This window comes from Scomber japonicus, chromosome 2, assembly GCF_027409825.1.
Source record: "Scomber japonicus isolate fScoJap1 chromosome 2, fScoJap1.pri, whole genome shotgun sequence".
Classification (NCBI taxonomy): domain Eukaryota; kingdom Metazoa; phylum Chordata; class Actinopteri; order Scombriformes; family Scombridae; genus Scomber; species Scomber japonicus.
Window position 1 is genome coordinate 4,903,161 of NC_070579.1, and position 143,543 is coordinate 5,046,703.

At 40.4% G+C, this 143,543-nt stretch overlaps 8 protein-coding genes and 1 long non-coding RNA gene across 9 annotated transcripts; 5 read left to right on the forward strand and 4 right to left on the reverse strand.

Annotated features, from left to right (window-relative positions):
• Positions 1-1,415: 1,415 nt before the first annotated feature.
• LOC128374972 (uncharacterized) lies at positions 1,416-3,762 on the reverse strand. The gene is made up of 3 exons (XR_008323066.1): positions 3,714-3,762; positions 3,276-3,391; positions 1,416-1,507 (listed from the first exon to the last, which is right to left on the reverse strand). It is a non-coding gene; the product is annotated as an uncharacterized LOC128374972 (long non-coding RNA).
• Positions 3,763-14,986: 11,224 nt separating this feature from the next.
• LOC128379844 (E3 ubiquitin-protein ligase TRIM21-like) lies at positions 14,987-17,976 on the forward strand. Its single transcript, XM_053339488.1, has 2 exons — positions 14,987-15,089; positions 16,298-17,976. Exon 2 carries the CDS (start codon positions 16,300-16,302, stop codon positions 17,974-17,976), a length of 1,677 nt encoding a protein of 558 aa, XP_053195463.1. The 5' UTR covers positions 14,987-15,089; positions 16,298-16,299.
• A 2,703-nt stretch (positions 17,977-20,679) lies between these two features.
• LOC128379855 (E3 ubiquitin-protein ligase TRIM21-like) lies at positions 20,680-22,323 on the forward strand. Its single transcript, XM_053339499.1, has one exon. It carries the CDS (start codon positions 20,680-20,682, stop codon positions 22,321-22,323), a length of 1,644 nt encoding a protein of 547 aa, XP_053195474.1.
• A 2,461-nt stretch (positions 22,324-24,784) lies between these two features.
• On the forward strand, positions 24,785-27,627 carry LOC128380184 (E3 ubiquitin-protein ligase TRIM21-like). Its single transcript, XM_053339901.1, has 2 exons — positions 24,785-24,894; positions 25,979-27,627. The coding sequence occupies exon 2, from the start codon at positions 25,981-25,983 to the stop codon at positions 27,625-27,627; it is 1,647 nt and encodes a 548-aa protein (XP_053195876.1). The 5' UTR covers positions 24,785-24,894; positions 25,979-25,980.
• Positions 27,628-28,905: 1,278 nt separating this feature from the next.
• Positions 28,906-31,792, forward strand: LOC128374905 (E3 ubiquitin-protein ligase TRIM21-like). Its single transcript, XM_053335128.1, has 2 exons — positions 28,906-28,932; positions 30,040-31,792. Exon 2 carries the CDS (start codon positions 30,042-30,044, stop codon positions 31,683-31,685), a length of 1,644 nt encoding a protein of 547 aa, XP_053191103.1. The 5' UTR covers positions 28,906-28,932; positions 30,040-30,041; the 3' UTR covers positions 31,686-31,792.
• A 3,402-nt stretch (positions 31,793-35,194) lies between these two features.
• Positions 35,195-41,951, reverse strand: fam161a (FAM161 centrosomal protein A). Its single transcript, XM_053339914.1, has 7 exons — positions 41,796-41,951; positions 40,320-40,588; positions 38,058-39,257; positions 37,644-37,811; positions 37,455-37,554; positions 36,903-37,027; positions 35,195-35,537 (listed from the first exon to the last, which is right to left on the reverse strand). The coding sequence occupies exons 1-7, from the start codon at positions 41,949-41,951 to the stop codon at positions 35,195-35,197; spliced, it is 2,361 nt and encodes a 786-aa protein (XP_053195889.1).
• A 1,536-nt stretch (positions 41,952-43,487) lies between these two features.
• Positions 43,488-58,540, reverse strand: cct4 (chaperonin containing TCP1, subunit 4 (delta)). Its single transcript, XM_053335139.1, has 13 exons — positions 58,243-58,540; positions 55,005-55,057; positions 54,813-54,902; positions 53,688-53,796; positions 52,306-52,570; positions 51,306-51,435; positions 50,410-50,549; positions 49,516-49,612; positions 48,755-48,865; positions 48,513-48,643; positions 46,298-46,532; positions 45,330-45,443; positions 43,488-43,653 (listed from the first exon to the last, which is right to left on the reverse strand). Exons 1-13 carry the CDS (start codon positions 58,358-58,360, stop codon positions 43,639-43,641), a joined length of 1,608 nt encoding a protein of 535 aa, XP_053191114.1. The 5' UTR covers positions 58,361-58,540; the 3' UTR covers positions 43,488-43,638.
• Positions 58,541-59,220: 680 nt separating this feature from the next.
• Positions 59,221-74,969, forward strand: pus10 (pseudouridine synthase 10). The gene is given in 19 exon segments (XM_053335150.1): positions 59,221-59,227; positions 61,543-61,677; positions 62,241-62,507; positions 63,905-63,991; positions 64,173-64,207; positions 65,005-65,119; positions 66,333-66,394; positions 66,670-66,715; positions 67,024-67,091; positions 67,687-67,772; positions 67,865-67,959; positions 68,644-68,715; positions 68,717-68,741; positions 70,113-70,189; positions 70,389-70,444; positions 71,186-71,303; positions 71,867-72,009; positions 73,494-73,593; positions 74,915-74,969. Coding segments are annotated over 19 exon segments (1,632 nt in total). The 5' UTR covers position 59,221; the 3' UTR covers positions 74,954-74,969.
• An 8,296-nt stretch (positions 74,970-83,265) lies between these two features.
• On the reverse strand, positions 83,266-113,769 carry akt3b (v-akt murine thymoma viral oncogene homolog 3b). The gene is given in 14 exon segments (XM_053335183.1): positions 83,266-83,351; positions 84,343-84,445; positions 89,529-89,616; positions 92,297-92,511; positions 96,284-96,412; positions 97,720-97,842; positions 99,801-99,815; positions 99,817-99,868; positions 100,162-100,241; positions 100,450-100,581; positions 100,820-100,964; positions 104,493-104,604; positions 104,700-104,825; positions 113,693-113,769. Coding segments are annotated over 14 exon segments (1,452 nt in total). The 5' UTR covers positions 113,739-113,769.
• Between the last annotated feature and the right edge of the window lie 29,774 nt (positions 113,770-143,543).

Sequence of the window (143,543 nt, forward strand, 5' to 3'; positions counted from 1 at the left end):
ATTGATCATCATGACTGACTATAAATCATTTAACATCTCTTGTAAAGCAGTTTGTTCTCTAGTAGAGCAGATTTTCATGAAACTGCATTTCAATTGCGGTGTGACAACAAGGTCAATGAGATATCTTCCTCCCTTTTGAACTTTACAGTTCTCCGTTCCCTGAAAGGCCAAAAGTGTCAAAATGGTTTGCAATTGATCAATGGGGCTAAAATACACTATTAATGTAATGTTATGTGAATTATTCTCACTATTTACAGCCTTTTATAGTCATGCTACTCTGTTCTGTAATGCATTTCCAAATCTAAAGTCCTTTTCTTTTTGATTAAAGATTTGCTAAGCATAATTTCTCTTCTGTCTGTGTGTCAGTCATTTGGGAACCTTCACATGATAGTATTTTCAGGTACTACTCAAGCTATTTAATTAAAGCCTCTATACTCTGTAATTCACTCACAGGTGTTTTCACTAATGACCAAAATAGACCAGGCATAGATGTGTGGGCATGACAGTGCTCGTCTCTATTTTTATGTGGCTTGTCTTTTTTTCCTCTATGTGTGGCTTTGTGGGCCAGCAACAGGTTAATACTATAAACTGTAAGTAACCTGTTTAAAAATGATTAAAATACCTCATAGTGTGTGATGATGCAATGCTACACAGCAGTGCCACCTTGTGGGATTCTTTTTGCATTGCATATTAAAATATACAAATGTGTAACCATGATCCTGTAGTAAAAACAATCTAGTTGATTCATTTCCAGTTAATATAACCTACACTTCCAAACGCTGCATAGCCCACTGTACTATCACTCAGCAAAACTCAACATTCCTATTTGATTAATATTAGTATTAGTTAAAATCCCTTTTAATGTTTTTTAATGCCAAACAACATCTTCTGTTCTTTATAGAGCAGCACCACTTTCACAGACACTGTTAATGAAGGGCAGGCTGTTAAATAATGAAATATAAAACAGACTGAACTGCTAGCTTACAGATTGAACACTGTTTAACAGATAACAGAACTGTTCTTTGGGAGTTTCCACACTACTTAAAAAGAAAAGAAAAGAAAAGACCAGAATGATGCTGAGCCAAGCTTTAATCAATCAAATCAGAACATGAGAGGATTTGTCAATGATGTACATAATGATTGAATACATGAATGAATACAATGACATGAGCACTGTAAATACACAAAACCTACTTTAACCTTCAGTTTTCCATCAGCTAGAAGTGACATTAAATGTCAGAGGCCACATTCCCTTTGATGCCAGATATATGAGAAGATGACCAACAAATGATCCCCCTTTGAATTTATGTTTTTCATGTTCTTCCAAAGCAAGCCACACTTTTTTCTTAAAATCAAGTCTTATGACGACAACCAGTCTGCCATTTTTATACACTTGACCATTACCAATTATTATTATTTCTTCTACTTTGACTTCACCTTACTCAAGAGAGTAGGTTTGTTCTCTTGATTCGCAGGTTTGTTCTCTTGATTCGCAGGTTTGTTATGCCTGTAAAAAAAACAAAACAGAAAATGTTTAGTAGAGCGGCATCGTGATGGCCTAACAGTTAAGACTGTTCCACATAACTGTAACGTCCATGGTTTGATTCCAGCCAGGAACTGTTTGTTTTCTCATTGTTTGTCCCCCTACTGCTGCTAAAAGACTTTAACAGTGAGGCCATCAGACACTGAAGATGGTAATTTTATCCTGTGTTAAACCTTACTGTAAATGATTAATAACAAGTCTAAAAGAAACTGGAAACAACTATAAAGAAACTAAAGAAAGGTGAAGCTGAGCTGTTGTTTGAGTGAAGTTTAACCTGAACCTCAATCACATTTAAACCAGAAGAATATGATGTTGGGAAACTGGTTCCAACCGACTCTTAATCAACAATGACAGATCAAATATGGAAACATACTGGAAACAAATATATTGATCTGCCTCTTATAGCCCTTTCAGACCAAGGACCAGGGTTGGACCAGGGTTAGTTGACCAGGGTTAGTTGACCAGGGCTATTTGACCAGGGCTAGTTGGCCAGGGTTAGTTGACCAGGGTGTGGCTATTCTTTGTGGCATTCAGACCAAGTCAGTCAGCCCTGGTTAATCCCTGGTCAGGACCATTCAGACAGGATCTGGCAGAACATTCCTGCTTGTTTACATGCAACAGTCTTTTGTAATTGTCCCACAGTTGTTAGCAACCTGTGTGGACCACTGACATTGAAATCAACCCTGGTCTGACCCACCTCTCGATCAGGGTCACCGAGGAGAGCCAGGCAATCAGGGCTGAACTGACAGTCTGTCTGAGTAACACTGTCCTTTGAATTGCTGTGTTCTGTCACTGGCAATGTGAAATATGTTCTGATCTTAAACTTACATTTGCCATTCATATCATCTTGATAAAGATTTTTAAGTGCAGGTCACACCTGCAACGTTTAACTCTTGATTCTGACTGTGTATCAATGGTGGAAAGTATGTCTATGTCTGTATTTGAATAGTTTTGAAGACAACACGGTTTCTATAATTATACATTAAAAAACAGGTTGAAGATGGAACTGATATTTCCATTATTTTAGTGCTGTGAGCTCTTGTATAATGTCAATGTCTTCTTGACACATTTCAGATGTCTATGAGTTGTTAACAGCACCACCAAATAGTGATGTTTCCCTCTAAACTTCTCACATGCTTTAATTTCAATAAATGTTCAAATGATCAGAGAAAAAGTCCAAAAACTGAAAACACATTTATGTGTCAGAACTTTTTGGTTTTATTTTGGTGTGTGTGTTTCCCTTGTCTTTTCTAGCTTCCTTCCCTCCTGTTGATTGCCTCCCTTTCCCTTCTGTGCCAGATTGTCTTGTCGGATTACTGTCAGTGTTCCAGTGTCAGTTTCCCAGTAATTATTTTTAGTCTTATTGACCAGTTTTGCTTTTTGGATTCTGGGTTTTTGCCCAGTGTTTTGTACCTCTGTCCTGTGAATTGGGTTTCCTGGTTTTTGAATTTTGGACTGATTAAATGTCTTAAGAACTCTTCTTCCTTGTGTTGTTCTGAGTCCACCTGGTCTGTGCCTGATACTTTCCACATATTATTACAAATAATGAGTCAGTCACGGTCAGTTTACTTTTAACACTTTAAGTAAACTTAGCTGATAATACTTCTGTACTGAAGTTATATTTTTTACATTGTGGTATTTATACTTGTACTCAAGTAATGGAGTGCTTCTTGTGCACAGCATAATAATAAAAGATTAATTTTTTCAGAAACTTGGAAGGATATTGACTCACCCTGCATTTACAATTGCTGCTACAAGACCAGCTTCATATTTCGGGTCCCTGTGAGCCGAACATCCAGCAGACAGAAGGAAGATCAGTGTCAAAGTGATCCACAACAGGTTGGCCATCTGCAAACAAAGGTAAATAATAGAGCACATTATTGTTACAAAGACAGTTCGTGCATCTTGGGCTCACATGATAACAGCATCTAAAGTTACATTGAAATTCATCTCAAATTAGCCATTGTTCTCTCTCTCAAACAACAGAGAGAAAAGCAGCGGCAGCATTTTCTACATACAGTTAGAGACCGGTTGTTGCCCTGTGCCAGAACAAAAACATTTTCAACTGCTTGCTAGTTTTTCATAATATAATGCACAGACAGTATTTCATAAAGTTTCACTGTCACTTTTATAACAAAATCCAATCTATCTTTCAAAGTAGATCTTTTACCTTTTGGAGAAGAATGTCTGATGGATGCTCTGAAGTCGTCCAATTCTTCTGTTGTCTCCTCAGTGTGAGAGTGCAGAGTGCAGTGAACACAGTCAGAAAGAACAGGCTTTTTTAAAGAGAAGAGGAGGATTATGGTCAACCCCTTCAGTGGCACCATTCCCTTGTATGAACATTTAAATTCTTATCTTTTCCGTTATTCAAAAGTGAGAAAGAAAGAGAATATCAGTTAGAAGTTGGACCGGCACTGTGTGGGATCATACATCGTTTTCTGTGGAGGATGACAGCAAGAAGATTTACATTTTCACTCTACGTCCACTACACACTGTCATTATCTGCAGTGCACCTCCGGTCACCTAGCAACCTCCCACCCCCACCCAACTCCCTCTATGAACACCTTCCACACTACCACACACCAACACACTCTGATGTGCATATTTAGGCACATTAATCTCATTTGACCCTTGTACTTTTCTTTATGTACTTTCTGGTTGTTTGTTGATTTTCTCTTTTTTGTTCTGTTATTTTGTTACCTCCTCTGTCCTCTCTTCAATTTGTATTATTATCCCCTCCCTGAGTTACTGCCTTATCATGGTGGAGGGGTTTGCATGTCCCAATGACCCCAGGAGCTCAGTTGTCTGGGACTTTATGCCCCTGGTAGGATCAGCCATAGCAAACAGGTCCAGGCCTGGGGACCCGGGTGCGGGCTCTCCTATCTCTGGAGCTGAGGTCACCGAGGTGGTCAAAAAGCTCCTCAGTGGCAGGGCCCCAGGGGTGGATGAGATCTGCCCCAAGTTCTTCAAGGCCCTGGATGTTGTGGGGCTGTCATGGCTGACACGACTCTGCAACATCGTGTGGACATCAGGGGCAGTGCCTCTGGATTGGCAGACTGGGGCGGTGGTCCCTCTTGTTAAGAAGGGGGACCGGAGGGTGTGTTCCAACTATAGGGGGATCACACTCCTTAGCCTCCCTGGTAAGGTCTATTCGGGGGTAATGGAGGGGAGGGTCCGTCGGATAGTCGAACCTCGGATTCAGGAGGAGCAATGTGGTTTCGTCTGGGCCGTGGAACTGTGGACCAGCTGGAGCTGTGCCAAAAGGCAAGGCTCTCGATTTACCAGTCGATCTTCGTTCCTACCCTCACCTCTGGTCATGAGCTTTGGGTAGTGACCGAAAGAACAAGATTGCGGGTACAAGCGGCCGAAATGAGTTTCCTCTGTAGGGTGGCTGGGCTCTCCCTTAGAGATAGGGTGAGAAGCTCGGTCATCCGAGAGGAGCTTGGAGTAGACCCGCTGCTCCTCCGCATTGAGAGGAGCCAGATGAGGTGGTTCGGGCATCTAATCAGGAGGCCTCCAGGACGCCTCCCTGGTAAGGTGTTCAGGGCACGTCCCACCGGTAGGAGACCCCGGGGAAGACCCAGGACACGCTGGAGAGACTATGTCTCTCGGCTGGCCTGAGAACACCTTGGGATCCCCCTGGAAGAGCTGGACGAAGTGGCTGGGGAGAGGGAAGTCTGGGCTTCCCTGCTTAGGCTGCTGCACCCACGACCGGACCCCGGAAAAGCGGATGGATGGATGGATGGATGGATGGATGGATGGATGGATGGATGGATGGATGTATTATTATTATCACAAATAAATACATTTCAAAAAGTAAAAAATAAGTATCTTGACTATTCAGCCTATAATGTGCACTTTACATTTTATATTCAGTGTTTTTTACTTGCTGAATATTGAAGAAATGTAAGTTTCCAAGAAACTGAGGAGCACTCTCTGTATCCAGGTGCTCATGCCTTTATCTGAAATGTTGAAGTATTCAAATTATTTCATGCAAAAAGGAAAGGGTCAAACTGAGAATGAAACAGGCTTTAGTTTGACTCATCTTATCTAAGAGAGCATAAATAAAGATAACTCACTATTATGTTTCACAGTCTAGTAGAATATGTTCTTGTATGATATGTATACAGTGTGTATAAAGAGGCGGTTCTCTCTACCATCGTCAGTCTGTTAAGCTCAGTGGGACGACACTATTTGTTCTGTTTGGCCTACAGAATCCAAACTATGTAAAACTTTATATTATTGGTATTCGCAGTTTAGAAAATGATTGACATACAGACCAGAATGGATGCTTAGCCAAGCTTTAATCATTAAAACGTAAACTGTATTAAAGTTAAAACTTCTGCTTTCATTAGGGGGTCAAATACAGTTTTTGGAGATCAGATGTGCCAACTACTGATAGTAAAATACTTAAAGTCCAAAATGTTTAAAAGTCGCAGAGTTTTCAGTCTGGTGAAGGAAAGACACCCGTTGTCTTTGTGAACTCTTAGATAATTAAAAAGAAGAAGAGCAAACGAAATGGAAACTTAACTTTTTTTCGGGTTTTATTTCATTTTCGTTACTTAGACACAAACACACACACACACACACACACACAGGGTGTGTTCATGCTGTACATGAAGCTCTACAGTATTTTGCAGGATTGATAGCTACGTTACACAGATTATACTTTCAACAATAGATTCAACAAAAAGACCCAAACAAATGACTCGTTCTTTACTCGGCTCAATAATACAAATAATACTAGAAGACAAATATTTCTGGATTTACATTACGGGACTAAATTGAATCTTATGTGTCAGTCTCCATCACCACAAAGCAAACATTAGAACAAAGAGCAACAATCAAAGCATCATAGTGACAATGAGCCATCTGAGAGACAGATACTGATCAATAGCGACGCATCTGAATATCAATTCAGACTCATATCATGCAGTTCACCTTTTCACCAGCAGATGGAGACAAAACACTCTTGACTGTCAGTGGGAACACTCTTCTCACTGACAGAGAACAATGGCTAATTTTAGATAAATTTCTGTATAACTTTAGATGTTGTTATCATTGTGAGCTCAAGATACATGAAATGGGTTGCTTGTGACGATAATTAATATTAACTTTTGTTTGCAGATGGCCAACCTGTTGTGCATCACTGTGACACTGATCTTCCTTCTGTCTGCTGGATGTTTGGCTGAGGTGAACCAGAACAGGCTTGCTGATCTTATGCAGCAGACAAAAAACATGCTGTGAGTCATATATCATTCAAAGTTTAGGAAAAAAACCCAATTATGTTGTATAAGTATACCACAGTGTAAAAAACACAAAAATATATATATCTACTGAATCATCAGTTAGAGCAGCATGTTACTGTTGTAGCTAGTTTACACTACTTTATATACAGTTAGCTAGTTTACGCTACTTTATATACAGTTAGCTAGTTTATACTACTTTATATACAGTTAGCTAGTTTACACTACTTTATATACAGTTAGCTAGTTAACACTACTTTATATACAGTTAGCTAGTTTATACTACTTTATATACAGTTAGCTAGTTTACACTACTTTATATACAGTTAGCTAGTTTACGCTGCTTTATATACAGTTAGCTAGTTTATACTACTTTATATACAGTTAGCTAGTTTACATTACTTTATACACAGTTAGCTAGTTTACACTACTTTATATACAGTTAGCTAGTTTATACTACTTTATATACAGTTAGCTAGTTTACATTACTTTATATACAGTTAGCTAGTTTATTCTACTTTATATACAGTTAGCTAGTTTATTCTACTTTATATACAGTTAGCTAGTTTACACTACTTTATATACAGTTAGCTAGTTTATACTACTTTATATACAGTTAGCTAGTTTACAATACTTTATACACAGTTAGCTAGTTTATACTACTTTATATACAGTTAGCTAGTTTACACTACTTTATATACAGTTAGCTAGTTTATACTACTTTATATACAGTTAGCTAGTTTACACTACTTTATATACAGTTAGCTAGTTTACACTACTTTATATATAGTTAGCTAGTTTATACTACTTTATATACAGTTAGCTAGTTTACACTACTTTATATACAGTTAGCTAGTTTACACTACTATATTAATTACATACAGTAAGGCCTGACACAGGATAATTAGAGGAACATTGTGTCAGTGCCTGATGGTCTCACTGTAGACCATCAGGCACTGGTCTTCACTGCTAGGCCAACAGGATGCCCCTCAACTAAACATTTTCTGCTGTTTTTTTGACAGGAGCGGCAGAATACGAAAAATGTACAGTGTGGCTGTAACTGTGACGACTGATGGCACGTCATATAACCTACCAGCAACATCATATCAAACCATCATGGAACGGTTTAATGATGGAGTGTTTAACGATGACAGACTGATTGTTGTCATAAAAGGAGAAGACCCAGATCATGCAGAGTGGCTTGCTTTGGGACGTGTTGAAAGCAGTAATTGGGTGCGGGGTCATTTGTTGGTCATTTTCTCATTTACCTCTCCTTGTGTTTCAACATGTACAAACAACAGAAACCCATTTAATATTATTGCAAAGATTAACACCATCAGAGGGACGAATAAGTGGAGTAATTATGCATTCGTGTTTGACAGAGTGTTTGTGCCCCGTGGTCAGGTATATGATGATGAAATGCGCAGAAAAACAGGAGAAGGCCTCAAGAGACTGGGGGTTTCTATTGGGGGTCTTGCAAATGTATTTTGCTGTTATTACCCCAGAGACAATTCTGGTTTTAAGTGTGTGAGCTGCTCCAGTGGTGGACAGGTTACAGCCGAATGTATTAATCCCAATGTATAAACTTGTCCCAGCCTCAACAACAGAGGCTGAGGCAGGTACGTCAGGGTGTTGAAACGTTCTGGGGACCAAAGTGATTCAGATCAGATGGATTCATTAGAACCTGAGCATCTCACCCTAAAGATCATCTATGCTATGCAATGCTACTCTTCACCATTTTTTATATTATCCTCTTATTTACTATGAGTAAATATGACTACCATGACTCAGTTTTGAGGTCATTTCCAATCATTTATTTGAATTTCCAATTTTGTCATATTTACATTTTTTGATCCAACAATCCATCAATTAAAAAAAGAAAAAGAAACAGTTCCTAAATTTTAATAATGTGTTGATCTGATGGATGATAAGTGTTACATGGATCACATGAGCACACAATTCACAATTTTAAAATCATCATTTATTCTATTAAATTAAAATAAAAGAAATGAGGCATTAGGTGCTGGGTGAGTAGATGTGTTGACACCACTCCAATTAAACCATAATTCTTGTTCACCCAACCACTCATAGGGAATGTGACCTCTGACCCCTAATGTCAATTTAAGCTGGTTAGAAAAAAAACTCTGCATGTTATATATATAAGTTTAATGTAGTTACCAATTTATTGTAACATTCTGTATTTACTTTGGTAGACTGAAATAAGGAAAAAGTAGGTTTTGTGTATTTACAGTACTCATGTCATTGTATTCATTCATTCTGTAAATCATTTATAAATCCTCTCATGTTCTGTTTTTCTGATTAAAGCTTGGCTCAGCATCATTCTGGTCTGTCTTTTCTTTTAAATAATGTGGGTCTCGTCCTCAGAAGGTGGGGGTGTTTGTGGATTATGAGGAGGGTCTGGTCTCCTTTTATGATGTAGATGCTGCAGCTCTAATTTACTCCTTTACTGGCTGCTCCTTCACTGAGAAACTCTACCCATTCTTCGGTCCTGGTCTTAATTATGGTGGTATAAACTCCGCCCCTCTGATCATCTGTCCTATCAATCAAACTGCCTGATCAATACCGGGATGCTGATTGATTAGAGACCAAAACTGTTTTGTTTGTCAATGTTTTTTATCACCTTATGAAAAACTTCAAACTTTCAACACACATAATTAAGCTCAGCAATCACCTCTTCACATATCTAACTCCTCCTGCCTGTTACACCCATTACCAAGTTTGCTCCGTGATATTTCACAGTAATCCTACAAATCAGAGGAAGGAAACACAACCTAACCTAAAGAGCTGCGTCACTCCAGAGAGGAAACTGAAAGTTAATCAGAGGACAGCAGAGCTGCAGTCGAGTCTCTCCACTTCTCCACACAAGTCTTTCTCGACAACACAGCAGAGTCTCTGCCAAACACTGGTGAGTACAACTGATCATATTTCATGTTTCAACAACCAGCTTTAACACAGGAGACAGGAAGTTCATCTCTTTTCATTTCATACTGACACTTGTGAGAGTCAAAAATGGTTTTAATCATGTTTTAACCCCTCCTACAGTTGTTAGGACTGGCTGCAGCAGCGTTCTCCAAGGTGCTGATCCTTCCATCCACAGTAATGGAGGGTTCATTCTCATTTAATCTGTTATTTTTGCAATTAATTAATTCTGATAAATATTATGACTAACCTTTATGACATATTTTTTAAATACATGTTGATTTAATCCTTTTATTTCTATTTTTTGTTTGTGTACTGCTGCATGTCCCTGTGTGTGAAATATGAGCCACTGACTTCAAATTAGGTTTTAGTTGGTCAGTAGCACAATCACTTTCATCTGCCTCAAAACAGCAATGCACCAACAATGCGTCTGACCACACCTCATTTTGAGACCAACACACTCATGGGCACATAGATGAGTGTTAGTGCGTTTGACACCTGCGTCAGTCTTGAACTGGCAAAGACACATGCGTCATACCTGGCGTTGGGTGTAAGATGGGTCCCTAAGTGTTTTTTTAAGTCTCTCAGGACCTTTGTAAAGTGTAACTGAATCTCTGTGGTTTGGAGTTTAGCTTCACTGCTATTTCCTGAGCGCTTCACTAATCACTTCATACAGACACATTTTATGTCCTGTAGCTGTTTCACATTAAAAACTTTCCACTGGTGAGCGAGTAGGACACTTTTCTTGTGAAGCAGCAATAGGAAATAAAATGTGTTTTTCACCAAGTTAGAAGAGCTTTGTTAGCAGTGAGATTCTTCAATAATAATTCCTCTCTACAACAAGATATGAACATATTCTGTGATATTTTATCAGTGGATCAGATTGTATTGAGTAATAGTAAAAGCACAAACAGCCACAATGAGCTGTTAGATAAAGAGCTGCAGATGAGTCTCTGACTGTAGTTTATACAAACCAGCACATGTCCAACATTAAAGCAGACCAAAACTTTAACCTGGCTGTGAAATCCTGGAGAAAATCATTTTATATGGTTAAGAACTCTTACTTGGTTTGATGAAAATACCTCCAGCCCGATTGAAACATGCCATGTTTAATTCTAAATTATTTTACCTAATGTAATGCATTATATTTGAACAGTAATTATACATATATGTTTTAATCAAATACAGTGAAAATGTCTTTCTCTTCTTTCATTCTACATGTGTAGACATGTCTGCTGCCAGCAGTCTGAGATCTGAAGATCAGTTTCTGTGCTCCATCTGTCTGGATGTGTTCACTGATCCAGTCACCACACCATGTGGACACAACTTCTGCAAAAACTGCATCAATGAACACTGGAACAGTAATGACCAGTACCTGTGTCCACTGTGTAAAGAAATGTTCAACATAAGACCTGACTTGAAGGTCAACACCTTTACTTATAACGCTTTCATTTCTGAGATGGTTTCTCAGTTCAGACAGGAAGCTCAACAGAAAGCCAGCAGCATCAGCTCAGAGCAACAAGCTGCCAAACCAGGAGAAGTTCCCTGTGACGTCTGTACTGGAACCAAACTGAAGGCCCTGAAGTCCTGTCTGGTGTGTCTGACCTCCTACTGTGAGACTCACCTGGAGCCTCATCTGACAAAGTCAGGTCTGAAAAGACATCAGCTGATCGACCCTGTGGAGAACCTGGAAGACAGAATGTGTATGAAGCACGATAAACCTCTGGAGCTGTTCTGTAAGACCGACCAGACATGTGTCTGCATGCTCTGCTCTGTTTTAGACCACAAGACACATGATGTTGTTCCTCTGAAAGAAGAATATGAAGGAAAGAAGGCAGAGCTGGGGAAGACAGAGGCTGAAATTCAGGAGATGATCCAGAAGAGACGACTGAATATTCAAGCAATCAAACACTCAGTTGACCTCAGTAAGGAAGCTGCAGACAGAGAGAAAGCAGAAGGTGTTCAGGTCTTCACCGCTCTGAAGGAGTCTGTTGAGAGAAGCCTGAATGAGCTCATTGAGACGATTGAAGAGAAGCAAAGAACAACAGAGAAACAGTCTAAAGACTTCATCAAAGAGCTGGAACAGGAAATCTCTGCGCTGAAGAAGAGAAGCTCTGAGGTGGAGAAGCTCTCACACTCTGAAGACCACCTCCACCTCCTCCAAAACTTCCCATCCCTGAAAGCTGCTCCACCCACCAAAGACTGGACAGAGGTCAGTGTAAATCCACCATCATATGAGGGGACTGTGGTGAGAGCTGTGGCTCAGCTGGAGGAGACGCTCAGTAAACAGATGAAGAAGCTGTTTGAGGCTGAGCTGAAGAGGGTCCAGCAGTTTGCAGTGGATGTGACTCTTGATCCTGATACAGCACATCCTAAACTCATCCTGTCTGGTGATGGGAAACAAGTTTACAATTTTAAGGCACATGGTTCTATGTGGAGGAATTTCCTAAACGACCTAGCTTTTGTTTTTCATTCTGTTAATGTGCTAGGAAAGCAGAGTTTGTCTTCAGGCAGATTTTACTTTGAGGTTCAGGTTAAAGAGAAGACTGACTGGACTTTAGGAGTGGCCAGAGAGTCGATCAACAGGAAGGTCAGAGCGGTACCTCAGTATGGTTACTGGGCTATAAGGTTGATAAATGGAAATGAGTACGAAGCTCTTGATTATCCTTCAGTCTGTCTCTCTCTGAAGTCTCGTCCTCAGAAGGTGGGGGTGTTTGTGGATTATGAGGAGGGTCTGGTCTCCTTTTATGACGTAGATGCTGCAGCTCTCATCTACTCCTTTACTGGCTGCTCCTTCACTGAGAAACTCTACCCATACTTGTTTCCTGGTCGTAATAATGGTGGTAAAAACTCCGCCCCTCTGATCATCTGTCCTGTCAATCAAACTGTCTGAGTCAATACCAGGATGCTGATTGATTAGAGACCAAAACTGATCAATTTTAGATTAAAAGATTCAGTTAATTATGGTAATACATGTATATGCAGCAGTAATGTACAGTGTGAACTTGCTTCCATCAGGATATAATTAATGCAGACATTCTTTTATGATTCATAATATAATTGTTTAATTTAATGCATGTTGGAATTGACCTTAAATTTATCTTTTTACTGCTTCAGTGTCCCTCCATGATTGATTCATGAACCTCTTCACTGGAGATCTAGTGTGCATCTCAAAGTTTGCAAAGGTGCCAAGTACGTCAGACTGAAATTTAGGGAAAGTGTCTACATTAATGGACACAAGCACAGATTCAAGTCTTGACTCCTGGTGCATGGTGTATGTGGGTGTGACCAACACGTTTTTACAATTCCTGATCCATATTATATACAGTTAGCTAGTTTAGTCCAGTGGTTCCCAACCTAGGGGTGGGGCCCCTCCAAAGGGTCAGCAGATAAATGTGAGGGCTGCTGAGATGATTAATGGGAGAGGAAAGAAGAAAAAACAAAGTTCTGATACACAAATGTGTTTTCAGTTTTTTGACTTTTTCTCTAATCTTTGATTTTTACTGAAATATTGGATCATTTGAACATTTATTGAAATGAAAGCATGTGAGAAGTTTAGAGGGAAAAATCACTATTTGGTGGAGCTGTTAACAACTCATAGACGTCTGAAATGTGAGCCGACTACACACTGCTGACTGGTTTCATCTTTAACAATGTGTTGTATTTTAAAAGCTTGTTATTTTATCCATTGTGTCAAATCTGCATCTGAAAAGTAACTAAAGCTGTTAAATAAATGTAGTGGAGTAGAAAGTACAATATTTCCCTATGAGATGTAGAAAGTAGCATCACATGGAAATACTACAGTAAAGTACAAATACCTCAAAATTGTATCTGAGTAAATGTACTTGGTTAAATGACTCTAAAATAATCACATTGCAGTTCTGTTTCCCTCCAGCAGGTGTCAGTGTGAGGCCAGTTTCTTTCTGCAGAACAGTTAAAAAAACAACCATCGTAACACTTCCCAATCTGTAAAGCTGAGATGTATTATGGGTAATATAGACAAGGGTAATTGAGTACTCGCTTACTTTCCACTGCTGCTTAAATTATAACAAAATAATAATAATATGGTTGTTGTTTCTGGATAAGAGGCTTTATTGGTTTACCAGTTTTTACAATAATTGTGTTCACTCTGGAGACAAAATGATGTATACTCAAACCAGACTGCATACATACTAGATCTGATCAACCTTTAAGTGTTGTTGATTCACACTATTATCTTACACTGAAACAGAAAAAGGAAGGGAGAGCCTGCACATAGCTGAAACATAGAAATCAAGATAATTGTGAATGTAATGCGTAACGTGGACTTGTTGTAAGATATAGAAAAATACTTGAATAATAAATTGTCTCTTCCCCCACAAAACCTCAAATAAAACAATGATAAAGATATATCAGCTCGTCTTCTGATTTCTTTGCATAATTACATATTTTAAAAATGATTTTGACATCAATTAATTAATACAAAATTAATCAAATTCATATTAAATAAACCATTATGACCAGATGTGTCCTGAGTGGGATGTTTTACAGCTGGAAAAATCAATGAATAACAACTGAAATGATCTCAAACATTTCATATTTTTGGCTCGTCTGTGTGAAGTTTGATTGACACCTGACATTACATGTGTGGTATAACAGTATATTATGATGATCAGTATGCAGTGTTACATCTGTCTTATTTATAAGTGTATGTATATGTATTTGTTTCCCACTAACTGGTAAATTACATATAAAAATTATATCACGTATCTTATGAGTATCTTATGTTCCTTACAAATGTGGCTCCATTTAAAAGGGAAATAAACAGGCTTTCCAACCGTATAAGATTTATTGCCTAGAAGCTTTGTTACAACAAAGAAATACTCCACCAAGCACACATTTCCTTACTTTTTGTGCTATGTTTATATATCTATATATACATATATAATATACAGGCTGAAATTCAGGAGATGATCCTGAAGAGACGGCTGAAGATTCAAGAGATCAAACACAGTGGCTGTCTGCACACTTCATTGTAAGACTGTCCAAAACTTTCACTTTTACATAAACTCTAAGGCAGTATGTTTGTTTTTTGTCACCTTGTGAAAAATCTCAAACTTTAAACACACATTATTAAGCTAAGCAACACATTTTCACACATTGGCTGCATGGTATTTCACCATAAACCTGTTTATGACAGGAAGGAGCAACACTGGAAAGATAAGATAAAAGCTTCAACGTGACTCAGCAGAAATGAAACTGAAAGTTAATCAGAGGACAGCAGAGCTGCAGTCGAGTCTCTCCATTTCTGTCCAAATATAAATTAAACTGAGTTCATCAAGTCTTTCTCAACAACACAGCAGAGTCTCTGCCAAACACTGGTGAGTACAACTGATCATATTTAATGTTCCAACAACCAGCTTTAACACAGGAGACAGGAAGTTCATCTCTTTTCATTTCATATTGACACTTGTAAAGTTGGTCACAATATAACTTTAGACATTTTTATACAGATTAAATGAAAAATGCATGAAGTGTTTTTGAGTCTCTGTCAGTTCTCAGGACTTTTGTAAAGTGTAACTGAATCTTTGTGCATTGGAGTTTAGCTTCACTTCTATTTCCTGATCTTTTATTATTTACTCATAACCTCTGACGGACACACTTCACTTCCTGTAGCTGTTTCACATTAAAAGCTGTGCATTAATGAACCAGCAGGACACTTTTATTGTGAAGCAGCAACAGGAAATAAAATGTGTTTGTCACCAAGTTAGAAGAGCTTTGTTAGCAGTGAGATTCTTCAATAATATTTTCTTCTCTACAACAAGATATGAACATAATATGTGATATTTTATCAGGCTATCAGATTGTATAGAGCAAGGGTATTCAATTAAAATTCCAAGTCCAATTAGTGAAAGTTCCCTCAAGTGAAGGTCCGGAACATCATAATGTCTGTGTTATTTTTCAGTACCTTGAAGTAGCATTGTAGTCCCATCAAAATCTGTGTCTAGTGACTAGATTGTATACTGTCAAATAAATACAGTAGAATTCATTTATTAGTATTTTTACTCAACTTGTGGGGTTAAAATAAATAATCAAATTTAAAAAAGGATAAAATAAGAATAAAAATGTTCTTTTGTTTTATCAAGTAAAGATGACATTTTAAAATAAAGTGCATTAATGAAAGCTTTTGATTGTGCTTCTTAGATAAAGTGCTTAGTTTTAGAAAAATGAAAAGAACCCCTTTTTACTTTTACACTTAAACCATAAACTTAACTTCACATCTAATAACTTTATAACAAAACATCTCAACACACAGGAACTAGATTAGTGTCACATGAGCTGATTATCTATGCACAGTGGTCTGTGAGTTTCTGAGGGCTGCTCCACTTTTACCGTAATATCTAGAGAAACTGCGACCGTTAAAATAGAAATGCTCAAAAATTGACAATTGAACAATTCTCAATATTTCATGGGTTACAGGTCCAGATTGGCCTATTAGTGACCTCTGGTATACTATATACTACATTTGAATCCTTTTTAGTCAAATACAATGAAAATGTCTTTCTCTTCTTTCACTCTACATGTGTAGATATGTCTGCTGCCAGCTGTCTGAGATCTGAAGATCAGTTTCGGTGCTCCATCTGTCTGGATGTGTTCATTGATCCAGTCAGCACACCATGTGGACACAACTTCTGCAAAAACTGCATCAATGAACACTGGAACAGTGATGACCAGTACCTGTGTCCAGTGTGTAAAAAAGTGTTCAACACAAAACCTGAACTTCTCATCAACACATTGTTCTCTGAGATGGTTTCTCAGTTCAGACAGGAAGCTCAACAGAAAGCCAGCAGCAGCAGCTCAGGGCAACAAGCTGCCAAACCAGGAGGAGTTCCCTGTGACGTCTGTACTGGAACCAAACTGAAGGCCCTGAAGTCCTGTCTGGTGTGTCTGACCTCCTACTGTGAGACTCACCTGGAGCCTCACCTGACAGCTTTAGGTATGAAAAGACATCAGCTGATGGACCCTGTGGAGAATCTGGAAGACAGGATGTGTATGAAGCATGATAAACCTCTGGAGCTGTTCTGTAAGACCGACCAGACATGTGTCTGCATGCTCTGCTCAGTTTTAGACCACAAGACACATGAGTTTGTTCCTCTGAAAGAAGAATATGAAGGAAAGAAGGCAGAGCTGGGGAAGACAGAGGCTGAAATTCAGGAGATGATCCAGAAGAGACGACTGAAGATTCAAGAGATCAAACACTCAGTTGACCTCAGTAAGGGAGCTGCAGACAGAGAGAAAGCAGAAGGTATTCAGGTCTTCATCGCTCTGATGGAGTCTGTTGAGAGAAGCCTGAATGAGCTCATTGAGACGATTGAAGAGAAGCAAAGAACAACAGAGAAACAGGCTGAAGACTTCATCAAAGAGCTGGAACAGGAAATCTCTGAGCTGAAGAAGAGAAGCTCTGAGGTGGAGAAGCTCTCACACTCTGAAGACCACCTCCACCTCCTCCAAAACTTCCCGTCCCTGAAAGCTGCTCCACCCACCAAAGACTGGACAGAGGTCAGCGTCCGTCCATCATCATATGAGGGGACTGTGGTGAGAGCTGTGGCTCAGCTGGAGGAGACGCTCAGTAAACAGATGAAGAAGCTGTTTGAAGTTGAGCTGAAGAGAGTCCAGCAGTATGCAGTGAATGTGACTCTTGATCCTGATACAGCAAATCCTCATCTCATCCTGTCTGATGATGGGAAACAAGTTTACTGTGGTGATGTGACGAAGAATCTCCCAGACAACCCAGAGAGATTTTCTTATTGTTCCAGTGTGTTCGGAAAGCAGAGCTTGTCTTCAGGCAGATTTTACTTTGAGGTTCATGTTAAAGAGAAGACTGACTGGACTTTAGGAGTGGCCAGAGAGTCGATCAACAGGAAGGTAGAAATTACAGCGTGTCCTGAGGATGGTTTCTGGACTATATGGTTGAGAAATGGAAATGAGTATGAAGCTCTTGATGATCCTTCAGTCGATCTCTCTCTGAAGTCTCAGCCTCAGAAGGTGGGGGTGTTTGTGGATTATGAGGAGGGTCTGGTCTCCTTTTATGACGTAGATGCTGCAGCTCTTATCTACTCCTTTACTGGCTGCTCCTTCACTGAGAAACTCTACCCATTCTTCAGTCCCTCTATGAATAATGGTGGTATAAACTCTGCCCCTCTGATCATCTGTCCTGTCAATCAAACTGTCCTGAGTGGGATGTTTTACAGCTGGAAAAATGAATGAATAACAACTGAAATTATCTCAAACATTTCATATTTTTGGCTCGTCTGTGTGAAGTTTGATTGACACCTGACATTACATGTGTGGTATAACAGCATCTTATCTACTCCTTTACTGGCTGCTCCTTCACTGAGAAACTCTACCCATTCTTGAGTCCTGATCCTAATCAAGATGGTAAAAACTCTGCCCCTCTGATCATCTGTCCTGTCAATCAAACTGTCTGAGTCAATACCAGGATGCTGATTGATTAGAGACCAAAACTGATCAACTTTAGATTAAATGATTCAGTTAATTATGGTAATAAATGTATATTCAGCAGTAATGTACAGTGTGAACTTGTTTCCATCAGGATATGATTAATGCAGACATTCTTTTATGATTATAATATGTTTAATTTCATGCATGTGTGAATTGACCTTAAATGTATCTTTCTACTGCTTCAGTGTCCCTCCATGATTGTTTCATTAACCTCTTCACTGGAGATCTAGTGTGCATCTCAAAGTTTGCAAAGGTGCCAAGTACGTCAGACTGAAATTTAGGGAAAGTGTCTACATTAATGGACACAAGCACAGATTCAAGTCTTGACTCCTGGTGCATGGTGTATGTGGGTGTGACCAATACATTTTTACAATTCCTGATCCATATTATATACAGTTAGCTAGTTCATACTACTTTATATACAGTTAGCTAGTTTACACTACTTTATATACAGTTAGCTAGTTTAGTCCAGTTGTTTCCAACCTAGGGGTGGGGCCCCTCCAAAGGGTCAGCAGATAAATGTGAGGGCTGCTGAGATGATTAATGGGAGAGGAAAGAAGAAAAAACAAAGTTCTGATACACAAATGTGTTTTCAGTTTTTGGACTTTTTCTCTAATCTTTGATTTTTGCTGAAATATTGGATCATTTGAACATTTATTGAAATGAAAGCATGTGAGAAGTTTAGAGGGGAAAATCACTATTTGGTGGAGCTGTTAACAACTCATAGACATCTGAAATATGAGCCGACTACACACTGCTTTTTGGTTTCATCTTTAACAATGTGTTGTATTTTAAAAGCTTGTTATATTATCCATTGTGTCAAATCTTCATCTGAAAAGTAACTAAAGCTGTTAAATAAATGTAGTGGAGTAGAAAGCACAATAGTTCCCTCTGAGATGTAGAAAGTAACATCACATGGAAATACTACAGTAAAGTACAAATACCTCAAAATTGTATCTGAGTAAATGTACTTGGTTATATGACCCTAAAATAATCACATTGCAGTTCTGTTTCCTCCAGCAGGTGTCAGTGTGAGGCCAGTTTCTTTCTGAAGAACAGTTAAAAAATCTCAAACTTTAAACACACATTATTAAGCTAAGCAACACATTTTCACATGTCTGCTCCATGGTATTTCACCATTAACCTGTTTATGACAGGAAGGAGCAACACTGGAAAGATAAGATAAAAGCTTCAACGTCACTCTCCAGAAATGAAACTAAACATTAATCAGAGGACAGCAGAGCTGCAGTCGAGTCTCTCCACTTCTGTCCAAATATAAATTCAACTGAGTTCATCAAGTCTTTCTCAACAACACAGCAGAGTCTCTGCCAAACACTGGTGAGTACAACTGATCATATTTAATGTTCCAACAACCAGCTTTAACACAGGAGACAGGAAGTTCATCTCTTTTCATTTCATATTGACACTTGTAAAGTTGGTCACAATATAACTTTAGACATTTTTATACAGATTAAATGAAAAAAGCATTATGTGTTTTTGAGTCTCTGTCAGTTCTCAGGACTTTTGTAAAGTGAAACTGAATCTTTGTTTATTGGAGTTTAGCTTCACTGCTATTTCCTGATCTTTTATTATATACTGATAACATCTGAAGGACACACTTCACTTCCTGTAGCTGTTTCACATTAAAAGCTTTCCACTGGTGAACCAGCAGGACACTTTCACTGTGAAGCAGCAACGGGAAATAAAATGTGTTTGTCACCAACTTAGCTAAAGCTTTGTTAGCGGTGAGATTCTTCAATAATAATTCTTCTCTACAACAAGATATGAACATATTCTGTGATATTTTATCAAGCTATCAGATTGTATAGAGCAGGGGCATTCAATTAAAATTCACTGAGGTCCAATTAGTGAAAATTCCCTAAACATCGTAATGTCCGTGTTATTTTTCAGTACCTTGAAGTAGCATTGTAGTCCCATCAAGATCTGTGTCTAGTGGCTAGATTTTATACTGTCAAATAAATACAGTAGAACATTTTAAAATAAAGTGCATTACTGAAAGCTTTTGATCGTGCTTCTTAAATAAAGTGCTTAGTTTTAGAAAAATAAAAAGAATCCCTTTTTTACTTTTACACTTAAACCATAAACTTAACTTCACATCTAATAACTTTATAACAAAACATCTCAACACACATGAACTCTTTTCTCCATGGATTTGATTGGCTGATTAGTGTCACATGAGCTGATTATCTATGCGCAGTGGTCTGTGAGTTTCTGAGGGCTGCTCCACTTTTACCGTAATATCTAGAGAAGCTGCGACTGTTAAAATAGAAATGCTAAGACAAAATTGAACAATTCTCAACATTTCATCAGTTACAGGTCCAGATTGGCCTATTAGTGACCTCTGGTATACTATATACTATATTTGAATCCTTTTGAATCAAATACAATGAAAATGTCTTTCTCTTCTTTCACTCTACATGTGTAGATATGTCTGCTGCCAGGTGTCTGAGATCTGAAGATCAGTTTCGGTGCTCCATCTGTCTGGATGTGTTCATTGATCCAGTCAGCACACCATGTGGACACAACTTCTGCAAAAACTGCATCAATGAACACTGGAACAGTAATGACCAGTACCTGTGTCCACTGTGTAAAAAGGTTTTCTACACAAAACCTGAACTTCGCATCAACACATTGCTTTCTGAGGTTGTTTCTCAGTTCAGACAGGAAGCTCAACAGAAAGCCAGCAGCAGCAGCTCAGGGCAACAAGCTGCCAAACCAGGAGGAGTTCCCTGTGACGTCTGTACTGGAACCAAACTGAAGGCCCTGAAGTCCTGTCTGGTGTGTCTGACCTCCTACTGTGAGACTCACCTGGAGCCTCATCTGACAAAGTCAGGCCTGAAAAGACATCAGCTGATGGACCCTGTGGAGAACCTGGAAGACAGGATGTGTATGAAGCACGATAAACCTCTGGAGCTGTTCTGTAAGACTGACCAGACATGTGTCTGCATGCTCTGCTCTGTTTTAGACCACAAGACACATAAGTTTGTTCCTTTGAAAGAAGAATATGAAGGAAAGAAGGCAGAGCTGGGGAAGACAGAGGCTGAAATTCAAGAGATGATCCAGAAGAGACGACTGAAGATTCAAGAGATCAAACACTCAGTTGACCTCAGTAAGGAAGCTGCAGACAGACAGACAGCAGAAGGTGTTCAGGTCTTCACCACTCTGATGGAGTCTGTTGAGAGAAGCCTGAATGAGCTCATTGAGACAATTGAAGAGAAGCAAAGAACAACAGAGAAACAGGCTGAAGACTTCATCAAAGAGCTGGAACAGGAAATCTCTGAGCTGAAGAAGAGAAGCTCTGAGGTGGAGAAGCTCTCACACTCTGAAGACCACCTCCACCTCCTCCAAAACTTCCCGTCCCTGAAAGCTGCTCCACCCACCAAAGACTGGACAGAGGTCAGCGTAAATCCACCATCATATGAGGGGACTGTGGTGAGAGCTGTGGCTCAGCTGGAGGAGACGCTCAGTAAACAGATGAAGAAGCTGTTTGAAGTTGAGCTGAAGAGGGTCCAGCAGTTTGCAGTGGATGTGACTCTTGATCCTGATACAGCAAATCCTAATCTCATCCTGTCTGATGATGGGAAACAAGTAAATCATAGTGATGTGAAGAAGAATCTGCCAGACAACCCAGAAAGATTTTCTTATTGTCCCTGTGTGTCAGGAAAGCAGAGCTTGTGTTCTGGTAGATTTTATTTTGAGGTTCAAGTTAAAGAGAAGACTGACTGGAATTTAGGAGTGGCCAGAGAGTCGATCAACAGGATGGGACAAATCACAGTGACACCTCAGAAAGGTTACTGGACTATAGGGTTGAGAAATGGAAATGAGTACAAGGCTGGTAATAACCGTCCAGTCCGTCTCTCTCTGAAGTCTCGTCCTCAGAAGGTGGGGGTGTTTGTGGATTATGAGGAGGGTCTGGTCTCCTTTTATGACGTAGATGCTGCAGCTCTTATCTACTCCTTTACTGGCTGCTCCTTCACTGAGAAACTCTACCCATTCTTGAGTCCTGATCCTAATCAAGATGGTAAAAACTCTGCCCCTCTGATAATCTGTCCTGTCAATCAAACTGTCTGAGTCAATACCAGGATGCTGATTTATTAGAGACCAAAACTGATCAACTTTAGATTAAATGATTCAGTTAATTATGGTAATAAATGTATATGCAGCAGTAATGTACAGTGTGAACTTGTTTCCATCAGGATATGATTAATGTAGACATTCTTTTATGATTTATAATATAATTGTTTAATTTCATGCATGTTGGAATTGACCTTAAATTTATCTTTTTACTGCTTCAGTGTCCCTCCATGATTGTTTCATTAACCTCTTCACTGGAGATCTAGTGTGCATCTCAAAGTTTGCAAAGGTGCCAAGTACGTCAGACTGAAATTTAGGGAAAGTGTCTACATTAATGGACACAAGCACAGATTCAAGTCTTGACTCCTGGTGCATGGTGTATGTGGGTGTGACCAACACATTTTTACAATTCCTGATCCATATTATATACAGTTAGCTAGTTTATACTACTTTATATACAGTTAGCTAGTTTATACTACTTTATATACAGTTAGCTAGTTTACACTACTTTATATACAGTTAGCTAGTTCAGTCCAGTGGTTCCCAACCGAGGGGTGGGGCCCCTCCAAAGGGTCAGCAGATAAATGTGAGGGCTGGTGAGATGATTAATGGGAGAGGAAAGAAGAAAAAACAAAGTTCTGATACACAAAAGTTATTTGTTGTTTTCAGTTTTTGGACTTTTTCTCTAATCTTTGATTTTTGCTGAAATATTGGATCATTTGAACATTTATTGAAATGAAAGCATGTGAGAAGTTTAGAGGGAAGAATCAGTATTTGGTGGAGCTGTTAACAACTCAGACATCTGAAATGTGAGCCGACTACACACTGCTGACTGGTTTCATCTTTAACAATGTGTTGTATTTTAAAAGCTTGTTATATTTTCCATTGTGTCAAATCTGCATCTGAAAAGTAACTAAAGCTGTTAAATAAATGTAGTGGAATAGAAAGCACAATATTTCCCTCTGAGATGTAGAAAGTAGCATCACATGGAAATACTACAGTAAAGTACAAATACCTCAAAATTGTATCTGAGTAAATGTACTTGGTTATATGACCCTAAAATAATCACATTGCAGTTCTGTTTCCCTCCAGCAGGTGTCAGTGTGAGGCCAGTTTCTTTCTGCAGAACAGTTAAAAACCTTTGATAATGACAACTATCGTAACACTTCGCAATCTGTACAGCGGAGGTGTATTATGGGTAATATAGACAAAGTAATTGAGTACTCGCTTACTTTCCACTGCTGCTTAAATTATAACAAAATAATAATAATATGGTTGTTGTTTCTGGATAAGAGGCTTTATTGGTTTACCAGTTTTTACAATAATTGTGTTCACTCTGGAGACAAAATGATGTATACTCAAACCAGACCGCATACATACTAGATCTGATCAACCTTTAAGTGTTCTTGATTCACACTATTATCTTACACTGAAACAGAAAAAGGAAGGGAGAGCCTGCACATAGCTGAAACACAGAAATCAAGATCATTGTGAATGTAATGCGTAACGTGGACTTGTTGTAAGATATAGAAAAATACTTGAATAATAAATTGTCTCTTCCCCCACAAAACCTCAAATAAAACAATGATAAAGATATATCAGCTCTTCTTCTGATTTCTTTCCATAATCACATTTTTAAAAATGATTTTGACATCAATTAATTAATACAAAATTAATCAAATTCATATTAAATAAACCATTATGACCAGATATGTCCTGAGTGGGATGTTTTACAACTGGAAAAATGAATGAATAACAACTGAAATGATCTCAAACATTTCATATTTTTGGCTCGTCTGTGTGAAGTTTGATTGACACCTGACATTACATGTGTGGTATAACAGTATATTATGATGATTAGTATGCAGTGTGACATCTGTCTGATTTATAAGTGTATGTATATGTATTTGTTTCCCACTAACTGGTAAATTACATATAAAAATTATATCATGTATCTTATGAGTATCTTATGTTCCTTACAAATGTGGCTCCATTTAAAAGGGAAATAAACAGGCTTTCCAACGGTATAAGATTTATTGCCTAGAAGCTTTGTTACAACAAAGAAATACTCCACCAAGCACACATTTCCTTACTTTTTGTGCTATGTTTATATATGTATGTATACATATATAATATACAGGCTGAAATTCAGGAGATGATCCTGAAGAGACGACTGAAGATTTAAGAGATCAAACACTCAGTGGCTGTCTGCACACTTCATTGTAAGACTGTCCAAAACTTTTACTTTTACATAAACTCTAAGGCAGTATGTTTGTTTTTTGTCACCTTGTGAAAAATGTCAAACTTTAAACAGACATTATTAAGCTAAGCAACACATTTTCACACATCGGCTGCATGGTATTTCACCATAAACCTGTTTATGACAGGAAGGAGCAACACTGGAAAGACACAATAAAAGCTTCAACGTCACTCTGCAGAAATGAAACTAAACATTAATCAGAGGACAGCAGAGCTGCAGTCGAGTCTCTCCACTTCTGTCCAAATATAAATTAAACTGAGTTCATCAAGTCTTTCTCAACAACACAGCAGAGTCTCTGCCAAACACTGGTGAGTACAACTGATCATATTTAATGTTTCAACAACCAGCTTTAACACAGGAGACAGGAAGTTCATCTCTTTTCATTTCATATTGACACTTGTAAAGTTGGTCACAATATAACTTTAGACATTTTTATACAGATTAAATGAAAAATGCATGAAGTGTTTTTGAGTCTCTGTCAGTTCTCAGGACTTTTGTAAATTGTAACTGAATCTTTGTTTATTGGAGTTTAGCTTCACTGCTTTTTCCTGATATTTTATTATTTACTGATAACATCTGTAGGACACATTTCATTTCCTGTAGCTGTTTCACATTACAAGCTTTTCATTAATGAACCAGCAGGACACTTTTATTGTGAAGCAGCAACGGGAAATAAAATGTGTTTGTCACCAACTTAGCTAAAGATTTGTTAGCGGTGAGATTCTTCAATAATAATTTTTCTCCACCACAAGACATGAACATATTCTGTGATATTTTATCAGGTTATCAGATTGTATAGAGCAGCTGTATTCAATTAAAATCCACTGAGGTCCAATTAGTGAAAATTCCCTCAAGTGAAGGTCCGAAACATCATAATGTCTATGTTATTTTTCAGCACCTTGAAGTAGCATTGTAGTCCCATCACGATCTGTGTCTAGTGGCTAGATTGTATACTGTCAAATAAATACAGTAGAATTCATTTATTAATATTTTATCTCAACTTTTGGGGTTGAAATAACTAGTCAAATAAAAAAAGGATAAAATAAACGTAACTTCACATCTAATCACTTAATAACAAAACATCTCAACACATATGAACTCTTTTCTCCATATATTTGATTGGCTGATTAGTGTCACATGAGCTGATTATCTATGCACAGTGGTATGTGAGTTTCTGAGGGCTGCTCCACTTTTACCGTAATATCTAGAGAAGCTGCGACTGTTAAAATAGAAATACTCAAAAATTGACAATTGAACAATTCTCAAAATTTCATCAGTTACAGGTCCAGATTGGCCTTTTAGTGACCTATGGTATACTATATACTATATTTGAATCCTTTTGAATCAAATACAATGAAAATGTCTTTCTCTTCTTTCATTCTACATGTGTAGATATGTCTGCTGCCAGGTGTCTGAGATCTGAAGATCAGTTTCTGTGCTCCATCTGTCTGGATGTGTTCACTGATCCAGTCAGCACACCATGTGGACACAACTTCTGCAAAAACTGCATCAATGAACACTGGAACAGTAATGACCAGTACCTGTGTCCACTGTGTAAAAAGGTTTTCTACACAAAACCTGAACTTCGCATCAACACATTGCTCTCTGAGGTTGTTTCTCAGTTCAGACAGGAAGCTCAACAGAAAGCCAGCAGCAGCAGCTCAGAGCAACAAGCTGCCAAACCAGGAGAAGTTCCCTGTGACGTCTGTACTGGAACCAAACTGCAGGCCCTGAAGTCCTGTCTGGTGTGTCTGACCTCCTACTGTGAGACTCACCTGGAGCCTCATCTGACAAAGTCAGGCCTGAAAAGACATCAGCTGATGGACCCTGTGGAGAACCTGGAAGACAGGATGTGTATGAAGCACGATAAACCTCTGGAGCTGTTCTGTAAGACCGACCAGACATGTGTCTGCGTGCTCTGCTCTGTTTTAGACCACAAGACACATAAGTTTGTTCCTTTGAAAGAAGAATATGAAGGAAAGAAGGCAGAGCTGGGGAAGACAGAGGCTGAAATTCAAGAGATGATCCAGAAGAGACGACTGAAGATTCAAGAGGTCATACACTCAGTTGACCTCAGTAAGGAAGCTGCAGACAGACAGACAGCAGAAGGTGTTCAGGTCTTCACCACTCTGATGGAGTCTGTTGAGAGAAGCCTGAATGAGCTCATTGAGACGATTGAAGAGAAGCAAAGGACAACAGAGAAACAGGCTGAAGACTTCATCAAAGAGCTGGAACAGGAAATCTCTGAGCTGAAGAAGAGAAGCTCGGAGGTGGAGAAGCTCTCACACTCTGAAGACCACCTCCACCTCCTCCAAAACTTCCTGTCCCTGAAAGCTGCTCCACCCACCAAAGACTGGACAGAGGTCAGCGTCCATCCACCATCATATGAGAGGACTGTGGTGAAAGCTGTGGCTCAGCTGGAGGAGACACTCAATAAAAAGATGAAGAAGCTGTTTGCTGAAGTTGAGCTGAAGAGGGTCCAGCAGTATGCAGTGGATGTGACTCTTGATCCTGATACAGCAAATCCTAATCTCATCCTGTCTGATGATGGGAAACAAGTATATGATAGTGATGTGGAGAAGAATCTCCCAGACAACCCAAAGAGATTTTCCAAGAATCCCTGTGTGTTAGGAAAGCAGAGTTTGTCTTCAGGTAGATTTTACTTTGAGGTTCAGGTTAAAGAGAAGACTGGCTGGGCTTTAGGAGTGGCCATAGAGTCGATCAACAGGAAGGGACAAATCACACTGATACCTCAGAAAGGTTTCTGGACTATATGGCTGAGAAATGGAAATGAGTATGAAGCTCTTGATTATCCTTCAGTGCGTCTCTCTCTGAAGTCTCGTCCTCAGAAGGTGGGGGTGTTTGTGGATTATGAGAAGGGTCTGGTCTCCTTTTATGACGTAGATGCTGCAGCTCTTATCTACTCATTTACTGGCTTCTCCTTCACTGAGAAACTCTACCCATACTTCAGTCCCTGTCTTAATGATGGTGGTATAAACTCCGCCCCTCTGATCATCTGTCCTGTCAATCAAACTGTCTGAGTCAATACCAGGATGCTGACTGATTAGAGACCAAAACTGATCAATTTTAGATTAAAAGATTCAGTTAATTATGGTAATAAATGTATATGCAGCAGTACTGTACAGTGTGAACTTGTTTCCATTAGGATATGATTAATGTAGAAATTATTTCATGATTTATAATATAATTGTTTAATTTCATGCATGTTGGAATTTACCTTAAACTTGTCTTTTTACTGCTTCAGTGTCCCTCCATGATTGTTTCATTAACCTCTTCACTGGAGATCTAGTGTGCATCTCAAAGTTTGCAAAAGTACCAAGTACATCAGACTGAAATTTAGGGAAAGTGTCTACATTAATGGACACAAGCACAGATTCAAGTCTTGACTCCTGGTGCATGGTGTATGTGGGTCTAACCAACACATTTCTACAATTCCTGATCCATATTATATACAGTTAGCTAGTTTAGTCCAGTGGTTCTCAACCTAGGGGTGGGGCCCCTCCAAAGGGTCAGCAGATAAATGTGAGGGCTGCTGAGATGATTAATGGGAGAGGAAAGAAGAAAAAACAAAGTTCTGATACACAAATGTGTTTTTTTCTCTAATCTTTGATTTTTGCTGAAATATTGGATCATTTGAACATTTATTGAAATGAAAGCATGTGAGAAGTTTAGAGGGAAAAATCAGTATTTGGTGGAGCTGTTAACAACTCATAGACATCTGAAATGTGAGCCGACTACACACTGCTTTTTGGTTTCATCTTTAACAATGTGTTGTATTTTAAAAGCTTGTTATATTATCCATTGTGTCAAATCTGCATCTGAAAAGTAACTAAAGCTGTTAAATAGATGTAGTGGAGTAGAAAGTACAATATTTCCCTCTGAGATGTAGAAAGTAGCATCACATGGAAATACTACAGTAAAGTACAAATACCTCAAAATTGTATCTGAGTAAATGTACTTGGTTATATGACCCTAAAATAATCACATTGCAGTTCTGTTTCCTCCAGCAGGTGTCAGTGTGAGGTCAGTTTCTTTCTGCAGAACAGTTAAAAAATCTCAAACTTTAAACAGACATTATTAAGCTAAGCAACACATTTTCACATGTCTGCTCCATGGTATTTCACCATTAACCTGTTTATGACAGGAAGGAGCAACACTGGAAAGATAAGATAAAAGCTTCAACGTCACTCTCCAGAAATGAAACTAAACATTAATCAGAGGACAGCAGAGCTGCAGTCGAGTCTCTCCACTTCTGTCCAAATATAAATTCAACTGAGTTCATCAAGTCTTTCTCAACAACACAGCAGAGTCTCTGCCAAACACTGGTGAGTACAACTGATCATATTTAATGTTCCAACAACCAGCTTTAACACAGGGGACAGGAAGTTCATCTCTTTTCATTTCATACTGACACTCGTAAAGTTGGTCACAATATAACTTTAGACATTTTTACACAGATTAAATGAAAAAAGCATTATGTGTTTTTGAGTCTCTGTCAGTTCTCAGGACTTTTGTAAAGTGAAACTGAATCTTTGTTTATTGGAGTTTAGCTTCACTGCTATTTCCTGATCTTTTATTATATACTGATAACATCTGAAGGACACACTTCACTTCCTGTAGCTGTTTCACATTAAAAGCTTTTCATTAATGAACCAGCAGGACACTTTCACTGTGAAGCAGCAACGGGAAATAAAATGTGTTTGTCACCAAGTTAGCAAAAGCTTTGTTAGCGGTGAGATTCTTCAATAATAATTCTTCTCTAACACAAGATATGAACATATTCTGTGATATTTTATCAAGCTATCAGATTGTATAGAGCAAGGGCATTCAATTAAAATTCACTGAGGTCCAATTAGTGAAAATTCCCTAAACATCGTAATGTCCGTGTTATTTTTCAGTACCTTGAAGTAGCATTGTAGTCCCATCAAGATCTGTGTCTAGTGGCTAGATTTTATACTGTCAAATAAATACAGTAGAACATTTTAAAATAAAGTGCATTACTGAAAGCTTTTGATCGTGCTTCTTAAATAAAGTGCTTAGTTTTAGAAAAATAAAAAGAATCCCTTTTTACTTTTACACTTAAACCATAAACTTAACTTCACATTTAATAACTTTATAACAAAACATTTCAACACAAATGAACTCTTTTCTCCATGGATTTGATTGGTTGATTAGTGTCACATGAGCTAATTATCTATGCACAGTGGTCTGTGAGTTTCTGAGGGCTGCTCCACTTTTACCGTAATATCTAGAGAAGCTGCGACTGTTAAAATAGAAATGCTCAGACAAAATTGAACAATTCTCAACATTTCATCAGTTACAGGTCCAGATTGGCCTATTAGTGACCTCTGGTATACTATATACTATATTTGAATCCTTTTGAATCAAATACAATGAAAATGTCTTTCTCTTCTTTCACTCTACATGTGTAGATATGTCTGCTGCCAGGTGTCTGAGATCTGAAGATCAGTTTCGGTGCTCCATCTGTCTGGATGTGTTCACTGATCCAGTCACCACACCATGTGGACACAACTTCTGCAAAAACTGCATCAATCAACACTGGAACAGTAATGACCAGTACCTGTGTCCACTGTGTAAAAAAGTTTTCTACACAAAACCTGAACTTCGCATCAACACATTGCTCTCTGAGGTTGTTTCTCAGTTCAGACAGGAAGCTCAACAGAAAGCCAGCAGCAGCAGCTCAGGGCAACAAGCTGCCAAACCAGGAGGAGTTCCCTGTGACGTCTGTACTGGAACCAAACTGAAGGCCCTGAAGTCCTGTCTGGTGTGTCTGACCTCCTACTGTGAGACTCACCTGGAGCCTCATCTGACAAAGTCAGGCCTGAAAAGACATCAGCTGATGGACCCTGTGGAGAACCTGGAAGACAGGATGTGTATGAAGCACGATAAACCTCTGGAGCTGTTCTGTAAGACCGACCAGACATGTGTCTGCACGCTCTGCTCTGTTTTAGACCACAAGACACATAAGTTTGTTCCTTTGAAAGAAGAATATGAAGGAAAGAAGGCAGAGCTGGGGAAGACAGAGGCTGAAATTCAGGAGATGATCCAGAAGAGACGACTGAAGATTCAAGAGATCAAACACTCAGTTGACCTCAGTAAGGAAGCTGCAGACAGACAGACAGCAGAAGGTGTTCAGGTCTTCACCGCTCTGATGGAGTCTGTTGAGAGAAGCCTGAATGAGCTAATTGAGAAGATTGAAGAGAAGCAAAGAACAACAGAGAAACAGGCTGAAGACTTCATCAAAGAGCTGGAACAGGAAATCTCTGAGCTGAAGAAGAGAAGCTCTGAGGTGGAGAAGCTCTCACACTCTGAAGACCACCTCCACCTCCTCCAAAACTTCCTGTCCCTGAAAGCTGCTCCACTCACCAAAGACTGGACAGAGGTCAGCGTAAATCCACCATCATATGAGGGGACTGTGGCGAGAGCTGTGGCTCAGCTGGAGGAGACGCTCAGTAAACAGATGAAGAAGCTGTTTGAGGTTGAGCTGAGGAGGGTCCAGCAGTTTGCAGTGGATGTGACTCTTGATCCTGATACAGCAAATCCTAATCTCATCCTGTCTGCTGATGGGAAACAAGTATATGATAGTGATGTGAAGAAGAATCTGCCAGACAACCCAGAAAGATTTTCTTATTGTCCCTGTGTGTCAGGAAAGCAGAGTTTGTGTTCTGGTAGATTATATTTTGAGGTTCAAGTTAAAGAGAAGACTGACTGGAATTTAGGAGTGGCCAGAGAGTCGATCAACAGGATGGGACAAATCACAGTGACACCTCAGAAAGGTTACTGGACTATAGGATTGAGAAATGGAAATGAGTACAAGGCTGGTAATAACCGTCCAGTCCGTCTCTCTCTGAAGTCTCGTCCTCAGAAGGTGGGGGTGTTTGTGGATTATGAGGAGGGTCTGGTCTCCTTTTATGACGTAGATGCTGCAGCTCTTATCTACTCCTTTACTGGCTGCTCCTTCACTGAGAAACTCTACCCATTCTTGAGTCCTGATCCTAATCAAGATGGTAAAAACTCTGCCCCTCTGATCATCTGTCCTGTCAATCAAACTGTCTGAGTCAATACCAGGATGCTGATTGATTAGAGACCAAAACTGATCAATTTTAGATTAAAAGATTCAGTTAATTATGGTAACAAATGTATATGCAGCAGTAATGTACAGTGTGAACTTGCTTCCATCAGGATGTGATTAATGCAGACATTCTTTTATGATTTATAATATAATTGTTTAATTTCATGCATGTTGGAATTTACCTTAAATTGATCTTTTTACTGCTTCAGTGTCCCTCCATGATTGTTTCATTAACCTCTTCACTGGAGATCTAGTGTGCATCTCAAAGTTTGCAAAGGTGCCAAGTACGTCAGACTGAAATTTAGGGAAAGTGCTGACATTAATGGACACAAGCACAGATTCAAGTCTTGACTACTGGTGCATGGTGTATGTGGGTCTAATCAACACATTTTTGCAATTGTCCTGGGCATTATTATATACAGTTAGCTAGTTTATACTACTTTATTTACAGTTAGCTAGTTCAGTTCAGTGGTTCCCAACCTAGGGGTGGGGCCCCTCCAAAGGGTCAGCAGATAAATGTGAGGGCTGCTGAGATGATTAATGGGAAAGAAGAAAAAACAAAGTTCTGATACACAAATGTGTTTTCAGTTTTTGGACTTTTTCTCTAATCTTTGATTTTTGCTGAAATATTGGATCATTTGAACATTTATTGAAATGAAAGCATGTGAGAAGTTTAGAGGGAAGAATCAGTATTTGGTGGAGCTGTTAACAACTCATAGACATCTGAAATGTGAGCCGACTACACACTGCTTTTTGGTTTCATCTTTAACAATGTGTTGTATTTTAAAAGCTTGTTATATTATCCATTGTGTCAAATCTGCATCTGAAAAGTAACTAAAGCTGTTAAATAAATGTAGTGGAGTAGAAAGTACAATATTTCCCTCTGAGATGTAGAAAGTAGCATCACATGGAAATACTATAGTAAAGTACAAATACCTTAAAATTGTATCTGAGTAAATGTACTTGGTTATATGACCCTAAAATAATCACATTGCAGCTCCGTTTCCCTCCAGCAGGGGTCAGTGTGAGGCCATTTGTTTTTATCTTATCAGTTTCTTTCTGCAGAACAGTTAAAAAACCTTTGATAATGACAACTATCGTAACACTTCCCAATCTGTACAGCGGAGGTGTATTATGGGTAATATAGACAAAGTAATTGAGTACTCGCTTACTTTCCACTGCTGCTTAACCACTTAACGTACGCTGTTCCGTCTACGGAACGGGACGGATGTTAGGAGGTAGCCACAAGTTCTTCTGAATGTTTTAAACACCAACCCTTAAACATATATATTCATGCCGTACATTGTTGGAAAGCTTAGATTGTCCTGATTCATTCAAGACCACTCACGATTTATATGGTTGCTCACAGCCGTAATAGTATTACCGATTAGCTCGGCTAGCCCCTGAGCTAAGTAAGAAAAGCTATAATGCCTACATACCTTCAAAGTCTTCTCTTTATCCACAACGATCATCTTATGACTCAGGACTTTCTGTACAGCTCGCCAAGTATCCATTCTTGTGAAATATGAAATCCATTTCCATAAAACCGGAATACTTTCCTCAATATGTCCATGTATTTAGTCCAACACGTAACGTAATAACACAAATAACAAACCACATGCGGTCCGTTCACGTCATTTCCTGACCTGCGCGTCCATCTCAGAGTACACGTGACTAGATGTTTACGACCGTGAGCCTCCTCTGCTTCTGACGACACCACACACAAGCCAATCGGTGTTTAGGATTAGGCAGTACATGTCTCCAAAGCCAATGAGGACATGTGACCGACAACAATGACGACATGGCTTTGATTGACTGCTGTTCCAGCCTATGGAAATTATTCGGTGAAATGAAGTTGATAACCTTTTAGCCAATAGTCAGAGGTTTCCAACGGTGTATGACACCAAAGTCCTTCTAAGGCTTATTATAATGTCTCTAAGCTATTAGTTTGTCTGTCCATAAACAAACTCCAAGCGTAACCGGCGTGCGCCCGGTGCGTAAAAGAGTTGAACCATATATCATTACGCACACGGCATTTTGGTACACAGTTGGTTCTTCTTCGACTTGACATATGACTTATACCAAAATAAACAGATAGATAGATAGATAGATATGGCCAAACAAAAAAATATAGTTATATGTAATAATAATAATAATAATAATAATAATAATATGGCGTCAGCTTTCATTAGAGACCAAGATTTTGATTGTAGGCAAAGGGGATGTGAAGTTATAGGTGTTTGATTGTGGTTATACAGCTTTGGTAACCATGGTAACCAAGTGTCCATTTGGAGTCTCCAAAAAGGACCTGAGGAAAACACATGGACATACCTGTTGAAAAATAACTCTGAAAAATTCATCTTTTGGTCTTTTGACTCCAAATTTGGACTGCATGAATCCAAGACCTGTGGCTGTGGCCTCATTGTGTCTATATCCTGCTGAGAGGTCCCTGAATGTCTGTACACATGTCATTGTAAAGGCAAACCTATGGGCGAGTAAACAACCCCATCATTGTAACCTCTGCCACTCTTTGTCAGTAAGTCACAGAATCACACAGACACTTTTACAAGAATCCTGAGAGTGTTTCCTTTCCAATGATACCAGACACATCTCTGAGTCTCAAACTATGTGGGATCTGTGCTGCTCACAACTTGGGCATGTCGTTTAGGCTAACAGCATAAAAAACAGGGGCGTGTGTTAAGTGGTTAAATTAAAACAAAATAATAATAATAATATGGTTGTTGTTTCTGGATAAGAGGCTTTATTGGTTTACCAGTTTTTACAATAATTGTGTTCACTCTGGAGACAAAATGATGTATACTCAAACCAGACCGCATACATACTAGATCTGATCAACCTTTAAGTGTTGTTGATTCACACTATTATCTTACACTGAAACAGAAAAAGGAAGGGAGAGCCTGCACATAGCTGAAACATAGAAATCAAGATCATTGTGAATGTAATGCGTAACGTGGACTTGTTGTAAGATATAGAAAAATACTTGAATAATAAATTGTCTCTTCCCCCACAAACCCTCAAATAAAACAATGATGAAGATATATCAGCTCGTGTTCTGATTTCTTTGCATAATCACATTTTTAAAAGTGATTTTGACATCAATTAATTAATACAAAATGAATCAAATTCATATTAAATAAACCATTATGACCAGATGTGTCCTGAGTCTGTGTGAAGTTTGATTGACACCTGACATTACATGTGTGGTATAACAGTATATTATGATGATTAGTATGCAGTGTTACATCCGTCTGATTTATAAGTGTATGTATATGTATTTGTTTCCCACTAACTGGTAAATTACATATAAAAATTATATCATGTATCTTATGAGGGGAATATTGAAGACGACAACCAGTATGATTTCCTCAGGTTATAACTATATTGTATATTTTCCCTTTCTTAAATTTTTATATTTATACACACAATATTTACAATAATTTAGAAGCTTTTCTCTATCGTGGCATTTGATGACATCACTCTCCTGCTTCCTGCTGTTTAGAGTCGATGTCGTGCTCGCTGTCGTCCGAGTAACGCTCGTGATCATCCGAGTAATGCTCGTGATCGTCTGAGTAATGGCAGCTTTCATCTGAGTAACGGCGGTCGACGTCTCGCCGGTAATCCTCCTCCGAGCGAGGACTGCCAGCGTCTTCTCTGTCGCGGTGGTGCGATGAAGCTCTGTCCCTCTCCTCCTCCTCATCCTCATTACCTCTCCTACTTCCTTCGCTCTCGTCCGGATCCACTTCCATGTCTTCATCGTCCAGAAACACCTTCCTGTAGTGGACGGCTTCGAAGCCCGTGTCTGCCTCATCTTGCTCACTGAACAAAAGAAGAGAAGAATCAGCTTCTCATTACTGAACCTAAAAGTTCAAATTAATTTACAATCATCAGTAAATAAATCAACAAGAAACAACCATGAGTCAGCAGCTTTATTAAAAGGGGACATTTAACAATCCGTCTACGCTAACTGAGATCAAATGGGATAATCTAATTTAACCAAATGAATGTTTTGGTCTAAATTAATATAAACAAAACCTTTAATATCAGTTACATATCTATCTATCTATCTATCTATCCATCCATCCATCCATCCAACTATCTATCTATCTCTCTATCTATCTATCCATCCATCTTTATGTATCCATCTATCTATCCATCCATCTCTATCTATCTATCTTTGTCTCTATCCATCCATCCATCCATCCATCCATGTCTCTATCTATCTATCTATCCATTCATCCATCTATCTATCTATCTATCCATCCATCTATCTATCTATCCACCTATCAATCTATCTATCTATCTATCTATCCATCCATCTATGCATCCATCTATCTTTCTATCCATCTATCCAACTATCTATCTATCTATCTATCTATCCATCCATCCATCCATCCAACTATCTATCTATCTATCTATCTATCTATCCAACTATCTATCTATCTATCTACCCATCTATCCATCTATCTATCCATCCTGCCACAACAGGTCACGTTTTATTATTCTCATTGTAATTTGTGTTTTATTTTTGTCACTTACCTCTTGTCTTGTTTCAGATCCACTTCCTGTCAAGTTTCCTGCCTGCTGTGTCATTGTCTGCTTCTCCCTAACGTGTTCCACCTCTCTCTCCTTGTCTTCCCTCTCCTCATGTATTTAGTCTGCGTCTTTCCTTCCTTCAGTGCCAGATCGTCTTTGCCATCGTGTGAAAGTTCGAGCGATTTTGTATTGAGGTTTACTTTTGCCTATTACCTACCTTTTTGCCTGTTGGACTGATTATCTGGGTACCTACCTGTTTCTGATGAAAACTCATGAACTCCCAACCCACCCATCCATCCATCCATCCATCTATCCATCTATCCATCCATCCATCTATCTATCCATCCATCTATCTATCCATCCATCCATCCATCCATCCATCTATCTCTCTATCCATCCATCCATCCATCCATCTATCTATCTCTCTATCCATCCATCCATCCATCTATCTATCTCTCTATCCATCCATCCACCCACCCACCCATCCATCTATCTATCTATCTATCAATCTGTCTATCTATCTATCAATCTATCAATCTATCAATCTATCAATCTGTCTATCTATCTATCTGGTTCCCTCCACGTTATCCGGGTCAACAGACTTACGTGTAGTTAGCGTATTTTTTTACAGTGACATCACAGGTTTACCTGGACAGAGACGCTCGGTGCGCAGATCCTGCTCTCGACGCCTTGCTGTTGATAAAGTCCTCTGTGAGGTCACATCCCTGCAGCTTTTCCGTGTAGTGCTTCTCTGCTGCCTTTCGGGCATTCCTCTGTTAGTGAAGCACATGTTAAGTACAGACAGCTTCTGTTAATAATGCTGTTATCACCAAAGATATTAAACCATGTAAGGAAACTGTATTTTTTCTGAAATAAGATTTTACTTAAATACAACCCTGAGGTACTATTTAAGTATTTCAATTTTATCTTACTGTATACTTCTAAACTACATTTCAGAGGGAAATATTGTACTTTGTAAAGCCTACTAACTTCATTTTATATTGTATACATAAAATATATAGTTACTTTATGACATATGCATTGTTATACAGTATATTGGCTGCTTGCTATGAGCCATAGGTCCATAGGTTTTTCAACGTTTCCACCTTCCTCAAGAGCAGCAATCCAGTGAGTTACAGCAGACTATCACGGGTGTGAACAAATGTGATGCTTTGATTTACAGTTCAGCTTCAAGTTCACCTGTGCAACCTGCTCCAACAGCAGCGGCCTTCCCTTCACTCTCTCCTGTATCTCTTTAATCTCCTGCTGGTATTCCTTCCTGCGCAGACGGTCTTGTTTCCTACAAAAGAAAACAGGATTATGGTTCATTGTCACAACCGTCATCAAGAAAATGATATTCCTGCTGACATCATGTTGTTTTTAAGTCACCTGAATTCTTTGAGTTTGGTCTGGTGGGTCTGTGAGAGCGCCACGTGGGGGTCGTTGGCCTGGGCGCGCTTCACCACTACCTTCTGTAGCTTCTTCTCCCGCTGCTTCTGCCTCTCCTGCCACTGCTCCTCCTCCTCCTCAGCCTTCTTCCTCTGCTCCAGCGCCTTTCTACTCGAAGGGGGGAAACAATCGTGGTCACAGATGAAGGAGGGTTTGGAGGAGGAGGAGGAGGAGGAGGAGGGCTTTGGTGAGGGCACAACAGTCAGCTATGGGGTATAAATGCAGTTTTGGAGTTCCACAAAGATTCAAAACATTTAGACTCTGGAGGTCACTATGGTTAAGAGGGTGTTTGATGTCTCTCCCTAGCTCATCTACAGCGAGGACGGTGGAAATCTAGGAGTCCTACAGGTGTACCTCACAGCCTCGTGGCGCTTTTTGGTGGCATCTGTGGCTTTGGAAGGCAGGAGCTCCAGGCTGCCTGAGAGGGACGAACAGAGGCTTGAGTTTGGCGTCCGAGCCCTCCCGGGGCTGATGTACGGCCAGCGCAGCATCTTAGGGCTGCCTTGCTCCTTCTCGATCTCTGCCAGGATGCGTTCTCGGTGCGATGGGATCTGCGATGTTTTCAAGTCGAAGGGTTCGCATGCAGTCGTGGGCCTCACCTCTTTTCGTTTCTCCAGGCTCTTCTGGAAGCGTCTGTAACTGGCATCGAAGTCCGGCACCTCGTTGTTGATCTTGGGCTTGTGGGAGAAGTTATCGCCGTCGGTTTCTTTGGATTTCTTGCGTTCATTGAGTCGTCGTGAGAGCATGCCTGGAGGCATTGAAGCGTGTTGGAGCAACTCCTGAGCTCTCATCTGTATCTTGATAGAGCGATACAGCTGCTCCTCCTTCATCTGCTCCCCAGATGCTGCTGCGTACACTGCTTTGGGAACAGGTTTGGCCTTGAAGGGTTTGACCTTCTCCTGGGCGGACAGCCGCTGTTCACGCTGCTGCTTCTGCTCCTTCTTCAGTCGCTCCCTCTCCAGGAAGCTGAACGGTTTGGAGACAGTTCGTAGATGCTGATCTTCTCGCTCTCGCAGGGTTCGCCGCCGCTCCTCGTTTCGCTCCTGCAGGTTTTCGTAAAGCGGGAGGTGAACGTGTGCTGGGACGGGACTGGCACGGAACTTCATCTGGCACTCCGTCAAATCCTCCAGCTGCCGTCTCAGCTCGGCGTTCTCCATTTCGATCTCAGAGCGCGTCTTTATGCCGCGCTTTCGCTTCTCATCCTCACGCAGCATCATATGGAACGGTTTTGGGACAGTCATTCTGTGTTTCCAAGACTCCTGCTCTCCGCCTTTATGACCCGTCCTCTTCTTTCCTTTTCCTCTCTGTGGTCTGCGGCTCTCCTGGTCTACTGGCAGCGAGCAGGACGACAGGTGGTGATTGTGAGGGGACAGCTTGAAGTCCTGCCACATGGTCTTGATGTGTTCTTTGGGAGAAAAGAGTAGGCCTTTCTCCACATCGTTACTGGAAGCTTTCTCATCATCTGATGAGTCTGACTGTCTGGAGCCTCGCCTCAGTTCAACAGCAGACTGCGACTTCCTCAAACGCCACGAAGCTGCTTGGCTGCACAGCACCCTAATGAGAGATATAAACACATGAATGTTAATATGTGAACTAAGGTTGAGTAAATGGTAACACTGAACAAAACAAAAATGGAAAATGAGCTTGAGCTTTTTCTTGAAATATGTGATATACCAGAAATACAGAAAATGTTCAGTAGAACTGCACTTATGTACGACAGAAAGCAGGACTGACTTTACTCAGAGACAAATTGTCCCATTTTACCATATTTACCAGGTTTAATTATGTATGTCACTCAAATATCACTCAAACAATTCATATCATTGACATATAAATGAAGTGCAATTCAGGCTACAGTATAGTTTAGTCTAGTGGTATATTATCTAGTCATGCAGATAATTCTGTGTTTTAATGCTGAGGTTTTGAGATTGGGGTGAATGTAATGTCGTTGTTTTTTTTGTAAATTATGGACAATTCTGACAAATTCAACAGCAACTTTTAGCGTGAGCAGATTTAATAGAGGACATTTCTTCTGTAGGAAGCTGGAAGACTTTTAAAATGTCAAATTTAAATGGTTTAATCCCCAAAAATGAAATTCCAGTGTTCATAGTGGCTCTTGACTTTTGACAGACTTTAAGATGAATTGTGAACCCGTCCTTTAAGCTGTTGTGATATAAAATGCTCTTATAGCGACCTCTTCAGACCAAAAGCAGCAACATCACAGATTCACATTCATCCTACATCAGGCCTGTTCACACCAATCAGGAGCACACATGACTTGACCAATCAACTGTCTGAGGACTGAGATCAGTTGATTAAATAAGTCGAGCCTGGTGTGCTCCTGATTGGTTGGAATGAAAACCACATGACCTTTTATGGAATAGTTTGGACCAGGGGCGATTGTAGCATCAGACCTTTAGAGGGGCTCAGCTCCTAATGAGAATTTGACGTACAATGGCCTGCAAAAACCCCACCAATAATAATTGATTTATTATTAGGGGTTCTGAGATCAAATTTGGGGTTAGAGCACCCCTAAAAAGAGTCTATAATCACCCCTGGTTTGGACACCTCTGTCCTACATCCTCATCCCTAGAATCATGACAGAAAGCCACCCGCCTGTGTCCCCCCTCCAGCATCAGTGCGTCCAGAGGGTCCATGGCCTTGAGATGCAGGTTTCGGTGGTACATGTCCTCCAGCTCAGCCATGGTGCGGAAGTGAGCCTTCTTCAGCTCCTCCAGCTTGCTGTAGTATTCCTCGTTGGAGAAGAAGATTTCACTCAGGTCGAGGCGGTCCCCTGCTGCTCTGTAGTCTCTCATCAGGTGAGGGCCACCATTCCGCTGGTAGTCCTCATCGCAGAAATCTGAGCCCGAGTCCTCATATTCCAGCTGAAATCAGACGACAAATGGCACAAAATGTGTTCATATAGTAAATGACAAACTGATAGTTTAGTTTAGAAACTGTAAGATGAGTTTTTGTATTGCTGGCTGCAGGATGGTGTGTTTAAGCACCTGGCCTCCTGGAGCAGAGCAGCCCTGCTCAGAGGCTCTCAGGCTCCTCCAGGTCTAAGCCTATTATCCTACTGCAGCAGCGACGTGGACCATATGGTGGAGCACAAAAGGCAGCTTAGCGTGAGAGCTCAACTGACACACAAACACTCTCTGCATCAAGTATCTACACTCCGTCACTGCTCACATTATCATGAGGTGTTTGTCATGAACTTTACTGAGGTAGAAAAACGGCAGCAGGATCCTGCGAGGAAGGAGAGCAGCGATGTTCTTGCTGTCCGAAGAACAAATAGGCATATGGGATTAAAAACTTCAGTGACGTCTGGTAATCTAGTCTAGACGGAAGTCCAAAAATAGTCAGGCAAACAAATTGTACAGGTCAAATCCTTCGTACCGCAAAGACTGACCTGAAACTGCCTGGACAAGATCAAGAAAGTGTATCTGCTTCACTCCACAAACTAAATAAAATGAGACTGGTTAAAACTCTGCATTACAACTCTATTTAATCTGGATTATAATATGAAAGAAAGGAGAACAAAACTCACAAACAGTATTCTTAATTTAGTTAAACTGAGACTAGGAGTGAAATAGTGAACTGTTTATCTACTTTAAAGTCAGTTTTCTCACTGTATTAAGTCACAGTTTAATGTCTAAGTAAGGTATGGTGAGATAATTGGATGAGATAGGCCTAAATTATCATAATACTCTGCCTTTCCTCTGACTGTACTTTCACTCTGAATCTTTGTCTGTGGATTTAAGTTATGTTTGCACAGGTAAAATTCACAATATGACTCTTTTTGTAGTGAAGAGAAGCTGCTTTATTTGACATTTCCTCTCACACCGGTGGTTATTCCTTTATTGTGAAGGTGCACCAGTGTTAAATAGAGAGGAAACACTCAAATTATAATGAATTTTTACATGTTTATATTGTTCATTGTGTATTATAGTTTTTCGACATTTTTTATCTAATAACTATAATTGCATCGCTGTAGAGTAACTTTGAAGACATTTTGAGGACAGTCTGGATCTCCACAGTAGATTTAAGACTCAGTCAAGTGATTTTCTTTTACTTTATTTGTCTCTTTACCTCCTTCTCATAGTCCCGGTTGTCCACATGGCCTGTAGCCGTGTAAGGTAAGGCTCTCCCCCGCTCGTATGAGGCTAGAGGCGCCTTGGTGTGCGGGTCCACCGGCGTTTTAAAGCAGGAGGTGACCAAGGCGTTTGTCCGGTGGGGGTTCGCCATGTCTCCTTCGTGTTTCTTCCAGTTTTTCTATCAAATTTAACGCTAAAAGTTGTTATTTTAAAGATAATTTAACTTCACTACAAAGAAAGAGGAGCGTTCCAACGGTCAGTCGGTAACCAGGCAACCAGCAGGTGCGCTCCCCTAGCAACGGAGTAGCTCCTACTAGCTCGGTTGGGAAGGAAGTGACGTAGCGCAGCAGGAACGTTCTTCAGCATAAAGTTAAAATTTTAAAAGTGAATTTATGGATATAAATAATTAATTTCGATTAATTTTACCTATAAATAGTACACGTTTTGTACGTTTTGCCTTCAAGGCGACACAAACATAATAATTTGATTTTTAATACTGAACTTAATTACTTTTTGTTTCGTCTTTCATCGTAATTCCCGTTAATATTAAACTTTTACCAACAGAAAAACGTTATTTGATTGACCAATAATGACAAATGGAGTGAATGTATATTAAAAAGTTGTGAGTGCACCAATAAATCTAATTAAAAGAAAAATCATATTTCTCAATCCAAGAGAGAAATACTAAACATGCATAGGCAATTCCATTTAAAATAAACTTAAATTTAGAAAGACTGTCAACAGCACTGTACTTCCTACTTGCTATACGAGCTAATGACAAACAATATCTCATTTGAGTATGAAAATACTCAAATCATTCAAATAAAATGCCAAATGTTGTGGTGATGGAAAAAAGTCTTTAACCAAGAGTTCAAACAAAGATACACCCGTTTTTTAGAAGTGCATAGGCAAAAAAGAGCCTCTTCCATTTAAATGTCAAGATGTCTTGGAACAATTTCATGAGAAATCAGTAGTTAAAATAAAATACCAAGTGTCTCCTTGCAGTGATGGAAAACCTGTTACTTTTAACACATTGAAAAGATTAAAACATCTACTTTCAAATGATAAGTTTTGCTTTCTTCACTTTCACATTAAATCTACACTTTAAATGTTTTTAAAAACCTCTAACATTACGTAGACCATGAAAACTAAGAAAAAGACACTTTGAAATGAAACCAGGCTTATTAAAACTTTAACAGGTCTTTGCTTGTTGTTGGTAGTTTAAATGTGTATGTGTATTCATCTGAAGACTACCATATAGTGCAGGGGTGTCAAACATGCGGCCCGTGGGCCAGAACCGGCTCGCCGAGGGGTCCACTTTGGCCCACTTTCCTCCCTGTCTTTTCCTCCCCATCCTCTTTTCCAACCTTTCCTTTCTTCCTCACTTTTATTCTTTCCTTCCTTCCACCTGTCCTTTCTTCCCTCTCCTTATCTTTCCTTCTCACCTTCCTTCCATTTGTCCTTCCTTCCTGCCTTCATTCTTTTCCTTCCTTCCTTCCGTCCTTCCTTCCATTTTTATAATGGTCCGGCCCACATGAGATCAAATTGGGTTGTTTGTGGCCCTTTAATGAAAATGAATTTGACCCCCCTGGTATAGTGCTTACATTTCCTAAAGGACAAATAAGAATATCTAAAAGCTTGAGACCCGATTGGGTTTATGAGGCAAAGAAGAACAACACAGCTGGAGTGTGAACAAAAAAAAAGAACAAGCCTTAACTTTTTATTAAATTACGCAACGTAACAACTACAGCGGAAATCTGAACAGTGTGACGCTGACAGAGTCCTCACGGTACGAACAGGCTTAGTGACAGAACCCCGATGGACCAACTCAAACCTCTTTATCGCGTGTTCACCTGAAACCAGACAGAAACAGAAACAGATCATCAGTTAAGATTCAAATTAAATAAGAGACAAAAAAAGGACAGTTTTGCATAAAATGTATCAAGACTCCTGCACTTTTTCTGCCTGGTATATAAATTACATACATGTGTAATAATGAGGCTGTTAATTAAAAGGTGCATATCGCTTCGTTTAAGATATTCTGACTCTTTTTTTTTACTTTCACTTTAATTTTCACTTGTTCTTTGAGGGAAAAAGGAAACCAATAATATGTTGGAAAGTAAAAATGTATCTTCAGCAGGTTTATGCTGTCATTAGTCATTCAGGAAGAGACATTTTGTAATTAATTTCAGTTAAAAACAACTAAAAATTGAGCAAAATTCCTCCTAATAAGACATTTTGCTGCATCATTCCTACTTCTATAATGCCCATTGTGACCAGCTGAGGGCTTCACAGACTACCAAGTATTAAAAAAAGGACTTAAAACATTTCTTACTAGCAGAACGTTTCACATTTAATTAACCTTTGCTGTTATTCAGTTCTTAACCCTCCTGTTGTCCTCGAGTCAAGGAAGGAAGGAAGGGAGGGAGGAATGAAGGAAGAAAGGAAGGAAGGGAAGGAAGGAAAGGAGGGAGGAAGAAGGAAGGAAAGGAGGGAGGAAGAAGGAAGGAAAGGAGGGAGGAAGGAAAAATGAAGGAAAGGGGGAGGGAAGGAAGAAGGAATGAAGGAAAGGAGGGAGGAAGGAAGAAGGAAGGAAGGAGGGAAGGAAAATAAAGGAAAGGGGGTGGGAGGAAGGAATGGAGGGAGGGAAGGAAGAAGGAATGAAGGAAAGGAGGAAGGAAGGAAGGAGGGAGGGAAGGAATTTTAACCAGCTGAGGGCTCCACAGACTACTGAGAGTATTTAAAATACTAGGTTGCTAGTTGCATATTCTTAAAATGCATAATCTTATAAAGTTTGAAACTGTTCTGATTTCCTCTCTACACAGTTTTAAAGCTTTGCTGTTAATCAGTTTTTAAGAAAGTTGAAGCTCCAGCAACACCTGTAGTATAGAAGAACTTTTTTAATTCATTAATAAAGTTCTTCTCCATGCACCTTGGACACTCATACCTTCATTACAACTATCATGCTACTTTTATCTCAGCAGTCTTCTTTTTCTCCCCATCTGTCTGTGTAAACTCTCCCTCAGACATATTTTTATATTTTAACCCTCGTGTCGTCCTCCCGGGTCAAATTGACCCCGTCTCTTTTGACTGTTCCTTCTTTCCTTCCTTCCTCCCTCTTTCTTCGTTCTTCCACTCATTCCCTCTTTCTTTGCTCCCTCCTCCTTCCATACTTCTTTCCTCACTTCTTTCCATCCTTTGTTGCTTCCTTCCTTCCTCCCTCCCTCCCTCCCTCCCTCCCTCCTTCCTTACTCCTTTCCTTCCTCCCTGTGTTCTCTCCTTACTTCCTTCCTCTTTTCCTCCCTCCCTCCTTACTCATTTCCTTCCTTCCTCTTCTCCTCCTTTGCTTCCTTCCTCTTTTCCTCCCTCCCTTCATACTCTCCTTACTTACTTCCTCTTTTCCTCCCTCCTTACTCATTTCCTTCCTTCCTTCCTTCCTTTCTTCCTCTGTCCCTTCCTCCCTTCCTCCTTTGACCTGAGGACAACAGGAGGGTTAATCCTCGGTTTCTGAAACGGGGCGTCTACGTACCACGTCATCGATCTTGAGGATGCTGCGGACCGTCTCTGTGGCCAAGGTCAGAGCACTGATGGAAACCAGTAAAGGCTGAACCACCAGCTCCTCCAGGATGTTGGAGATCCCGCCCTGTTACACACAAACACACACATATAAGGGTCAATGATGGGTTTTTATTGAGTCCATGTGGTTTAGTTTAAGTTTAAAGGGTTAAAATGTGAAAATAAATGTATGAATAACTTCACACATTCTTTTTTTGTGGACCCAGCATCAAATTTCTTCTTTTAATCCATTAAACCTACCGCGCTGATGGAAAGTAAGAGAGCTACTGGACTTTTGAACGGCTTGTTTAACTTTAAAACACTTCCAGACGCTTCAGTTGACAAGTCAAAAGTAAAATGCAACCTGTGTCAAACGGAGTTTAACTACCACCGGAGTACGTGGAGTTTGAGTTAACACCTCCACGCTAAACACCCAGGTGCAGCCAAGCCAGCCTCAGCTCCACCAAAGGACCATTTTGGAGTGTGGGAGTCGCAGCAGAGCCGTGATTGATTCCCAGTTAAGACACTCTGGTAAGAAATGCTTTACATTATGGGCTTAAAACTGCCTTCAAATGGAAAATAACAGGATTTTAAACATGCAATTCAAAACGCCATTAATCGCGATTAACTATGGAAATTCTGCGATTAATCTCGATTAAATTTTTTTATCATTTGACAGCCCTAATACTAACATTACTGAATTACCAATTAGCATGAAATCCACTTCAGTAAGGGAGTTAATTCAAATGTTCCAAAATCCAAAGATATTTAAATTAAAATGATAAAAACGGAAAAGCAGCAAATCGTCAAAGAAGCAAATTTGAGAAGCTGAAACCAGAGAATGATTCACTTTCAGTCAACCAGCGACTTATCTTCTAATCATCTATAATCCTCTGTTCTTTACTCTCTACATCACCACATGGTCGTAAACCCGTAACCAACCTTGCGGACGTTGATGCCGGCCATCTTGTCTCCCTGGGCGTGTCTGTTGCGGAGCTCCGTCACCGTGGAGATGGGGTTCAGACCGGCGTTCTCGGCTAGCGTGGAGGGGATCACCTCCAGGGCGTCGGCGTAGGCCCGCACGCAGTACGCCTCCATGCCGCCGAGGGCACGCGAGTACTCAGCCAGACGCACGGCCAGCTCGATCTCTGGAGCGCCGCCGCCGGCTATAAGAGCCCTGAGAGGAAGAGGAAGAAGAAGAGGAGGAAGAGTTAAGAGGAAGTATAATACAGTGTGATGAGTCTTCTTCTTATGAGTCTTTCTTTACATACATCAGAGGTGTCAAACTCATTTTCATTCAAGGGCCACATACAGACCAATTTGATCTCATGTGGGCCGGTTCATTAAGGATCATGGAAGGAAAAGAAGGAAGGAAGGAAAGACAGGCAAAAGGAAGGAAGGACAGAAGGAAGAATGGAAGGAAGGACAGAAGGAAGAAAGGAAGGAAGGACAGATGGAAGGAAGGAAGGAAGGACAGATAGAAGGAAGGAAGGACAGAAGGAAGGAAGGAAAGATGGAAGGAAGGAAGGACAGATAGAAGGAAGGACAGATGGAAGGAAGGACAGATGGAAGGAAGGACAGATGGAAGGAAGGACAGATGGAAGAATGGACAGAAAGAAGAAAGGAAGGAAGGACAGATGGAAGGAAGGACAGAAGGAAGAAAGGAAGGAAGGACAGATGGAAGGAAGGAAGGAAGGAAGGACAGATAGAAGAAAGGACGGACAGATGGAAGGAAGGAAAAGAGCACTGGATGGCAAGTGGGCCGGATTGCACCCCTCGGCGGGCCGTATATGGCCCACGGGCCGCATGTTTGACCCCCCTGACCTACATGTTCCATAAATGTGTGAAAGCCTCCTGAACTCATCTGCGGAGAGGACACAGGTGAGTAATGGAAGGAGAGCGTTCAGATGTAATGTTCCTCTGCTCGTTACGCACCTGCACCGTCAACCTGTGCAGGAGCGCCTTTGTCAGAGGGGAAACTACACCGGCCTTCAAAATAAAAGGTTTCCACTAAAAGCTATGGTGGCCGGGAAGGGTCATAACACATGCAAATGCCAAAACACCTGCAAACTCAGAAAACACCTTCATCGATGTTACAAATATTCACAACACCAGCAAATAGGGAAACGAACTGCAAACTAGGTGAAAACGGAAATGTTTCCAGGGGGACCATTATCAGCGATGGGACCCACATCCTGTTTCCGAAAACAAAGAAACACAGAATTGTTTCCAAAGAGGTAAGTGTAATGTGTAATTCCAACATATTAAGTACTCAGATAATTGTTAAACATTCAAAACGGTCATGTGTCATATGACTATACTCGTTTTTAATTTATAGGGGGCGCTGTTGCCCCCGCGTGAGTCCGTCGCTGATTATGGTCCCACTGGAAACATTTCCGTTTTCACCTAGTTTGCAGGTGTTTTCTGAATATGCAGGTGTTATGACCCTTCTCGGCCACCGTAAAAAGCTCCACGATCAGCTTAATCTATCACAAGTTACGATACGGACGAAATCAAGTATCACGATATTTTAGAGCAAATACCTCGATATCGATACAGCTAGAACAGTCTGGTAAGTTCAGAAAAAAATCATATTTTACTGTAATGCAGCTTTAAAACCAGGAAAAGAAACTGATGACATTATCGTGATATTACGATATCCAAAATCTAAGACGATATCTAGTCTCATGTCACGATATCGATATAATTTCAATATATTGCCCAGTGCTACTTCCTGTCATATCTCACATGTTCTTTAGTCTATTGTTCCAATTATTCATGAAATAGTCAATTATAACTTATTCCTAATTAATTCACATCATTGTTCATTATTCATCCGCCGCTGAAAATAGTCCCCAACCACAATTCCCCAGTTTAACTTCCCATGGAAATTTACCAGAAACTTTCCGGAAATTTTCCACCATTTTGCAACCCTAATCACAATCTTGATATAATATCTATATATTGCCGAGCCCTACTTCCTGTCCCTAATGGCTTCACATCATTGTTCATTATCCATCCGCCGCTGAAAATAGTCCCCAACCAAAAGCACCGTTTCCTCCTTTCTGTTCCCAGCTGGTTTATTTAACCTTAACTTTTTACGGGAAGGCTCTACTTTGGGATAAAAGTTGATATCTTTCTATTATTTCCCACCGACCTCTTCTTGACCAGGCAGCGGATCACACACAGAGCGTCGTGGATGGAGCGCTCGGCCTCTTCGATCACCAGCTTGTTGGATCCTCTCACCACGAGGCTCACCGTCTTCCCTGGACTGGCGCATCCTGTGATCTGAAAGGAGAAGGAGAAGGAGAAGAAGAAGAAATAAGAAGTTAATCTGAGTCATAACGTCTCATCACTGCTGCATCTCGTCCCTCCGCCACTCGGCCGCCAGCTGCGTACCTTGATGAGCTTGCCGGAGCCGTCCAGACTGACTTCCTCAGCGAGCTCCGCTGTGCCGAGCATCTCTGCGGTGAAGTGGTCGATGTGGGCGATGGGCTTAGTGCCGATGGTCTGAGGGGAGCAGAGACAGGGGGGTGGGTTCAGTTATTTTAAATTAATAAGAAGTAATATATATGAGAGAGAGAGAGAGAGTTCTGGACACACAGACGTTAGTATATATGTATAAGTATAACTATGAGGCGTTGATTTTAAATTACATTAAACCTACAATTACATTTTGGAAGTGATGAAAACAAAATTTGAGGGTCAATAAAACCAAAATATGAGTATTAATGTGCATTTTATCAACTGTGTAAAAATATATGTTTTCACATTTCAAAATAAATAACTTTATTTTGTTATTTTATCATCACCATTCTATAATCTCATTGATTTTATTCATCTTTTGTCTTTAATTCAACTTTATCTTTAATTTAATTGTTACTTTTGTCTTTTTAATCCATTTTAACCTAACCCTTTCTTTACTCTTTTTACTTTTAATAAACCCTTTCTCTTATTTTTATGTATTTATTTGATGTTCTCATATTTAATTTACTTTATTTGAATGATCTAAACATGCTTATTTATTATAATTTTTTCATTTACATTTATCATTGAATTTTCTTCTATTACTTTTATTTATTTTACTTAATTTAATTTTCTAAACACTTATTATCTCTCATCTTTATGTTTAAGTTTATGATGAAGTGTCTGATCGTCACCTTGCAGATGAACTCGATGTCCTCTCTCTCGATTTCTTTCACCACCATGATCTTCATTTTGTTCAGGAAGTGCAGGGCGAGGTCACTCAGAGCGTCTCTGTGGCAACGAACGTCCATGTTAGTATGACATCATCACAACAGTAACAGTAATACTAGTAATAATAATAATCTGGGAAGGAAGGAAGGAAGGAAGGAGGGAGGGAGGGAGGAAGGAAAAGAGGAGGTAAAGGAAGGAAGGAAGGAAGGAAGGAAGGAAGTAAGGAGAGAGGGAAGGGAGGAAGGGAAGGAATAAGAAGGGAGGGAGGAAGGAAAAGAAGAGGTAAAGGAAGGAAGCAAGGAAGGAAAAAAGGGAGGATGGAAGGGAAGGAGGGAGGGAAGTAAGGAAGGGAAGGAATAAGAAGGGAGGGAGGAAAGAAAAGAGGAGGTGAAGGAAGGAAGGGAGGAAGGATGGAAGGAAGGGGGTAAGGAGAGAGGGAAGGAAGGGAAGGAGAAAGGAAAAGAGGATGTGAAGGAAGGAAGGAAGGGAGGGAGGAAGGAAAAGAGGAAGGAAGGAAGGAAGGGAGGATGGAAGGATGGGAGTAAGGAGAAAAAGAGGAAGGAAGGAAGGAAGGAAGGAAGGAAGGAAGGAGGGAGGAAGGAAGGAAGGAAGGGAGGAAGGGAAGGAGGGAGAAAAAGAGGAAGGAAGGAAGGAAGGAATGGAAGGGAAGGAGGAAGTAAAGGAAGGAAGGAAGGGAAGGAGGAAAGCAGGAAATGAGAGAGTAAGGAGAAAAGGAAGGAAGGAAGGGTAGTAAGGAGGGAGGAAGGAAGGAAGGAAGGAAGGGTAGTAAGGAGGGAGAAAAAGAGGAAGGAAGGAAGTAAGGAGAGAGGGAAGGAAGGAAGGAAGGAGTTTGGTACCTGAGGATGGACTTCTGGATGAGCAGCACGTTGCAGCCGGCCTTCTTGATCTGTTTGACCATGTTGAGGATGTACGCGCGCTCCTCCCTCAGCACGCGGTCCATCTGAGCGTAGTCCGACACCACGATCTGGTTGTCCATCTGTAACCCCCCCGCAGCCCCCCCAACAGCCCCCCCACCCCGAAAACACACACACACACACAAGAAGGAAACAATCGATCAGTTATACATAAAAGAGGTCATACATATGTTAAACCCTCCTGTTGTAGGAAGGAAGGAAAGGAAGGGAGTAAAGATGGAGGGAGGAAAAAAGGAAGGAAAGAAGAAAAGAAGCAAGGAAGGGAGTAAGGAGGGAGGGAGTAAGGATGAAAGGAAGAAAGCAAGGAAAGGAGGGAGGAAAAGAGGAAGGAAGTAAGGAGAGAAGGAAAGAAGAAAGGAAGGAAGGAAGGAAGTAAGGAGGGAGGGAAGAAAGGAAGGACAAGAGGGAGGAAGTAAGGAGAGAAGGAAGGAGGGAGGGAGGAAGGATGAAAGGAAAGGAGTAAGGAAGGAGGGAGGGAGGGAAGAAAGGAAGGATGTAAGAAGAGAAGGAAGGAAGGGAGGGAGGAAAAGAGGAAGGAAGGAAGGAAGGGAAGGAGTAAGAAGGGAGGGAGGAAGGATGGAAGGGAGTAAGGAAGGAAAGAAGAAATGAAGGAAGGAGTAAGAAGGAAGGAAGGAAGGAAGGAAGGAGTAAGAAGGGAGGAAGGGAGAAAGGAAAAGAGGAAGGACAGAAGGAAATGAAGGAAGGAAGGAAAGAAGGGAGGGAGGGACGAAAAGAGGAAGGAAAGGAAGGAAGAAAGGAACAGTCACAAGAGATGGGGTCAATTAAAAGAAGTGTTCCTCATAGAGGGTCTCACTCACGTCAGTCTTGGGGGGGGACAGGCAGAACTGGATCAGGCCGATCTTGGCCTTCTCCACGCGGGACACGCTGTTAGCGACCTTCTGGGTCAGAACCAGACCGTCCACCAGCTCACAGTCATCGATGGTCCCTCTGATACACACACACACACACACACACACAGAGAGACACACACACACACAGAGAGAGACAGGTATACAGGTTAATACCACAGTAGATACACTGCAGCCAAGGAAGCATACACCAGGGATCCATCTATCTATCTTTCTGTATCTATCTATCTATCCATCTTTCTTTCTGTCTCTATCTATCCATCTTTCTTTCTGTATCTATCTATCTATCCATCTTTCTTTCTGTCTCTATCTATCCATCCATCATCCATGTTTCTGTCTCTAGCTCTCTATCCATCTATCTCTCTATCTATCATCTATCTATCTATCTTTCTTTCTTTCTTTCTATCTATCCATCCATCTTTCTGTCATTATCTATGTCTATCTATCCATGTTTCTTTCTTTCTGTCTCTATCTATCTTTCTTTCTGTCTCTATCCTTCTTTCTTTCTTTCTGTCTCTATCTATCTTTCTTTCTGTCTCCATCTATCCTTCTTTCTTTCTTTCTGTCTCCATCTATCCTTCTTTCTTTCTGTCTCCATCTATCCTTCTTTCTTTCTGTCTCCATCTATCCTTTCTGTCTGTCTCTATCTATCCTTCTTTCTTTCTGTCTCCATCTATCCTTCTATCTTTCTTTCTTTCTGTCTGTCTCTATCTATCCTTCTTTCTTTCTGTCTCCATCTATCCTTCTATCTTTCTTTCTTTCTTTCTTTCTTTCTGTCTGTCTCTATCTATCCTTCTTTCTTTCTTTATGTCTCCATCCATCCCTCCCTCCCTCCATCCCTCTCTCCCTCTCTCTCTCCCTCTCCATCTCTCTCTCCCTCCCTCTATCCTGACTGATTTCAGCAGTAACTTTCTAACCGGCTGGACTTTTCTGGGCCTTTCTGACTCACCCGAGCTTCTTGATGATCTTGATGTCGTGCAGGTCGACGCCGGTGGCGGTTGCCGGGTCGATGACTCTCATGACGGCGTCGACGCTCATGGGGGCGAGGAGGCTGGAGTACTGCGACACCACCTTGGAGCACAGCGACGTGGTGGCGCTGTTCAGCAGCGTCTCGCGGTCGCTCAGCTGCACCGGCCGGCTCATGCCAGTCAGCACCTCCACACCTTTCTCCACCGCCTTCTGGAAGGACTCCGAGATGGTGGTGGGGTGGATACCTGCAGGGGTAGGGGGGGGGGGGATGAGTTAATATCAGGGATTTCTCTCTCTCTCTCTCTCTCTCTTTTCCTTTCTTCGGGGCGAGGGACGAGTTAATATCAGGGATGGGTCACGATTTTCAAATATTCGTTACATTGTAAAAAATCGAATAGTTAATACGACTAAAGCATAAATAAATATATTCTCTCTTGTCTTCTTTCCTTCCCTCCATCTTGCTTTCATCTTCTTTTCCTTCCTTCCATGTCTTCTTTTCCTTCCTTCCATGTCTTCTTTCCTTCCCTCCATCTTTCCTTCATCTTCTTTTCCTTCCTTCCTTCATCTTCTTTTCCTTCCTTCCTTCCTTCCTTGTCTTCTTTTCCTTCCTTCCTTCCATCTCTCCCTCTCCCCCTCTCTCTCTTCCTTCCTTCCTTGCTTCCTTGTCTTCTTTCCTTCCCTCCATCTTTCCTTCATCTTCTTTTCCTTCCTTCCTTCCTTGTCTTTTCCTTCCTTCCATCTCTCCCTCTCTCTCTTCCTTCCTTCCTTCCTTCCTTGTCTTCTTTCCTTCCCTCCATCTTCTTTTCCTTCCTTCCTTCATCTTCTTTTCCTTCCTTCCTTCCTTGTCTTTTCCTTCCTTCCTTCCTTGTCTTCTTTTCCTTCCTTCCTTCCATCTCTCCCTCTCCCCCTCTCTCTCTTCCTTCCTTCCTTCCTTGCTTGCTTTCTTGTCTTCTTTCCTTCCCTCCATCTTTCCTTCTTCTTTTCCTTACTTCCTTCCTTGTCTTCTTTTCCTTTCTTCCTTGTCTTCTTTTCCTTTCTTGTCTTCTTTTCCTTCCTTCCATGTCTTCTTTTCCTTTCTTTTCCTTCCTAATCCCTTTTCCTTTCTTCCTTCCTTCCTTCCTTTTAATGATCCGGCCCACATCAGATCAAATTTGGCTGTATGTGGCCCTTTGAATGAAAATTAGTTTGACTCCTCTGATCTAAAACTCCTCTGATGAAACTTGGACACATGATACTTTTGGTTTTTGACTTACGACTGTGTCCAGCTGAGCTTTTACTTATACCTCCTAGTGTTTGGAAAGAACATTACATCTAACCCAAATCATCACTTTGGGTAAAAGGAATGAAGGTTTCCAGCTTCACCTTTCTGCAGCAGCTTGGAGCAGGCGTCCAGCAGCGCTCCGGCGATCACGACCACAGAGGTGGTGCCGTCTCCGGCCTCGATGTCCTGAGCTTTGGACAGTTCAACCAGCTGAAACACACAAATGATCATATATATATTTAAATTCATGTCTGAAAATCAACCTTCATATTAAAAGCTATCTAGGACTCATTCCTCGCCTGTCAAAGAAATCTATAACTTCCTGTATAACTGGCAGCTCAAATGTTATTTAATTTTATTCATTTGTCCTTCCTTCCTTTGCCCTTTCCTCTCCCAGTGTTTCCCACACATAGACTAATTCGTGGCGGTGCGCCACAGATTCAACACCGGCCGCCACATATTGCGTTTCGTTATTAATTTTTTTTTTAACGCTAATTAAAAAATATGCATCGTATTCGTTAAGCTGCATTTCCTTTTTCCTTTCTCTGCTCTCCCTGCGTCTCTCTGTCACTCACGCGTCTCTCTCACATAGCCTACACACACACAGCCCCCCCCCCCCCCCCCCGGCCGGTTTACCGAAACTCCCCCCCCCCCCCCCCGTCGGCCGGTTTACCGAACGCAACCCCCCCCCGTCGGTCGCCAGACTACCACCACACATTGCCTTCAGATCTGTGGGAAACACTGTCTCCCCCCCTCTCTCCTTTCTCCTTTCCTTCCTTCTTTCCTCCCTCCCTCCTTACTCCTTTCCTTCCTTCCTTTGCTCTTTCCTCCCTCCCTCCTTTCTTTCTTTCCTTCCTTCTCTCCTAAATTCTTTCCTTCTTTCCTCTCTCCCTCCCTCCTTACTCCTTTCCTTTCCTTCCTTCCTTCTCTCCTAAATTCCTTCCTTCTTTCCTCTCTCCCTCCCTCCTTACTCCTTTCCTTCTTTCCTCTCTCCCTCCCTTCTGTCCTAAATTCCTTCCTCTTTTCGTCCTTACTACTTTCCTTCCTTCCTCCTTCCTTCCTTCTCTCCTAAATTCCTTCCTCTTTTCGTCCTTACTACTTTCCTTCCTTCCATCCTTCCTTCCTCCTTTCCTAAATTCCTTCCTTGATCTGAGGACAACAGGAGGGTTAAAGACAGTTTCCGATGCAGATGCAGTGTGTGTTTTGTACCATCCGGTGGAACGTACCATTTTGGCAGCGGGGTGGAGAACCTGCATCTGTTTCAGGATGGTGGCCCCGTCGTTGGTAATGGTCACGTCACCTTTCTCATCCTGGATCTGAAACAAAAGAACCGGACTCTGATGAGAAACACGGAAAAAAACAAAACCCCGACTGAGCAGTTTAAGTTTACGTTAGCCTGAAGTCAGAGTTGTACTGACCATCTTATCCATGCCTTTGGGGCCCAGGCTCGTCCTGATGGCGTCTGCAACAGCTGTTAGAAACAAGAGAGGAACGATGATCAGCTCAACCTGCCTCCATTCATCATCCAACAGCAAGACCACATCTCTGATTCACAGCTCTTTGCCATCTTTGTTGTTTCCCTCCTTCCTTCTTTGCTTTCTTGTCTTCTTTCCTTCTTTATTTCCTTCCCTCCATCTTCTTTTCCTTTCTTCCTTTCCTTCCTAATCCCTTTTCCTTCCTTCCATCTTTCCTTCATCTTCTTTTCCTTTCTTCCTTTCCTTCCATCTTTCCTTCATCTTTTCCTTTCTTCCTTTCCTTCCTAATCCCTTTTCCTTCCTTCCATCTTCTTTTCCTTTCTTCCTTTCCTTCCATCTTTCCTTCATCTTTTCCTTTCTTCCTTTCCTTCCTAATCCCTTTTCCTTCCTTCCTTCCTAATCCCTTTTCCGTCCTTCCTTCCTAATCCCTTTTACTTTCTTCCTTCCTTCCTTCCTTTTGTCTTTCCTTCTTATCCTATCACTTTTCCCTTCTGTCCATCCTTGTTTCCTTCCTCCCTCTTTGCCATCTTTGTTGTTGAAGCGACCAAAAAAAAAAATAACTAAGGTTTTTCAATGTTACACCTTCTAATACAAATGCTGGTCTTGTTCTACTTGGTATACAACATGGAAATATTGAGTGTTATAATTAGCGCTGTCAGCATTAACACGTTAATCGTGATTAGATTAATGCAATCCATAACGCGTTTATTTTTTTTTAATCGCATTTTAATGTGTCAAGCCTTTGTGTCCCTTCTACTCCCCCGTAGACGGCTCCTCTAGCTGTAGCGCTATGCTTTGAAGTGGCCTCCTGCAGTAAACCTACCGCGCTGATGGAAAGTAAGAGAGCTACTGGACTTTTGAACGGCTTGTTTAACTTTAAAACACTTCCAGACGGTTCAGTTGACAAGTCAAAAGTAAAATGCAACCTGTGTCAAACGGAGTTTAACTACCACCGGAGTACGTGGAGTTTGAGTTAGCACCTCCACGCTAAACACCCAGGTGCAGCCAAGCCAGCCTCAGCTCCACCAAAGGACCATTTTGGAGTGTGGGAGTCGCAGCAGAGCCGTGATTGATTCCCAGTTAAGACACTCTGGTAAGAAATGCTTTACATTATGGGCTTAAAACTGCCTTCAAATGGAAAATAACAGGATTTTAAACATGACATTCAAAACGCGATTAATCGTGATTAACTATGGAAACTCTGCGATTAATCTCGATTTTAAAAATTAATCGTTTGACAGCCCTAGTTTTAAGATGATATATTACTGGATCAACTGCAGGTATCGACTGACGGGAGACGTTTGGATTAGAGCCCGACTGATAATGGATTTTTGGGTCTGATGCCAATACCGATATTAGGGAGTAAAAAAAAAATCTAACAGACATATCTGCTGATAATCTCTTAGTCTGTCACAGACTATGTACTTATTTGTGATTTCCTCTCTTTTGACAGTTCCTTCCTTCCTTCATTGCTTCCTCCCTCCCTCCTTACTCCTTTCCTTCCTTCCTCCCTCCTCCTTTCCTTCCTTCCTTTTTACTCCTTTCCTTTCCTTCCTCCCTCTTTTCCTCCTTACTCCTTTCCTTCCTTCCTCCCTCCTCCTTTCCTTCCTTCCTTTTTACTCCTTTCCTTCCTCCCTCTTTTCCTCCTTAATCCTTTCCTTCCTCCCTCCCTCCTTACTCCTTTCCTTCCTTACTCCCATCCTCCCATCCTCCCTCCCTCCCTCCCTCCCACCTTACTCCTTTCCTTCCTTCCTCATCCCTTCCTCCTGTCCTTCCTTGACCTGAGCACATCAGGAGGGTTAAGAATAAATGTAAATATTTTATAAAATGACATCAGTGTAGTGAAACTAAAAATATTGGCACATAACAGACGGCATGAACGCAGACACCAATATATCTGTGACAGCCCAATATCGGCCAGTTATATTAGTTTAAAGATATATCAGTTGGGTTCTAGCTTAGATGCTAATACCTAAAAGTACAGATACCCAACCCTACTTCTGAACAATACCCTATTTTAATTCATCTCCCTTATATAGATGCTATAATTGGAAGATTTCACAGCCTTAAAATGAGCCATCTGCTGTGCTTGAGCCTCTTTAGGAATAACCACCAAATTTCAAAATAAAAGACATTTGGACCCGAACAGTTTTTAAGGGTTAAAAGCCAAAAAAAAAAGCACTTCATCTGTTCATTGAGCCATGTGACCATATAAGCTGATGGATTCATTAACCATTTGCTTACATACCCCCCACCCCCTACTCTATAATATCTTATTTTGGAGGGGCAATGAGTTAGCTTGTGCAGAGATTGTGTTGAGTCATGAGAGCATCCTGCAGGGTTACACTCAGTCACACCTGTGCACTATAATGTATATTTATTTATATATTTTACTTAATCTCCCTTATATAGATTTCACAGCCTTAAAATGAACCATCAGCTGTACTTGAGCCTCTTTAGGAACAGCCATCAAATTTCAAAATAAAAGACATTTGGGCCCGAACAGTTTTTAAGGGTTAAAAGCCAAAAAAAAAGCACTTCCTCTGTTCATATGGAGCCATGTGACCATATAAGCTGATGAATTCATGAACCCTTTGCTTACATCTCAAGCTTCTGACACCCCCCACCCCCCTACCCCTACTCTATAATATCTTATTTTGGAGGAGCAATGAGTTAGCTTGTGCATAGATTGTGTTGAGTCATGAGAGCATCCTGCAGGGTTAGGACTCAGTCACACCCCAAACCCCAACTCCTGTCATCATTCAGCACATTTTAACCTCATTCTGACATTATTTTATAATTAAACCAGCAGTTTCTGACACTTTAACACATGCAGAATAATAAAATGAAGCATGTTAGATTTTAAAAAGCATTATAGCAATAGTTATAATCACGTTTGAGCTCAATTTAGCCTCATTTTGACATGATTTTATTATTATTTCGTCAGTTTCTGACACTTTAACACATGCAGAATAATAAAGTGAAGCATGTTAGATCTTAAAAAGCATTATAGCAATAGTTGTAATCACGTTTTGAGCTCAATTTTGGAGCCATGGGATGTTAAATTACAGCTTCATTTTTTAATTAATTACGTTTGAATTCCTGCATGATAACTGCGCCATGCTTTGTGCCACGAGGCTGAATTTAAAGAGAAGTATTTATAGGGTATTTTTTAATCTACCTTTAGCAGCAGAGATGTTACTGTAGCGGATTTGGGCCGGCTTGTCTCGGTCCACATACGCCCCTCCTTTGTTGCGGCCTCGGTACGGAGTGGTCGGCGCAGCCATCATTTCGGGCATCGCGTGCTTCTAATAGATGGATGATCTTTATTAAAGGTGTTTGGAGCAGGGACGGAGAGGAGTCCCGGAGTTGGAGCACCTCGGTTCGGCTTCAGATGGACTCAGATTAGGGTTCTTGTGCAGCCTGGTCCCGCTGAGAAGCTTCTAGAGCCGCCGGATGTTACGGAAGAGAAGGATCCGCCGGGTGGAAAGAGCGGCGCTTCAGAAAGACGTAGGCAAGGCACGAGCTGTCGATCACAGAGCGAATAGATTTATATATATATTACAGTCATAAATAATAAATATAAAATAAAGATTCAAATGAAATAGGAATGATATAAAGTAAAAAAATATTTAAAAATTAAATAAAGTAAAATAAAAATGAATTGACTGGATATCTCATAAATATTAAAGAAAATAATTATTAACATGAAAATAACTGACTAGATAATGAATTAAAAGATAAAGAAAAAATTAATACAATTAATTAATTAATACAATTATTTATATATATAAAGAATAAATAAAATAAAATAAAAAATAAGATAATGATTTAAATGAAAATAATTGACTGGATATAAATAAAAAATATAGAATAAAAATGATGATTAAAATAAAATATAAAATATAATTATAAAATATAAAAGTATTTTAAAAAGACAATAGATAAAATCACATTAAAATAACGGGATATTAAATTACAAAAAATATATATGCAATAATGATTAAAATAAAAAATAACTGACTGGATATTAACTACAATGCAGATTGGATCGGTTGCTCTGGGTTGATTATGTGTGTCTGTCGGTGCAGAAACAGCATGGTCGCATCTTCTCGTGATGAACCAGTGAGCTGAAGTCTGTCCGTGTCTGTTGCTGGTTAATGTCGGTGAGTGTGTGTGTTAGTTTATGTCATGTTTGTGGGTGTTTTAGCTCATAATGCTGCTGAGTGATGCTCTGATCTCTACTCTGCTACTCTACTAGCAGCTTAATAACTCTATCTGTCACTCCGCCTTTTATAAGACAGGAAAGAAAGTGCGTACATGTTCCACCAGCCAGGACTCTACCGGTGTTTATATGTGATGAAGAACATGAGCTGCATGCTTCTCTATGTTAATACTTCTAATTTTCTGCAGTGCAAATATAAAACAGACGCTATAACCTGCAGAAGAGCTACAAGACTCTCCTGTGATCTCCTCTAGTCTAAACTTTATAATCTCCTGTAGGGATGCACGGATGCCACTTTTTCAGTCCTGTAACTAAATATGTTGTGAGTATCCATACTGGGGTTTAATTAATGAGCTATGTGTCTCTCTGTGTGGAAGACGCTGAGATCAGTCTGGGATGAATAACCCGTCACAGCAGGAAAAGTGGAAGAGAAATTATTAACTTTAAAAACCCACTTTAGGAATACACCCATCCCACTTCTTTCAGTCCTGTTACCAATATGGATACCTGGGCTTTGAGTATGGACTGATACCGAGGACTGATCAGATACCACTGTTTAATTAACCTTCGTGTCTTCTTTTCTACCTTCCTCCCTCCTTCCTTCTTTCCTCCCTCCTACCTTCCTTCCTTCCTTCTTTTGTCCGTCCTTCCTTCCTTCCCTCCTACCTTCCTTCCTTCCATCCTTCCTTCCTGCCTCCTTTCCTTCCTTCTTTCTTCCTTTCCTTCCTTCTTCCTCCCTTCCATCCTTCCTTCTTCCCTCCTTTCCTTCCTTCTTCCTCCCTTCCATCCTTCCTTCTTCCTCCCTCCCTTCCTCCCTCCTTTCCTTCCTTCTTCCTGCCTTCCTTTCTTTCCTTCCTCCCTCCCTCCTTCCTTTCCTCCCTTCCATTCTTTCTCCTTTCCTTCCTTCCTCCCTTCCTTCCTTCCATCCTTCCTCCCTCCTTTCCTTCCTTTCCTCAAGGACAACAGGAGGGTTAATAAGCTGTTTGTCTCTGTGTGCAAGGTAACATCAGGCTGGTGTAACTTTTAAATGCATATATAAATTGACTGAATTGTTAAGTATTAGAATATCTGGTGTCTGATACCAAATCGGTTCATTGTTACCGATCCAGTGGCGTGCGCAGACTTTTTGAAGGGCAGGGGCGACAAGAAAAAAAAGGGCACATACAGCACGTTCTCGCCACTGAAGAGGGCACCTTAGCACACGTTCTGGCTCCCAAGAGGGCACCTTAGCACGCGTTCTGGCTACCAGGAGGGCACCTTAGCACACGTTCTGGCTCCCAAGAGGGCACCTTAGCACGCCTTTTGGCTCCCAAGAAGGCACCTTAGCACGCGTTCTGGCTCCCAAGAGGGCACCTTAGCACGCATTTTGGCACCCAAGAGGGCACCTTAGCACGCATTTTGGCTCCCAAGAGAGCACCTTAGCACACATTTTGGCTCCAAAGAGGGCACCTTAGCACACATTTTGGCTCCCAAGAGGGCACCTTAGCACACGTTCTGGCTCCCAAGAGGGCACCTTAGCACGCGTTCTGGCTCCCAAGAGGGCACCTTAGCACACATTTTGGCTCCCAAGAGGGCACCGTAGCACGTGTTTTGGCTCCCAGGAGGGCACCTTAGCACACATTTTGGCTCCCAAGAGGGCACCTTAGCACGCGTTCTGGCTCCTAAGAGGGCACCTTAGCACGCATTTTGGCTCCCAAGAGGGCACCTTAGCACACGTTCTGGCTCCCAAGAGTGCACCGTAGCACACATTCTGGCTCCTAAGAGTGCACCGTAGCACACATTCTGGCTCCTAAGAGGGCACCTTAGCACGCATTTTGGCTCCCAAGAGGGCACCTTAGCACACGTTCTGGCTCCCAAGAGTGCACCGTAGCACACATTCTGGCTCCCAAGAGGGCACCGTAGCACGCATTTTGGCTCCCAAGAGTGCACCTTAGCACGCATTTTGGCTCCCAAGAGGGCGCCTTAGCACGCATTTTGGCTCCCAAGAGGGCACCTTAGCACGCGTTTTGGCTCCCAAGAGGGCACCTTAGCACGCAGTTTGACTCCCAAGAGGGCACCTTAGCGCGCATTTTGGCTCCCAAGAGGGCACCTTAGCGCGCATTTTGGCTCCCAAGAGGGCACCTTAGCACGCGTTTTGGCTCCCAAGAGGGCACCTTAGCACGTGTTCTGGCTCCCAAGAGGGCACCTTAAAGAAAAAAATCCATATATATGTGTCAGAATCAGTTTTTATGTATTTCTTTGTCTCTCGTCCTGCAGCCTGCCGTCATGCTACCTCTGAAGGAGAAGGATAAGCCCATCGTCCAGAAGCTGTTGTCTGCTGGCTGCTGCGCTCGCTGCGTCCTCAGATTCTGCTGCGTCAGCGTTCACGCCGCCTACAGACAGCCGCACCAGGTAGGACCGATGCTGCGTTCAGGAGCTGTAGGAACTTGGAGAGCTCTGCAGCCATTAAGCTTTTCTTGGCACCTCTTGTGTTTATTAGTATTTATTAGGACTGTCACAATAACTACTTTAGTTGGACGATATATTGAACAGGAATAATCGCGATAAATGATATTATTGTTATTTGAAGATCATTTTATACCACTGATATAACGATATGTATAATAATATAAGTGGGGGTTGGATCTGTAAAAACACAGACTGCCATTATGTTTGAGTTATTTACTTTTAATTCTTCTGCAGTCTCCACTCAGGACGTCACAGTGAGGAATGGAGGACACTACTCACTTAGCCAATGTGACATGAATAGCCTCTTAGCTGCTAATGTGAAGTGTGGCAATACTGAGGTCAAAGGTCATGTCCATGTGTCATACGATAAGTCCATATATAGACATGATCATGATGATAATTATGGTATTCTACAATAAGTCAGTAACATAATTATTGTGACAGGCTTAGCTGTATTTTCACATTCAGGTTTTCTCTCTTATTACCATCATGTCGTCTTTTCACAGGAAACACTGAAGGAGCTTCAAGCGTTCATCAGCGACACGGAAAACGGCAAATCCCAAGATTCAGCACCAGCGCCAGAGTCCACAGAGGAAGACAACAAATCCCATGATGCATCAGTGTTGGAGGCATCAGACGACCCGCCGAGTAAAAAAGCTAAACTGGACCCCGGCGTGAGCGACGCTCCGTCAGCAGAGGTCAAGGAGTCGGATGTGTGCATGCTGTGTTTGGGGATCCTGCAGGATCTCTGCGGCCCGAGTCGAGCCGTCAAGGTGGGTGCTGGGAAGATACCTGAAAAACTAAAAATAAGACTAAATAAAAACTAAACTGAAACTAGTCCTTCAAACATCCTTCCTCCCTTTCTTACTTCTTTCCTTCTTTGTTTCCTTCCATCCTACCTTCCTTCCTTCATTTTCTTTTCATTTCTTCCTTGCTTCTTTGCTTTCTTGTCTTCTTTCCTTCTTTGTTTCCTTCCTTCCTTCCATCTTTCCTTCATCTTCTTTTCCTTTCTTCCTTTCCTTCCCTCCATCTTTCCTTCATCTTCTTTTCCTTTCTTCCTTTCCTTCCTAATACCTTTTCCTTCCTTCCTTGTCTTCTTTTCCTTTCTTCCTTTCCTTCCTAATACCTTTTCCTTCCTTCCTAATCCCTTTTCCTTCCTTCCTTCCTCCCTTCCGTCCTTCCTTCCTTTTGTCTTTCCTTCCCTCCTTCCTAATCCCTTTTCCTTCCTTCCTTTCTTCCTCCCTTCCGTCCTTCCTTTTGTCTTTCCTTCCCTCCTTCCTAATCCCTTTTCCTTCCTTCCTTCCTCCCTTCCTCTCTTCCTTCCTTTTGTCTTTCCTTCCCTCCTTCCTAATCTCTTTTCCTTCCTTCCTTCCTTTCTTCCGTCCTTCCTTCCCTTTGTCTTTCCTTCCCTCCTTCCTAATCCCTTTTCCTTCCTTCCTTCCTCCCTTCCGTCCTTCCTTCCTTTTGATCTTTCCTTCCCTCCTCCCTAATCCCTTTTCCTTCCTTCCTTCCTCCCTTCCGTCCTTCCTTCCTTTTGTCTTTCCTTCCCTCCTTCCTAATCCCTTTTCCTTCCTTCCTTCCTCCCTTCCGTCCTTCCTTCCTTTTGTCTTTCCTTCCCTCCTTCCTAATCCCTTTTTCTTCCTTCCTTCCTTCCTTCCTTTCTCCCTTCCGTCCTTCCGTCCTTCCTACCTTTTGTCTTTCCTTCCCTCCTTCCTAATCCCTTTTCCTTCCTTCCTTCCCCTTCCTCCCTTCCGTCCTTCCTTCCTTTTGTCTTTCCTTCCCTCCTTCCTAATCCCTTTTCCTTCCTTCCTTCCTTCCTTCCTTCCTTTCTTTCTTGTCTTCTTTTCCTTTCTTCCTTTCCTTCCTAATACCTTTTCCTTCCTTCCTTCCTCCCTTCCGTCCTTCCTTCCTTTTGTCTTTCCTTCCCTCCTTCTTAATCCCTTTTCCTTCCTTCCTTCCTAATCCCTTTTCCTTCCTTCTTTCCTCCCTTCCGTCCTTCTTTCCTTTTGTCTTTCCTTCCCTCCTTCCTAATCCCTTTTCCTTCCTTCCTTCCTAATCCCTTTTCCTTCCTTCCTTCCTCCCTTCCGTCCTTCCTTCCTTTTGTCTTTCCTTCCCTCCTTCCTAATCCCTTTTCCTTTCTTCCTTGATATATTTCTTGTTCTCTTCACAGATCGCTGAGACGGTGAAGACAGAAAACTACAAGTTTGACACGTTGGTCCTTTCCGTGTCTCTGCCGGCTCAGCTGTGTGTCCGCGAGGTCAGAGAGTGTGTGTGTGTGTGTGTGTGTGTGTGTGTGTGTGTGTGTGTGTGTGTGTCCGAACTGTCCAAAAACCAAAAGATTATCACTTCATTATTATATTAACAGATTAACAGACAGGATGAAATTAGTTTCTTATGTTAGATGTGTTTTAATTCTTCTTTATGTTTTAATCCTGCAGCATTCCTGTTGGCTCCATGTGAAGAAAGAAGTCAGGTAAGGATGTTTTTTTAACCCTCCTGTTGTCCTTGAGTCCAGGAAGGAAGGGAGGGAGAAGGAAGGAAAGGAAGGAAGGAAGGTAGGAAGAAGGAAGAAAAGGAGGGGGGAAGAAGGAAGGAAGGAAAGGAAAGAAGGAAGCTAGGAGGGAGGGAAAGGAAAGGAAGGAAAGGAAAGAAAGGAAGGTAGGAGGAAGACGGAAGGAAAGGAAGGAAAGGAAGGAAAGGAAAGAAAGGAAGGTAGGAGGAAGAAGGAAGGAAAGGAAAGACAGGAAGGTAGGAGGAAGAAGGAAGGAAAGGAAAGAAAGGAAGGTAGGAGGAAGAAGGAAGGAAAGGACAGAAGGAAGGAAAGGAGGGAGGAAGGATGGGAGGAAGAAGGAAGGAAGGAAAGGAAAGAAAGAAGGTAGGAGGAAGAAGGAAGGAAAGGAAAGAAGGAAGGTAGGAAGGAGAGAGGAAAGAAGGAAAGAAGGACAGAGGAAAGCAGGAAGGTAATGGGGAGGAAAGAAGGACAGAAGGAAGAAAGAAAAAGGGATGGAGGAAGGAAAGAAGACACAGTCAAAACTAATTGTCCCATAATGGCAGTACTTATCGTTAATGACGTATTTATGTTATTTCTGAGAATATATATAATATATATATATATATTTATAAATATAAAATATCGTCCAACTAAAGTCGTTATTAGTTATTGTGAGAAGTCTAGAAGTAAAAGTAAAGTAAAGTAAAGTAAAGTAAAGTAAAGTAAAGTAAAGTGGGATCATAAAGAATAAAATAAATGATGTTTGTTTCCTGTCTCAGAGAGAAGAGCTCTGTGCTCGACAAGGACGACGTCATCCAGGTGAAGGAGGCGTTCAAATGGGTCATGCAGGGTCTGGTTGCCAAGGAGCTGGGGGGCGTTGCTGTGGTTACCAAGGTAGGTGAAACTCCCCCCCCCAAAAAAAAGTTTATCTGGGTATTTTGACTTTTTTACATTTCTGTTCTACCTGTTGACCTGTGGATGTTTCTTCACTGCAGATTCATGAGAGGTATGAGTGTTTGTTATAGAAATACAGTCTGATTGATACAAACTTCATTTTATATATATATTAGGCTCTGTCAAACGATTATTTTTTTTAATCGAGATTAATCGCAGAATTTCCATAGGTAATCACGATTAATCGCATTTTGAATTGCATGTTTAAAATCCTGTTATTTTCCATTTGAAGGCAGTTTTAAGCCCATAATGTAAAGCATTTCTTACCAGAGTGTCTTAACTGGGAATCAATCACGGCTCTGCTGCGACTCCCACACTCCAAAATGGTCCTTTGGTGGAGCTGAGGCTGGCTTGGCTGCACCTGGGTGTTTAGCGTGGAGGTGCTAACTCAAACTCCACGTACTCCGGTGGTAGTTAAACTCCGTTTGACACAGGTTGCATTTTACTTTTGACTTGTCAACTGAAGCGTCTGGAAGTGTTTTTAACCCTCCTGTTGTCCTTGAGTCGAGGGAGGAAGGAAAGGAGGGAGGAAAGGAAAGGAGGAAAGGAAAGGAAAGAAGGAAGGAAAGGAGGGAGGAAGGGAGAAAGGAAAAAGGAAGGAAGGAAAAGGGAAGGAAGGAAGGAAAGGAGGGAGGAAGGAAGGAAGGAAGGAGGGAGGGAGGGAGGAAGGGAGGAAAGGAGGGAAGGAAAGGAAAGAAGGAAGGAAAGGAGGGAGGAAGGAAAAAGGAAGGAAAGGAGGGAGGGAGGGAGGGAGGAAGGAAGGAAGGAAGGGAGGAAAGGAAAGAGGGAAGGGAGGAAGGAAGGAAGGGAGGAGGGAAGGAAAGAAGAGGGAGGAAATGAAATGAAGGGAGGAAGATGGAAGGAAAGGAGGAGGAAAGGAAAGAAGGAAGGGTGGAAGGAAGGTAGGAGGGAGGGAGAAAGGACGATTAACGCGTTAACGCTGACAGCCTGAATTTAAGGACATTTTAAAGAAGATGACAAGGAATGAATTGTCTCAGTTTATATTTTCAGAGCCGGTTTATTCTTCTTTTCTCCCCCTAATGTATCACAACACAACATATACAGGTATATTACATTTCCAACATGAGGTGATAAACTATAAGATGTTGGAGCTAACGTTTCTGTATATATATATATTTGTTTGTTTTTTCAGAGTCAGTTCGAGGTCGGTGTGGAGTTCACTCACCCAGAGACTGACGCTGACTGCCATTTCCTGTGAGTCCTAAACTCTTTAAACCCTCAAAGAGTCGATTAACTCCAGATTTAATACAAGGATTACAGTCTGAACTCATTCACTACTTCCTGTATAATAAATAGTGAGAGGGGCAAATGGGATATTTAAGGGCTCTACAGTATATAATGGAGACACTCAGATAAAGGTTGGAGGGTAAATGAGGAGCTCTATACAGTAAATATAGTGAGTGATTCATGTGAAGCTTAAATAAGGTAGATATAAAGGTGACTGTTTCTCTGCTTCCTGTTTCCTGCAGTGGAACAACGTGTCCCGACTGCTTCAAACCAACCAAGAACAAACTGGTGAGGAGAAGAAAGACTCAAACATTCATGTCCAAAACACCCAAAATCACAAATTCTTTCCTCCATAAAGGAAACTCTACTGAAATACTGATATGAAGTCATTATGAGTCTTAATCTTGGATGTTTGGTTAGGTTTTAAATATGTTACAGTTTGTGTTTTCGGTCATTGATCAAGTGTAAATGTGTCTTTGCTCTTTCCTGTAAATAATACACAGCAGCTTCTTGTTTCTGCCTCTCCAGTATTAACCTTTTTGCTTCAAATTGATCACAGAAATAGTTTTTATTGTTTCTTCTTCTTCTCTCTGCAGTCGATGTTCACCAGGATGGCCGTAGTCAAAGCTCTGGAGAAGATACTGAAAGCAAATTCCTCAAGTAAGCATCGTCTTTGATATTATATATATATATATATATATATATGTGAATGAGTGTGAATGGGTGAATAAGACACATAATGTAAAAGCGCTACAGTCCGTACAGTCCTTGTATATATATACTATATATATATATATATATATGCCGTTTTGCACGGCAACAGGAGCAATTTAAGGTTTAAATATCGGCATCCAGACTGGAGAAGCCATTATTCATAAATAAATCAATAAATAAATAAATGAATAAATTAATTAAATAAATGAATAAAATAAATTAAGAAATGAATAAAATAAATAAATGAATAAATAAAATAAATAAATAAATGAAATAAATGAAATAAATGAAATAAATAAAATAAATTATTAAATGAATAAATAAAATAAATAAATGAATAAATTAAATAAATAAATGAATAAATTAAATTAAATTAAGAAATAAAATAAACTAAGAAATGAATAAATAAAATAAATAAATGAATAAATAAAATAAACAAATAAAAATCGTGATTAATATAAAAATCGTTTTTTTTGGCCCAGCCCTACCAAACAGTATGTAAGGGTTAAAAATACCAAACTGTATAAATGATGATTGTTTTTCAGACACTTCCCCTGTCCTCCCACACGGCCGAGCTCCAGCTGCACACCGCAGGACGTCCAGTGTCTCCACGTGTCTGTGTTCGTAGCAGGTAAAAAGAAATAAATCAGTTTTTATGTATAAATGTGTAAAGTGAAGCGTTTGCTGGATCAGACATTGACTCGTCTTCCTGCTGACGTTCAGGGAGGTACAACAAGTTCTGCCGCAGTCTGCCTCAGACTCCGTGGGTGATCGATGGAGAGAGGAGGATGGAGTCGTCGGTGGAGGAGCTGATCGCCGCTCCATCCTGTCCTCCTTCAGAGCCGACGGTGAGTCTGATATCTAACGGCAGGTTAGTGGGAGGAGGAGGAGGGAGAGGAGGAGGAGGAAGAGGGGAGGAGGAGGAGGAGGAGGAGGAGGAAGAAGAGGGGAGGAGGAGAAGGAAGAAGAGGGGAGGAGGAGGAGGAGGAGGAGAAGGAGGAGGGAGAGGAGGATGAGGAGAAGAAAGAAGAGGGGAGGAGGAGGAGGAGGAGGAGGAAGAGGAGGAGGAAGAAGAGGGGAGGAGGAGGAGGAGGAGGAGGAAGAAGAGGGGAGGAGGAGGAGGAGAAGGAAGAAGAGGGAAGGAGGAGGAGGAAGAAGAGGGGAGGAGGAGGAGGAGGAGAAGGAGGAGGGAGAGGAGGAGGAGGAGGAGGAAGAAGAGGAGGAGGAGGAGGAGGAGGAGGAGAAGGAAGAAGAGGGGAGGAGGAGGAGGAGGAGGAGAAGGAAGAAGAGGGGAGGAGGAGGAGGACAAGGAGGAGGAAGAAGAGGGGAGAAGGAGAAGGAAGAAGAGGGAGGAGGAGCGAGAAGGAAGAAGAGGGGAGGAGGAGGAGGAGGAGAAGGAGAAGGAAGAAGAGGGAGGAGGAGGAGAAGGAAGAAGAAGAGGGGAGGAGGAGGAGGAAGAAGAGGGAGGAGGAGGAGAAGGAAGAAGAGGGGAGGAGGAGGAGGACTCGCTCTCATCTTACTTTTTATTTTATTTATTTACAGGATTTAATTTCTCCTCGTCCGGCAGAGAGGATGGTGGACGTACGGACTCTCGGAAACGGTGAGATGCTTTTTTTTTTTTTCCTTCCTTCCTTCCTTCCTTCCTTCCTTCCTTCCTTCCTTCCTTCCACCCTACTTTGCCTTCCTTCATTCTGTCATTCTTTCCTTCCCCTCCTTCCTTAATTCCTTTCATTCCTTCCTTCCTTCCTTCCTTCCTTCATTCCGTCCTTCTGTCCTTCTGTCCTTCTTTCCTTCCTCCTTCCTTAATTCATTTCATTCCTTCCTTCCTTCCTTCATTCCATCCTTCTGTCCATCTTTTCTTCCCTCCTTCCTTCAATCCTTTCATTCCTCCTCCCTCCTTCTCTCTTGCTTTCCTTCCTCCCTTCCTTCCATTCCTTCCTCTCTTCCTTCCTTTTCTCCCTTCCTTCCTCCTTCCTTCCTTCCTTCCTTCCTTCCTTCCCTCCTTCCACCTTCACTCCATTTCACATCACATCACGCCATTTATGTCACTTTATGCTGTTTCACTTTCAGAGGATTTTATCAGTACGACGGAGTATTAGGACCAGACTAAGAGAACAAATGGGTTTTGTTTTTTTTTGGAAATTGAGGAATGTTGAGCATCTTTGGTATCGGTTTCACAAATAAGGAAATATTTAATCCTTTAGCTCATCAGCATCAAATTATTATCAGTATCAGGACGTTGAAACGATCTGAGTCTGTTTGGAAGAAAGAAACAGAAACACATGGACTTGGAAGAAATTGCTTCTTTAGTGGAAGAGGAGCTGACTGGTAGCGGTCGACTGCAATTTATTCCAAGACCTAATATTACGACTTTATTCTTTATTCTCCCTTCCTTCCTTGACTCGAGGACAACAGGAAGGGTTGCTCCTCCATCCTTCCTTCATCCCTCCTACCTTCCTTCCTTCCTTCCTCCCTCCTTTCCATCCTTCTTCATCCCTTCAGTCCTTCCTCCCTCCCTCCCTCCCTCTTTCTTTCTTTCCTCCCTCTCTCTCTTTCCTCCTTTCTGTTTTTCCTTCCTTCCTCCTTTCCTTCCTACCTTCCTCTGTCCTTCTTTCCTTCCTTCCTTCCCTTCCTCCCTCCCTCTCTCCTTCCTCCTTCCTCCCTTCCTTTTGTCTGTTCTTCCTTCCTACCTTCCTCTGTCCTTCTTTCCTTCCTTCCTCCCTTCCTCTTTTCCTTCCTTCATCCCTCCTAATGCCACTTCATGCCCCCTTAACGTCACTTCACACCACTTTATTTAAGCCGTTTAGCTCCATTCACTTCCTCGCTAGCGCCCTCTACTGCTAATGTCAGTATGGTGGCATCAACAGGAAGTGAACAGGCTCTCTGTAGCAGGACTCTGGTTTTGTCACCTGAAGTGTGGAAGAATGAATCTTTTTTTTTTTTTTTTTTTTTCTCCTGGTGTAATTGTCAGGTCGTCCGTTTGCGATGGAGCTGCTGAATCCTCACACGTCTCGACTCAGCAGAGCGGAGATGAAGCAGGTGCAGGAGGTGATGATGCAATCCTTCAGATCACTCTCACACTCACATCAGAGTTCAGGATATCTCACCCTGCACCAGTCTGTTTATCTGTTCATTCACTTTATGAAAGATGATATAAAACTGATGTTAACTCTGCACTCTGCACTCTTCTTATGATCTGACGTAAATATAATAAATAGTTATCAATCCTTTGTTTCCATGTTTCCAGACTATCAACAACTCTTCAGACAAAATCAAAGTGAGAGATCTGCAGATTGTCACCAGGTAACAAACTCTGAACCTGTTATTTCTATTTATGTGATTCATTTAGTCTTCAATTCATCTTTTCAAACAAAATTATTTAAAAAGTTGTTTTTTTGAAAGTCATTTTTCTTCATTTGGGATGAATCTACAACAGAAATGCAGCTTTAAACCCTCCTGTTGTCTTTGAGTCAAGGAAGGAAGGGAGGGAGGAAGGAGGGAAGGAAGGAAAGGAGGGAGGAAAGAAGGAAGGAAAGGAGGGAGGGAGGGAGGGAGGGAGGAAGGAAGGAAGGAAGGGAAGGAAGGAAAGGAGGAAAGGAAAGGAGGGAGGGAGGTAAGAAAGAGAAGGAGGGAAGGAAGAAGGAAGGAGGGAAGGAAGAAGGAAGGGAGGGAGGGAGGGAGGGAGGAAGGAAAGGAGGGAGGGAGGGAGGAAAGAGAAGGAGGGAAGGAAGAAGGAAGAAAAGGAGGAAGGAAGGAAGGAAAGGAGGAAAGGAAAGGAGGAAGGAAAGGAGGGAGGGAGAAAGGAAAGGAGGAAGGAAGGAAGGAAGGAAGGAAGGAAGGAAGGAAGGAAGGAAGGAAGGAACAGTCAAAACGGACGGGGTCAATTTGACCCGGGAGGACGACACAAGGGTTAAACTCTTTAGTATTTTTAATGATCACAAGACTGCAACTAAATGCTTATTACTTATTTTAATTATCAGATAATATAATATAAATATAATTAATATATTAATATAATATAAATCTCTGTGTGTCAAACTGCAGAGAGGCCATGGGTCGGATGAAGGAAGGCGAGGAGGAGAAGACCAAGTCGTACACGGCTCTCATCTGGACCCAGAAACCGATCCAGAGAGAAGACATCACCTTCATCGATGAGATCAAGGTCAGGACACACACACACACACACACACACACACACACACACACACACACACACACACACACACACACACACACACACACACACACAAACAGAGACTCATTTTAAGGCATAAAAATGATCTGCTTGGAGCAATTAATTGTAGGAAGGAAAGACAGACAGAAGGAAGGAAGGAAGGAAAGAAGGACAGACAGAAGGAAGGAAGGAAGGAAGAAAGGAAGGAAGGACAGACAGAAGGAAGGAGGGAGGGAGGGAGGGAGGGAGGGAGGAAGGAAGGAAGGAAGGAAGGAAGGGAGGGAGGGAGGGAGGGAGGGAGGAACAGTCAAAGCACAAGGGGTCAATTTGACCCGGGAGGACGACATGAAGGTTAATAATCTCGCAGCAGTAAGAATCTCTGCTGATGGAAGAACATCTGAACTCATGAGTGATGAATGTGACCCGTCTCTCTCTCTCTCTCTCTCTCTCTCTCTCTCTTCTCTCTCTCTCTCTCTCTCTCTCTCTCTCTCTCTCTCTCTCTCTTCTCTCTCTCTCTCTCTCTCTCTCTCTCTCTCTCTCTCTCCCGTCAGGATCTGACTCTGGACCAGAAGACTCCTCTGAGGGTTTTGCACCGCCGGGCGCTGGCCGTCCGACAGCGAGTCATCCACAGTATGAACGCCCGCTTCCTGGATCCGCATCACTTCCACCTGGGACTGAAGACTCAGGCCGGGACGTATCCTCACATCACCTTTACAGTTTATACTTCTTATTTATTTATTGCTTTCTCAATCCGTGTATCATTCGTTCGTTCTATTCTCGATTGGAAATCAAAAATCAAAAAAGGAAAAAGTGACAAATTATTATTTTTTTTTGTTTTTAAATCTAACACAAATAAATAAAAAAAAGTCTGGTTTTTCATATTTTTCAATTTTAGGCTCAAATAAAAAATACGAAATGGAAAAATGGGCCACAGACTGAATTTGATTTTATCCGACATGTCTTTTTCTCCTCAGATCAGCCGAGCACAGAATCTTCTGACGCTCATTTCCGAGCGGTGCATGACACCCACCTGCTACAACGTGCAGGAAATTTCGGCGTGTGTCAAACCGCTGTTGAACAAGTCCTTAATCAAAATAGTGTGTGGTTCCAGCGCCGCCATGGTAGCCTCGTCTACCACCAGACCCGGGCTACGATAAATTCTCTCTGCTGCGCGCAAAGCCATTTCCGGGTCACGTAAACCGACCAATTAAATATTAAAATGAAGCCAAGAGTTACATCAAAGGGTCCACGGAGACTTTTAAGCAGCATCAGCTAAACAACAGCAGGCTTTTTGGTGACGACTTGTTTTTAGGGCTGTCAAACGATTAATTTTTTAATCGAGATTAATCGCAGAATTTCCATAGTTAATCGCGATTAATGGCGTTTTGAATTGCATGTTTAAAATCCTGTTATTTTCCATTTGAAGGCAGTTTTAAGCCCATAATGTAAAGCATTTCTTACCAGAGTGTCTTAACTGGGAATCAATCACGGCTCTGCTGCGACTCCCACACTCCAAAATGGTCCTTTGGTGGAGCTGAGGCTGGCTTGGCTGCACCTGGGTGTTTAGCGTGGAGGTGCTAACTCAAACTCCACGTACTCCGGTGGTAGTTAAACTCCGTTTGACACAGGTTGCATTTTACTTTTGACTTGTCAACTGAAGCGTCTGGAAGTGTTTTAAAGTTAAACAAGCCGTTCAAAAGTCCAGTAGCTCTCTTACTTTCCATCAGCGCGGTAGGTTTACTGCAGGAGGCCACTTCAAAGCATAGCGCTACAGCTAGAGGAGCCGTCTACGGGGGAGTAGAAGGGACAAAAAGGCTTGCAACATTAATTCCATTAATCTAATTGCGATTAAAGCATTAACGCTGACAGCCCTAGTTGTTTTGTTTTGGAGGCATTTTAAGCATTTAATAGAGAGACAGACGGAGGATGACATGCAACAAACTCTGAGGTTTGCAGTCATGAGGCATTCGTCTTCTATCCAGTTTGCTACCTCAGCATGACGACATCTTATTTAGTTTTTAAATAACTCCTAACTCTTTAAATAACTACGTTTAAAATAGAGATGTAATCAGTGTTCAAAGGTTTTATACTTTCATCTCTCTCTCTGAAAACTGTCCCGTTGGTTTGATTTACCTTCCAATCAGACAGCAGCTTTTTATCCTTAACGTCAGCCGACAGTTACATCAAAGAGTTCGTCCACGGAGACTTCGGACGCACCAAACCCAACCTGTGTCAGCTGCTGAACACGGACACGGACATCCTGGAGCTGGACGTGGAGGTGAGACCAACCACAATCTGACACTGATTCACAACCACCAGAGTTCAGACAATATTGGAGCTTTTCCACTACACAGTTCCAGCATGATTCGACTCGGCTCGGTTTCTCTGCGTGTCCACTAGGGATAGTACCTGGTACCTGCTACTTTTTTAGTATCTGCTCTGCTGAGGTTCCAAGCGAGCCGAGCCGATACTAAATGTGACGTCATCAGACTGCCGGCCACTGATTGGTCAGAGAGTCACTGGAAGAGTCATGAGCCGTCCCACACAAGAATCAAACCCAACATTTTTAAATACCGTCAACATCGTTACAGTCATACGGCTCAATGTTGTTGCTTTGTGTGTGACAGAAAGACACATACAGCAGCAGGGAGGAAGTGAGGGAGGGAGGAAGGAAGGAAGGAAGGAAGTGTGTGTGACAGAAAGACACATACAGCAGCAGGAAGGAAGGGAGGAAGGGAGGGAGGGAGGTAGGAAGGAAGGAAGGAAGTGTGTGTGACAGAAAGACACATACAGCAGCAGGAAGGAAGGGAGAGAGGGAGGAAGGAAGGAAGGGAGGGAGGGAGGGAGGAAAGGAGGGAGGGAAGGAAGGAAGGAAGTAAGTGTGTGTGACAGAAAGACACATACAGCAGCAGGGAGGAAGGGAGGGAGGGAGGAAGGAAGGAAGGAAGGAAGTGTGTGTGACAGAAAGACACATACAGCAGCAGGAAGGAAGGGAGAGAGGGAGGAAGGAAGGAAGGGAGGGAGGGAGGGAGGAAAGGAGGGAGGGAAGGAAGGAAGGAAGGAAGTAAGTGTGTGTGACAGAAAGACACATACAGCAGCCGGAAGGAAGGAAGGAAGGAAGGAGGGGAAGGTAGGGAAGGAAGAAAGGAGGGGAGGAAGGAAGGAAGGAAGGAAAGGAAAGGAAAGGAAAGGAAAGGAAAGGAAGGAAGGAATGAAGTGTGTGTGACAGAAAGCCACATACAGCAGTAGGAAGGAAGGGAGGGAGGAAAGAAGAAAGGAAAGGAAGTGTGACAGAAAGCCTCATACAGCAGCAAGTACACCATCACCTCCATGTCCTCCATTGTTTAGTGTTTGTGTCGCGTATAAAACGAAGTCACGGCAGTTTCGCGGAGCCGTTGCTATGACGACCCCGCCCACGTTGAGTAGCTACCTCTTTGTAATGGAAAAGGTCGTTCTTAGAACTGAGTCGAGTTGAGTCGAGTCGTGCTGGATCTGTGTAGTGGAAAAGCGCCAAAATAGTCTAAACAAGAGTATGGAAGTATGTAGGGGTCTTTGTCTACTTCTGATAACAATTTACTAAATGTGTTTTTTCTCGTCAGTCTGTAGATGTGGACTGGCCTCCTGCCATACCGGAGTGAACACCGCCACCACCGCCGCTGCTTCACTGATGCTGGTCCCGGTGGAGCCAGAACGAGCCGAGCCGTCAACTCGACAGACTCAGAAACTGTGAAAATGTGACGGCGCTAAAACGCTGCAGTGTGGAGGAGAAGAAGAAGAGGAGGAAACCTTTGAGTGAAGTCACACAGTCCTGCCGGCTGCTGCTTTGTGACGTCGTCTGGTCTGATTTAGTTTTTTTTTTTTTTTCTGTTTTTTGTTCTGGATTTTTAAAAATGTTTTAATTTCAGACCACGTCGAGCGAGTGTAGATGACAGGAAGTGAGTGTAGATGACAGGAAGTGAGTGTAGATGACAGGAAGTGAGTGTAGATGACAGGAAGTGACCTTAAGACTGAAGTTTAGAGCTTTCTAGCAGCAACGTGAGGTTATAAAGCTCATTATGAACCAGACTTTATTCTCTATGTGGTCAGATCTAAGCCAGGGGTGTCAAACATGTCTTTTCCTTTCTTCCTTTCCTTCCTTCCTTCCTTGCTTTTTTGCTTTCTTGTGTTCTTTCCTTTTGTTTCCTTCCCTCCATCCTTCCTTGCTTCCTTCCTTTCTTGTCTTCTTTTCCTTTCTTCCTTTCCTTCCTAATACCTTTTCCTTCCTTCCTTCCTTCCTTTCTTGTCTTCTTTTCCTTTCTTCCTTTCCTTCCTAATACCTTTTCCTTCCTTCCTTGCTTCCTTCCTTCCTTGCTTCTTTCCTTTCTTGTCTTCTTTTCCTTTCTTCCTTTCCTTCCTAATACCTTTTCCTTCCTTCCTTTCTTCCTTTTCTCTTTCCTTCCTTCCCTCCTTCCTAATCCCTCTTCCTTCCTTCCTTCCTTTTTGTCTTTCCTTCCTTCCCTCCTTCCTAATCCCTTTTCCTTTCTTCCTTCCTTTTGTCTTTCCTTCCTTCCCTCCTTCCTAATCCCTTTTCCTTTCTTCCTTTCCTTCTTAATACCTTTTCCTTCCTTCCTTCCTTTTGTCCTTCCTTCCCTCCTTCCTAATCCCTTTTCCTTTCTTCCAGATCTGTGCTGTTATCTCGGTTCCTCCGTCATATAAAAGTCATTGCAAATGAATCTTCAGAGATGATGAAACTGTAACCTGGAATATGTTCAGTGTGAAGGGCTGAGTATTAAACTTCAATTATTATATCTTGTAAGTCTTGAATCAAATATCTTGAACTTTAATTTAATTCTTTGATCCGGTAGTTTTTGTATTAAGTCAAAAAAAATTGGTGCGATTTTCACCTTTTATTTAGTTTTTGAGCTTCTGGTTGTTTAAACTTCCTGTCGTTTCCTCCCGGGTCAAATTGACCCCCGTCTGTTTTGATTGTTCCTTCCTTCCTTCCTTCCTTCCTTCCTTCCATCTGTGCTTCCTCTCTCCATCTCTCTTTCTTTCCTTATTCTCTCTTACTTCCCTTCCTCCATCTCCCTTTCTTCCTTCCTTCTGTCCTTCCTCCCCCCTACCTTCGTCTCTTTCTTCTTCTCTCCTTCTTTCCTCCGTCCTTCCTTCCTTCTTTCCTCTGTCCTTCCTTCCTTCCTTCCTTCCTCCCTCCTACCTTCTTTCCTCCCTACCTCCTACCTTCCTTCCTTACTTACTTCTTTCCTCCATCCTTCCTCCTTCCCTTCCTTCCTTCCGTCCTCCATCCCCCTTTCTTCCTTCTGTTGTTCCTTCCTTTCTTTCTCCTTACCCTTCCTTCCTCCCTTCCTCCCTTCCTTCCTTGACTCGAACACAACAGGAGGGTTAAACATCATTTTAATAATATTCAATGTTTATCTTCGTTAAGAGAAAAAGAGAAAAGTATGTGTTTGGTGTGATGTTGAAAGGATACCCGGACCTAGTGTTGAGTTTTGGAATACACTCGTCGTGGTTGGATAAATGACCAACGCTCCCAATGCAGGTATGATTAGATATCCCATTAAATCTCATCACACCTGCATTGGGAGCTACAGTGTGCAGACCTTCAGTTTTTTTGGTCCAGTTTTGAGAATCTACTTTTGTTCATGTTCTGGTCGGTAAGAAACAGACGAGTCCTGACCTCTTTTGTGTCAAACAGAAGCAACTTCAGCTAGACATGTTGTTTTAAGATGGCTATAAAATCTCTTATTTCAATCATAATTTGTGTTTGGCACAAATAAAGTGAAATTATTTTGTTAAAATCCATCAAAAAATTTTAAATCTCTTCCTTCTTCCTCATTAAAAATTCCTGAATTTATTAAATTTTTTCTGGACCACGATTAGTTCGAAACTATTTATGATGCTAAAAACTTTCCACTTCAAGCAGATAAATGTTTAACCCTCCTGTTGTCCTCAGGTCAAGGAAGGATAGGAGGAAGGAAGGAAGGATGAAAAGAGGAAGGCATTTACGAGAGAAGGAAGGGAGGAAGGAAAGGAGGAAGGAAGGAAGGAATTTAGGAGAGAAGACAGGAGGAAGGAAAGGAGTAAGGAGGGAGGGAGGAATGAAAGAAGGAAGCAAGGATAGGAGGAGGGAGGAAGGGAGGAAGGAAGGAAGCAAGGATGAAGGAGGAGGGAGCAAGGAAAGGAGGAAGGAGGGAGGGAGGAAGCAAGGACGGAAGGAGGGGGGAGGGAGGAAGGAAAGAAAGAAGGAAGCAAGGACGGAAGGAGGAGGGAGCAAAGATAGAAGGGAGGGAGGGAAGAAGGAAATGGAGGGAGGGAGGAAAGAAGGAAGGGAGGACAGACAGACGGAAGGTAGGAAGGAAGGAAGGAAGGAAGTAAGGAAGAAAGGAAGGAAGGAACAGTCAAAAGAGATGGGGTCAATTTGACCCGGGAGGACGACAGTGAAGCTTAAACTCACTTTTTAAAGACTTAGACTTAGAGGTGAAGTCAGTTTTCTCTCCAGTTGCAGCTTTTGAGTTCTTAAAAGGCAGAAAGGTCTTTTTTTTAAAAAAAAAACAAAAAACAAAATTAAAGAGTCACGACAGCAGAAACCCTGAAATGTATTTCTTTTTAATTTAATTCAAAATAAATACTACCACGGCAACGCAAGTCCACTACTGGGTTCTTGCTCCTAATGTTTTGGTAAGAAAACAAACAAGCAAACGATCCAAAAAAAAACAAAACAAAGAAAAGAAAAAAAAAAGAAAAGAAAAACTGAATAAAAACAGACTTCAGTTAATGCATCCATCATCATCATCATCATCTTCATCATAAACATCATCATCATCATCATCATCCTTCAGCGACTTTCAAGAGGTGCCTTTTTTTTTTCTTTTAAAAACGACTGAACAACATACAAGGTAACACTGCCTAGAATGACAAACATAAATAAAACGAGTACTATGGTACAAAAAAAAAAAAAAAAAAAAAAAAAAGAAGGGGGGGGGGGGGGGGGGCGAGGAGGAGGAGGAGCGAGGGATGATGAAACTAGCACGGCAAAAACAAAAAAGGAAAGGAAAGAAAAGAAACGTCAACCATGGTCCCACTTTTTGTGTATTTTCAGTTTTCTTCTTCGTCTTTCTTTTTAAAAGAGGATGAAGGGGGGGGGTGGAGGGGGGGGGGGGCAAAAATGACAGTGCAGACTCCACAGTTACAGTCCTCACAGAAATTGGGAGTCAGTTATTTATTCAGGGGTGGAGGGGGGGACCACAGCAACGGAGGGAAGGCGGCAAGGAAGAGGGGGGTAGCGGGTAGGGGGTTCGTCTCCATGGAAACATCCTGTGTGCAGACGAGTCGAGGCATCGTATCAACCCGGAAATGACACAAAAAAAAAAAAATTTAAAAAGAAGAGTAAAACCAAAGTAATGGTCCAAGTCTTTGACACGATTTCCTTCTCTTTTTTTTTGTATGTGTGATTTTTTTTTTCTTCTTCTTCTTCTCTTCCTTAAAATGAAGTTTGGAGTTTTTTTTTTTTTTTTTTTGTATATTTTTTCGGTCACTATTCTCATCAGCAAGCTTGAAGTAACAGTCACACAGAAAAAAAAAAACACAAAAATGTCTCTTTATGTCTTTTTGTTTGTCAAGATGCCAAAAAAAAAAAAAAAAAAAAAGACCCCAAAAAAAGGAGGAAAGAAAAGAAAAGGAAAGGAGGAAAAAAAAAGGCATTGCATATTTACATGAACAAGGTGTTTTTTTGGGGGGCGACTCGACTTTTTTTCCGGCGGTCCTCACAGTCTTCATACATGAGTGTCTCACGGCTCAGTTTTCTCGTGATATCGGTGACATGATTAGTGATTTATTTATTTATTCAAACCCTCCGTTCAAGGTTTTTAAAAACATGTTTGTGTGTAAATACTTTTTTTCTTTTCTTGTAATACTGATACACAACAGACAGGGACAGATACCACCCCCCCCCTCCCCCCCCACTACTACTACCCCCCTACCCAACCCGACCCGACCCTGGCATCTGGAGCTGGAAGCCTCGTTTCTATTAATTAACCTCTTGATTTATCATCTAAAAACAGTCTTTGTGTATCTGTGTGTGTGTGTGTGTGTATGTGTGTGTGTGTGTGTGTGTGTGTGTGTGTGTGTGTGTGTGTGTGTATGTGTGTGTGTGTGTCTGAAGACCTTCGCCAGCTCCGGTTCAGTATAGGTTCAAAGTTCCTGCTCAGTTTTCAAACTCCCTCTCCTGAAAACTTAACCTCAACATTTCTACTCGTTTTTTTTTTTGATATGTTTTCACATTTCGTAAATATATTCTTCAAAGAGTGCCGAGAAGACGGAGAATCCGAAAAACAACAATTTTCGTAGCTAGCTTCTTTTTTTAAGACCTTTGAAAATCACCAAATTCCTTCTCCAGACCTTTTCCAGACCTGTGCAGGAACCCTAAAAAGTGAGTTTCTGCTTTCTAGACTCTTAAAAGTCGGCAGTTTTCTGCGTGTGTAAATCAAATTTGCCAGTTTCTCGCAGGCAGTCAGCTCTCTAACAGGGGAGGGGGATACCATCACTGCTTTGTAGCTTAATAAAGTGAGTTTAATCTGCCTGACTCATTAATCCTTTATCTGACTGAGGTTGGTGCAGGTTAGACTCTATGGCCCCGTTATGACAGCAGCCAAACTGAGCTGTGTATTGATGAATCCATGACGCTGTCCGTGGTGCTGAAGTAGCATTTTCAACTGCACCTGAACCTTTCCCGCTCTTCTATCAGTTTTGGATCTGCAGTACTCTCTATACTATCAAATGGAGTTACTACCCTGCATGTTTTTAGGTATCTCTCCACTCTAACACACCTGATTTTAATTATTAACTCGTTATCAAGCAGCTGAAGCTCGTCAACGGTCTTGATGAGGAGTTAATAATTAGACTTAGGTGTGTTAGAGTGGGGAGATACCTAAAAACATGCAGGGTAGAAACTCTCCAGGAGCAGAGTTTGAGACCGTGGCGAGAGTCGTGGAAGAGCGAGAGGATCGTAGAGACACACTGCTGTCTGAAGTATTCATATTATATATTCACAGTATTTTAAGGGGGGGGCATGACTACAAATATAGAGGTTTGGTGTCATGTGATTGAGGAGTTTAACCTACACTGCACTCAGCTGTTAAAGTAACATAATTCAAGGTAAATTTGATCTTGTTAAAGGCTTAATATTCACATCCAGTAGAAGGAAAGGCCTCTATAAGATATATATTTAGCCTTAATAGCAATGATTGCAACCCCTCCCATTGAGCCAAGCTTGTTTAAAAAAGTGAACAAATCAGGTGCTTTTTTATCAATTTTTTGGTCATTATTTCAGGTTTTTTTTTCTCTTCCCTAATGAACGCAGTGCACATTTTACGCCACTAGAGGGAGACACACGCTCTATTATTATTATTGATGGTTCAACACCAAAAGGAAACGTCACATTTAAGCTTTTATCAACACAATAAAACATCATCCACTGAGGAGGAATGTGAGAAGTGGTGTGGGGGAGGGGGGGATATTATATAAATTAAGATTTTTAAGACATTTTTTGGTCAATTTTTGTTCAAATATTCAGGTTTTCTCTTCCCAAATGAAACGTAGTGCTCCTTTTACGCCACTAGGGGGCGACACATGTTCTCCTGTGATAGAATTGATTGAACTTTATGTGATTAATTATCAGTTTTAAGCCGTCGTGTAGTTTAAGGGTGAATATTCTGCTGTCTGATGGTCTGGTTGAGTGTTTTAACCCCCTTTGCTCTTCACTTATTCTTTATTTATCTTCTTTTTCTTAATGTTTTAAACCTTTTCTGCTTTCAGTGACATTTCAGGGGCTTTTTTTTTTCTTTCTTTTTTTTTTGACAGCACTGAAACTACAAGACTGTTTAACTGAAGCTTAAAAGGAACGACTCCTGTTACCAAAAATATCACAAAAGGGAGGTTTCAATGGGAAGAGAAACAGCTTCACATCGAAAATATACACTTAAAAAATGTTTTACCAGCTGGTTTTGACGCTTCACTAAGAGTGCGAGCAGCATTTTAACCACCTGGTGAGAGAATATATATCATCACATGGCGGCTATTTTATAGACTCCAGTGTTTTTAGACTCACTTTGGACTTTCCTTCTTTTTTTTTTTTTTTAGGACAATAAATAAATAAAAAAAAGTGTCAGTATTTCCTATTTTTCTCACAGAACACACATTTAAATAAATACAAATAGGATATAAAGTAAATAATTTAAATAATTTTCAGGTGCATTAAGGAGACGTAGCTCGAGACGCAGCGAGAAAAAGACAAATTTGACTCATTTTGGTGCAAACTGCCGACTTCAGCCTGGTTAAAATGGAGAACCTGCAGCTGTTTCCTGTTTCCGAGCCTCTGTGTTGTAAATGTGTGTGTGTGTGTGCTATGATGACAGCATAATGTTGTGACCCCCCCCCCGCCCCCCTCCCCTTTACTATGTCCCACATACATACAGTACAGTACATACATACATTACATACATACATTAAGCCACGTTTCCCTGTGTAAACATCCATTCCACTAGTCCTACAGCTAGGATGAGCAAACAGAAGAGAGGAGGAGGAAGAGGAGGAGGAGGAGGTGAAGAAGAGGTGGTGGAGGAGCAGGAGACGAAGAAGAAGCGGTGAGAAAAGCAGAGAGAAAGGCCTCGTTCCCCTGCCGGCTGTGGAAAGCTGGAGCGGTTAGCTGAGTTTGAACGCGGTTGTGCTCTGTGGCGCCTGAGTGAACTGTGCAGTTTCTGGCAGTTTTTTTTTTTTTTTTTTTTTTTTAATATATAGTGTTTCCTGTTTCCAAAATAAAAGAAAAAAAACTAAAAAGACAACTGAAAAAGAATTAAAAGCGCAAAAGAAAAAACTAAATTAATTAAAATAAAAAATACGAGAGCAAAAAGTAGTAACACTGCAACGATGAGAGGAATGATACAGACTCGTCCATTCTCGTTTCCTGTCTTTCTTTTCTTTTTTTCTTTTCTTTCTTTTTTTTTTAATGTTACCTGTAGACAGTGATTTTCATTGCCATGGGATTTTGGGGGATTTCGGGGAGGAGGGGGAGGGGGGAATGTGCGCTGCCATGGCAAATGTATGAGAAAGATTTTTTTTTTTTTAAATGTCCTTTTTTTTTTTAAAGGTTTTTTTTCTTCTTTTTTTTAATATTGTTTATTTTTTTTTGAGTGAATCACGAGCCATGCACTTATTCTGAAATAAGAAATGACCCCCTCACAACAACAACCACCACCCACCCCCCCCCCCAAAAAAAAAACAAAAACAAAAAAAAACAAAAAAAAAGAAACACCCTGTCGGTATGATACGAAACATCTGCACACGTAAGGCAACATTTTTGGTTGTTTTTTTTTTTTTTTTTTTTTTTTTTTTTGTCGTTTTTTTTTTTGTTCCCTAAAACGGCTCTTTTCCAAACCAAGTGCAAAAAAAAAAAAAAAAAAAAATCAAAAAAAAAAAAGAATTTTAAAAAAGGGCAGAAAAACAGACGAAAGATGACGGACCGCACCCCCCGGGATCGACAGCTTAATACTGACGGAGAGAGAGAGAGAGAGAGAGAGAAAAATAAATAACAAAAAAAAACAAAAACATTGCCTTCTGCAGTAAATAGCGCTGAAAATGTAGGAGACTTCTTTTTTTTTTTTTTCTTTTCTTTTTTTAGTGTGGGGAGACCGGCTGGAGTCTATCCCACTGTGCAAAAACCTCTTTTAAAGTCCCTAAAAAGACTTCTCCCCCGTCTGCTGCTGCGAGGAGGCAGAGAAGGAGAGAAAAGAGGGGAGACTGGTATTTTTTTTTTTTTTTTTTTTTATCTTTTTCTTCTTCTTCTTCTTTTTCTTCTTCTTCTTCTTTCCTAAAATGGCTACGTGTTTTCCTCAAAATGGCCACGAATGGGGACAATACTGGCTGGCTGGAGCCTCGGAGCCTCGGAGCCTCGGAGCGCTCACTCCCGCCCGCTGGCTGAGTAGGAGAACTGTGGGAAATGAGGCCTTCGCTCGTTGTCCGCCGCGTCCATCCCGTCCTCGTCATCTACGAACACACAAACAGACGAGTGAGAGGTATTATATATATATTATTATAATTATTATTAATATCCTAAATAACGTCTGGATGGATCGCCGTTAAATTCAGTTCAGAAAATCTTAATCCCTTATTATGCTTTATTTAATTTTATTTAATTTAATTTTTTTATTATATTTTATTATTTATCCATTATTTTATGAACCTCCTCTTATTTTTTATTTTGTTTTATTTTATTAAATGTTATAATTTCTCAATTATTTTATGAACCTTCAATCTCTTATTTTTTATTTTATTTTATTTTATTTAATTAATCTTTTATTATATTTTATAATTTATCAATTATTTTATGAACCTCCTCTTATTTTTTATTTTATAATATTTTATTATTTTTTTTTAAAAACCAATCTCTTTTTTTATTTTGTTTTATTGTATTTTATTATTTATCTTTTTTTTTTTAACCAATCTTTTATTTTTTATTTTGTTTTAATATATTTTATCTTTTATATTTTATGGATGTCTTATCTTTTATTTTATTCTATTATTTATCTATAATATTTGATGAATCTCTTATTATCTTTTATTTAGTTTAATAATATTTTATTATTTATCTATTTTTTTTATTAATCTCTATTATCTTTTATTTTAATATTTTATTATTTTTTATATTTTATGAATTTCTATTATTTAATTATCTTGCATTATATTTTATTATTTATGAATTTCTTATTGTGTTATATTTTATTATTTATCTATTATATTTATTAATCTCTTATCTTCTAATCTTTTACATTATTTATTTATTACATTTTATGAATATAAATACTATATTATATTTATATTATTTTATTTTATTCAGCTATTCTGAATTTTTACATTTTTATTCTAGCTCTGGTGTTTCCTCTTCCTGTTTCTATGAATGAAAAGTGAAATATAAATAAAGTCTGATGTCTGTTTTATGTCGTCAGCAGGTAGAAACGTTGGGTCTTCTTCTACTCACATTTCTCTGGCGGAGTGATGGTGATGGTCTGTGCTGTGAACTCCTCGTCGAAGTAGCGTGTGTCCGTCTCCGAGGAGACCTGCGGCTGGAAGGGCGGGACCAGCTGGGACGGACAGGAAGTGAGTGAAGAAGACATTAGATCAGACCTGGGCAAACTACGGCCCGTGGGCCACATCCGGCCCTTTGTCCGGCCCGCGTGAGGCCAACCATAAATTACAACATAAATTAAACAAATATCTATGTCGTGCGTGCAATACAACTGTGCTGCTTTTATTTTGAAAGCGCTACGTTTGTGTTACTTCCGTGTGGACGTATGTGCGTGCGTGCGTGAGCTGTGAGTGAAGGTGAACAGCGACAAGTGATGTAATTTCTCACAAAATCGCCAGAAAAAGTAAGGCGTTTTCTGACGGAGAGTTCATTAAGGAGTGCTTATATATTTTATTTTAGCTTATATATAACTGCAGACTTTCAAGTCACGGAGGAGCTGGCAGCCATGCAGTCAATGAAAGGGACAACCACTGGTTAAAAATACTGTTAAAAATAAATTGCACTGATTCAATGATTGTTTGTGTTTTCTCTACACCACAATTTCACATAGCCTAATATAAATATTTACAGAATAGTTTTACCAGTACCAGCTATTCAAAATATATACAGTATCTCACAAAAGTCAGTACACCCCTCACATTTTTGCAAATATGTTATTATATCTTTTCATGGGACAACACTATAGAAATGAAACTTTTGATACAATTCAACAGTAAATCTATAAGCTATACAAGCTGTACACTTATATCAAAGTTTCATTTCTATAGTGTTGTCCCATGAAAAGATATAATAAAATATTTGCAAAAATGTGAGGGGTGTACTCACTTTTGTGAGATACTGTAATTTAGTGCATTTTACAATGGAAGAAAGTTGAGCAGAATTAAGTTCAAGTTATCGTTGGTGTGGCCCTCTGACACAATTCAGGTTTCTCATGTGGCCCCTTGTAAAGAATAATTGCCCACCCCTGAGTTAGATAGATGATCATTTACAGGTTTGACTTTTAGAGACGTGACAGATTCTTTTAGTCTCAATCAACAGAAAATTAATAAGTGTCATCTGTCCTTCTTTCCTTCCTCCCTTTCCTTCCTTCCTTCCTTGTCTTCTTTTCCTTTCTTCCTTCCTTTCTTGTCTTCTTTTCCTTTCTTCCTTTCCTTCCTTCCTTGTCTTCTTTTCCTTTCTTTCCTAATACCTTTTCTTTCCTTCCTTCCTTCATCTTCCTTTCCTTCCTTCCTTTTGTCTTTCCTTCCTTCCCTCCTTCCTAATCCCTTTTCCTTTCCTTCCTTCCTTGTCTTCTTTTCCTTTCTTCCTTTCTTTCCTAATACCTTTTCCTCCCTTCCTTCCATCTTTCCTTCATCTTCTTTTCCTTTCTTCCTTTCCTTCCTTCCCTCCTTCCTCCCTCCCTTCCGTCCTTCCTTTTGTCTTTCCTTCCTTCCCTCCTTCCTAATCCCTTTTCCTTTCTTCCTTCCTTCCTTCCTTTTGTCTTTCCTTCCTATCACTTTTCCCTTCTTTCCATCCTTGTTTCCTTCCGTCCATCCTTCCATCTTTCCTTCATCTTCTTTTCCTTTCTTCCTTCCTTTCTTGTCTTCTTTTCCTTTCTTCCTTTCCTTCCTAATACCTTTTCCTCCCTTCCTTCCATCTTTCCTTCATCTTCTTTTCCTTTCTTCCTTTCCTTCCTTCCCTCCTTCCTCCCTCCCTTCCGTCCTTCCTTTTGTCTTTCCTTCCTTCCCTCCTTCCTAATCCCTTTTCCTTTCTTCCTTCCTTCCTTCCTTTTGTCTTTCCTTCCTATCACTTTTCCCTTCTTTCCATCCTTGTTTCCTTCCGTCCATCCTTCCTTCCATCCATCTTTCCTTCATCTTCTTTTCCTTTCTTCCTTTCCTTCCTTGCTTCCTTCCTTTCTTGTTTTCTTTTCCTTTCTTCATTTCCTTCCTTCCCTCCTTCCTAATCCCTTTTCCTTTCTTTCTTCCTTCCTTCCTTCCTTCCTAATCCCTTTTCCTTTCTTCCTTCCTTCCTCCCTCCCTTCCTTTCTTTCTTCCTTTCTTGTCTTCTTTTCCTTCCTTCCTCCCCTCCGTCCTTCCTTCCTTTTGTCTTTCCTTCCTATCACTTTTCCCTTCTTTCCATCCTTCCATCCTTCCTTCCTTCCTTTTGTCTTTCCTTCCTTCCCTCATTCCTAATCCTTCCTCCCTTCCATCCTTCCTTCCTTTTGTCTTTCCTTCCTATCACTTTTCTCTTCTTTCCATCCTTGTTTCCTTCCGTCCATCCTTCCATCTTTCCTTCATCTTCTTTTCCTTTCTTCCTTCCTTTCTTGTCTTCTTTTCCTTTCTTTCTTTCCTTCCTAATACCTTTTCCATCTTTCCTTCATCTTCTTTTCCTTTCTTCCTTCCTTCCTTCCTTCCTTCCCTCCTTCCTAATCCCTTTTCCTTGCTTCCTTCCTTTTGTCTTTCCTTCCCTCCTTCCTAATCCCTTTTCCTTTCTTCCTCCCTCCATCCTTCCCTCCCTTCCTTCCTTTTGTCTTTCCTTCCTATCACTTTTCCCTTCTTTCCATCCTTGTTTCCTTCCTCCCTTCCTTCCATCCCTTCCTTGTCTTAAATATGTGGTGACGCAGCACCGGGAAGCTCTAACAGTCAAAAAGCAGGAAATAAAACGTCGGAGAAATGAGATAAAGACGAGGTAATTTTTTTTTTCTGTTTCTATTTTGGAGTTTTAAATCCCTCCTTCCTAATCCATTTTCCTTTCTTCCTTCCTTCCGTCCTTTTGTCTTTCCTTCCTATCACTTTTTCCTTCTTTCCATCCTTGTTTCCTTCCGTCCATCCTTTCTTCCTTCCTTTCTTGTCTTCTTTTCCTTTCTTCCTTTCCTTCCTAATACCTTTTCCTTCCTTCCTTCCATCTTTCCTTCATCTTCTTTTCCTTCCTTCCTTCCATCTTTCCTTCATCTTCTTTTCCTTTCTTCCTTCCTTCCTTGCTTCCTTCCTTTCTTATCTTCTTTTCCTTCCTTCCATCCTTCCATCTTTCCTTCATCTTCTTTTCCTTTCTTCCTTTCCTTCCTTCCTTGTCTTCTTTCCTTCCTCCCCTCCTTCCTAATCCCTTTTCCTTTCTTCCTTCCTTCTTTCCTTTGGTCTTTCCTTCCTTCCCTCCTTCCTTTCTTGTCTTCTTTTCCTTTCTTCCTTTCCTTCCTAATCCCTTTTCCTTCCTTGCTTCCTTCCTTTTGTCTTTCCTTCCCTTCTTCCTAATCCCTTTTCCTTTCTTCCTTCCTTCCTCCCTTCCGTCCTTCCTTCCTTTTGTCTTTCCTTCCTATCACGTTTCCCTTCTTTCCATCCTTGTTTCCTTCCTTTCCTTCCTTGCTTCCTTCCCTTCTTGTCTTCTTTTCCTTCCTTCCTCCCCTCCGTCCCTCCCTCCCTTCCTTCCTTTTGTCTTTCCTTCCCTCCTTCCTTCCTATCACTTTTCCCTTCTTTCCATCCTTGTTTCCTTCCTTCCTTCCTTCCATCCCTCCCTTGTCTTAAATATGTGGTGACGCAGCACCGGGAAGCTCTAACAGTCAAAAAGCAGGAAATAAAACGTCGGTGAAATGAGATAAAGACGAGGTAATTTTTTTTTTTCTGTTTCTATTTTGGAGTTTTTAAATCCCTCCTTCCTAATCCATTTTCCTTTCTTCCTTCCTTCCGTCCTTTTGTCTTTCCTTCCTTCCGTCCTTTTGTCTTTCCTTCCTATCACTTTTTCCTTCTTTCCATCCTTGTTTCCTTCCGTCCATCCTTTCTTCCTTCCTTTCTTGTCTTCTTTTCCTTCCTTCCTTCCATCTTTCCTTCATCTTCTTTTCCTTTCTTCCTTCCTTCCTTCCTTCCTTTCTTATCTTCTTTTCCTTCCTTCCATCCTTCCATCTTTCCTTCATCTTCTTTTCCTTTCTTCCTTTCCTTCCTAATACCTTTTCCTTCCTTCCCTCCTTCCTAATCCCTTTTCCTTGCTTCCTTCCTTTTGTCTTTCCTTCCCTCCTTCCTAATACCTTTTCCTTTCTTCCTTCCTTCCTCCCTCCCTCCCTCCCTTCCTTTTGTCTTTCCTTCCTATCACTGTTCCCTTCTTTCCATCCTTGTTTCCTTCCTCCCTTCCTTCCATCCCTCCCTTGTCTTAAATATGTGGTGACGCAGCACCGGGAAGCTCTAACAGTCAAAAAGCAGGAAATAAAACGACGTCGGTGAAATGAGATAAAGACAAGGTAATTTTTTTTTTTCTGTTTCTATTTTGGAGTTTTAAATCCCTCCTTCCTAATCCATTTTCCTTTCTTCCTTCCGTCCTTTTGTCTTTCCTTCCTATCACTTTTTCCTTCTTTCCATCCTTGTTTCCTTCCGTCCATCCTTTCTTCCTTCCTTTCTTGTCTTCTTTTCCTTCCTTCCTTCCATCTTTCCTTCATCTCCTTTTCCTTCCTTCCTTCCATCTTTCCTTCATCTTCTTTTCCTTCCTTCCTTTGTCTTTCCTTCCTTCCCTCCTTCCTAATACCTTTTCCTTCCTTCCCTCCTTCCTAATCCCTTTTCCTTGCTTCCTTCCTTTTGTCTTTCCTTCCCTCCTTCCTAATCCCTTTTCATTTCTTCCTTCCTCCCTCCCTCCCTCCCTCCCTCCCTCCCTTCCTTCCTTTTGTCTTTCCTTCCTATCACTTTTCCCTTCTTTCCATCCTTGCTTCCTTCCTTTCTTGTCTTCTTTTCTTTTCTTCCTTTCCTTTCTAATACCTTTCCTTCCTTCCCTTCTTGTCTTCTTTTCCTTCCTTCCTCCCCTCCGTCCCTCCCTCCCTTCCTTCCTTTTGTCTTTCCTTCCCTCCTTCCTTCCTATCACTTTTCCCTTCTTTCCATCCTTGTTTCCTTCCTCCCTTCCTTCCATCCCTTCCTTGTCTTAAATATGTGGTGACGCAGCACCGGGAAGCTCTAACAGTCAAAAAGCAGGAAATAAAACGTCGGTGAAATGAGATAAAGACGAGGTAATTTTTTTTTTTCTGTTTCTATTTTGGAGTTTTAAATCCCAGCCAGACTTCTTCTTTTCTTTTTTTGAAAAATGAGGTAACCCTGATACCAGAATATCTCAGGTACGCTTGTTTTTGGAATAAATTACCATTTGAAGTTCAGAGTGACGTCTCACAGCAGCTAAATCCTGCTTCTCACCTTCTTGTCGTAGACGTCCTGCCAGTCGACTGTGCCAAAGAAACTGTGTCGCATGATCTCCTTCGCATCATCCGGTCCGCCGCCCAGCCTGTCACAGGAAACAAGAGACGTCAAAAAAAAAAAAAGAAAAAAAAAAGAGTTAAAAAAGACTTCAAAAAAAAAAAAAAAATGCTCCTCTTTCCTTTAAAAGTCTCCATCAATGCAACCAGAATATCCACCTGCTACTGATCCTAAAATAACCCGGCGGGGTGAACGAGTTCGCTCTCTCTGAAGCTGCAGTGAGTCCTCTTTTTTTTTTTCTTCGTTAAGAGGCAGAAGAGAAAAAAAAAAAAACTAAAAAAGAAAAAAAAAGAAAAACGCCTCCAGTGATAACCAGAGTGGGAAATTAGCAGCTAAAAGCACTTTTTTACTGAATATGATTATAATTAAGGAGGGTTTAGAGATGGTGTTTAAACAGTGAAATTAACTATTTTTAATTATGAAGAAGATGAAGAAGATGAAGAGGATGAAGAGGAAGAGGATCCGAACAGGTTAACAGACGGACAGTATCTGACTCACATGTTTAATCTACAGTATGGACTTTGGATTAAACTGAGATACAACTCAGGATCTCCTCCCAGGAGCTGTGAGGAGAGAAGTCTGCATCCTCCTCCTCCTCCTCCTCCTCCTGGTACTCTAACCTTTAACCCTCCTGTTGACCTCGAGTCAAGGAAGGAAGGGAGGAAGAAGGAAGGAAAGAGGGAGGAAAGGAAAGGAAAGGAAAGAAGGAAGGAAGGACGGAGGGAGGGAGTGAGGAAAAGAAGGAAGGTAATGGGGAGGAAAGAGAGAGAGAAGGAGGGAGGAAAGAAGGAAGGAAAGAACAAAGGAAGGAAGGAGGGAGAGAAGGAAGGAAGGGAGGAAGAAGGAAGGAAAGGAGGGAGGAAGGAAGGAAGGAAGAAGGAAAGAGGGAGGGAGGAAGGGAGGAAGAAGGAAAGAGGGAGGAAAGGAAAGAAAATACAGTATCTCACAAAAGTGAGTACACCCCTCACATTTTCGCAAATATTTTATTATATCTTTTCATGGGGCAACACTATAGAAATGAAACTTTGATATGCATGTACAGCTTGTATAGTTTATAGATTTACTGTTGAATTGTATCAAAGTTTCATTTCTATAGTGTTGCCCCATGAAAAGATATAATAAAATATTTGCAAAAATGTGAGGGTGTACTCACTTTTGTGAGATACTGTAAGGAAGGAAGGAAAGGTAGGAGGGAGGGAGGAAAGGAAAGGAAAGAAAAGACTGAAGGAAGGAAAGGTAGGAGGGAGGGAGGAAAGGAAAGATGGAAGGAAGGAAGGAGGGAGGGAGGGAGGGAGGGAGGGAAGGAAGGTAATGGGGAAGAAAGAGAGAGAGAAAGAGGGAGGGAGGAAAGAAGGAAGGGAGGAAGGAAGGAAGGGAGGAAGGAAGGAAGGAAGGAAGGAGTGTTTGTCCGTGTTACCGTTGACAGCAGTGACTTGGCGTCGGCCGACAGGGTTCGAGGAAAGAAGGTAATGGGGAGGAACGAGAGAGAGAAGGAGGGAGGGAGGAAAGAAGGAAGGGAGGGAGGAAGGAGGGAGGAAGGGAGGGAAGGAAGGAAGGAAGGAAGGAAGGAAGGAAGGACGGAAGGAAGGAAGGAAGGAAGGAAGGAGGAAAGAGGGCGAAAGGGAGGGAGGAAAGGAAAGAAAAGAAGGAAGGAAGGAAAGGTAAGAGGGAGGGAGGGAGAAGGAAAAGAACAAAGGAATGAAGGAAGGAAGGAGGGAGGAAAGAAGGAAGGGAGGAAGGAAAGAACAAAGGAAGGAAGGAGGGAGGGAAGAAGAAAGGATAGAACAAAGGAAGGAAGGAAGGAGGGAGGAAGGAGGGAGGAAGGGACAAAGGAAGGAAGGAGGGAGGGAGGAAGAAAGGATAGAACAAAGGAAGGAAGGAGGGAGGGAGGGAGGGAGGGAGGGAGGGAGGGAGGGAAGGAAGGAAAGAACAAAGGAAGGAAGGAAGGAAGGAAGGAAGGTAATGGGGAGGAAAGAGAGAGAGAAGGAGGGAGGGAGGAAGGAAGGAAGGAATGAAGGAATGAAGGAAGGAAGGAAGGAAGGAAGGAAGGAAGGAAGGAAGGAACAAAGGAAGGAGGAGTGTTTGTCCGTGTTACCGTTTGTTGGGGTCTTTGATGAGCAGCCCTGACAGCAGTGACTTGGCGTCGGCCGACAGGGTTCGAGGAAAGAAGGTAATGGGGAGGAAAGAGAGAGAGAAGGAGGGAGGGAGGAAAGAAGGAAGGGAGGAAGGAAGAAAGGAGGGAGGGAGGGAGGGAGGAGGGAGAAGGAAAATAGGAAGGAAGGAAAGGTAGGAGGGAGGGAGGAAAGGAAAGGAAAGACGGAAGGAAGGAAGGAAGGTAGGAGGGAGGCAGCTTCTACATGACAAAAATAAGGATATAAAGAAGGAAAGAGGGAGGGAGGGAGGGAGGGAGGAAAGGAGGAAAGGAAAGGAAAGGAGGAAGGAAGGTAGGAGGGAGGGAGCAAAGAAGAAAGGAGGGAGGGAGGAAGGGAGGGAGGGAAGGAAGGAAGGAAGGAAGGAGGGACAGGGGAGGGAGGGAGGGAAGGAAGGAAGGGAGGAAAGGAGGAAGGAAGGAAGGAAAGAACAAAGGAAGGAAGGAAGGAAGGAGGGAGGAAAGAAGGAAGGAAGGAAGAAAGGAAGGAAAGAACAAAGGAATGAAGGAAGGAAGGAAAGAACAAAGGAAGGAAGGAAGGAGTGTTTGTCCGTGTTACCGTTTGTTGGGGTCTTTGATGAGCAGCCCTGACAGCAGTGACTTGGCGTCGGCCGACAGGGTCCGAGGGAACTTGATCTCCTCCATCAGGATGAGCTCGAACAGCTTCTCGTGGTCCTGGTTGTAGAACGGCAGGCGGCCGCACATCATCTCGTACGTCACCACGCCCAAACCCCACCAGTCCACCGCCCGCCCGTAGTCGTTGTCCTCCAACACCTGACGACGCATAGCAACCACACAACACTGCTTTAACATCCTGGTTATACTATTAAACCTTCCTTCCTCCCTCTTTTCCTTCTTCCCTCCTTTCCTTCCTTCTTCCTCCCTTCCTCCTTGCTCTTAAAGGACCTTCCTTACTTTTCCTTCTTCCTTCCCTCCCTCCCTCCTTCCCTCCCTCCCTGCTTGCTTGCTTTTCTTCCTCCCTCCTTCCCTTCCTTTCCTTCCTTCCTTCCTCCCTCTTTTCCTTCTTTCCTTCCCTTCCTTCTTCCTCCCTTCCTCCACGCCCAAACCCCACCAGTCCACCGCCCGCCCGTAGTCGTTGTCCTCCAGCACCTGACGACGCATAGCAACCAGACAACATTAACATAATGATCCTGGTTATACCATCAAACCTTCTCTTAAATGACCTTCCTTCCTTCCTTCCTCCTTCCCTTCCTTTCCTTCCTTCCTTCCTCCCTCTTTTCCTTCTTTCTTCCTTCCGTCCTTCCTTCCCTTCCTTCTTCCTCCCTTCCGTCCTTCCTTCCTCCCTTCCGTCCTTCCTTCCTCCCTCCCTCCTTTCCATCTGTCCTTCCATCCCTTCCTCCCTTCCTTTCAATGAGTGTCCTATAAAGGGTTAATGTTCATTTGGCCTCCTGACTGTTGGTCTAAGACAAGCTTAAAGAACAGTGACCTCATCCTTTAAAAGGAGATTGAGATATCCTATTTTTCATTTTTAGTTGTTCCAGTTGAATATAAATCACACTTTTACTGACTGAGGCTATTTTAACCCTTAAACAGACGACGTGCACCCGGAGATACAGACTCTTTAACTTTCCTGTTGTCCGTCCTTCCTTCCTTCCTTCCTTCCTTCCTTCCTTAGATCTAAGTTCAGCTGTTAGGGTAAATGTTCCTTCCTTCTGTCCTTTCTTCCTTCATTCATCTGTCCTTCCTTCCTTCCTTCCTCCCTCCTTTCCATCATTCTTCCTCCCTTCCTTCCCTTCCTCCCTCCTTTCCTCCCTCCTTTCCTTCCTTCTTCCCTCCTTCCTACCTCCTTCCCTTCCTTCCTTCTTCCTCCCTTCCTTCCCTTCCTCCCTCCTTCCCTCCTTCCTACCTCCTTCCCTTCCTTCCTTCTTCCTCCCTTGCTTCCCTTCCTTCCTCCTTTCCTTCCTTCTTCAGTCCTTTCCTCCTCAGATCTAAGTTCAGCTGTTAGGGTAAATGTTCCCTCCTTCTGTCCTTTCTTTCTTCATTCATCTGTCCTTCCTTTCTTTCTTCCTTCCTTCCTTCCTTCCTCCCTCCCTCCCTCCCTCCCTCCTTTCCATCATTCTTCCTCCCTCCTTCCCTTCCTCCCTCCTTTCCTTCCTTCTTCCCTCCTTCCTACCTCCTTCCCTTCCTTCCTTCCTTCCTTCCTTCCTCAGATCTAAGTTCAGCTGTTAGGGTAAATGTTCCCTCCTTCTGTCCTTTCTTCCTTTCTTCCTTCATTCATCTGTCCTTCCTTCCTTTCTTCCTTCCTTCCTTCCTCCCTCCTTCCCTCCCTCCCTTCCTCCCTCCTTTCCATCCTTCTTCCCTCCTTCCTTCCCTTCCTCCCTCCTTTCCTTCCTTCTTCCCTCCTTCCTACCTCCTTCCTTCCCTTCCTCCCTCCTTTCCTCCCTTCTTGCCTCCTTCCTTCCTCTTCCCTCCTTCCTCCCTCCTTTCCTTCCTTCTTCCCTCCTTCCTACCTCCTTCCCTTCCTTCCTTCTTCCTTCCCTTCCTTCCTTCTTCCTCCCTTGCTTCCCTTCCTTCCTCCTTTCCTTCATTCTTCCTCCCTTCCTCCCTCCTTTCCTTCCTTCTTCCCTCCTTCCTACCTCCTTCCCTTCCTTCCTTCTTCCTCCCTTGCTTCCCTTCCTTCTTCCTCCCTTGCTTCCCTTCCTTCCTCCTTTCCTTCCTTCTTCCCTCCTTTCCTTCCTTCTTCCCTCCTTCCTACCTCCTTCCCTTCCTTCCTTCTTCCTCCCTCCTTTCCTTCATTCTTCCTCCCTTCCTTCCCTTCCTCCCTCCTTCCTACCTCCTTCCCTTCCTTCCTTCTTCCTACCTTGCTTCCCTTCCTTCCTCCTTTCCTTCCTTCTTCCTCCCTCCTTCCTTTCCTTCATTCTTCCTCCCTTCCTTCCCTTCCTCCCTCCTTCCCTTCCTTCCTTCTTCCTCCCTTCCTTCCTTTCCTCCCTTCTTCCCTCCTTCCTACCTCCTTCCCTTCCTCCCTCCTTTCCTCCCTTCTTCCCTCCTTCCTACCTCCTTCCCTTCCTTCCTTCTTCCTCCCTTGCTTCCCTTCCTTCCTCCCTCCCTCCCTTCCTTCCTCCTCCTTTCCATCCTTCTTCCTCCCTCCTTCCTTCCCTTCCTTCTTCCTCCCTTGCTTCCCTTCCTTCATTCTTCCTCCCTTCCTTCCCTTCCTCCCTCCTTTCCTTCCTTCTTCCCACCTCCTTCCCTTCCTTCCTTCTTCCTCCCTTGCTTCCCTTCCTTCCTCCTTTCCATCCTTCTTCCTCCCTCCCTCCTTTCCATCCTTCTTCCTCCCTTTCCTTCATTCTTCCTCCCTTCCTTCCCTTCCCTTCCTCCCTCCTTCCTCCCTTGCTTCCCTTCCTTCCTCCTTTCCTTCCTTCCTTCCCTCCTTTCCTTCCTTACTTTAGGTGCAAATGACATAACTAGTAAGGCCTGTTTAAGGGTTAACGCATCAATAACTCAAATGAAACTTCCCAAACAACCTGTGACTGTCTTTTTCTTCCTTTTCTCATGCAACTATTTTTTGACCCTCGACTATCTGATGACCTCTTTCATATCCTTTTTTTAATGCAACTATAAACTTTCAAAATCTCCACCAAGGTGACACGTTAGAAGAAGTGAAATCAGTAAGTGACATTATGAGATTGTTGTAAAGGACAATATTTAGCAGCCATTTGAGGAATTGCATCTTTTAGAGACTTCCACGTTCAGCTCTGGTGGTTTTGCTGCTTCGTGACAAACAAAGAGTCTGAAACACTCTTCTAGATTTTTTTCATGTGAGACAAAAAAACACACATGACTTTGGTTTTGGGGGGGGGGGGGGGGGGGGGGGGGGTCAATGCTTCTTCTCAAACAGGGAGGAAGAAGGAAGGAAAGGAGGGTGTTTCCACAGTGTTTCCACACAGTCATTATAAAGTCTCTGATCAGCTTCTATTGAGCTTCATCAGTGTGAGTTATTATAGTTACTATGGTAACAGTGTGAGTTACTACAGTTACTATAGTTACTATGGTAACAGTGTGAGTTACTACAGTTATTATAGTTACTATGGTAACAGTGTGAGTTAGTCATATCAGTGATATCTGACACATTTACAGTCTTTATAGCATCAAATCTCCTCTTAGTGTTTCCCTTCCTTCCTTCCTTCCTTCCTTCCCTCATCTCTCCTTTCCTTCCTTCCTTCCTTCATCCCTCCTTTCCTTCTTTATTGCTCCCTCCTTTCCTTCCTCCTTTCCTTCCTTCCTTCCTCACTCCTTTCTTTCCTTCTTCCTACCTCCCTTCCTTGACTTGAGGACAACAGGAGGGTTAAAAGTCTCTTAGTGTTTCCTGTTGAGCTGTGGTGGAAGTATAGTGGAAGTATAGTGGAAGTATAGTGGAAGTATAGTGGTGGAGTCTGAAACACTCTTCTAGATTTTTTCATGTGAGACAAAAAAACACATGACTTTGGGGGGGGGGGGGGGGTTAATGCTTCTTCTCAAACACATCCTTCTTTGTCTGGTTTTTTAATCAAACACCTGCAGCCCTGTCAAAGAGTGTTTGTTCTCTGACCTCAGGAGCGAGGTACTCTGGTGTCCCGCAGAAAGTCTTCATGGTGGCAGTGTCGGTGATGCCTTCTTTACAGAGGCCGAAGTCCGTGATCTTAATGTGTCCGTCTTTGTCCAACATGAGGTTCTCCAGCTGATGAAGAGGACGAGAGAAGAGAGGAAGAAAACTTAAGGGTCAGTGATAAATAAATAAAAGTTGGCAAGATGAACAATTCCTCCAGCTTCTTCTCACCCCTGCATGGTTGAACACTGAGTCCACAAAAGTAAAGTAAAAGTAAGACTGAATGCTCCTGAAATGTCAAATGGTGTAACCACAAAAGAATGATAGTAAATATAAATATTTTATCCACATAGAAAGAAAGAAAGAAAGAAAGACAGAAAGAAAGAAGAAGGAAAGAAAGAAGGAAAGCGAGAAAGAAAAAAGGAAGGAAAGAAGGAAGAAAGAAAGAAAAGAAAGAAGTAGGATGAGGAAAGAAAGAAAGAAGGAAGGAAAGAAAGAAGTAGGATGAAGAAGGAAAGAAAGAAAGAAAGGAAGAAAGAAAGAAAGAAAGAAAGAAAGAAAGAAAGAAAGAAAGAAAGAAAGAAAGAAAGAAAGATTTAAAAGCAGCTTCAGGTTTGTTAAAATGTACATTTAGTATTTTTGTTGGTTTTATATCATTTAAATGACATTTGCACCATTTAAAACCAAGAGTAAGACTGAATGCTCCTGAAAATGTCAAATGGTGTAACCACAAAAGAATGATACATATTAAATACTTTATCCACCTAGAGAGAGAAAGAAAGAAAAGAAGAAGTAGGATAAGGACCTACCTCCCTCCCTTCCTTCTTTCCTCACTCACTCCCTCCCTTCCTTCCTTCCTTCTGTCATTCATTCCTTCCTTCCTTCCTCCATCCCCTCCTTTATTCATTCCTTCCTCCCTTCCTTCCTTCGCCCCCCTTCCTTCGTTCCTTCATTCCTTCCTTCCCTCCTTTCCATCCTTCCCTTCCTTCCTTCTGTCATTCCTTCCTCCCTTCCCTCCTTCCTTCCTTCCTGCCTCCCTCCCTTCCATCCTTCCTTCCTTCGCCCCCCCTTCCTTCCTTCCCTCCTTTCCATCCTTCCCTTCCTTCCTTCTGTCATTCCTTCCTCCCTTCCCTCCCTCCTTCCTTCCTTCCTTCCTTCCTTCCTCCCTCCCTCCCTCCCTCCCTTCCATCCTTCCTTTCTTCCTTACAAAGTTTTTACGGTTACACCACTTAGACATTTTTACCATAATCCTCTAATATATTCTCTCTAAATGGATTAAAAGCAGAAATTTGATGCTGGGTCCACAAGAAAAAGAATGTGTGAAGTTATTCATACGTTTATTTTCAAATTTTAACCCTTTAAATTTAAACTAAACCACATGGACACACAATAAAAACGTCATTGACCCTTTAACAGAGAGCGGGTGCTTCACAGGTTACCTTCAGATCACGGTAGACGATCTTGGCAGAATGTAGGTAGTCTAAAGCGGAGACGATCTCGGCGCCGTAGAAACGGGTGCGGTCCTCCGAAAATACTCTTTCTCTTGACAAGTGGAAAAACAACTGCAGAGAAAAAAAAAACAATAAATTACAAGTTCACAAACCTCAGACATTTGTTGTTGGATCAACCTGTCAAGATGAAAATGACTGCCGGACATGTTTCTACAGTGAAAGCCTGAAGAAGCTGTGATGTAGATCAAATTAACACTCAGTTATACTCAAAAAGAAAAGATTAGGGTTCTCTAATCATTCAATCAAATCACACGACTGATAAGGAACAGCAGGGTTGAGTGTCACTGGAGATGGTTCATAGGTGTTGTCATTGTTGGGGGCTAAAGGAAAGGTAGTAGGAAAGGACAATCTTTTATCTTTGTCTCACCCAACTTTTACACTGACCTGCTAGTTTATTAGGTTCACTTCGTACCTGTAGCTACAACGAATGCAGTCTAATATAAAAGATGATAAATTGCTCAATAGATTATTAGCTCACTGTTTGTGTCCCTGACTATTGACTGTTACGAGTCACTGACATCAGTTATATTATATACCTGTTTGTTTCAGTTCGGTGTGCCTAATAAACTGAGTGTATTTTTTAATAAAGGCTTATAGATAGTACTTTATACTTTATAATAGTACTTTAGAGTAAAAAAGGGGGTAAAATACATTTAAAACTTGCACTTTCATTGCACCGTAAATGGGCTGTACTTGCGCCTTTCTTGTCTTTACGACCACTCAAAGCGCTTTACATTACATGTCATTCACCCATTCACACACATTCATACACTGATGGCAGGAGCTACCACGCAGGGTGCCAACCTGCTCATCAGGGGGAATTTAACCACTGTTGGCGCAGCAACGGGAGCAATTTGGGGTTAGGTGTCTTGCCAAAGGACATGTGGACAGGAGGAGCCAGGAATCGAACCGCCAATCTTCCAATTGGAAGACGACTGCTCTACCTCCTGAGCCACAGACGCCCTCCGTGTGTCATAAATGTGTCAAAACTGGCCAAAAAACTAGAGCGGCTATAAACAATGGCTCAGGTAGATGTTCGCCCACCTAGAGTTCGGTGCTGTTTGAGGTTTCTTCCTGTTGAAGAGGAGTTTTGCTGCTCATGGAGGAATGTTGGGTCTAGACCTGCTCTATGTCAATCATTCAATCCCTATCTCTATGGCGCCAAATTACAACAAAAGTCATCTCAAGGCTCTTCACACATACAGCATGTCTTAAGTGGGTAAGTACTTCCTAAAGCAACCTAGTTGGGATCAGGTCTAAGAGACAGGAAGATGATTTGGACGAAGTAATCATGTTTCCTGTGTTAGAGGATATATCAATGTCTTACTTCTGTCTCTAATGGTTAGAATCTCATCATTAAAGAAGCTCATGAATTCATCACTACTGAGAGCTATGGGGATACATGGATCAATAGAGTTCAGACTCTTTGTCAGCTTAGCCAAACTGCTGAAAAGAAACCTGGAAAGTTTTTATTCTCCTCTAGCGAGATCATTTCTATCAAATTTTTGCGATGTTTGCTTTAATTTTCAAGTTTCAGAGTTATACCACGGCTGTTCTCTTTAGTTTTATTATCTTCTCCTTCTTCTTCTATGTGGAAAGTGTATTTGGCGCTATATAAATAAAGACTGAATTTGAATCAAATAAACTTGGAAATTGCTAATTTTCTAAAAGCATTTCTAAAACGTGTATCGGAGTATCAGTTTGAGAAATTGGGGTGGTGGTGAAGGAGAAGCTCCAAAAAGAAGATGATTCAGATTCAGTTTAACCTCCTTCCCACCAAAATAATCTATGTACAGTTAGTAAAAATGATCTTCTGGTACAAATTAGTGCTTCAAACTCCAAAACACAACAGCGGAGACACCCGAGTCCCAAAACTCTCCAAATAAAACCACAGTGAACGGAGCGGCCACGTTCTGTTTGAGCTCTTTGTGTCGTTCATCAACAACTCTTCAGTAACGCTTGAAATAACTTCCAGCATGAAATAAGACTAAAGAATAAAAGAGTCTCACCTCTCCTCCGTTGACCGTACTCCATGACAAAGCACAGTCGATCTTTAGTCTGGAACGAGTACTTTTTTCTACCAAAAAAAAAAAAAAACAAAAAAAAACCAAAAAACAAACAAAAAAAAAAAAGAGACTGCAACACAAATATAAAATCATTATTTTAAACTCAGCCTTTTTTCCCAGACTGTTTCAAACACATCATTTCTTTAAAGAGCAGAAGCTTTGTGGTCTTAATTCAGAGCATCTTTCCGACTCTTATCTTTGACAAGGCTTCAAAAGAGTAGGTGACCGCATGCTTCTCTTATTTTGTTAAAAGTAGGAAGTGAATTAAATGTCTCCACATATTTAATGTTTCATGCAAATCTACACGATGATACTCACAGTTAGGAATGGATGTCGAGTGTTTTTTAATACCCTACTTTCTGTGAGCGTGTGAGCAACTTCATCCTGTGATATAAAACAAAAAACAAGAAGAAGAGAAGGCAGTTTAATGATTGATTGATACATGAGGAGACACAAAGATTGGGCGTAGACATCAACGATAAATCCATTTGATTATCTTTACATATAAAGTCTTGGCAGTTCTTTCTATTAAAACTGATTATATGAGTAATTTCAATCTGTGGCATCGAGAAGAAAGGATCTGGTGAAGGACCTTGGCTATGATGACTTCCTTCTTTAGGATCTTCATGGCGTAGTAGGTGCCGCTTGCCTTCTCCCTCACGAGAATGACTTTCCCAAAAGTGCCTTTGCCCAGAAGCTTCAGATAGTCAAAGTCATTCATTGTCTGGATACAAAAAAGAAGAAGAAGAAGAAGAAGAAGAAGAAGAAGAAGGAGAAACACTTAATAAACTCACATCTTCTCACTCTGATTCTGCATAGGCCTAGCTCCATCATGGCTGCTGGGAATATCAGCTTCATCTAAACTTGCTCAGTTAAACACAAGACAAAGAAAAGTACACCAACAATAAAACAAGTTGAGGATGCTCAGGTGTGTTTTTAGGCAGATTGTTTCCTTTCGTCACCTTTCGTTTGTAGTGGCTGATGGAGGTGTCCATCTCCTCCTCGTTGACGTTCTCGATCTGAGAGGTGGGGCTGCACAGGATGCCCTCCTCCTCCTGCTTGGCCAGAGACTCTGCGACCATCTGGATGGCCTCGGCCCACTCGTCCCTAACAGGAGACCAACGGCAGGTTAAAACACACCAGCAGGAGGCGCTCTAACTGTGGTTTCATTCATATACTTAACCTACATGTTCAAGCATGTCTTAACCCTTCATAGGTCTGCTCAACTGTTTGGTAGAGGTCACTTTGTGTCATGGTATCAGGTCAAAAACTAAATCTATTGAACCCATTTAACTTTTTAGGCAATCTTTAGCACTTGTATGAGGTATGTAATGCACAGACAGACCATCAGATTGTGTTACGGTTGCTATAGATACAGGTTGTGCTAGTGTATAAACGAAGAATAACACAAATCACAGCTGGAGACATTTTTGAAGTTCATTTTCTTGTACACAAACAGAATGAGTCTCTAACATGTTTTTTAAAAAGGTTTTGAACCAATGAGGTCAGACTGAGGCCTGTAAAACATCACATTTAGGGTCAATGAGAGAAAAAAATCCATGTGTTATGTTATCATGGGCTTAAAGAGGTGACCTACAAAGGGTTAAAGCAGCAGTCAGGTGTCCATGTGAGCAGGGAAAAATGTTTTCCTCTGTAATCATTCCTCCTGTCCATACTGACTATTACAAGATTTCCTTCAGATGTGCTTTCAATGTAAAGTGATGGGGGACATCAGATACTGTATATGCTAAATCTATTAATAAGTGCAAGGGTAATTACTTAAAGTTAGTTGAAATTAGTAATATTAATGTTTGTGTTTCTTTATGTCTGTTATCTTGAGATCATGTTGGAAATCAGTGTTTTCAATTTAACATGTTATCTGCTGGATTTGTTTCCTCAGACAGTGTTTCCTGTTTCTCTGTGGTGGAAGTATAGTAACAAAAAGACTTTGCTACTAAAAACACTGTAACGTTGAAACATAGAAGATGAAGATTTGATTCATTTGGACGCTGAAGCTTCATATTAGCTTCACATCAACTTTTAAATCCATGTTTCCACAGAAAGAGGACTGTGGATTTAGTCCTCCATCACTTCCATTGTAAGTGTATTATGAATGGATCTTCTAATGGTCAGTATGAACAGGAGGAAAACAAAAACTACTGAAAAATATCCTTTCAAATACTGATTCAATGTGCAGAGTTACAATGAATTTTCAGTTTACATGCAACCCAATGAATGTCCTGTTTAACTCCTACAGCTGCTGTAAAAGCCATGTAATAACAGGTTGTTGTTAGCTGTGTCCTGTTAATAACATGAGGTAATAACTCATAATGTATACATTATATTGTGTTTTGGAATGAAACTCTTCAAAACTTGGCGTGCGGCCCCAGACCCACACCCCGATTTCCTGTCTTTCTTCTCGCTGTGTTGACAGACTCTTGTTGTGTCCACCGAGGAGATTTAAACACGAAAACTCTGCAGTCTGGTTCAGGACTGAGAAATACACACACAGTCATCATGTTTTATAGCAGACTTTTCACCTTGGTACTGAGTCTGCTCCAATATTTATTTTGTAACTTATTTTTGTTTCTTATATAATACAGTGCACATGTAGCCTACAGTAAGTTTATGCTAATATAAGAAAAGATTAAAAGAGTATTCACCTTCACTTCCCCCACATTTTGTCTACACACAATACCCCATAATGACAAAGCTAAAAGGTTTTTTTGCAAATGTATTAAAAATAAAAAAACTGAAATATTGCATGTACATAAGTATTAACACCCTTTACTCAGTATTTTGTTGAGGCGTTGACTACAGCTTCAAGTCTTCTTGGGTATGAAGCTACCAGCTTGGCACTCCTGTATTTGGGGTATTTCTCTCATTCTTCTCTGTAGATCCTCTCCAGGATTAGATGGGGAGCATCACTGCACAGATATTTTAGGTCTTTCCAGAGATGTTCAATCAGGTTCAGGTCTGTTCTCTGGCTGGGCTACTCAAGGACATTCACAGACTTGTCCCGAGGTCGCTCCTTCGTTGTCTGGCTGTGTGCTTAGGGTCGTTGTCCTGTTGAAAGTAAACCTTCGCCCCAGTCTGAGGTCCTGAGTGCTCTGGAGCAGGTTTGTCATCAAGGATCTCTGTACTTTGCTCTGTTCATCATCTAGTCTCCCAGTTCCTGCATGATGCTCCACCACCATGCTTCACTGTAGGGAAGCTATCAGCCAGCTGATCAGAGGTGCCTGGTTTCCTCCAGGCGTGACGCTTGGCATTCAGGCCAAAGAGTTCAATCTTGGTTTCATCAGATCAGAGAATCTTGTTTCTCATGGTCTGAGAGTCCTTTAAGTGCCTTCTGGCAAACTCCAAGCGGGCTGTCATGTTCCTTTTAGATGCTTCCGTCTGGCCGCTCTACCATAAAGGCCTGATTGGTGGAGAGCTGCAGAGATGATTGTCCTTCTGGAAGGTTCTCCCATCTCCACAGAGGAACACTGGAGCTCTGTCAGAGTGACCATCAGGTTCTTGGTCTCCTCCCTGACCGAGGCCCTTCTCCCCCGATGGCTCAGTTTGGTGGCCGGCTCTAGAAGAGTCCTGCTGCTTCCAAACTTCTTCCATTTACAAATGATGGAGACCACGGTGCTCTTCAGGACCTTCAATGCTGCAGACATTGTTTGTACCGTTCCCCAGTTCGTTGCCTCGATACAAACCTGTCTCAGAGGTCTAAAGACAATTCCTTTGACTTCATGGTTTCTGCTCTGACTGTCAACAGTGGGACCTTATATAGACAGGTGTGTGCCTTTCCAAATCATGTCCAATCAATTGAATTTACTATAGATGGACTCCAGTCAAGTAGTAGAAACATTTCAAGGATGATCAGTGGAAACAGGAAGCACCTGAACTCAATTTTGAGTGTCACAGTAAAGGGAGTGAATACTTATGTACATGCAATATTTCAGTATTTCAGGAATTTAATCCATTTTGGAATAAGGCTGTAACATAACAAAATGTGGGGGAAGTGAATGCTCTCCGGATGCATGTGTGTCCAATTTTATGTACACACCTGTAGACAAATTACGCATTTTTTTACGAGTCAGTCTTCTATTTACTGACTGAAAGAGGTTACAGTAGCACTGAAGTGAATGCTATCTGTATTTTATATATAATTAACAGGAGTCTTCTTGGGATATAATAAGGAATTTATTGGGAGTTTATTGAACCTATTTTCTTTATTGTCCTTTAGTTTGTTACTATAATATCAGATTATCGGAAACCTTTGAAATCACAATGAAATATAAGGGCAGAATAATTATGCTTTTAAATATGTTTTTTTCTGGTAACATAAATTACAGAAGAGAGTAATTCATATTTCTTGCAGTGGGCCATATTGTATTTTTCAATTTTAAAAAATGTATTAATTTCTCACATTAAACAACCTACTATGAAATAATATAACTTAATAGAAATAGAGTGAATGATTTATTTCATCATTAGCTAAGAAACAACAGTAGCCAGCACTTTAATAGATATTTTTAGACAGATTAGATGTTATAAATAATCCTGTTTTTTTGCACAGACTCATATGTGAGAACAAAACCACTGAGGAGGAAAACGATGAGGAAGAGGAGAAGGAGGAAGGCTCACCTCTCATCAGGTGTGTCGACATGAAAAGTCCTCTCGATGACGGTGGTCCACTGCAGACAGCGGATGATGAAGGTATTCGGCTTGGGCCTCTCCGTCTTCATCAGCTGACACTCTGATCGCCACACAGAAAGAAAGAGAGACGTATTGTGATGTTTGTTTGTTTGCGTTGGTTACACAGCGGACAGCAAACCTCTGCTCGTGTCTTACTTGCTACAGAGAAGTTGTTGAGCGGGTAGGCCAGGTCGGAGTCCTGCGGTTTGTCCTTGTAGCCGATGAAAGAGCCGTCTGTCTTCAGCAGGAAGTAGCGCGGTCGCCAGTTCTTGATGTACTCACCTGCAGGGAGGAAAAGACGGTTAACATCGACAGGTCATCATCCTGCTCACCTGAGTCCAGACGCTCCCAACTTATAAAATATTCACTTTCCTTGCCTAAAAAGCTTTTTTTTGTTGTTTTCTTTTCTTTTCTTTTACTTAATTAGGGTCCCGAGCGCTGACCAGCACGAAGCCCTATTGTATCTGTAAACCGACATGCATGAAGTGGCGAGGGCCCGTTCATCGCTGCTTGCAGTTTTAATTATTATTGAGTTTTTCTCAACAACATGACAGATACATGCACATTTTCCCCTTTTAACAGCTGCACATAGTCTTTACACATACGTAAGATAAGTGTAGAGTATATCAACTTATAATAAAGTACAATCGAAAAATGTATATATAATAAGATGAGACGGTAATAATTAGGAAATGATAACAGTAATATTAGAAATAAATAAATAAAATAAAAAGTGGCTTTTAAAAATGTTGTGGTTTGGTTTGGTTTTGTATCTTCGGCGGAAACTAACAATTATTTTCATTATTAATTCATCTGTTTTTTTTCCCCCTGATTAATCAATAAATCTTATCTCTAAAAAATACCACATCCCAAAGTGACTAGTATTAAGGATTTGGGCAGGTTTTTAAAAAAAAAATCAGTTAACAGTCTAAAGCGCCAAAATTATTCATTTACCTCTCACATGAGAAAGAAAAGCATGAAATTCTCACATTATAAATCTGTGATGGGCAATTCTTTGCTCTAAAGATGCTTAAACTAATCAGTTAATTATATAGCTGCCAAATATATTTATCTTGTTTGTTTAACCTATTACCTACTGCTACTGCTGCTGCTGGTCTGAGAGCCATCAAACTAAATATTACTGTATGTTTAACATGACAATAACGTATCTTCTTTAAACATGCATAGTATAATAATATAATTAATATTTTTATAATAATATATATATATATATATATATATATAATTTATAATTATATGCTAATTAATGGCAACAGTCCACAACACAAATATATTAACTGTACTGTCATAAAAGACTAAAGACACCAGATTATATTCACAATTGAGGAGCTGGAGTTTTTTTGTTTTTTTAATGTCTCCAAAAGGATGCATTTGACGATTAAATTAATATTTTTACAACTTATCGATTAATCAAAATGTCTTGTTTTGTCCTCAACATAAAGATATTAACTTTACTGTCATAGAGAACTTAAAAAAAGGAAAATATTCACAATTAAGGAGCTGGAAAATAATACTGGCTTATTAAAGGCTCCAAAGGATTGTCTTATTATTAAAATAGTGGGCGATTAAATGAATATTTCACAACTAATCGATTAATCAACTAATAACTGAAACTGTATTTGACAGTATCATGAAGTCACAATGTCAAATAATCTTTCATCTTTATCACCAGCCTTTATTTTATTTCTCTACAGAAATTTGCACCGTTCACGAAATATTTGGTTTAAATTCCGTGAAGCTCTTTTCCGTTAGCATCAGAGCTGTGACTGAAACACCTCAACATCCACAAACCAACAAACCACAGCGTCCTCACACATCCGATGACTCACACAGAAACAACACAGCGTGCGGTGAGGGTGAGGATGAGGGTGAAGAAGACTTTCAGTACTGAGACATATTGAGAGGAGTGTTTTTGTTGTTTTCTGACAGCAGTTCCTCTTAAAACCAGAGAAGAAGAGGAAGTGAAGAAGGGCCGGTTTGACTCAAACTGCTGCACAGGTACAAATAAACATCAGTCATCACTTTTAAAATGTTGTATTTTACTTTATATATGTTTTAGCTACTTTCACTATGTACTAATTTTACTATTTTAATATTACATACATTTTTGTTTCTGTTGTTTTAAGCTAATAGGCACTTTTAATGTGAAGCATCTGATGTATGTAATTTATTTTGTTGTAAAGCACTTTGAGCTGCATTTCTTATATGAAAGGTGCAACACAATTAAAATTATTATTACTATTATCAATAATAAAATCACAAAATCATCTGAGCTGCAGGTGAGTTTAGAGATTCGCTGCAACTAACAATTATTTTCCTCATTGATTGACTGATGGACAGAAACTTGATGGAAGCAATTACAAAAAAGTGAATGAATTCAAGTTAATTTTAAGTTTTAATACAAGTTAATTTAAAGCTAAAATTGCTCCTGTAGCTGTTTAGGCAATACAAACCAATATGATAGATGCATAGATAGATAGACTGATTGGTAGATAGATAGACAGATAGATAGATAGATTGGTAGATAGATAGATAGATAGATAGATAGATAGACAGATAGATAGATAAAAACCCATCTCTGACTATCCAATGGGGAAAAACTAAAAACTTATAACTAAAAATACCCAAAAGTTGTTCTAACAAATCAGATTCTATGTGTTAAAAAGTGCCAGTAAAAGTTCCCTGCAGTATCTAAAAGATAACGCCTAAAAATATGTTAAATCCCTTGCAGCAAACACTAAATAAACTACTTAAATAAACTAATAAACACTAATAAAATAAACTACCAACCCCTAAACTAACGTTACCATCGGCAGTGAGCGAGAGGAAACATCCAAGACCTTCCTACATGAAATTTAAGACTATTTATTACCTTCTAAATTCACTGATTTAAATATTTGTAAGGCCTGCAGATGGCTTAAATGACTTCAGCCAATGAATCATTTTTCCAAGTTAATTATTCATTTCCTGTCAGTTGAAAATAGACAACGATGACCTAAAGGTTAGATCAGCAAAGTTAAAGATCAAAGATGGAAAATGATGTGTAATTTTGCTTATTTTCTACGAGTCAGCAGGAACATTTATTGATGTGGGTGTATTATTAAAAACAAAACTCCGATTCTGACTGACAAAGCAATGTAATGTGCTGCTGCTTCATTTCCAGCGTATTATGAGCCACTGTTGCTGAGTCAGTAACCACAGTTTAGTTTTGTGTTTAGTGTTTTAAGGTGAAAAGAAGAGGTCTTAGGTCATGCTCCCCCTTCCTCTTTGATCAGAAACCTTTTTACTTTGACTGCTTTCTCAAAGGTTTACAGTTTCAATCAATTCCTCTCTGTGTTAAGTCCTCACATCCTCAACAGGAGAAACATGGACTCAAAGGTCAGTCTGTAAATGCTTCATAGAGAATGAGGACAATCTCACAGCTTTTCTTGTTAAAACTGGGTGGAAACAATTAGAGAGTTAAAAAAAAAATCTGAATTGCAGAACCAACCCAAAGTCTTTAGGGCGGTAACGGGCAGAGAGCATCATTTTCAGTAAGGCGTGGTCTTGATTAAATGGAAGGGGTGTAATGTAAGTTTGTTAGCAGCTGTTCTCGGCCTCATTCAAGCAACTACAATACATTTAGAAATAGACTTCAGTGGGCGACGACCTCCGAACTCGATTGTCTGGTATCACGAAACTATGAGATACGTAACATTAATAAAGGTTGGGTATCATTTAAAACGTTACGATACCAGCACCAATCCAAGTACCCTTAAAGTGACACTGATACCAACTGAGTACTTCATTAGATTCCCATTAACACATGTAGGTAACACATGCACTAACTCAGATTCACCACGACTTCACCACCACAGACGGGTTGTAGCTGCTGTGGCAGTGGATCAATCACAAGTTGCATTAAATCCAAGAACGCTTGCCTTGTGAGCAAGTCCGTACAAATCATATCATAGTCATATTTTCTAGATCTCTGTGCAAAAAGGATCGATTGCAGATACGTTTGACGGGAGACGTTTCGATACTACTTGGTATCGATGTGAAAAAAAGGTGTTTGTCCACTCAGGATAAACTTTACATTTACTGCATAGTTCAAAACTATACACCACTTTCACTTTAATACCACTGCTGCAAAGTGCTGTCCTACATTCACAGATTCAACAAATATTAAGAAGAAAAAAAAAAGCTCAAAAATTCAGTTTCAATATTCAAAGTTTCCAAACACTCCTGATCCTGAACTGTGTGTGTGTGAAGTTTTGATCTTTAAACCGCACAGAGAGCTGCTGCTGAGGCCATTTTCTCAGAGAGGGCTGTTAAGACTAAATTATAAGAGCACACAGAGGTGCAATAAACAATTCAGGGACTTGTGGGGGCCGGAGAGGAAGGAACCAGAGTGTTAGGTCATCCTCTGTATGCTCATAGTGCCACAGAGAAACTTCCCCCTGCTTGCCTGCCAGCCCCACACACACACACACACACACATATTAAAACCAGTGTGGGAAACAACACACACCAGCCAAGTGCGGCTCAGACTGGGCTACAGCCCCGCAAAGCTCGCCTTCTTCTGCTCGCCGTCTGGCAGGTAAACAACCATTGTTTGGAGGTGCTGTTCTTCAAACTGGCAGGCTGGCTTAGGCCGTGTCCACACTGAGCCAGCTGAATGTGGAAAACACAACTTTACTTCCCTGTGTTTTTGGCCATCAGACCAGAAGCTAACTTGACGGTTGTTGTTTTTTTTCACAATTTATAAAAAAAGTGGATTAATGAGTGGATGAATCTGCAGATACTGGTGATAAGTTGTAATGTGAATGAGATAAAAACAGAAGTGTGTGTGTCTGTGGCTGAAAAGCATTAAACTGAATCTGAATCATTTATAGAGTCTCTTTCTCTCTTTTTGTTTTTAACATTTGCAAACATATAAATGTAAATGTAAAAGGTTTTGTTTGCTGATAAGATTACCTCTACCTGCAAACAAGAATAGCTTTAAATATGAAATGTTGATTATATTTATATCTTACAGATTAAAATTAACAAGTGTAGCTGACTTATTCCTCACAAGCTTAAAATACTGATATTCTATGAAGTGAAGTTTAACTGGGAGATCCTGACTGCGGAAATTTACGTGACACAATCAGCTGATCGCTTCACTAGAAAAGACTTTGTTAGTGTTTGTCAGAGTGATGTGTCCGTCTCTTTAAAAAGGGGACATAATCTGCATATTTCAAGCTCTATATTTATCTTCTGGGACTCTACTGGAATATATTTGCATGATTTACAGTTAAAAAAAAAAACTCCTTATTTATCTTGTACTGGTCCTTTATGCAGCCGCTCAGTTCAGCCTCTGTCTGAAACAGGCTGTTTTAGCGCCTGTCTCTTTAAGCCCCCCCCCTCCTCCTGATGAGCCCACTTTGCTCTTATTGGTCAGCTTTCAACTCCGGCAGCTACGTATACAAACCATGAAACAAACTACAGTCGTTCTACTGTTCTGCTTTTTCTTGTTCTTAACCAAAAATGATCAATTTTTCAAATAAATTTGTACATGTTGGAGCTGAAACCCGATCTGAAATATGATCGGACAACGTGAACAACATATGGAAACAACACAGAAACAACCGCAGCATTGACAGCCATTTATGGGATACGTGTAACGAACCAACGTCAACTGAAGGTAGGAAAAAAAGTTGAAAACGAAGCGTTAAGAGCAGGTTGAAGCCCTGAGTTTTGACTTGCAGGCAACAATTTCTACATATGTTTACCTCAAGATTAACACGTTTAACGTCCAACATCAGAACAGCAAATAAATACCTGAAAAAGCAGAATAAGTTCCCTTTCAGTTTAACTCAAAGACTTTGTACGTGTTCTTCAACTATAAAAGTCTACATGTAGCTGTAGAGCAGTTTGTCCTTTCTTTGGCTGAGCAGAGTCTCCTGCTATTAAGAGTTCAAACTGTAGACATGGCTTTAATAGTTAGTCAGACATCCTGTCCTGAAACATAACGGTCACAGGTTCAAAACCCTCTGCAGCTGCCGAGGTCTTTGGGATTCAGATGTCCTTAAACAAAAACATGCATATCCTCCAGAAGTCTAAATGAATGAGTCAGCTAAACGATTTAAAAGTTTAAAATAGGAAATCAGGCAGACAATCTAAGAGAGACAGAGAGAAGCTGCCATCTGTGGCGGGAAATGTTTCATATTCTGGTGCTGCGTAGAGAAAAAATTAAAGCCAAAACAGATACAGTTAAGAACAAACCAATATAAATAAATCCATTCAAAAACACAAACACAGACACTTGGAAAAAAAAAAACATGGCGGCCACGTTTTAGTCCAACTGTCAAGTTTTCAATAAATCGGCTACATGAGAACAATCCAGAAGAGAAGAAGAAGAAGCACCTTTCACTAGCTCTATATTGTCAGTACTATCGGTCATATTCACACCTTCCTCTGATGGAAAGGTAGAGAAAAGCCTGGGCTGCACAATCCTGCTTAAAACTGCAGCGTTTCGGTGTTACCGAGTGCAGCTTCTTCACTCACAAACGCTCTTTGACTGAGAACAGACACCTGACTACAGACAAAGTTCATCAAGTTACTCTCAGAATCAATCAATCTTTATCCATACAACACCTTTCATACAGGTTAATGTAGTTGTTTCAGAGGACAACATCAAGAAAAGGGACAAAAACAAAGAACTTGAGACCAATGCATGCGAAATTAAAACAAATAAGAGGATTATTAAAGGTTAGAGTAAAAACGGGACGAAAAAAAGGATGAAATAGATTAAAAGAGACAAAATACAATTAAAATGAAATAAAAGAGAAAGAGTTTAATAATTACAATGATGAAACTATCACGAAAACAAGATATAATCAACATGAAATGATTATTGTGCCGTGCTCCGTTTCATAATGATTCTGTTGTTGTCTCGATCAATAACTGTAGATACCGTTAATTAGTTCAAAAACACATAGAAAGTCTGTGCATGTTACGTTTCACTTAAAACGGCACAAATAGACACAACAGGGTCTCTAAGTCACTCGGAGTTGGTGTGGATTTATACATTTAACGAATTCAAAGCCTTTTTGAACAATCATGTTAAATAATCGTGATCTTTTTACCAACCAAAATGATCATGATTATGATTTCTGCTATAATCCAGCAGCCCTGGTGTAAGCGTTTCTGGGGTGTTCAAATGGAAATGTCCACTCAGCCGTTAGCAAAAAGCAGTGAGGGTTAGCGCGCTGACATGCTAACGTGTTTTTCCCCCAAATGTTCAGCTAACTTGCTAAAAACCTTTAAAATTATATATACCGTAAAAACTGGTAAATAAGACACACATTTGATATGGTAAGCATCTTATTACCGTTTTTACAGTACGCCTTATCCCTCATTTAAAACTTTAGAATCAATCAACATGCAGGTACTTTTCATATCCAAAGTTTAGTTTTTTGTTGGACACAAGACGTCTCCTACTGAACTTAAAAGGCTTTTCTTTGTGTGTGTGCACTGAAGTTACTGTATAAATCAGCTCTGAACTAGTTTGGATGTTTTTTTAGTTACTGATCAACATTATCATTTATTTAGTCGTGTTTCTGTCTAATATTCTCTCTCTTTTAGCTCTGTTTTTACTCCCTACCAACTCCTGAGGGAAATATCGAAATGCTCCACTATGAGCAGGTCCTGTTTTGTAAACCCTACGCTCATACCAACCTGTTATCCGATAGCATTACTAACTAAACTCCGTACTCGACCCAACCAGCTTTAAATACAACCGAACCACCAACCTGCATCTAATTAAATCCTAATTAAAATCAGTCAACTACATCAGGAACAAATACAATCTCCACTTCTCTTTTTCTCAACTCCTCGGGATCCATTTCAACGACTCCAATGTTAGCAGATGTGATTTTTAAATGAAAGCAGATAGTTCTGGGAGGATGCATGCACGAATAAACTACATCATTTAAAGAAGCTTTTATCAACTTGAATCGAAGGCACTTTAGACCCCCGGTCCACATGTAGCCAACCTGACCCGTACCCGCAGATTACAACAGCAGGATATCTTTCACCGTTTTCATCAAAATTTGCAGGTCACCCATCGGGTATCGGGACCTGTGCAGGACTCTGGTGTACAGTGGCTTTTTACAGCTTTTGTCACGGCATCTGAAGCTGGTAATGCTGCCGGGTTTCAGACTGTGGTGGATTTAACGCACTCAAAACAACAAGGAGTTCCCAAACATGAATAAAGTTGATTCTAACTAAAGTAATACAAGATAAGCGTTGAGTGAGAGAAGAAGTGTCAGCGTCACCCGACATTGACACCGCTACACTGAACTAGCTGCCATACTCAGGTGACAATGCAGGATCTCAGGCTAAAACCACGGCTACTTGCTACAGGTAATCAATAAATGTGAACAATTAAATATAGCATTAACTCATTCAAACACAAATACACACATCTCACAGGCTACATGAGTATATTACTGCAGCTTTTCTTCTTCTAAAAACGCTGCTATGAAAGCGCTGAGAGTGAACCAAAACAGTAAAGTTGCAGCCAAAAAGCTAAACAATGAGCTGAAACTCAACTATAAAGCTTCGTAAAGCTCAGAGAGGAGCTGCAGAGTCTCTTATAATCCTCTATACACATGTTACACGCTAAAAACTGGAGCGTTGAGGAGTGAAGGGCGCAGTTTAACCATCAGAAATGTTCTTCAGATGGTTAAAAACAGCTTTGGAAACTCCAACAAAACACTTTTCAGACGTTGGAATTGGAAACTCTAAGAAACCAATCTGATAATTGTGACCACTTAACGCAGCAGCTGGTCAGACTTGGTGCTGAGCAGGTAGAGTACAGTGGCTTTTAATCTGAAAGTAACACCATGGGAGCGCTGAGAGTGAACCCAAACAATGAGCTGAAACTCAACTATAAAGCTCCGTAAAAGCTGCACAGTGACTGATAATAATACGTAGGTTCAAACACATTACACGCTGACAGATCAGACTGCAGCGGTATAAAAACGAATTAACTATAGGCAAACTTTCCTCCTTCAGCGGATGAATGTGTGAAAACAAACAAGAGTAGAAATGAACGACTGAGTGGAGGATCGATGACAGATGAACACAAACTCTCTCCTCACCTCGTTTCTGGACCCAGCCTTCCTTCACGACGTTCTGGTCGCTCATGGTGGCTTCTCCTCGTCACCACTTCTCCCAGTTCTCCCAGTGTGGTGACCGTGAAGGGACAGTTGTCAGCTGTCCGTCAGACCTCTAACCTACCTGCGCCCCCCCCTCTCACCTTAACCTCAGATCTGTCTTCTCTCTTGCTCTCTCTCTTTCCCACTATCACTTTCTCTTTCCTCCTCTCACCCCACCGACCCACAACCTGACTTTCTCTTCACTATCTTGTCTCACTCCTCTCCTCGTGTTCCTCACCTCTTTTAGCTTTTTTTCCCTCCCCCTCCCTCCTTCTTTCCTTCTCTCTGTCTCTGTCTTTATTTTACAATGTTCCTTTGCTCTCTTATTCTCCTAAATGTCTTCCTTCTACTTCTTCTTCTTCTTCTTCTTCTTCTTCTGTGTTCAGGCACTCCAGCGGTGAGTCAGCCTGGAAGGAAACGGAGGCAGAGAAAGGAGAGCAGGGAGAGAGAGAGAGAGGGAAAAAAAGGAAAAGCACACAGAGCAGGTCAGTGGATAGTTTCCCTCGCACAGCAAACACAGCAAGCCGTCCACTCATTGTTCGGCGCAACTTCCTGCCTTCTTAACTCCTTCTTTCCTTTCCTACCACCGTCTTCAAATGTCCTCACTTCCTTCCATCATTACCTCATGACTTCATTACCTTCTTCCGCTTCCTTCCTTCCCTCACTAACTACTCTCTTTCACTTTCCTCTATCTCTTCTCCCTCCTCTTCCCTATTTTTTCCTCAGTTTCTCCTCTTCCTCTGCTTCCTTAGTTGCCTCCCTTCCTCAGAACCTCCTTCTCCTCCTCCTCCCTGTCTGCCTCCACCCTGTCCTTCTGTCAAGAGTTGCAGCAATTAGTCGATTAATCGATTGGTTGTGAACTATTAATCTAATTTGAAACTATTCTGATGATTAATGAATCATTTTGAGTAATTTGCTCAAGAAGAAATGGGAATATTCCGTGGTTTCTCTTTTCTTCTGTGACAGTTTTATTTTGTGTTATTGGACTCTTGGTCTGGACAAAACAAGACATTTGAAGACTTTTTTCCCCATTTTCTGGACCAAACAACTAATGATTTACAGATAATCAATAATGAATATAATTATTAATTGTAGAACCCGACCGATACATCAGTCAGCCGATATTGGCCTATCTGAGATAAATCAGTACCGTCAAATATGTTGTTCGATATGTGTAAGTTATATAAGAGAGCATTTTATTTATATTTTGATCCTTTTTTATCCGTAGCTAATTATAATTACTGAATTCCCAGTGTAGTAGGACTGGGCGATATGGAAAAAAATAAAATACCACGATATTTTAGACCAAATACCTCGATATCGATATTGCAAGAATATTGTAGAGATGGCTGTCAATGCTTTAACAAAATATTTACACTGGGAAATCTTTGATAAGGTACATAGAAAATGATATATGTTACTGTGATGCAGCCTTAAAAACCAGGAAAAGACAACTGATGATATATCGTGATATTACGATGTCCAAAATCTAAGACGATATCTAGTTTGATGTCACGATATCCATATAATATCAACAGTTTATTGTTAAACTGTAATATATTAATATCCATGACATATCTTTGTCTCAAGTGTTTGATAACCACATCTGAGGAATCACTGCAAAAAAAAGGTGTGTTTACGTATAATATTATCGTAAACATCGGCCAATCCATAACATTGGTATCGGCATCGGCCCCTAAAACCCAGTATCTATCAGGCCCTAGTTCTTTCTTCACTAATGCCCCTCTTCCTCTTCTTCACGTATCAAGTATCATCCCATCGTCTCTATATAAATATGGACGCCATGACAGCTCCCTGAAAGTGAAACCAAAACATCTCTCGCCCCCTGGTGGCTGGCTGCAGTACAGGTCATAAGTCCGCGCCCCCCTCTACGTTAGCACATGAGACATGAGCCTAAATACACATCAAATATATTGTTCCTAAATATGTTTTCTGTCATTTTAGGTCGTTCCTTTCACTCTGATGTTTGTTCAACTGCTCAATTTTCGGATACGTTTGTTTTAAATAGATATTTGACGAAATATAAAAACATCACAGACTCTGGCTCCAAATGACGTCATACAAGCAAGATGGCCGCTTAAGGAAAGGTGATATTTTGGCTTCATTTTTTTTGCATAGTGACAGGAAGTGGAGACGCGTTTCCCCCCCGACATCTCTGATTGGCTCAGACTGTCTCACTCTAACCAATAAAGGCAACGTGTAATGCGAGCAGGTGGAGGAAAAAAAAATAAGGCCATCCATCCATCGTTCCCTTGTCTCGCTATTTCCTTCCTTTTTTTCCCCTCCCTCCTTCCTTCCTTAGGACCTACTCTCCTTCTCTTTCCTCCACCTCTCTTTTCTCTTTTTTCCACTTCTCCTGCTTTTACTTTTTCTTTCTTTCCATCCTTCCTTCATTAAACATTTCTCCACCAAATTTTTAAACTCTTCCAATCCTTCCCTTATATACTTTCTCACCTTCTTTGATTAGAACTTTCCCTTCTTCTCATACTATCCATCTATCATTCCTTCTTCCGTCTTTCACCCTCCTTCATCACTTCCTAATCTCCTTTGCTTCCCCTGCTTTCCTTATCAACTCCATTTACCTCCTCACCATTTCCTCCCTCTTCCTTCCTTCTTTCCTTCCGCCCCTTCCCTCCATAATTACTTCACCTGCTACCATTCTGCCTCCTCTTTTCCTTCCTTCATCTACTCCTCCTCTCCCTCCTTTGTTGTCTCAATCATCCTCCCTCTCCTTCCCTTTCTACATCGCTCCTACATCAGTCCTTCAACTTTTTTAATCCATTAAGTTTCAGTCATTTTTCAAAAATAAAATGCCAAAACATTCAACGGTTCCAGCTCCTTCAAATGTGGTGATTTTCTGTTTTTTCTTGTCTTACATCATAATAAATTTAATATATTCTGGTTTTGGACAGTCAGTTGGACCAAAACGTTTGACGACATCAGCAACAATTAGAAAAGTCGATTTAAAGAATATGACTCAGCGACTGTTTTGACAACTGAGTAATTGTCGAAGTCTGATGGCTCCAGTTTCTTAAATGTGAGAATTTGCTGCTTTTCTTTGTCTGATATTACAGTAGACTGGGTGTATTTGTGGTTTTGGGCTGGGTGGAGGGTGGAGATATATTACAAAGTTAACTGGCTCCCAGGGGACATCTCTTATTCCTTCTCCTCTTCCTCACTCATCTCCGTCCAACACATCCTCATAATTAAAACGAACACACAGGCCGATCGTACCAGAACAACCCACAGGAGCGTTTTCTAATGTGCTGCATCTGTCACAGTTACAAACACACTGTTCAAAAAAATAAAATGATGTTTTATAATGTGACAGCACCACTATGAGTAAGGTCTAGTCAAAAACCACTTAGACAAAAACCAGAGTTAGAGTTAGGTAAAGATCATCATAGTTTGGGTTAAAATGATCACATGACATCTGGTGTGGGTTAAAGTTGCTACTTCCTCAAATCTTTGTTATCATGGCAACAATAAACATTACAATTGTAATTGATGATTTTACTAAACTGTCCCGACTCATGGTTGGAAACTGGTGACTAAGTCCACTTTTTGTTATCTGTCCATCTATCCATCTATCCATGCATACATCTATCCAGCCAACCAACCAACCAACCAGCCAACCTGCCACCCAACTCATCATAATATGGACATTTGTCACATTATAAATACTCTTTTCAGTCTGAAGAAAAGAAAAAGACTTGAAACGTTGCTCTTCCATTGTGTGAGGACTTTCTTCTGCCTTTACAGATTCAATTCTTTGGTCCAGCACCTGCTTTTTTCTTGTTCCAGAAGTGCATCTACCACACAACTTCTTCATATCACCTTATCAATACATCATCTGAGCTGCGTCACTTCTCTGAGTCATAACTAAGGCGGACGTTAGATGGCGTCTGTCAATTTATACTGACGTTTTTCTGGTGACGACAGGCTTCTTCTGTCATACCTCCTTCCTCTCAAAGCTCTAACTTCTTTTTCTTCCTTCTTTTACTCCCTCACCCTCAAACTTTCTCCTTCCTCATCAATCTTTTCTCATTACCCTTCCTCTCTTTATCTACTTCCCGTCTTCTCTCTGTCTACCTTACCTCTCCATCAACTGACGCAGTGTTTATCCAAAACTAATTAAATGCCATCCTGTATATGTCTGAGTTCATACCACCACTTACATTCAATTCTCTAAAAATCCTCTTTAACTTCACACACAATTCAATCACAAACCATCAAACATTGAACAAGCAGGGACTCCAGAGCTGCTTCATATGTAAAACAGTTATATATGAAGTCTGTTTTAACATTGGTAGGTTTTATAAAGGAGCACAGAGAACCAGGCTCCTGTCTGTCGAGCTCTACCTAATCAAAAAATCTGCATCATCCAGACACAAAATGAGCTGATTATGATCTGAAGTCATTTATTGTAATAAAGTACTAAACGTAGGATTTCAGGAAACAATTATTGTGATATTTTTACCTATGAAAATGTAATATTGGCACATGTCTACTAGATATCTTTCAATGTTACAATCTTTTTAGATCCGAAGTCCAATTTTTTATGCAGTGCCTGTGTAAAACGGGCTGACTGTTTGACCTCCAGCTGCTACTTCAACACATAGAAGTTAATATGAGATGTGAATGAGTTTAAATACCAACAACATGAAAGGGAACTCACTTTCTATTAAACACAGGTGATATAAATAATAGGCGTTCTCTCATTTCAAGTAAAATAATGGCTGCATTTAAAAATAAAATGTCCAATTATAATGGGCTGTTAGATTGTTCCTGTTTTCTGTTCCTTCAGTTCAGATTTGAGTGGGTTTGTTCACCTCACAGTCACCACAGTCTCAGAGCAGATGAGACAAACTGGTTTTGAACTGCCTATAAAGTATTTCCGTCATTTTATGCACTTAACTGCAGTCATTATGTATTGGGCTCTGGGCACTTCCAGAATGAACGTGACCTACGCTCAACCACGTACCTGAACGCCTCCTGTGTCGTCACTCACTGCTGATCTGCTACACTTTCTGTCTAGACACAGGGTCAGAGTGTCTATTCTGGATTAAAAGCTCTTGTTTTCACCGTATCCTTCTCTCTCTGGCCGTCAGGAATCAGCCAGCAGAGTCCTGAAGCCTGAGTGGCTCACTGATCGCTGCTGTATTCATGCTGCAATAATATTAAACACATCTTTGTCCAAATTGCACCAAATTCGACACGACACTCCTCTTTTCTCCCCAAAATGCACCTGCCAAGAGTGGAATCGATCGGATGAACGGTTCATGAGATAGATGAAGGACATACATACATATAGACGGATTCACTGCGTTATATAGAGAGGTACTTCCACCACAGCTCAACAGGAAACACTAAGAGGGAATCTGATGCTAAAAAGACTGTAAATGTATCAGATATCACTTGATAAGACTAACTCACACTGCTGAAGCTCAATACAAGCTGTTCATCTACTTTTAAATGACTGTGTGGATTTTGGCCCCTTGTATCACCAATAAGCCCAGAGACAGTAAAATGCCACATTGGGCTCGTAACGACTGCGACGCACCTGCCTGATCAGTTAAGTGGTTGAAACAAAAACAACAAAAAAGTTTTAAAAATGATTATAAATGATATTCTCGTACTCTGGCACCAAGCATAGCCTCCTCCCCTCGTACAAATCGGAGAGTATTGGCGTGCAGTGATTGGCCAGTCAAGGAATCGAGCGGGCTAGCAGTGTGATGCGTGAAACGGTATCCCTCAGGATTATGTGAGCACTGTCAAATAGAGGAATCGGTGAAGCGTGTAATTTTTTTTCACTGCCGTAAATACTCTCGAGAACAAGAAAACATTAAAAAAAGAGAGAAATCAGGAAGCTCGGAGAGGAAGAAATGAGTCTTAAAAACACCAAAAGAGATTGTCAAGATGAAGAATGTTTCTCGCTTTGAATCTATGAGACTCTGAACCTCTCTTTCTGTTTCATTTGCCCAAATTAAACATGGCGATTCATTTGAGCCTTTGTTGTTATTTGATAACCGCTAATACATTTTAAAAGACTTTTTTGACCATGTATGACTTTGAATAAGTAGATTTCTGACCCACTTGCCTCACTGGAGAGAGTGGACCGCCATTATATGGACAACTGACTGTACTATAAAGTTTACCCGCAGCATTTAGACATGAATCTCTCCTAATGTATCGCAAAATTACCATAGTAACGGTCAACCGATATTGATATTGGTGGATATGTTGTCCGATATGTACAAAAGCTATACAGGCAGCATTTTATGTATACTTGATCATTTTTCTTCAGTCAAGTTTAATATATCACTGCCTCCATTACATATCTTTGTTGCAAGTGTCTAATAATCACATTTGACGGATCTTTGCTAAAAATTGTGTTTATGTATATATTCTGTACCTATGTCAGAGTTTTTTTGCTCCCTAGTATCGGTATCGCCCCTGTAATCTAGTATCAGTCGGGCCCTAGTCATAAGTAAACCCAGGAATGAAATAATAAAGCTTAATTTCTGTCTGAATCAGCCTGACCTTTGTCTGTAACATTAACCATCATGTCTAGCACTTATTGTACCATTTTAATACAATGAGGGTACTTATCAAATTATGTCTATATGAATCTAATGCGATATGTCAGCACTGAACATGCTCTGGTGGTGACACACTCGAAATCAAAGATAGGAACATTAACATTGAACCCTGGACCACCATCATATGAACACCTGACCGCTGTAGATATGATGGTCTTGTAATGTATCACACATCACAACATTACCATATTACCAGTCATGAGTTAACCAACAAATTAAATAATAAACTTCTGTCTGAATCAGCCTGACCTTTGTCTGTAACATTAACCATCCTGTCTAGCACTTATTGTACAATTTAAATACAATGAGGGTAATAGTAAAATTATAATCTAATGTTATATTTCAGCACTGAACATGCTCTGGTGGAGACATACTAAAAATCAAAGATAGAAACATTAACATTGAGCCCTGGATTGCCATCATATGAACACCTGACCGCTGTATTTTAAAGTTTACCTCCAGGATTCAGACGTGAAGGTCTTGTAATGTATCACACATCACAACATTACCATATTACCAGTCATGAGTTAACCAACGAATTAAATAATGAAGCTTAATTTCTGTCTGAATCAGCCTGACCTTTGTCTGTAACATTAACCATCCTGTCTGGCTCTTATTGTACAATTTAAATACAATGAAGGTACTTATCATATCATGTATCTATATGAATCTAATGCGATATTTCAGCACGTGAACATTCATGCTGTGTCGGTGGTGGAGACACACTCGAAATCAAAAAGAAGGGGAGTAGTGTTGGGGGTTGGGGGGTAGATAGATCCAAGGCTGGGGAACAAATGTGAGCCCTCCAATGACAACAAAAACAATGGCTGACAGCAGCAGCCGCCGTTTGTGTATTTGAGAAGCCGGTTGAGAGCTGCGGCCCTCGGTGCCACAAACACCACCACCCCGCCTCCTCCTCCACCACCACCACCACCATCACCTCCTCCATCAACACCACCACCATCTCTTGATTTATTGGCCATGATTTTTACATGCACCGCCACACAAAACAAACACACAACAAATACCAAAAAACAACAGCTTTTGTTTCAAGGGCGTGTGGTGTCATTATCTGTTACATAACAACATCCGCTCCGCCGTGCTCCGGTTACATTGTAACGGGGGTGAGACGTGTATAATAATAATAATAATAATAAAAATAATAACGATGATAATGAGAATAATAATAATACATGCATGGCACGGTGATGCATGTGTCGGATATATAGAATAATAAAATAGAGGTACCGGTGTGACTAAAAACGCCCAAATTAGAGGAGGAGGTTTGTGTAAATAAATAAAAAAAAAGAGCCAGGCTGGAGGGATGCGGGCTAACCAGGGGATGCTAGCGGGAATGAGGGGGTTGGTGGTGGGGGAGGAGGTGCAAGAGGAGGTGCAGGAGGAGGAGGTGGAAGAGGAGGAGGAGGAGAGGGGGGACGCTACAGCTAATGTTAGCCGGCAAGCCTGGTTGAAAAGCTGGAGGCTCCGTTTAACGTGCTACATTGAACGCAACCCTTATTTTTTTAGTCATTTTATCTATGCAACTCTGATAGATGTTGTTTTAATATTATAATATATTATATTATAAAAGAGAGGAGGAAAAGGGGGGATAGAAGAGAAGAGGAGAGGAGAGGAGGAGAAGGAAGGAAAGGGGGGGGGGGGGGGTGTCGTTCATCACGGAGATGGGCCGAGGCCAGACGGACCGCTACCAGCCCTCCTCCTCCTCCCTCCTCCTCCCCGCCCTCCTGCAGCTATCTTCGGCTAGCGAGCCTGCTAACCTCCGCTCCCCAAAGCCTCGGAGCTCCAGACAAACCCCTGCTCCCTCTCTCTCCTCTGCTGAGTAAACAACATGCACCCCCCCCCCTCCTCCCCCCAAACAAAAGCATTATAATTAAATATCACCTGGTAGTCGGAAGAATAGTGATAGGGATGAGGATAGGCATAGGGATAGCCCCCCACCTCCTCCTCCACCACCTCCTCCGCCGGCTCCCCCTCCTTCTCTTATGGGCACTGGAGCATCCGACGGTCCCTGCAGAGTCCAGACCGTCGTGGAAGCAGTACAAAAAAAAAAAAAAAAAAAAAAAAAAGAAAGAAGAAAGGGGGGAGAGAGGAGGATAGAGGATAGCGTTTTTTAGTGTCCCTCTGGCAGATAGCAGAGACTGCGGCGGTGGACAGAGACGTCGTGCACAGACCGACACACCGACACACCGACAGACAGACTCCCCCTGCTGCTGCTGCTGCTCCTCGGCTCCGGTTCCTCCGCAGCTCCGCCAGGAAACCTCTCGCTCCGCTCCGAGTCGTCACGTTTCAGCCAGATCTGACTGGGAACACTCCTGCTGCGTTCACGGGCTGCCGGGACACACGAGCACTCATTCAACCAGTGACCCCGCCTGCAGCTGGGAAATATAGGCTACACAGGGTGTTCACAAAAGCCTCTTTACAATTAAAAAAAAGAATCATTACAAAAGGTCTAATAAATATTCCGATTCTTTATACCAAGAGAACAATATAAAAATACTTACTCGATTAAAAGTACATTAAGTATTATGAGTGATGTAGTTAAAGTATTACAGTTAAAGTACTGCAGTATTATGAGTGATGTCAAATCTTCAGTCTTTTTGTTACTATACTTCCACCACAGCTCAACAGGGAAACACTAAGAGGGAATTTGATGCTAAAAAGACTGTAAATGTATCAGTGGCATCAACCTGAACTTTACATTTAAAGCATTTGAAAGATTATATACTCGTATGACATAAAGGACGAGTCTTAAAACAACAACAGGAGCCCAAATGAACATTGCAACCTGTTTTTCTTGCTGTAATCATTCTAACCATTAGAAGATCCTAAGTCAGTGGTGGGCAAATAGCGGCCTGTGGGCCAAATCTGACCTCCAACAGAAATATTTGGCCCTGTAACAAAAGCTGAAGTGTTCCCATTTATAGATTGCATCAAATATTTGACGTGACTCGTCATACATCTCCAGCAGACAATGATGTAAACACAACACCCATGTACATTCCAGTAAATATGACCTATGACCTGAATACTGGCCCATGTTTGAACCTACTTGAGACATTAGTCCTTAAAGAGAAATGATAAATAATGCACAAGGTGGCTTCTTCAGAGAGTCAACCAACAGTCCCAAACCCAGATATACTTCATTTACAATAACATAAAACAGAGAAAAGAAGCAAATCTTCCAACGTTGAGAAGCAGTGAATGTTTGTCGTTTGTATAACCTATTATTTTCTTCATTAATTAAACTCACTCAAGTCAATCAATTGGTTATTTGTTCTGTAAAATGTACGAAAGCCCAAGATGATGTCTTCAGATGTCTCATTTTGTCCAATTCATCAGTCAACAGCGTGAAGATATTCAGTTTAGTGTCATAGAAGGATAAATAAATCAGAAAATATTCACATTTAAGAGGCTGGAATAAGAGAATTTGGACATTTTTTGTCTTAAAAATGACAAAAATGACTAATGAATTATCAAAATAGTTTAATAGTGTAAGAATCTATGTCTCACAAACTGCTTAAACATTTATTATGTGTTATATTATCTGTCCTCTTGTGTGCCAGTCAACTAATTACTGCATGTTGAGATTTTTCACTGTACTGAGGCTACATCTATTTTGATGCTGAAAAGTTGGATTTTATGGGGGAGCACATGAATGCAGCATCTCTCTCCTCATGGCATCCAGGGCTTTTGTTGGTCCCTGGCTTTTGTTGTCTCTCTCTCTCTCTCTCTCTCTCTCTCTCTCCCTCTCTCTCTCTGTCTCTCTCTCTCCCTCTCATTCTCTACCTCTCTCTCTCTCTCATTCTCTACCTCTCTCTCTCTCTCATTCTCTCTCTCTCTCTCTCCTCAGTATGTGCATGTGTGTCCAGATTCACTTCAGTTATAATTCACTTCTCTCTCTCATCTGCAGCAGATTCTGAGTCCTTGTTGAGTCAACCAAATATGGATCTCTCTCACACTGTCATTACATTTATCTTTCAGGCTTTTATACTGTTATTAATTTACTCTGGCTTACCAAAATGTATAGCACCCACTTCCCTCCCTCCCCAGCTTCCCTGTGAATGGATGCTTTGTTTGAGGATCCTGGTCCCAGTCTGGCTGCAGGCCTACATAGACGGGACTGCTGCTGCTGCTGCTGCTGCTGCTGCTTTGCATTAATCAATTACAGTCTTTGAAATAACAATTCAGTCCCACTGAGCTGCTCTGTCAGGGTCAGAAAGGACACTGTTCTCAGATAATGTTCAGATGTGTCTCTGCTTCCTGTCAACAATATAATATCACCTCTAAAAAAAAAAAAAACCTCCAAAACTAGAATCCAACGATAACAGCAACATCATTTGGAAAAGTCTCCTGGATTCCTGATTTCTGATGATGTGGAAATTCACTGGGCCTCTTACCTGTCACTCTTCATAACCTCCCATCAGTCACAGCCAATTAGATTGGATCATTTCCAGGACTCTTGGTTCACCGAGGCAGCTCCATGACAGTTAAGGAGCAGGTGTTCACCCAGCCGAGGGGGAGAGGGTCTGAGGGTCTCTGCAGCTGAGGGGACGGTTCGGTTGGAGCTCTAATAAAGCTGCTTGTTGCTGCTGCTGCTGCTGCTGTGTGTGTGTGTGTGTGTGTGTGTGTGTGTGTGTGTAGTTACTTGTAAATGCCAAACTTTTGGACTAGTTCGTGTGTGTTTAATTGTGTGTTTTATGTTTAGAGTGCTGCTCCTCATAGTTTATTTAGTATTATAGTTTAAATCAGGGCCTGACAGATACTGTGTGTGAGTTTTTAAAGGGCCGATACCAACATATATATATACAGAATATATACATAAATACACTATTTTCTTCCAATAATCCCTCAAATGTGGTTCTCAAACATGATATTTGACTGATTATCAATAAACACTGAACTTCACTGTGAATTTAATGATTATAAATTAAATGTATTCAACTTTAATTAAAATAAAAAGCGTCAGATATACATAAAATGCTGCATATATAACTTTTAAAAACATATGCACCCATACTGATATATCTGTGATAGGCAAATATCAGCCTATAATATTGGCTGACCCATATATTTATACAGTATTACTGCTGATCATTTAGCCACTATACATGAAAAGATTGACTTATTTTACATATTTTTGGCTGAATATGGGTATTTTTCTTTTATATAGGTCCCTGATCAGAGCCCAGACCCTTTCTTTCAAACTAAATATATATATATAATTTATAAAAAAACATTACTTAATTAATTAATTAATTAATTAGTTAGTTGATCAAATGATTTTCTATAAAGTAATTTGCTTTTTACAGTATCAAAGATTTTCCTAATTTTCTTTGTTGAATATATTTCCATTTAAATGTTGAATATTAAGTAATTTGAAGGCTTCTGTTTGGACTCATGATGCTATTTGTCTTCATTTTACTTCATTTTATAGATTATAACATTTTAAAAGTTGCTGTGGACAGTTTATTTAAAGTCTTGACACATCACTTTATGCTCATACATCACAAAAAAAAATTCAAACTGGGCAAATTGGGCATTAAAATCTAAATAAAATACCATCCCTCTATTGTCTCTTCCTGCTTATTCTAATCCTGGTCTTGTTTTATAAAGTCTGACGCCTCATCAGCGCCCCCTGAAGGCCGTAAATGTCTCTACACTCATACACACGCTTCATTAAAGGATGGATACAACAAAGACAAATATCACCAACATACAATAAATAACAGAAACAAAAGAAACGAGACTTTAAAACTCAGATAAAAACCACTAACTGATTAATAGATTAGTGGATAACAGAAAATCCTGATCTCACTTCTGATGATCAAAGATTTGCTAAATTTTCTTTGTTTGATATCATTTCATTTAAATATGATTGATTAGACAAACTGAGCTCTCTGAACATTAAGACTCTTCATTTTTTTTATAAGTGGAAACATGTATATTGATTTAAAAAAGTTGCTGATTCTCTGAAGATGGATGTTAAACCTCTGTGGAGTCGATATTTATGTGTTTCTTTGTTTTGGTTTTGAATCTTTGTCCTCCTGTCTCTTTATGCTCATACCTTTCACCAGAGATGGGAAGTAACAACATATTTGTACTTCAGTGGATGTTCCAGGTGTCAGCACTTTATTAACAACTTAAGTACAGAATATGAGTATTTATTTCTCATGTATTTATTCAAATTGTACAAATAGGGCAAAAACATCTTTAAATAAAAAACATCTATCTATTATCTACACCTGCATTTCCTCACCCTTATTCTTCACTTATATAGATAAAGGTCTCATAAATCCTCATTCTTCTTCTTCTGGAAGCTGCAAATGTTGCTCATACACTGCATTAAATTGCAAGTATGATTTATTTTAGATCATTTTATAGAGGTTTTGTTTTCAGTTTGACTTATTTGGGTAAAAAAAACAAAGTTGTAAAACAATTAAATCATGAAAAAAGGGGGGTGAATATACATTTTTACAGACTTTTACAGACTGAGTATATATATATAATATTTAACACTGATTGGAGAAACTTTGCATGATGAGTACTTTTGATACTTACAGTAAATTTTGCAAGTAATACTTCTGTACTTTTATAATAAAGAGTTACAGCAAGACCAGTCAGGTTTATTTGTATATCACATTTCATTGATGAAGGTGAAGTAAAATTAAAGGGTTAGAGTGAAAATGCAGTTAAATGAGTCAGTACTTCAGAGAGAGAGAGAGAGAGAGAGAGAGAGAGAGAGAGAGAGAGAGAGAGAGAGAGAGAGAGAGAGAGAATTGTTACCAGTGTCAGTTTCCACCGTTGTCCAGTGTTGGGTTTCTCTGTCCTGGATCCAGAGAAGAGAAGAGAAAAGAGGAGAAGAGAAGAGAAGACAGAAGAGAAGAGAAGAGAAGAGACGAGACTAGAAGAGAAGAGACGAGAAGAGAAGAGAAGAGACGAGAAGAGAAGACAGAAGAGAAGAGACGAGAAGACATAAGAGAGGAGAAGAGAAGAGACGAGAAGACAGAAGAGAGGAGAAGAGAAGAGAAGAGAAGACAGAAGAGACAAGAAGAGAAGAGAGGAGACGAGAGGAGAAGAGAGGAGAGGAGAAGAGAAGAGAAAACAAGACAGAAGAAAAGAGAAGAAAAGACAAGACAGAAGAGAAGAAAAGAAAAGAGAAGAGAAGAGACACAAACTGACTCCAGGTCTGCAGTTAAAGGGGATTCATTCTACTTTTTTGTGGACATTTAATTTCCGTAAACAGCTTTGGTCTCCGTCTGGACTCAGTCTCGACCCTCTTTAGACCTGGTTTTGGTTGTTTTGGCCGGTCAGTGATGGCAGGACCTGGTGTTGCTCTGAGGCTACATGAGTTCAGAGAGTCTCAGGACTCCAGAAAGCTCAATGGACCAAACATGTTAATGTAAGTTCCTCATAAAGTCAAAGGACCTCTTCATTAGAAACACCTGAGTAACCTAATCCAACCCAATACAACAGCTCAGATAGATATTCTACTTTTAAAAAACGTATACATTTTTTAGTTTTTCGTTTATTATTCTACATTTTGTTTATTACTGAGGTCACAATTACCCCTTTTCCACCGAGCTGGAGCTGGTGCTGGTTCTGAGCCAGAGCCTGACTAAGCACCGGTTCTTCGCTTTTCCACCGCCAAAGTTCCAGCCCCGAGCCTCAGAACGGGAGCCAGAGCAAGCACCAACTCTTTGCTGGTCTAAAGCAAGAACCGATTAGGTCAGCGGACTGGGGGTGGGGCTAACGTTTATTAGCCGGCTAGCTGGGCTAACGTTTATTAGCCGGCTAGCGGGGCTAACGTTTATTAGCAGACTAGCGGGTCTAACGTTTATTAGCCGGCTAGCGGGGCTAACGTTTATTAGCAGACTAGCGGGGCTAACGTTTATTAGCCGGCTAGCGGGGCTAACGTTCATTAGCTGACTAGCGTGGCATTTACAGAGGGTTAAAGATTTGTTGATTAAGGGCGTATTCACACCTGCCTTGTTTGGTTCGGACCAAACCAAAAAAATCGCTGGTGCGGACCTTTTGGGCTGGTGTGAACACAAACCATCGAACTCTGGAGCGGACCAAACAGTCGGACCCTGGAACGGTTCGCTTGATATGTGAATGCGACCGCGCTCGGTCCGACCCAGTTATAAGTAATCACATACCTTTTTGGACGCAACAGGCTCTCGTAGCCGACCGCATTATGGGAAATAATTGTTTGATTAGCGCCTTAGCAACTCCAAACTTGATTAGCAAACCGGCAGCTGAAAGTGAGTCGTGGCTCAACGTGGGGAGAAGAGGAGACGGAATGTTTACTGGATATTTGGGCAGACGCAAACATCAAAACTATGCTAGAAAGCACACATAAGAATGCCGATGCATTTCAAATATTCAGCAATAAGATGAGGGAGAAGGACTTCGACCGGTCCGCAGAACAATGTCGCTTGAAAGTAAAGAAACTCCGACAGAGCTACATGAAGGTGCGGGATGCCCTGCACAAAAGTGGTAGTTCTGCGGATGTTAAAAAGAAATGCAAGTGGTATGACAAACTAGACGAGATACTTGGGACAAGGCCAATCGTTTCACCGGTCGAAATCATCGAGAGCAATACACCCGAGACCTCTGCTGGCCAAAGGGCTCTATCCCCTTCAAGCAGCTTATCTGGAGATGTCGATATTGAGGAAAATGGTGAGTGACATAGGCCCACATCAGTGCCTATAGTATGTATAATAATTATAACAGCTATTACTATTAACCACTTAACGCACGCTGTTCCGTCTACGGAACGGGACGGATGTTAGGAGGTAGCCACAAGTTCTTCTGAATGTTTTAAACACCAACCCTTAAACATATATACTCATGCCGTACATCGTTGGAAAGCTTAGATTGTCCTGATTCATTCAAGACCACTCACGACTTATATGGTTGCTCACAGCCGTAATAGTATTAGCTATTAGCTCGGCTAGCCCCTGAGCTAAGTAAGAAAAGCTATAATGCCTACATACCTTCAAAGTCTTCCCTTTATCCACAACGATCATCTTATGACTCAGGACTTTCTGTACAGCTCACCAAGTATCCATTCTTGTGAAATATGAAATCCGTTTCCATAAAACCGGAATACTTTCCTCAATATGTCAACATGTATTTAGTCCAACACGTAACGTAATAACACAAATAACAAACCATATACGGTCCGTTTACGTCATTTCCTGACCTGCACGTCCATCTCAGAGTACACGTGACTAGATGTTTATGACCGTGAGCCTCTCCTGCTTCTGACGACACCACACACAAGCCAATCGGTGTTTAGGATTAGGCAGTACATGTCTCCAAGGCCAGTGAGGACATGTGACCGACTGACCGACAACAATGACGACATGGCTTTGATTGACTGCTGTTCTAGCCTATGGAAATATTCGGTGAAATGAAGTTGATAACCTTTTAGCCAATAGTCTGAGGTTTCCAACGGTGTATGACAAGTACTATTTTTAAACTACTATTATTACTATTTTTATGTTTGTATAATAATTGTTTTCATAATGTCGCCGTCCTCCTTTCAGAACATCTCGTCAGGGGAGAGATGTTCATGGATTATACCCCGGACAGCTTTGTAGAGTCCATGTTGTCCACTCACAGGATTTTAGGTAAGTGTATGGATAGGTATCTAAATCTGTAAACCTCAGGTTGGTGGATTTTGCTGCCACACATTATACTACATTTAACATCCTGAGAAGATGAATGTGCTCATGTCTGTTTATTAGATTATTATATTTCATTGTTTGTGAAGTTTTACCATTTTTGACCTGAGGGTGGCGCCACAGGAGAGCTCCACAGGCAAGATGACAAAGGACCAACGTTTTGATCTGACGAACTGTTTTTTTATGTTCCCGATCTGCTTAAAAAGTTAAATTTGTCAAAATTAAAGGGTTGTGTAAGAGGAAAGGTCACACACACTCTAGATGCAGTTGGTTTATCTTTATATTTCTTCTATGATTTGAAAATTGGGCCCGATGGTGGCACCAGAACAAGGTCACAGATTCACCAAAATCACTTTAAATCTTTCTCTGGCGACCAGGAATGACAATTAAGCATTACAAAAAAAAACTATCATTTGGCCAGCAGTTGTTTAGATCTTATTCTGGATCGATGGACAAATGGAAAACATATTTACATATATCATCCACTCTGATACCACAAGAAAGACAAAATCATGAAGTGAAAGACATAAACCAGCGTCAGGATCCGTCCATTTGTTTCTAATAATAATAATAATAAAACCCTCTTGCTGTCTTTCCATCAACATGTTGCATCTTTGATCTTCACAGTAGAAGACCTCGCTGCCTCCAGGAGTCACATCAGTCTCCAAACTCCCAGCGTGAAGACTACCAGCAGAGTTTTGACGTCCGTACCTTACAGGCGCTGACTGTCTGGAAACAGCGCCCCCCTCAGACAACCTACCAGGAGCACTTCGGTTGAAATTAAATGAGATAGTTATGTAAAAACATGTTAACTCTACTGAAATTGTATTAAATGTTAGAAGTGTTTGGGTTCCTTGTATGGAAGATTGAAAAAGCTTAAATTAAAACAAATCAAACAAAGAACATTTTTTGAACATTTTTTGTCTGTAATAATGATTTTTATTCATTTTGACATGACTTCTATGCCACATCAAATTACAACACAGAAAACAACATGGAAAGGTGTAATGCATGTATAAAAAGAAAATACATAATTTTATTTCACTATTTAATTGTGATTTTTGACATCTGACATCTTCCATACCTTCCTGGACGTTCTGGTTCTGGCCTAATGTTATGAGATATCTCACCTCCTGCTGCTTCAATTTTGACTCATCTTTTTAAAATCTGTTTCTCTACTACGGAGTATTAGGGCAAGGCAAAAAAAAGAGTCTGGCACAAGTTAAAAAAAAAAAAAAAAGCCAGGCTAAAACAAACAAAAAAAGTCCGGCACAAGAGAAAAAAAAAAAAAAAAAGCCAGGCTAAAACAAAAAAAAATCCCACATAAGAAAAAAAAACAAGCAAAAAAAAAGTCCGGCACAAGAAAAAAAAAAAAGCCAGGCAAAAAAAAAAAAGAAAAAGAAAAAGAATGAAATCAACTTACTACGGAGGCTTGACCACAGTACCTCAGGATCAAACCAAGTTAGTAGAGCGACTGACTATGGCGGTGATTTTCAGACCCGCCCACTAAATCCTGAACACAGAAATGTTGAAACACAGTTTGTGAAGCCTAGCTCCACAATTCAAATCTAAATGCTTGAAATGCTTTTTACACCTTTTTTATAAATACATTTATGACCTATTTAATGTGTTTAGAAGAAAATGTCTGAATTCACTTTACATGGTCTTTAAGTTATTAAACTACAAAACTGATCAAAGAACACAACTGTAGCAGAGTCCCAGATGTCCAGAAACATCAAAAGCCCCACAGACACTGTCCTAACTGCTTATCCACATATCTTGTACCTGTGTCACAGTTTAGATGATGTATATTCCTAATTATATTGAGGCTGAATGATCTCATACGGCTCTAAATCGAGTGCCCAGATTCACTTGGCAAAGCTTAAAAAACACAATTTTCAGTGTTTAAAGACAACTTGTGTATGAATAATGTCTTTTTAAGTCCTGTGTGAACATTTTTCTGTTGATTTTAGTTTGTGCATACATGTGAGTTACTGCACTTACTAAACAAATTGAAATTATCATATATTATCAGGCTCAGTGGACGACATACTGAGCATTTCCACAGTGCACATTAATGTTTTAGTAGGTTACAGTTGAAATATCTGTGGTACTGGATACTGTATTATTTAGATTACTGTCTTCTCCTCTCTGTGTTCGAATGAAGAGGAACTAGCAGTGAGTTTTAACACCTTTCTTTCATTTAAGACTGTGAAGACTCTTTCTTCATCCACAGGTTTAATAATGGCAGAAAGAGTGATGCTACAACAAACAGAATAAAATCATTCTGTGCTTACGATTGAGCTCTTTTAAAGTCCATAAAATCATTATTTTATGCTGCTTATATTTAACCCTCTATTCAAGTATTTTATTTCTATTTCTATTCTTCTGTACTTTGTTTTTATTTTTTATTATTATTGGGTTTTATTTTTATTTCTCAAATTGCATGTTTTTATGTTTTTTGTTTCCAATTCTTACTGTTAAATGTTTGTTTTATGTAAAGCACATTGAGCTTCCATTGTGAATGAAATGCTCTATATAAATAAAGCTGCCTTGACTTACAACCAACAGAATAAAATCATTCAAAAAAAAAATGTGAACAGCAATAATTGTCATATTGCACATGTGAGCTGAATCATTTCAATCCTTCTCACACAATGCTGGTAAACATAAAAAGCATGTGATCTCTCTTAATGACCTAATTCACTTCATTAGTTGAGAAATATCAATATATACAAACGTACAAGTAAAGATAGGTGGAAGACTAAACACTAAACATACCCACAATGCCAATAAGTGTATATATACGGGTCCACCACCAGGGGGCAGCATAGTCACTACTCAACTATCGATAGAACAACATTACAAAGAATGATTTTGCTATTTGTGATCTTAGATTTTAGACTGACAGTAACACCGTTTGACTGTTGTTCAGTTTCAGCAGATTAATTTTTAACAGCTTTATATTTCTGAGATCTTAGCTCCATTTCTCCTTGATTATTGCAATGTATCTGTTTGTTTGTTGGATAACAGAGCCCACCTGTGGCCAAATGATGCAACTGCAGCTCTAAAAAAAAAAGAAAAAAAAAGCCCAAACGGCCATGAGTGCCATGCTGAGTGACACTTTTTAAAATATACTTTTACATCATTGAAAGATTATATTTCATCACTGTTAGTACATTTTCACAAACAGCACAGTGAGTAGCCTACAGTCATTTACCGAGCTGCAGGTGTTGATCATTAATTCACTTAGAAATGATATAATGTGCACGTTTCAGTTTCATTGTTATGTAAAGTTTTATTATTAGCTCAATAATCTGTGTCATTCCTTTCCCTTCGAGCCTTGGCGGGAAATAACAAACACACTTCTCGTGCCAGTAACAGCTGCAGAACCTGTTTCATGTAATTCAGGTATGTGACGTGCTGCTCATACCAAGAAGACTAATCAGGTTTATGAAGCGCAGCTGTGGACAACATGGATGTCAGGGGTTACACCGATGATCGCCACACAACTTTTTCTTTTTTGATCGCCACACAATGCGATTCGCCACGGTGACGTCATCGTGAGATCAGCTGTAGTTTGCAAAACCTCATGATCAGCATCTTAATGTTCAGTTTAAGTAATATCTTTTAGTTTGATATGTTTTATGAAATTTACTACAAGGTTTTATTTTGTTCGTAGATTTAACATTTGATGGTTAATGTGTAAGTTTTGTCAATCGAGAAAGGCTTCAATTAATTCCAAATAATAGTTAAAATAATTGTGCACAGTAGAGTGTTTTATTGTTTTTTAGTAAGAAACTGGGACATGACGACAAATATAATAAGTTCTGACAGTCTGATATATGTGACATTTTGATGAAGACAATATATAGATACATGCATCTGTCTTTTCTTTGCTTATGTATGTTGAATTTCATTAACCCTTTACATGCTGTTTAGGGTCAAATTTGACCCATTTTAACATTTGAGAACTGCAAAAACACCCTATACACGTTTCTTTCTGTGACCCCAAATATACAAAAATGGAAATTAAATCAATTTCTGTCTTTTTTTGTTCAGCTGATACACATTTTTTGTATATACAATTTAAAAATCACCATTTAACCCATAAACAGGCAGGAGTGGAAAATGAGATGTGAAAAATAAAATCCTAGACATATCATGTGCACATAAGTAAAACATTTAAATAAATACATTTTAAAAATATTTTGTATATTTGGGTTTTTTATGAGTTGTATCTCCTCCAAGATACGTTGCCTCTATTAAGGTATAAAATGGTTTTAATGGTAAAAACGATTGAATGCTTTATTTGATAAAGAGAGAGTTGATATATTCTTGCTTTTCCTGGTTATTAATATCACACATACTAGTTTCTAAGCTGATGATTTTTATCATTTCTATCAAAGTATAAACCTTCCACAAGCTTTAATTCTACCAATCCTGTTCAATTCAAGGCACATACAACCAATCATGTTCCTAACAGAGTGTTAAAGAGTCTGTATCTCCTGATGAACGCTGCCTGTATTCTACATATTCTATATAATGTCTTACTGGAGTCCCCCCCCAAATAAATAAATAGAATACACTCTGTTTGCTCTCTGACGGCTTCATTAAGCATTCATCAAACATTTATTCATGACCGATGGAGACTTCATGAATGTGAATTAGTGTAGAGACTAATTAGGAGTCACGATATGAACAGTATGTAAAGGGTTCAAATGTGTCGATGAGAATTTTGTGCTAAATGAATTTAATTTAAAGTGAACACATTTCTGTGCAGAATAATTGATTTAACCCTCATAGTCTGTTCATATTCACATTCACAATCACTATTTTATGGTCCAGGAGAACATTTGACAGATTATGAAGAATAAAACATGTTTGAATGCTGATTTTTTTAGTTTTTTTGTAGATTTTTATATATGAAAATGTGTATCAGCTGCACACCTGCATTTTATTTCCATTTTTGAATACTATGGGTCACATTAGGAAAAGTCCAGCTAGAAGAAATGTGAAATCTTTACAGCTCTAAAATGTAAAAATAAATAAATGAAAGTTCAAATTTGGCCCTGAACAGCAAGTAAGAAACAAAATGAAACCGCTAAACAAGGTGGATGAATTAAAAGTGTTATCTTCTGTTCACCATCAGCATTCACCTGATAAACGTTTTATCTGATTTCCCGTATGTGAGAAAACCGCAAACCGTCAGACTCTCTCGACTCGACTGCATCCTTTTTTTTTCTCCCTCCAGTTGCTGTTTCTGCCGCCTGCTTTCACACACGACGATAACTGAGTTGTCAAATTACTGTCAAAACATAACTGCCCTCAATCAAGCTTAATATGAACAGAAATGCAGCCTCGCAGCAGGTCTGATGGGATGGAACCTGTGTGTGCTGCCTCTGCAGATTGATTTACTGCCTTTCTATCATATGTAAGATGAGACGATTCATGTGTAAGAGGAACAATTGTCACATCACCAGGTGTGACAGTGGGAATGTTTCATTAGGTTCAGGTGTACAGTATGTGCGGTATGTTAAATACTTTGGCCTGGCTGTTGTTTTCTTCATTATTCAACAGAGAGTTTAGACAAAGATGAAGTGTTCAAGACTGAAAGTGAAGAACAGTGTGAGTCTATAGAAACCAGTCTGACGGGCTGAGAGGGGACGATGCGGGGAAATACAATCATCACTGCTTTACAGGAAACAATGCAGAGAAAATACTGCATGTTCGTTTTGTCTTCTGTGTTGCTATGAGATAAGAAGAGGAGAAAGAATTCACTCAACAAAAACATGAGATATTATTCACCATATCTCTTAATGTCTGTGTTCAGAGCGTGCAGGTAGTCCAGTGGTTAGCGCGCATGCCACATACGCAGCCGACCCTGGTTTGAATCCCGGTCGGAGGTCCTTTACTGCATGTCATCCCCATAGACTGTAAAAGGTCATCCCCCCTCTCTCTCTCTTGTTTCCTGTCTATCTACAGTTGAATAAAAGTCTGCATTCAGAGGGGGGTTGATGAGAAGAGTAGTGTTAGCTCCATGCTGAGTTCATAGTTCATCAAGTTTTTAAAAAGTTCAACTTGTCAAAATTAAAGGGTTGTGTAAGAGGAAAGGTCACACACACTCTAGATGCAGTTGGTGTCTCTTTATATTTCTTCTATGAGTTAGAAAATTTGGCCCGATGGTGGCACCAGAACAAGGTCACAGATTCACCAAAACCACTTTAAATCTTCCTCTGGCGACCAGGAATGACAATAAAGCATTAAAAAAAAACTATCATTTGGCCAGCAGTTGTTTAGATCTTATTCTGGATCGATGGACAAATGGAAAACATATTTACATATATCATCCACTCTGATAACACAAGAAAGACAAAATCATGAAGTGAAAGACATAAACCAGCGTTAGGATTCTGAGGTCCTTTGCTGCATGTCAAACCCCCCCCCCCCCCCCCCCCCCTCCTGTTTCCTGTCTATCTACAGTTGAATAAAAGTCTGCATTCAGAGGGGGGGTCGATGAGAAGAGTAGTGTTAGCTCCATGCTGAGTTCATAGTTCATCAAAGTTCAACACATTTTTTAAAAGTTGATTTATGATGAGGGGGAAAAAAAGACAAAACAACAAATCATCCCGACTGTTTGACTTTAAACAATAAATCACGGCAGAGCTTTGTGAACTTTTTGGGTTCAACTGGTGGTGCTGTTTGAAAAGTCACAAAGACGCCCTTTCATATGTAGATGTGTGGCTTTAAGCTGCCTGTCACAGATGGACTGCAGATGGGAATGAAGATTTAAACATCTTTTACATTAGAAAGACAGTAAACATGGAGAAGGACTCATCCTTTACTTCAGTGTCAGCAGCAACACATCGATTATCAGCAGTGTTGATGAAAATGTTGATGATTACAAAAGGAGGTTACATCTGAAGTCACACCTTTAAGATTTTACTCAGGAGGGTTTTTAATATTGAACATGTTACTGAATACATATATTACTGTTTTTAATTCTTTGAAATCAATATATATTTTTATATTTAGTAATTGATTTAACCCTCACGGGGGACTCCCATGATGCACTGAGCTCCTCTCTCCTCCCCCCTCTCTCTCTCTCTCCATCCATCTATATCCATTAACATTCATGTACTATTAATGCATTCAATAACCTAAACTTCTTCCCCGGAGTTGTCTGTGCTTTCTGGTCTCACAGGTAATCTGGGCCTGGAGACGTTCGGATGACAGACTCCAGTCCCAGACCTTCAATGTGCTTCTCTCTCCTCTATCCTTCCTCTCTCTCCTCTCTACTCCTCTTCCTCTCTCCTCTCTCTCTCTTCTATCCTTCCTTTCTCTCCTCTCAAACCCAACCGGTCGAGGCAGATGTTCTCCCACTCTGAGTCTGATTCTGAGGTTCCTTCCTGTTAAAAGGGAGTTTTTTCTCTCCACTGTTGCTCATGTGGGAATGTTGGGTCTCTTTAAAGTTAAAACCTGAAGAGTTCGGTTTAGAACCTGCTCTATGTGGAAAGAGCCTTGAGATGACTTTGATGTGATTTGGCGCTATACAAATAAAGATTGATTGATTGATTGATTGATTGATTGATTGAGTAAATAAATCATGAGGTGGGCTTATTTGGAGCACACATGGGCTTAAATGGAGTCACAGTACCAATTAAATCCACTTTATTCATCAAATAACTTTATCTTATATTCCAAAATCTACATGAACTAATGAATACATTTTCATATGAGAGATAAATGTTGCTTTATAAGAAATGATCTCCCTTATAAATCATGTCAGTATCCATGAAAAACAGCTGAGCTTAGATTTTGGTGTTTAATGGGAACATTTACCCATTGGACTTGGATCTTAGGAAGGAATGAAGGAAGGAAGGAAGGTAGGAAGGAGGGAACATTTACCATAACAGCTGGAAACATTGGTTAGAAAACTAGAAAAATAATCAAATGTAATAAGTTACATTACTTTGATGAAGTAATTGAAATAGTTACATTACTTATCACATTTTAAATAGAGTAACTAGTAATCTGTAACCATCCCAACCTTGATTATCAGTATTATCAGAACTTTTTAAAATGGTGAGAAAAACATCATAAAAACAAATTACATACACACAAGAACAACTGTCAAAAGCATTCAGTGCCTTCAAATGCTCTGAATACTTTTCTCACACGAACAACCAACAAAACTGGATCTGCAGCTCATTTTAAACGTTTACATAATCACGTCAAAACTGCTCAGCTCATGTTTGGAAACTAATATCTATATTTGATCAAACCGCCATTAAAAGCAAGAAGAATGGGCAAAGATGAAGCCCACTGAAAGCTTTATGGTAACACTTTTCCTGCTGCATCTCTATGACTCTTTCTTATAGAAGACACTGTAGTACCTTCTATACAGAGCTACAAACCTTACTGTACTTTAAATACATGCATTTCTCATTTCTTACCCTATCCACCATTAAAAGACTGCATTTCAATTGGGAGAAACCAAAGAATGTAAAGTAAAAAGACTTGTTTATTATACAGATGATATTATTAATGATTAGATATTGTCAAAAGTCTTTGGTGCTTGGACTAACCCCCCCCCCCCCCCGCCAATAGAGTCCAGATACTGTTGATGGTGGCTGATGACTTCTGCTGAGACCGATCAGGCCGATGAGGTTGTTGATGAATCTGAAAACTGGGCGGTGATGGGGAGGTGGTGAGTTGTGTAAATCACCATCAAGAAAGCACTAAAGCAGAGAGAGAGAGTAAACATACTTAAAAAGACAGCTGCAATATGATAGGCTGACAATGAAGCCGTGTCACTTTGCTATTGGTCAGATGTGATCGGGTGATGTGAACAGTTGACGTCTCAATCGATGTGTGAGAGAAATCAGAATGACTGAGAGATGAGAAACATGCTAACTATAGATGTGAGCATGCAAAAAGACGGTTTTCCTGTCTAAACACTCGTAAAGCTTCATTTACACAATAAAACAGTGATGTGACTTGTGTTCGTGGATTTGCTTCTGTGTGCAAAATCGGCTTGAGTGTGTTCTGTGTGAGGGTCAGTGAGGTTTTATAGTCTCCATGTGGTTTAGTTTAAATTTAAAGGGTTAAAATGTGAAAATAAACGTATGAATAACTTGCACACATCCTTTTTTTGTGGACCCAGCATCAAATTTCTGCTTTTAATCCATTTAGAGAGAATATATTAGATGATTATGGCAAAAATGTCTAAGTGGTGTAACCATAAAAACTTTGTACCAAATAATTCAACTTGCTTAAAAACAGTAAATAGTCAATAAAACACCATATCAACTAGTTAGGCATGATCTTACATTATAACTTTTATATTAAATAAAGCTAATGGAATACAATTGTTCTAAATATCACATTTAATCTGGGGAATCATGTGGTTTTTTGGTTACACCATTTGACATTTTCAGGAGTATTCAGTCTGGCTTTTGGTAAAAAATGGTGCAAATGTCATTTCAAATTATATAAAACCAACAAAAATAAATACTAAATGTACATTTTAACAAACCTGATGCTGCTTTTAAAACTATTTTTAGCATATTTTTGAGTTGATCATCTTTCCAACTCTTATTTGTCACGTGACCTATGAAGCCTTTTAAGGATGTGGACTCAGTGTTCAACCATGCAAGGGTGAGAAGAAGCTGGCCTTTAAAACCACAAACCTTAATCAGCTTCCTGGAACAACCTGAAGACTGACAGACAATCATTTCATTAACCCAGCTCACCTGCAGCCAATCACATGTTATACTTAAATGGACAAAGAGTTAAAGAGCTGAAGTCCCACACAAGTAAATGTCTCTGAGTATTAAGAGTCCATTCAATGTAACAAGCAACGAGGATTGTTGTTGTGGAGGAAATAAAAGTCACTGAGATATTACCATCAGCTTAGTAGTCTGACCAGTTATATAATTAAAAGGAAAATAAAAACCAACCAATGCTTTGTATCACCTTGTTTTTATTATCTATGTGGAGAAACTGTGATTTAAGGCTTTCACAGGTCCCTTTTTCTTTTGCAAAATCGGGACTCACCAGATTTGAATGTATTTATACATTTTTAGCCCTGTTGTTTTTCCTCCCATTTACTTCTATATTTGTTGGGCTGAAATTAATACTCACATTTGGATGATATGTACTGTTTATTGCTTTTTGTCCTTGATGTGGAAAAGGTTTTAAGGTTTTTCTTTCTATTATCTTACTTGTATCCCTGCCCCCTGTTTTGTGCATGTTTAGATGTTTAAGTTGAGTTTTGGTTATTGTTTTTTGTGCAGGTTTATACATTGCTATAAATACTCAATAAAAATAACACGCAATGAAAACATACCCAAGAATATCCTGGCTTGTCACCTGTCTTTTTAAAGAGACTGATGGGGAACCTTGACATGTGTCAGTAACACCTATCTGGAGAATGTAGTAATGCCTTTTGTTAAACTCACCTTTGTGTCATTGAAACAGGCTTTTTTCTGTGGAAACTTGAGTCTGTTTTTACCCTTTTTGGAATGAGACTACCTGGAAACATGTACTGTGTATTTGCATAGTGACACGACAAAAAACAAACCTGACAAACTTGTTGGCCTTAACATTTCTTCCATCCAGTTCATGGCTGAGAAAACATGGTGCCAATCTCACCTGATCAGTCTGCATATTTTCATTCCTAACTAAACATGAGAGCAGTGAATTGATTTCAAGAAGAGGATAATCCGAGTTTAATTAAATCTTTTCATTTACTTTGCATAATTAGCACTAAACCAACAATCCAATTTAAAAGACTCTATAGAGCAGCAAAGTCCCCATCCTATCTGCTGTCCCCATGTAACCTAATCACACATATAATGTTTGTCAATTTATATCGCCACAAAAAGTTCCCTAATTTAAAAAAAGAGGAAATTTAGCGTAAGAATAGTAAAGTACCATTTGTGTGAGACCGCTCAGTGAATACATCCTTCAATCTTGTGCAACATATACCAACATGTCCATCATCTTGGCACCTTTTCACCTCATTCTTGTTCCTTTTATCAGCCAGGAATCAAAAAAGAAGGTGCTGCTTGTGTGTCTACATCCTGATACACATCCTGAGTCGCTCATTTGTCTACAGTGGGTTTATCACAGCTTGTTTACTGAAAACTGCTGGAAAGATTGAAACTAAATCACTATACAGTAAACCTGCTATAAAACCTAAAAAACTGGCTTAAATAGGTACAACCATGAATGTGACTCAATAAAAATTCAATTATTAGACTCCATGAGGCTGCAGGCAGTTCAAAACACTAAATTGTGTCTTCATTGTTGCTGTTATTTGATATGAAGGTTGTGCAAAAGCTGTAAATGTCATGTTAAGGTGTTGGGTGACTTGATTGTCATTAAAAGAAGTAATCCAGTTACTGACAGTGATTACAGCATCTCTATGTGCACAACAGTCACAGCAATTTCCCGGTTCCTTCAAGGAAATTATGTCAGAAACACAGACGAACCGGTTAGTCCGCAGGGCAAAGACGTGATGTATATAAACTGAGAGGCATTTTAGTTTACAGTCACAGAGAAGCAAACTTCCTTCAGGCAACACACGGGGAAAAACTTACAGAGATAGAAGAACGTGGTGAGATATATTCTCTTTTCTTCCTCTTCCTTCTTTACTTATAATTATTTTTTTATTGTCACTTTATTTGTGTGGTTGTTATTTTGTATGGCAAGGCATAATACAGAATGGAGAGATCATAAAAATAGTCAAATAATATTAATTTTAAAAAAACAAACAAAAAATAAAATATGTACAAAAACTTCTAAATGTTTAGTATTTGTTAAGAGTTATTTGTCTCTACTGTCATTAAATATATGCAACATGCACTTAATGACTGTGACTCATTTTGGATATAATTAAAACACAATATAATTGCTTATTTGGTAGAAACGGGCATTATATTGAATGTTACAGTTTGACTTTTTTCAGCAAGAAAATCTTTAAAATGAAACTTTAAAAAAATGTTTTTACCTATTATAAGTACAGAAACAAAAGGCTAACTCAAAATAGTCAATTTGCAATAATAATACATAATTCTACAAGTCAGCTGTTGAGATTTAATTTTCATAAGAAGAAATGTTATGGTAATACAGTGAGTTAAGTTCTCGGTGCATTTTTCAGTGTAGTTTTCTAGCATCTATGAGTATCTGTCGAGTTTAATCACATGTCATAGACACTGGCAGTTCAACATGCTTTATGTTAATATGTTAAAAAGACATTAAAATATAAATACAAAATAATATTAATCCTTAAAAGAAATACAACCTTACTAAATACAGAATAAATTAAATTTGGTTCTGTTAAAAATGACAATAATATGAATATGTAACTTATTAAAATATAATTATATAAATGTAAATTGACAGTAATATGAATACGTACCTTCAATAAAATATATCTGTAGGGTCATGACCAACAGGAGAGACTACATCTAAACAAATCATCTGCAACCTAAACTATTTTATTCCTTTTTCAGAATTTCTGTAATATTTCCTTTATTCTCCCTAAAAATAATTTAATTATATTGAGGAAAATCACTCTTTGGTTTCACTAGTCACAAATTAAAACGTGTAAAAACACAAGTTTGTTTGGTGGCATATCATTAATCAGGGTGTGACACACTTTAACAACTGATTGATGATGTCTCCTGCTCTTGACTTTGTATAAGCAGGAGCAGCACCTGTAATATCTGCTCTCACCACTAGAGGACTCTGTTTACTGTAAACTGTGCTGAACGTTGTCATTGTCAAGAGTTTTCAGGTACAAGACATGATTAATTTTATTTTATCCTCCTCTTTCCACTGTGACATTTTATTCCCCCCTGCAGAGGTTGTTAAGATGAAGCTGGGGCTGCTGCTTGTGCTGGCTGTGGCGGTTCTGTTGCCCAGCCTGTCCGAGGGCCGGAAAGTCTCCAGATGTGAGCTGAAAGAAAAGCTCGGGGAGGCGATGAAGCTGCCCAAAAGGCTTCAAAGGTTCAAGGAAAGAATCCTATCAATAGGTGAGGTTAATAAATGTTGGGTTTGTGTGTCCTGAAGGTTAGAAAAGTCAGATCATGACCTCCAGAGTCGCACAAAAATCATAAGTATCATCGTAAGTGTGTAAGTGTTCATATTGACTTTTCATTTCGCATGGAAAGTCGATCATACAAAGGCAAAAATGAGACATTCCCTCATAATTATGATTTTCGGATCTCATGATTTATTTTGTTTAAAAATAACAAAAAACAAATAAAAATCATCTACTTTGCATGATAATAATACATTTCAAACTACCGAACACAAAATGTCTTCAAAGTAAAGTATATTCTCAGTGTTTGTGCACTGGAGGCTTCAAATATCCAGATCACACTTGTTTAAATGGCATACTGGCACATGATTGGCTCCAAACGAGCTAAAGTGTTACAAGCCCTGCTCATA

Coding starts and splice junctions, on each gene's coding strand:
- fam161a (XM_053339914.1), bottom strand. CDS start 41,951: ATGGCGAACCCCCACCGGACAAACGCCTTGGTCACCTCCTGCTTTAAA. Junction 39,258..40,319: donor ATGCTGGAGGGGGGACACAG/GCGGGTGGCTTT, acceptor ATCTCTCATTAG/GGTGCTGTGCAGCCAAGCAG. Junction 37,555..37,643: donor ACCAAACTCAAAGAATTCAG/GTGACTTAAAAA, acceptor TTTCTTTTGTAG/GAAACAAGACCGTCTGCGCA.
- LOC128379855 (XM_053339499.1), top strand. CDS start 20,680: ATGTCTGCTGCCAGGTGTCTGAGATCTGAAGATCAGTTTCGGTGCTCC.
- cct4 (XM_053335139.1), bottom strand. CDS start 58,360: ATGCCCGAAATGATGGCTGCGCCGACCACTCCGTACCGAGGCCGCAAC. Junction 54,903..55,004: donor CCAAAGGCATGGATAAGATG/GTCAGTACAACT, acceptor CTTTTGTTTCAG/ATCCAGGATGAGAAAGGTGA. Junction 45,444..46,297: donor CCGGCATCAACGTCCGCAAG/GTTGGTTACGGG, acceptor TGTGTGTAACAG/GGCGGGATCTCCAACATCCT.
- LOC128379844 (XM_053339488.1), top strand. CDS start 16,300: ATGTCTGCTGCCAGCTGTCTGAGATCTGAAGATCAGTTTCGGTGCTCC.
- LOC128380184 (XM_053339901.1), top strand. CDS start 25,981: ATGTCTGCTGCCAGGTGTCTGAGATCTGAAGATCAGTTTCTGTGCTCC.
- LOC128374905 (XM_053335128.1), top strand. CDS start 30,042: ATGTCTGCTGCCAGGTGTCTGAGATCTGAAGATCAGTTTCGGTGCTCC.